Source organism: Heterodontus francisci, unplaced genomic scaffold, assembly GCF_036365525.1.
Source record: "Heterodontus francisci isolate sHetFra1 unplaced genomic scaffold, sHetFra1.hap1 HAP1_SCAFFOLD_188, whole genome shotgun sequence".
NCBI classification, from domain to species: Eukaryota; Metazoa; Chordata; class Chondrichthyes; order Heterodontiformes; family Heterodontidae; genus Heterodontus; species Heterodontus francisci.
Genome location: NW_027140635.1, coordinates 918,978 through 1,063,156, shown reverse-complemented (window position 1 = coordinate 1,063,156; position 144,179 = coordinate 918,978). Strand labels below are relative to the sequence as shown.

The window sequence follows — 144,179 nt, the reverse complement described above, 5'->3', positions numbered from 1 at the left end:
TTCAACCTTGCCCGTCTAAGAGCGAAGTCCAAAGTACGGAAAGTCCTCATCAGAGAACTCCTCTTTGCTGACGATGCTGCTTTAACATCTCACACTGAAGAATGCCTGCAGAGTCTCATCGACAGGTTTGCGTCTGCCTGCAATGAATTTGGCCTAACCATCAGCCTCAAGAAAACGAACATCATGGGGCAGGATGTCAGAAATGCTCCATCCATCAATATTGGCGACCACGCTCTGGAAGTGGTTCAAGAGTTCACCTACCTAGGCTCAACTATCACCAGTAACCTGTCTCTAGATGCAGAAATCAACAAGCGCATGGGTAAGGCTTCCACTGCTATGTTCAGACTGGCCAAGAGAGTGTGGGAAAATGGCGCACTGACACGGAACACAAAAGTCCGAGTGTATCAGGCCTGTGTCCTCAGTACCTTGCTCTACGGCAGCGAGGCCTGGACAACGTATGCCAGCCAAGAGCGACGTCTCAATTCATTCCATCTTCGCTGCCTTCGGAGAATACTTGGCATCAGGTGGCAGGACTATATCACCAACACAGAAGTCCTTGAAGCGGCCAACATCCCCAGCTTATACACACTACTGAGTCAGCGGCGCTTGAGATGGCTTGGCCATGTGAGCCGCATGGAAGATGGCAGGATCCCCAAAGACACATTGTACAGCGAGCTCGCCACTGGTATCAGACCCACCGGCCGTCCATGTCTCCGTTATAAAGACGTCTGCAAACGCGACATGAAATCGTGTGACATTGATCACAAGTCGTGGGAGTCAGTTGCCAGCATTCGCCAGAGCTGGCGGGCAGCCATAAAGACAGGGCTAAATTGTGGCGAGTCGAAGAGACTTAGTAGTTGGCAGGAAAAAAGACAGAGGCGCAAGGGGAGAGCCAACTGTGCAACAGCCCCAACAAACAAATTTCTCTGCAGCACCTGTGGAAGAGCCTGTCACTCCAGAATTGGCCTTTATAGCCACTCCAGGCGCTGCTTCACAAACCACTGACCACCTCCAGGCGCGTATCCATTGTCTCTCGAGATAAGGAGGCCCAAAAGAAAGAAAGAAAATAGGTAGGGAAATATAGGGACAAGTGGGGATGTTTGGTAGGAATATGGGATTAGTGTAGGATTAGTATAAATGGGTGGTTGATGGTCGGCACAGACTCGGTGGGCCGAAGGGCCTGTTTCAGTGCTGTATCTCTAATCCTAATCCAATCAAATCACAGTTGGAAACCAGATTGAGACAGAGAGAACACACACACACACTGAACCAGACTGGGGAATGTGTCCACTATCGAGAGAGACACAGTGAAAGGTGGGTTTTGTGACTGGAACTGAGATCTTCCGACCCAGTTATATCCTGAGTGAGCTGTTTGCAAACTCCACCCCTTGAGCTTCTGACAGTTGGGCTGTCTCTCAATTTCCTGCCTCGGGCGCCTGTCCATTGATATGTTAATCCCAGGACAGGACCTTCCTGACTCTTCCAGTCCATTGATATGTTAATCCCAACACAGCAATGCTTTCAGCCATCTCTTAGTCAACTTTAAACCTGTAATTCTTTCCCTGCAGTTTGAAAATATCAAGCACCGATCTAACACTCACCCCTGAAACCTTCACACTAAACCCGCAATATAGGACTGGGCAGATAATGGGGATTGTTACTGAAGTTGTGTTTGGGGACTTTTACTGACATCAGTGTGAATTGTAAAGTATCTCCCCTTCCCTCACTTCTAAAGTCTCTCAGGGTTGTTGTTGTGCACTGACAGCTTTTTCAGTGTCCAGTCCCTTTCAAATTTTAATAAAATCTGTGGTACACAAATAAATGTAACGTTTCTCCTACAAGCTGTTTTGTCCTCCCTCTTCCACTGTCTCTCTGAAACTCCTTATCTCTCTCTGTGTCTCTCTCAGGACTGGGCAGACACTGGGGATTGTTACTGAGGTTCTGTTGGCCATTTGTACTGTCATCAGTGTGGATTGTATAATCTGTGTGTGTGTGAGTGTGTCTGTGTGTGTGCGTCTGTGCGTGTGTAAGTCTATGTGTGTGTGTGTCTGCATGTCCCTTTATGTGTGTCTCTGTGTGTGTCTGCATGTTTGTGTGTGTGAAAGAGAGAATCGCAGGGACACCTCTCTGCATATCTATCTCTCCTTCTCTCTCTCTTTTTCCTTCTCTCTCTACCTCTCCCTTTCTCTGTCTGCCTCTCTCATAGAAACATAGAAAACAGGAGTAGGCCATTCAGCCACTCGGGACTGCTCTGCCATTCAATAAGGATCATGACAAATGGTCTAATTCAGTACCCTGTTCCCACTTTCTCCCCATAGCCCTTGATCCCTTTGGCATTAATAAATATATATCTCTCCTCCTTGAATATACTTAATGACATGGCCTCCACTGCCTTCTGCGGTTAGAGAATTCCACAGGATCACCACCCCCTTCCCCATCTCTCACTCACCCTCTATCCCCACCTTCTATCTCTCACTCTCCATCTCTCTCACTCTCCCCCTCCATCTCACTCTCCCCCTCCATCTCACTCTCCCCCTCCATCTCACTCTCCCCCTCCATCTCACTCTCCCCCTCCATCTCACTCTCCCCCTCCATCTCACTCTCCCCCTCCATCTCACTCTCCCCCTCCATCTCACTCTCACCCTCCATCTCACTCTCACCCTCCATCTCTCTCTCACCCTCTATCTCTCTCTCACCCTCTATCTCTCTCTCACCCTCTATCTCTCTCTCACCCTCTATCTCCCTCTCACCCTCTATCTCCCTCTCACCCTCTATCTCCCTCTCCCCTCTATCTCCCTCTCCCCTCTATCTCTCTCTCCCCAACTCCCTTTATCCCTCTATCTCCCTCTCTCCCTCTCCTCCTCTATCTCCCTCTCCCCCTCTATCTCCCTCACCCCCTCTATCTCCCTCACCCCCTCTATCTCTCTCTCCCCCTCTATCTCCCTCTCCCCCCTCTAGCACCCTCTCCTGTCTATCTCCATCTCCCCGCTCTATCTCTCTCTCCCCCTTTATCTCTCTCTCTCCTCTCTATCTCCCTCTTGGCCTCTATCTCTCTCTCCACCCTCTATCTCCCTCTGCCTGTCTATCTCTCTCCCCCCCTCTATTTCCCTCTTCCGCTCTCTCTCTCCCTCTTTCCCTCTATCTTCCTCTCCATCTCTCTCTCTCCCTCTCTCCCTCTCCCCCTCTCTGTCCCACTCTCTCTCCCTCTCCCCCTCTATCTCTCTGTCCCCATCTCCCTCTACCCCTCCATCTCCCTCTCTCCCTCTCCTCCTCTATCTCCCTCTCCCCTCTATCTCCCTCACCCCCTCTATCTCCCTCTCCCCCCTCTATCTCCCTCTCCCCCCTCTATCTCCCTCTCCCCCCCTCTATCTCCCTCTCCCCCCCTCTATCTCCCTCTCCCCCCCTCTATCTCCCTCTCCCCCCCTCTATCTCCCTCTCCCCCCCTCTATCTCCATCTCCCCGCTCTATCTCTCTCTGCCCCTCTATCTCTCTCTCCCTTCTCTTTCTCCCTCTTGGACTCTATCTCTCTCTCCACCCTCTATCTCCCTCTGCCTGTCTATCTCTCTCTCCCCCTCTATTTCCCTCTCCTGCTCTCTCTCTCCCTCTTCCCCTTTATCTCCCTCTCCCCCCTCTGTCTCTCCCTCCCCCTCTAGCTCACGCTCCCCCGCTATCTCTCCCTCCCCCTCTCTCTCGTGCCCCTCTTTCTCCCTCTGCCCCTCTTTCTCCCTCTCCCCCTCTAACTCTCTCTCCCCCTCTAACTCTCTCTCCCCCTCTAACTCTCTCTCCCCCTCTAACTCTCTCTCCCCCTCTAACTCTCTCTCCCCCTCTAACTCTCTCTCCCCCTCTAACTCTCTCTCCCCCTCTAACTCTCTCTCCCCCTCTAACTCTCTCTCCCCCTCTAACTCTCTCTCCCCCTCTAACTCTCTCTCCCCTTCTATCTCCCTCTCCCCTTCTATCTCCCTCTCCCCTCTATCTCTCTCTCCCCTCTATCTCTCTCTCCCCTCTATCTCTCTCTCCCCTCTATCTCTCTCTCCCCCTCGATCTCCCTCGCCCCCTCGATCTCCCACCCCCGCTCTCTCTCCCTCTCTCCCGCTTTCTCCCTCTCCCCCTCTATCTCTCTCTCCCTGTCTATCTCTCACTACCCCTCTCCCTCTCTCTCTCGCCCCACTCTCTCCCAATCCCCCTCTATCTCCCTCTCCCCCTCTATCTCCCTCTCCCCCTCTATCTCCCTCTCCCCCTCTATCTTCCTCTCCCCCTCTATCTCTCTCCCCCCATATCTCTCTCCCCCCATATCTCTCTCGTCATCTATCTCCCTCTTTTCCTCTATCTCCCTCTTTTCCTCTATCTCCCTCTTTTCCTCTATCTCCCTCTTTTCCTCTATCTCCCTCTCCCCCTCTATCTGCCTCTCACCCTCTATCTGCCTCTCACCCTCTATCTGCCTCTCACCCTCTATCTGCCTCTCACCCTCTATCTGCCTCTCACCCTCTATCTCTCTCTCCCCCCTCTATCTCCCACCCCCACTCTCCCTCCCTCCCCCTCTATCTCCCTCTTCCCTCTATCTCTCTCTCCCCCTCTATCTCCCTCCCCCTCTATCTCCCTCTTCCCTCTATCTATCTCTCCCCCTCCATATCTCTCTTCCTCTCCATCTCTCTCTCTCTCTCCTCCCTACAACTCTCTCTCCCCCATCTCCCTCTGTCGTTGTCTTTCGCTATCACTGTCTCTGTCCCTCTCTCTCACTGCCGCTCCCTCTCTCTCTGTTTCTCTCTCCGTCTCTCTCTCTCTCTCTCTCTCTCTCTCTCTCTCTCTCTCTATCTATCTATCTCTGATAATCTCTCTCTCTCTTTGCCTCTATCCATGATTCTATTTGTGTCTCTCTCACAGCATCTCTGCCTCTCTCTATATATCTCTAGCTCTCACTGTCTCTGTATCTCCCTCTCTATATCCCTGTCTCCCTCTCTATTTCTGCCTCTTCCTCTCCGTCTCGCTCTTGGTCCCTCCTTCTGTCTTTCCCTCTGTCACTCCATCTCTCTCCTCTCTCTGACTCCCGCTCTCTCCTCTGTTTGTCTCTCTCTCTGTCCCTCCATCTGCCTTTCCCTTTCTGTCACACCCTCTCATCTTCTCTGTCTCTCCCTCTCTCTCCTTCGCTCTCTCTGACCCTCCATCCGTCTTTTCCTCCCTGTCACTCTCTCTCTCTCTCCTTCTATCTCTGTCTCTCCCTCTCTCTCTGTCTCCATCTCTCCCTCTCTTTCTCTGCCTCTGTCCATAACTTTGTCTGTGTCTCTAAGACACCACTTCTCCCTTTCTGTTTCCGCCTCTCTCTCTCGTTTCATCTCGCCCTTCCTCCCTCGAACCCAGGACAGCAATGGTATCAACTATTTCTCCTTCTTTCTTTATCCCTCTCTCTCTGTCCCACCCTCTCCTTCTATCTCTTTCTCTGTCTCTCTCTCTCTCCATCCCTCCATCTGTCTTTCCCTCCCTGTCACTCCCACACTCTCCTTCTATCTCTGTCTCTCTCTCTGTCCCTCCATCTGTCTTTCCCTCTCTGTCTCTCCCTCTCTCCTTCTATCTCTGTCGCTCCCTCTCTCTCCTTCTCTCTCTGTTCCCTCCATCTGCCTTTCACTCCCTGGTACTCCCTCTCTCTCCTTCTATCTCTGTCCCTCTCTCTGTCCCTCTCTCTGTCCCTCTCTCTGTCCCTCTCTCTGTCCCTCCATCTGTCTTTCCCTCCCTCTCACTCTCTCTCTCTCTCTCCTTCTATTTCTGTCTCTCCCTCTCTCACTCTCTTTCTCTGCCTCCGTCCATAACTCTGTCTATGTCTCTAAGGCACCATTTCTCCCTTTATCTTTCCTCCTCTCTCTCTCTTTTCATCTCGCCCATCGTCCCTCGCTCCCAGGACAGCAATGGTTTCAACCATTTCTGCTTTCTTTATCCCTCCCTCTCTGCCCATTCTCTCCTTCTATCTCTATCTCTGCCTCTCTCACTCTCTCTCTCTCTCTCTCTGTCACTCCATCTGTCTTTCCCTCTCTGTCACTCCTTCTCTCTCCTTCTATCTCTGTCTCTCTCTTTCCATCCCTCTATCTGCCCTTCCCTCCCTATCACTCCGTCTCTCTTCTTCTCTCTCTGTCCCTCCATCTGTCATTCCCTCCCTGACACGCCCTCTCTCTCTTTCTATCTCTGTCTCTCTCTCTGTCCCTCAATCTGTCTTTCCCAGTCTGTCTCTCCCTCTCTCTCCTTCTGTCTCTGTCTCTCACCCTATCCCTCCATCTGTCTTTCCCTCTCTGTCACTCCCTCTCTCCTTCTCTCTGTCTCTCCCTCTCTCTGCGTCTCTCTCTCTCTGCCACTCCATCTATCTTACAACCCTCTGTCACTTCCTCTCAGTCCATCTACCTCTGTCTCTCTCTCTCCATCCCTCTATCTGTCCTTCCCTCCCTGTCACTCCATCTCTCTCCTTCTCTCTCTGTCTCTCACTCTGTCCATCCATCTGTCTTTCCCTGCCTGTCACTCCCACTCACGCCTTCTCTCTCTGTCTCTCTCTCTCTGTCCCTCCATCTGTCTTTCCCTCCCTGACACTCCCACTCTCTCCTTCTATCTCTGTCTCTCTCTGACCCTCCATTTGTCTTTCCCTCCCTGTCACTTCCTCTATCTCCTTCTATCTCTGCCTCTCTCTCTGTCCCTCCATCAGTCTTTCCCTCTCTGTCACTCCCTCTCTCCTTCTCTGTGTCTCTCCCCCTCTCTCATTCTCTCTCTCTGTCCCTCCATCTGTCTATACATCCCTGTCGCTCCCTCTCCCTCCTTCGATCTCTGTCTCTCTCTCTCTCTGTCTGTCTCTCTCTGTCCCTCCATCTGTCTTTCCCTCTCTGTCACTCCCTCTCATTCCTCTCTCTGACGCCCTCTCTCTCCTTTCTTTGTCTCTCTATCTGTCCCTCCATCTGTCTTTCCCTTTATGTCTCTCCCTCTCTCTCATTCTCTCTCTCTGTCCCTCCATCTGTCTATCCCTCCCTGTCGCTCCCTCTCTCCTTCTCTCTGTCTCTCCCTGTCTCTACTTCTCTCTCTCTCTGTCGCTGCATCTGATTTCCCCCCCCCCCCCCCGTCACTTCCCCTTTCTCTCCTTCTATCTCTGTCTCTGCAACTCTCTCTGTTTCACTCTCTGTCCGTCCATCTGTCTTTTCCTCCCTGTCACTCCCTCTCTCATTCTCTCTCTCTCTCTCTCCCTCTCTCTCATTCTTTCTCTCTGTCCCTCCATCTGTCCATCCCTCCCTGTCGTTCCCTCTCTCTCCTTCTATCTCTGTCTCTCTCTCTCTCTCTGTCTGTCTCTCTCCCTCCATCTGTCTTTCCCTCTCTGTCACTCCCTCTATCTCCTTCCAGCTCTGCCTCTCTCTGTCACTATCTCTGTCTCTCCTTCTATTACTGGCTCTTCCTCTATTCTTGCCTTTCTCTCTCTCTGTCTCACCTTCTCTGCCAATCCCTGTCGCTCCCAATCCCTGTCTCTCTCCCTCTGTGTCTCCATCTCTCCCTCTCTCTGACACTCTTTCTGTCCCTCCATCTGTCTTTCCCTCTCTGTCACTCCCTCTCTCTCCTTTCTCTGACGCCCTCTCTCTCCTTTCTTTGTCTCTCTCTCTGTCCCTCCATCTGTCTTTCCCTCCCTGTCACTCCCTTTCCTTCTCTCTGTCTCTCCCTCTCTCTCCTTCTCTCTCTCTCTCTGTCCCTGCATCTGTCTTTTCCGCCCTGTCACTCCCTCTCTCACCTTCAATCTCTGTCTGTGCCTCTCTCTCTGTTTCGCTCTCTGTCCCTCCAACTGTCTTTCCCTCCCTGTCAATTCCTCTGTCTCCTTCTATCTCTGTCTCGCTCTGTCCCTCCATCAGTCTTTCCCTCTCGGTCACTCCCTCTCTCCTTCTCTGTGTCGCTCCCTCTCTCTCATTCTTTCTCTCTGTCCCTCCATCTGTCTATACATCCCTCTCTGTCACTCCCTCTATCTCTTTCGATCTCTGCCTCCCCCAATCATTATCTCTGTCTCTCCATCTATCACTGGCTCTTCCCCTATTCTTGCCTCTCTCTCTCTCTCTCTCTCTCTCTCTGTCTTACCTTCTCTGCCAATCCCTGTCTCTCCCAATTCCTGCCCCTCTCCCTCTGTGTCACCCTCCCTTCCTCTCTCTCAGTCTGTCTCTTTCTCTCCCTCTTTCTTTATCCCTCCCTATCTGTCCCATTCTCTCCTTCCATCTCTCTGACTGTCTCTGTGTCCTTCCATCTGTCTTTCCCTCTTTGTCATTCCCTCTCTCTCTCCTTCCATCTCTGTCTGTCTCCGTCCCTCCATCTGTCTTTCCCTCTCTCTCACTCCCTCTATCTCCTCTCTCTGTCTCTTTCTCTGTGTCTCCATCTGTCTATCCCTCTCTGTCACACCCTCTTTCCTTCTCTCTGTCTATCCCTCTCCCTCTTCTCTCGCTCTCTGTCCGTGCAACTGACTTTCCCTCCCTGTCTCTCCTTCTATCTCTGTCTCTCTCTCTATCCCTCCATCGGTCTTTCCCTCTCTTTCACTCCCTCTCTCCTTCTCTCTGTCTCTCCCTCTCTCTCTGTCTCTCTCTCTGTCCCTCCGTCTGTCTATCCCTCTCTCTCGCTCCCTCTCTCTCCTTCTATCTCCGTCTCTCTCTCTCTCTGTTTCTGTCTCTCTCTCCTCCATCTGTCTTTCCCTCTCTGTCAGTCACTCTATCTCTATCTATCTATGTCTCTCACTCGCCCTCTGTCTCTGTCTCTCCCTCTCTCCCTCTCTTTCTCTGTCCATGACTCTGTCAGTGTCTCTAAGACACCATTTCTCTATTTCTCTTTCCCCCTCTCTCTCTTTTCATCTTGTCCTTCCTCCCTCGCTCCCAGGACAGCAATGGTTTCAACCATTTCTCCTTTCTTTATCCCTCCCTCTCTGCCCATTCTCTCCTTCTATCTCTGTCTCTCTCTCTCTCATTCTTTCTCTCTGTCCCTCCACCTGTCTATCCCTCCCTGTCGCTCCCTCTCTCTCCTTCTATCTCGGCCTCTCTGTCATTATCTCTGTCTTTCCTTCTATCACTTGCTCTTCCTCTATTCTTGCCTTTCTCTCTCTCTGTCTCACCTTCTCTGCCAATCCTTGTCTCTCCCAAACCCTGTCTCTCTCCCTCTGTGTCTCCATCTCTCCCTCTCTCTGTCTCTCTCTCTCTGTCCCTCCATCTGTCTTTCCCTCTCTGTTACTCCCTCTCTCTCCTCTCTCTGACGCCCTCTCTCTCCTTTCTTTGTCTCTCTCTGTTTCCCTCGATCTGTCTTTCCCTCCCTGTCACTCTCTCACTCTCCTTCTATTTCTGTCTCTCCCTCTCTCTCTCTGCCTCTGTCCATAACTCTGTCAATGTCTCTAAGACACCATTTCTCCCTTTCTCTTTCCCCCCTCTCTCTCTTTTCGTCTCGCCCTTCCTCCCTCGTCCCCAGGACAGCAATGGTTTCAACCATTTCTCCTTCTTTCTTTATCCCTCCCTCTCTGCCCACTCTCTCCTTCTACCTCTGTCTCTGCCTCTCCCTCTATCTCTCTCTGTCACTCCATCTATCTTTCCCTCTCTGTCACTCCCTCTCTCTCCATCTATCTCAGTCTCTCTCTCTCCATCCCTCTATCTGTCCTTTCCCCCTGTCACTCCATCTCTCTCCTTCTCTCTTTGTCTCTCACTCTGTCCCTCCATCTGTCTTTCCTTCCCTGTCACTCCCTCTCTCTCCTTCTATCTGTCTCTCTCTCTGTCCTTCCATCTGTCTTTCCCTCTATGTCTCTCCCTCCTTCTCCTTCTATCTCTGTCTTTCTCGCTATCCCTCCATCTGTCTTTTCCTCCCGGTCGCACCCTCTCTCCTTCTCTCTGTCTCTCCCTGTCTCTCCTTCTCTCTCTCTCTCTGTCCCTGCATCTGTCTTTCCCGCCCTGTCGCTCCCCCTCTCTCTCCTTCTATCTCTGTCTCTGCCTCTCTCTCTGTTTCACTCTCTGTCCCTCCATCTGTCTTTCCCACCCTGTCACTCCCTCTCTCTCCTTCGATCTCTGTCTCTCCCTCTCTCCCTCTCTTTCTCTGCCTCTGTCCATAACTCTGTCAATGTCTCTAAGACACCATTTCTCCCTTTCTTTCCCCCCCCTCTCTCTTTTCGTCTCGCCCTTCCTCCCTCGCTCCCAGGACAGCAATGGTTTCAACCATTTCTCCTTCTTTCTTTATCCCTCCCTCTCTGCCTCACACTTTCCTTCTATCTATGTCTCTGCCTCTCTCTCTTTCACTGTCAGTCCATCAATCTTTCTCTCTCTGTCACTCCCTCTCTCTGCATCTATCTCCATCCCTCTATCTGTCCTTCCCTCCCTGTCACTCCATCTCTCTCCTTCTATCTCTGTCTTTCTCTCTGTCCCACCATCTGTCTTTCCCTCTGTCACTCCCTCTCTCCTTCTCTCTGTCTCTCCCTCTCGGTCCTTCTCTCTCTCTCTGTCCCTCCATCTGTCTTTCCCGCCCTGTCACTCCATCTCTCTCCTTCTATCTCTGTCTCTCTGTCTGTCTCTCTCCATCCCTCCATATGTCTTTCCTTCGCTGTCACTCCCTCGATCTCCTTCTTTCTCAAGGCAGTCTATGAAAGAATCAGGAAGGAAGGATAACTCAAGAGTTATTATTAGAGATGTTGGAGATCATGAGGCTAAGAAAGCTAGCATAAAGGCACTTTACCTGAATGCTCGTAGCATTCGTAACAAGGTTGATGAGTTAACGGCACAAATAATCGTGAATAAATATGATTTGGTAGCCATTACGGAGAAATGGTTACAGGTTGGTCACGACTGGGAGTTAAATATCCAGGGGTACCAGACTATTCGGAAGGACAGACAGGAAGGTAAGGTGTAGCTCTGATACTTAAGGACGACATCAGGACGGTGCTGAGAGATGATATAGGTTCTATGGAGAATGAGGTTGAATCCATTTGGGTGGAAATTAGAAACTCTAAGAAGATAGTCATTGATAGGCGTAGGCTATTGGCCACAAAATAATAACATCACTTTGGGGCGGGCAATATACAAAGAAATAACTAATGCCTGTAAAAATGGTACGGCTATTATCATGGGGGATTTTAATCTACATGTCGATTGGTCGAACCAGCTCAGTCAGGGTAGCCTTGAGGAGGAGTTCGTTGTGTGTATCCGTGATAGTTTTCTTGAACAGTATGTAATGGAACCGACGAGGGAGCAAGCTATCCAATATCTAGTACTGTGTAATGAGACAGGAATAATTAATGACCTCATGGTTAGGGATCCTCTTGGAAGGAGTGATCACAGTATGGTTGAATTTAGAATACAGATGGAGAGTGTGAAGATAAAATCCAATACCAGGGTACTGTGCTTGAACAAGGGGGACTACAATAGAATGAGGGAGGACTTGGCTAAAGTGAACTGGAAACAAAGATTTTATAGTGGGACAGTTGACGAGCAGTGGAGGGCTTTCAAGGCAATTTTTCAAAGTGCTCAGCAAAAGTATATTCCAGTGAAAAGGAAGGACTGGAAGAAAAGGGGTAATCTACCATGGGTGTCTAAGGAAATGTGGGAAGCTAGCAAATTGAAAGAGAAGCCATACAAAGTGGCCAAAAGCAGCATGGAACTAGAAGATTGAGAAAACTTTAAAGGTCAACAGAAAGCTACAAAAAGAGCTAGAAAGAAAAGTAAGATAGAACATGAGAAAAAACTAGCACAGAATATAAAGACAGATAGCAAAAGTTTCTATAAATGTATAAAATGAAAAAGAGTGGCTAAAGTAAACGTTGGTCCTTTAGTGGATGAGAAGGGGAATTTAGTTATGGGATATGATGAAATGGCCGAGGCATTCAACAGGCATTTTGTATCGGTCTTCACAGTGGAGGACGTTAATAACATGCCAGTAATTGACAAAGAGGCGAACGTAGGTGAGGACCTGGGAACAATTATTATTATGGAAGAAGTAGTGTTGGGCAAGCTAATGGAGCTAAGGATTGATAAGTCTCCTGGCCCTGATGGAATGCATCCCAGGGTACTAAAAGAGATGGATGGCGGGAGAAATAGCAGGTCAACTGACGGTAATTTTCCAAAGTTCGCTGGATCTGGGGTAGTCCCAGCTGATTGGAAAATAGGAGATGTGACACCACTGTTTAAAAAGGGAGGTAGACAAAAGATGGGGAATTATAGACCGGTTAGCTTAACCTCTGTAGTGGGGAAGATGCTTCAGTCTATTATCAAGGAAGAAATAGCAGGGCATCTCGATAGAAATTGTCCCGTTGGGCAGACGCAGCATGGGTTCATGAAGGGCAGGTCATGCTTGACAAATATTTTGGAATTCTATGATGACATTACGAGCAAGGTGGACAATGGGGACCCAGTGGATGTGGTATACCTAGATTTCCAAAAGGCCTTCGACAAGGTGCTGCACAAGAGGCTGCTGCATAAGATAAGGATGCATGGCGTCAGGCGTAAAGTATTAGCATGGATAGAGGATTGGTTGACTAACAGGAAGCAGAGAGTGGGGATAAATGAGTGCTATTCTGGTTGGCAATCAGTCACTAGTGGTGTGCCTCAGGGATCGGTGTTGGGACCGCAATTATTTACAATTTATATAGATGATTTGGAGTTGGGGACCACGTGTAGGGTGTCAAAGTTTTCAGATGACACTAAGATGAGTGGCAGAGCAAAGTGTGCAGATGACTGTGAAACTTTGCAGAGGAACATAGATACATTGAGTGAGTGGGCAAAGGTCTGGCAGATGGAATACAATGTTAATAAATGTGAAGTCATTCATTTCGGTAGGAGTAAGAGGAAAAAGGATTATTACTTGAATGGTAAAAAGTTGCAGCATGCTGCTATGCAGAGGGACCTCGGTGCCCTTGTGCATGAATCGCAGAAGGTTGGTCTGCAGTACAGCAAGTAATTAGGAAGGCAAATGGAATTTTGCCCTTCATTGCTAAAGGGATTGAGTTTAAAAGCAGAGAGGTTATGTTGCAGCTGTATAAGGTACTGGTGAGGCCGCACCTGGAGTACTGTGTGCAGTTTTGGTCTCCTTACTTGAGAAAGGATGTACTGGCACTGGAGGGGGTGCAGAGGAGGTTCACTAGGTTGATTCCGGAGTTGAGGGGGTTGGCTTATGAGGAGAGACTGAGTAGATTGGGATTATATTCATTGGAGTTCAGAAGAACGAGGGGGGATCTTATAGAAACATATAAAATCATGAAGGGAATAGATAAGATACAAGTAGAGAGGATGTTTCCACTGGCAGGTGAAGCTAGGACAAGAGGGCATAGCCTCCAGATTAGAGGGAGCAGATTTAGGACTGAATTAAGAAGGAACTTCTTCACCCAGAGGGTTGTTAATCTATGGAATTCCTTGCCCAGTGAAGTAGTTGACGCTACTTCAGTAAACGTCTTTAAAGCTAAGGTAGATATCTTTTTGAACAATAAAGGAATTAAGGGATATGGTGGGAGCGCGGGTAAGTGGATCTGAGTCCACGAAAAGATCAGCCATGATCTTATTGAATGGCGGAGCAGGCTCGAGGGGCCGGACAGCCTACTCCTGCTCCTAGTTCTTATGAACCAATGTTTTAGAGAAGGTTCACCATAACTTCCTTGCTTTGTATTCTGTGACTCTCTTTGTAAAGCCTAGAATCCCACATATTTATTCAATGACTTTCTCAACCTGCCCAGTCACCTTCAACAATTTGTTCACATACACTCCCAGGTCTTTCTGCTCATGCCGACCCCTGGGGAACACCACTGTATACCTTCATCCAGTCTGAAAAATAATCGTTCACCATTACTCATTGTTTGTCATTCAGCCAACTTGGTATCCATGCTGCCAACGTCCTTTTCATTCCATGGGCTTCAAATTTGCTGATAAAGTCTATTACGTGGCACAGTCTCAGTCTTGAATAAACTCATCTACTGAGTGTCCACAGCAATCTGGGCTCGAGAGTTCCAAAGATTTACAACACTCGGATCGAAGAGGTTTCTGCTCATCTCAGTCCTAATGGACCACCCCTTACCTTGCTACTATGACTACTAGTTCTGAACTCTCCAGCTGGGGGAAACAGTCTCAACTTCTACCCTGTCAAGCCCTCGGAGAATGTTATAAGTTTCTACGAGATCACCTTTCATTCTTCTAAACACCAAAGAGCATAGGCCTATTCTACTCAATCACTCCCCATAGGACAGTGCACCCATCACAGGAATCAACCCAGTGAACCTTCAATCCACCCCCTAAGGCTAGTATATCTCGATCCCCCAATCCCTTAGACTACAATGTTTACCAGTCTTTCACCTCTAAAAAAAAAGACTGCTTTTCAATTCTTCTGCCCAAAGTGAATAATTGCTTGCCCAAACACTGAAGGGGTCTACATTCCTTTGTAGCCTCTTTGCGTCCTCTTCAGTTTACATTCCCACCTGGCTTTCTATCGGCAGAACTTGGTCCTCTTGTCCAAGTCATTGATATAGATTGTAAGTAGCTGAGGCCCAAAGACTGATCCTTGCAGTACTCCCAGAGTTACAGCCAACCCTGAAGTGTTTCACTTACTCTTACTTGGTCTTCAGCCTGTTATGCAATATTCAATCCGTGCTAATATATTCTCCCTAATCCCATAGTCCTAATCTTGTACAACAATCTCCTGTGTGGTATCGTGTCAAATACCTTCTGAAAATCCAATTAGACTACATCCACTGATCTCCCTTATCCACCCTACCAGTGACACCCTCAAAAAATCCATGTTTACTTTGCCTCATCATATGATTCTCTCTTTCCCCCCTCCGCACAGTTACAATTGCTACCTTCTAATCTGAGGAGACCATTTTAACTTTTACCCAACTTCTGTCTCAGAATTGCCGCACTTTTGCAACATTTAAAGTAACTTTGCGCAGTCTACTGCCCTCCACTGCTGTGATTGAGACCTCAGTCCCCAGCCTGCTGCAGTTTTCCTGTGAACATCAACGCAAGCTCGAGGAACAGCATCTCATTTACCGATTGGGCACTCGACAGCCTTCCGGACTCAATATTGAGTTCAATAATTTGAGACCATGAGCCCCATTATTTTTTGAGATATACATATATAAACAAAATAATGCAAACTATAAATATATTTAACCATGTGCTCGCCAAACTTATTTTTCATGTTTTCGCTTTTGTACAGAGCTGTTCATTATTCTGCCATTAACACTCTCTCTGAACTCGCGCTGTCTTTTTGTACAACTATGTCGCACTCAATTTGCATTCTGTTCCATAACATCTGTCATTTAATCTCTCTCTCCCCCTCCATCCTTTCACAGTCCTTCCTTCTTGTCCGTCTTGTCTCCTGCTGACTCTGTGGCTGGTCGCTGGCTATACTGGTTTTTCAGCTTCAGTCGGATTGTTGGCTAGAATATCACTCACCTGGGTTTTAATGGAGTCCTCCAACTTTGCCATCACCTTTTTATCCTGCAACTGACTCTGTACACCTCCAGAGGATCTCCATTCCTAGGAAATACCTGTATCTATGCATCCTGATACTCTATCTTCAAACTTGCTTTATCTGTCTCCAAACTCACAGAACAGCTCATTGATGCTCCATGCTGATTCTAACCAATCCAAGTCATCATTATTCCACCACAGGTTCTCAGACTAACTCTGAACTCCTTCCTAATATCCCCATCTAATTCCCCTTTACTATCATGTTTTCATGCAACTAGACTGATTTAACTGGAGCTCTCCCGGTGTCCATGTTAGCTGCCATCCAAATTCGAGCCGATCAATCTATTTCCACTTTGGCTCTTTCCCTTAAACTTCTTTTCTCTTTACCCCTCCAAAAGCTCTTGTATTGCCATCCCTCTTTTCACTTCCCCACTCTCACACACACTGCACTCCCTACCCCAACCCTTCAGGACTCAACGTTCCTGTCGTCCCAGGCTCGAGTCCCATTCCGATAAGCTGGCAATTTAGCACAGTGCTTCTCTTGGCATCCTCTGATGACCTCACTGAGGCATCGGGTGCTTCCTCATTCTAAACAGCAACCCAAGTGTCCATCCCACTCTCCTCTCCCTTCCCATCCAGTGCGACCACTAGGGACTGATCATACCAATCTTCACCCTGTTCAACTCACTGCTGACCCTGTGGACTGACCGTTCTCACCACTCCATCTACACATTTCCCTCCAGAATGTCCATTCACGTGTCATCCATGACCTTACTGTGCGTCGACATCATGGCCTTAAAGGAAAGCTGGCTGAGGGGTGATGACACCACGCCACTTAATGAAGCCTCCCCGCCTGGTTACATCATCCATCACCTGCCCTGCTAAGACCATCGCTGTGGCTGTGTCGCTCTCATCGCCAGATCACACCTTGGACTGACACTTCCCCACCCCCCCCCCCCCCCCCCCACCACCACCCCACTCCTCTGGCCCTTTCTCCTCCTTTGAGCATCTCACCTTGTTCCACCCCATCACCTCTCGATCAAAACCATTGTTCTGTACTGCCTTCAATTCCAATAAAGAGTTTTATCGCGGAGATACCTTCACTGCTTTTCTCCCTCAGCCTCTGCGCTGAAAGAATTCTCATCCTCAGTGATTTCAATCTCCATCTCAGCTCATCATGTTCTCACTCTCTCCTGAGTTCATGGCCCTCTTATCCTCTCTCAATCTCGCTCTTCACGTAAATAGCCAAACCCGGCCATTTTCACGGCCACCCCCTCGACCTTGCCGACTCACGTGACCTTGCTACTCCCACTGCACAAGTTACAGAAAAGGCCATCTCATGATCACTTCCTTGCCTCACTCTGCACCCACATCCCTTTCCCACACTCCAACTCCACCTCCTTCTGTATCCATCCCTGGATAAATACAATCCCCCTAGTTACTTACAACTACACTTTCAAAATCTCAACGATCTACCCTTTGGCCCTCAGACATTTTCGGCAGCTACTGATTTGCACAACTCACCTCCACCTTTGTCCCCAGTAAACAGATCAATCTCTCACCCTGGCCCTGCCCCCTGGTACAGCCCTAATCTCCACTGCCTTATGTCTAAGGGATGCAGACGTGAATGGACATGGCAAACAACTGGTTTAGCCATCCAGCTGGACAACCTAAAACACCGTCAGGTCCTGCTCTCATCGACAAAAACTGATCATCCTGGATTGCAAGGATAACCCCTGGCTTCCTTTCTCTATTACAAACTGTCTTCTTAAACCCCTCTACCCTCACCTCTGACAATAAATGTGAGCAACTCACAGACTTCTTTGTCACTAAGATCAAGACCTGCCTATCAGCTGCCCCTGCCATTTCCTTCTTCTCATTAGCCCAATGGCCAAACTTCCTATAACGCTGCCTCCTTCCCTCGCCCTGAACTCACACCCATCTCCCCTCATGCCCTGTCTGAACTCATCTTGTCCACAAGACCCACCTCCTGTCCCCTCGATCCTATTCCCTACAATCAGGTTTCCACAACCGCCATAGTACTGAAACACTTCCTATCAAGTCACAATGACATCCACTGTGACTGTGACTGTGGTACACGTTCCCTCCTCCTCCATCTCGATCTGACTGCACCCATTGACATGGTTGACCACACCATCCTCCTCCAACACCTCTCCACTGTCATCCAGCTGGGTGGGACTGCTCTCACTCTTATTTATCTCATTGTAACCAGAGAATCACTTATAATGGCTCTCTTCCTGCTCCTGCACTGTTACCTCTGGTGTCTATCCGATCTATCCTTGGCCCCCCTCCTAATTCTAATCTGCATGCTGCCCCTCGGCGACATCGAAAAGCATAGCTTTAGTTTTCATAACGTATGCTGATGACACCGAGCTCTACCTCGCCAGTTCCCTCCAGTCCGCCACTGTTGCGAAATTATCAAACTCATTCTCCGACATCCAGAATGAGAGAAATGTCCTCCAATCAAATATCAGGAAGACTGAAACCGTTGTTGCAAACTCTGTTCATTAGTTACTGACCCTTCCCCTGGTCACAGTCCAAGATTAAGCCAGTCTATTCACACAGTTGGTGTCCCATCACGCCACCACTAAGACCACCTATTTCCATTTCTGGAGCATCACCCAACTTTGCCCCCGTCTCAGCACATCTGCTGCTGAAACCCTCATTCTTGCCTTCGTTCCCTCTCGACTTGATTATTCCAACACACTCCTGGCTGGTTTCCCACATTCTACTCTGTAAACCTGAGATTACTACCTTTGAGGTCCGACTTCTTAAATTTATGTCCGAACTCCCTATATTCAGCTTGTAGGACCTGATTCCCTTTTTTTAAAAACCTATGTCGTTGGTACAAATATGTACCAAGACAACTGGCTGCTCGCGCTCCCCCCTCAGCATTCCCTGCAGTCGAGACATCCTTGACCCTAGCACCAGGGAGACAACATACCATCCTGGAGTCTCTTTTGTGATCACAGAAACGCCTGACTGTTCCCCTTACGATTGAATCCCCAATCACTAAATCCCTGTCACTCTTCTTCCTTCCCTCTTGTGCGACAGAGCCACACATGGTGCCATGAACTTGTCTGTTGCTGCTATCCCCTGAGCCATCTCCCCCAACAATATTCAAAGCGGTATATCTGTTAGAGAGAAGGGGTTGGCCACAGGGGACTCCTCCACTAACTGCCTTCCTCTACTCCGCCTGCTGGTCACCCACTTCCTTTCTGCCTTTGCAGCATTTTCCTGCAGTGACCACCTCGCTAAACGTGCTATCCATGACGTTTTCAGCATCGCGGATGCTCCACAGTGAAACCACCCAGAGCTCCAGCTCCGTAATGCTGGTAGCCAGTAGCTGCAGATGGATACACTTCCTGCACACACGGACATCAGGGACACTGGAAGCGTCCCTGATTTCCCACATAGCGGAGGAGGAGCAGATCACGGGGCTGAGCTCTCCTGTCATGACTTACCCTTAGATTGATTAGTTAATCCCTGAATTCAACAATACTAATCACGCTCGGGGACTTGTTCTACTCCAAACACGACCCACTACAATCTAAAGTCCTTACCTTTACTTTTGAAGTTGCTGATAAATCCTACTAAAAATTAATATAGTTCATTAGTTAAAATAAATCTCACTCAAAAAACGTTACTCACTTGTTCCTTATTATTCAACTTTTTACTGCACTAACCCGGCTATTTAAGAGTTATTCCCACAGCATTTACTCACCAATCACCCTGCATCTTTCCTGTTACATCACTGCTCACTTTGTTTTCCAACTCTGGCGTGCTTGGACTCCTCTCCCGGAAGGCAAGTGCTCCAGAAACCTCCAACATATCTGTGCTGCCCAAATTCTGGCCTCTTATGCATCCCTGATTTTAATCGCTCCACCATTGCTGGCTATGTTTTCAGTTGCCTCAGACCCAAGCTCTGGAAGCCCCTCCCTGCATCTCTTCAACTCTCTGTTTTGCTCTTTTAAGACACTTTTTAAAAAACCTACCTCCTTGACCAAGCTTTTTGTCATTTAACCCTCCTTTTGTGGCTTGGTGTTATACTTTGTTTTATAATGCTCCGGTGAAACACCTTGGGATGTTTTATGAAATTAAAGGCGCTGGAAAATACAAGTTGTTGTTGGAAGTCTGGAAGATCAAAACCTGTGTGTCCACGATCACTGCAGCAAGCTCCTTGAATCCAGCAGGGGACAGGCCCTCTGGTCCAGGGCATGTGTCAGCTTTCAGTCCCTTGAGTACCCCAGACTGTATTCTTACCCGGTTCGGTCCGTTCGCTGGAGTTTCTATCCCGGACCAGCCCCTGTATTCTTACCCGGTTCGGTCCATTCCCTGGGGTTTCTATCCTGGTGCAGCCCCTGTATTCTGACCCGGTTCGGTCCATTCCCTGGGGTTTCTATCCCGGACCATCCCCTGTATTCTGACCTGGTTCAGTCCGTTCCCTGGGGTTTCTATCCCGGACCAGCCCCTGTATTCTTACCCGGTTCGGTCCATTCCCTGGGGTTTCTATACTGGTGCAGCCCCTGTATTCTGACCCGGTTCGGTCCATTCCCTGGGGTTTCTATCCCGGACCAGCCCCTATAATCTGACCTGGTTCAGTCCATTCCCTGGAGTTTCTATCCCGGACCATCCCCTGTATTATGATCCGGTTCAGTCCATTCCCTGGGGTATCTATCCCGGACCATCCCCTGTATTCTGATCTGGTTCAGTCCATTCCCTGGGGTTTCTATCCCGTACCAGCCCCTGTATTCTGACCCGGTTCAGTCTATTTCCTGGGGTTTCTATCCCGGACCATCCCCTGTATTCTGATCTGGTTCAGTCTATTCCCTGGGGTTTCTATCCCGGACCAGCCCCTGTATTCTGACCCAGTTCAGTCCATTCCGTGGGGTTTCTATCCCGGACCATCCCCTGTATTCTTACCCGGTTTGGGCCATTCCCTGGGGTTTCTATCCCGGACCATCCCCTGTATTCTGACCCAGTTCAGTCCATTCCCTGGGGTTACTATCCTGGACCAGCCCCTGTGTTCTGACCCAGTTCAGTCCATTCCCTGGGGTTACTATCCTGGACCAGCCCCTGTATTCTGACCCAGTTCAGTCCATTCCCTGGGGTTACTATCCTGGACCAGCCCCTGTGTTCTGATCCAGTTCGGTCCATTCCCTGGGGTTACTATCCTGGACCAGCCCCTGTGTTCTGATCCAGTTCGGTCCATTCCCTGGGGTTACTATCCTGGACCAGCCCCTGTATTCTGACCCAGTTCAGTCCATTCCCTGGGGTTACTATCTTGGACCAGCCCCTGTATTCTGACCCAGTTCAGTCCATTCCCTGGGGTTACTATCTTGGACCAGCCCCTGTATTCTGACCCAGTTCAGTCCATTCCCTGGGGTTACTATCTTGGACCAGCCCCTGTATTCTGACCCAGTTCAGTCCATTCCCTGGGGTTACTATCCTGGACCAGCCCCTGTGTTCTGACCCAGTTCAGTCCATTCCCTGGGGTTACTATCCTGGACCAGCCCCTGTGTTCTGATCCAGTTCAGTCCATTCCCTGGGGTTACTATCCTGGACCAGCCCCTGTATTCTGACCCAGTTCAGTCCATTCCCTGGGGTTACTATCCTGGACCAGCCCCTGTGTTCTGATCCAGTTCAGTCCATTCCCTGGGGTTACTATCCTGGACCAGCCCCTGTATTCTGACCCAGTTCAGTCCATTCCCTGGGGTTACTATCTTGGACCAGCCCCTGTATTCTGACCCAGTTCAGTCCATTCCCTGGGGTTACTATCCTGGACCAGCCCCTGTGTTCTGACCCAGTTCAGTCCATTCCCTGGGGTTACTATCCTGGACCAGCCCCTGTGTTCTGATCCAGTTCAGTCCATTCCCTGGGGTTACTATCCTGGACCAGCCCCTGTATTCTGACCCAGTTCAGTCCATTCCCTGGGGTTACTATCCTGGACCAGCCCCTGTGTTCTGATCCAGTTCAGTCCATTCCCTGGGGTTACTATCCTGGACCAGCCCCTGTGTTCTGACCCAGTTCAGTCCATTCCCTGGGGTTACTATCCTGGACCAGCCCCTGTGTTCTGATCCAGTTCAGTCCATTCCCTGGGGTTACTATCCTGGACCAGCCCCTGTATTCTGACCCAGTTCAGTCCATTCCCTGGGGTTACTATCTTGGACCAGCCCCTGTATTCTGACCCAGTTCAGTCCATTCCCTGGGGTTACTATCTTGGACCAGCCCCTGTATTCTGACCCAGTTCAGTCCATTCCCTGGGGTTACTATCCTGGACCAGCCCCTGTATTCTGACCCAGTTCAGTCCATTCCCTGGGGTTACTATCCTGGACCAGCCCCTGTATTCTGACCCAGTTCAGTCCATTCCCTGGGGTTACTATCTTGGACCAGCCCCTGTGTTCTGACCCAGTTCAGTCCATTCCCTGGGGTTACTATCCTGGACCAGCCCCTGTATTCTGACCCAGTTCAGTCCATTCCCTTCCCTGGGGTTACTATCCTGGACCAGCCCCTGTGTTCTGATCCAGTTCAGTACATTCCCTGGGGTTACTATCCTGGACCAGCCCCTGTATTCTGACCCAGTTCAGTCCATTCCCTGGGGTTACTATCCTGGACCAGCCCCTGTGTTCTGATCCAGTTCAGTCCATTCCCTGGGGTTACTATCCTGGACCAGCCCCTGTGTTCTGACCCAGTTCAGTCCATTCCCTGGGGTTACTATCCTGGACCAGCCCCTGTATTCTGACCCAGTTCAGTCCATTCCCTGGGGTTACTATCTTGGACCAGCCCCTGTATTCTGACCCAGTTCAGTCCATTCCCTGGGGTTACTATCTTGGACCAGCCCCTGTATTCTGACCCAGTTCAGTCCATTCCCTGGGGTTACTATCCTGGACCAGCCCCTATATTCTGACCCAGTTCAGTCCATTCCCTGGGGTTATCCTGGACCAGCCCCTGTATTCTGACCCAGTTCAGTCCATTCCCTGGGGTTACTATCTTGGACCAGCCCCTGTATTCTGACCCAGTTCAGTCCATTCCCTGGGGTTACTATCCTGGACCAGCCCCTGTATTCTGACCCAGTTCAGTCCATTCCCTGGGGTTACTATCCTGGACCAGCCCCTGTATTCTGACCCAGTTCAGTCCATTCCCTGGGGTTACTGTCCTGGACCAGCCCCTGTATTCTGACCCAGTTCAGTCCATTCCCTGGGGTTACTATCCTGGACCAGCCCCTGTATTCTGACCCAGTTCAGTCCATTCCCTTCCCTGGGGTTACTATCCTGGACCAGCCCCTGTGTTCTGATCCAGTTCAGTACATTCCCTGGGGTTACTATCCTGGACCAGCCCCTGTATTCTGACCCAGTTCAGTCCATTCCCTGGGGTTACTATCCTGGACCAGCCCCTGTGTTCTGATCCAGTTCAGTCCATTCCCTGGGGTTACTATCCTGGACCAGCCCCTGTGTTCTGACCCAGTTCAGTCCATTCCCTGGGGTTACTATCCTGGACCAGCCCCTGTGTTCTGACCCAGTTCAGTCCATTCCCTGGGGTTACTATCCTGGACCAGCCCCTGTATTCTGACCCAGTTCAGTCCATTCCCTGGGGTTACTATCTTGGACCAGCCCCTGTATTCTGACCCAGTTCAGTCCATTCCCTGGGGTTACTATCTTGGACCAGCCCCTGTATTCTGACCCAGTTCAGTCCATTCCCTGGGGTTACTATCCTGGACCAGCCCCTGTATTCTGACCCAGTTCAGTCCATTCCCTGGGGTTATCCTGGACCAGCCCCTGTATTCTGACCCAGTTCAGTCCATTCCCTGGGGTTACTATCTTGGACCAGCCCCTGTATTCTGACCCAGTTCAGTCCATTCCCTGGGGTTACTATCCTGGACCAGCCCCTGTATTCTGACCCAGTTCAGTCCATTCCCTGGGGTTACTATCCTGGACCAGCCCCTGTATTCTGACCCAGTTCAGTCCATTCCCTGGGGTTACTGTCCTGGACCAGCCCCTGTATTCTGACCCAGTTCAGTCCATTCCCTGGGGTTACTATCCTGGACCAGCCCCTGTATTCTGACCCAGTTCAGTCCATTCCCTGGGGTTACTATCTTGGACCAGCCCCTGTATTCTGACCCAGTTCAGTCCATTCCCTGGGGTTACTATCCTGGACCAGCCCCTGTATTCTGACCCAGTTCAGTCCATTCCCTGGGGTTACTATCCTGGACCAGCCCCTGTATTCTGACCCAGTTCAGTCCATTCCCTGGGGTTACTGTCCTGGACCAGCCCCTGTATTCTGACCCAGTTCAGTCCATTCCCTGGGGTTACTATCCTGGACCAGCCCCTGTATTCTGACCCAGGTCAGTCCATTCCCTGGGGTTACTATCCTGGACCAGCCCCTGTTGTACTGTGAACTACCTCCCTCCCTCTTGTGTTGAAAATACTGGAGCTGAGCTGACGTCACAGCCGGAGCCCCCGCCCCTGTAACCCGGGCAACCAAACTCTTTAGACGTTGGTCAGAGGCCGCGCGCCATCGAAGTTGAAACGGGCACGTCACTGGAAATGCCCGGATGAGCGGCAGCAGTGCGCCTGCGCGCGGGAGCCGGGCTGTTGCCGGAAGTCGTGTTGTTTCATTTCCGTGCTCCGGCGATGATCGAAGGAAAATAAAGAGAAAATATTCAGCAGGTCCGGCAGCATTTGTGGAGAGAGAGAGAGAGTTAACGGGGCAGGTCTGCCATCTTGACTGAGTAAGCGGGGTGAGTGTTGCGCTGACGCTGGCGCCGCCCCTTTCTCCTGTTATTTTTTAACTGAGACTCCCGCATCCGCTTGAACGGCCGAGCCACGTGACCTGCGGATTCGTGGGCGGGGCTTTGAGCGACGCGTATCCTAATTGGATGTCAATTGACCAATGGGTGAAGCGGATTCGTGGGCGGGGCTTTGAGCGACGCGTATCCCAATTGACCAATGGGTGAAGCGGATTCGCTGAGGGACGTTAATTTATGCAGAGATTTGGTCTGACCGAAGCCGGGGAAGTTTTTCAGGTCCGGGAAGAGGCCGCTCGGCCCATCATGTCTGTGCCGGCCCCCAAAAACAACCCACCATCCACCCAGTCTAATCCCACCTCCCAGCATTTGGTCCATAGCCCTGCAGATTAACGGCACTTGAGGTACATATCCAGACTCCTTTCTGAATGAGTTGAGGGTCTCTGCCTCAACTATCCTTTTCAGGCAGTGACTTTCAGACCATCACCATCCTCTGGGTGAAAAGGTTTTTCCTCATCTCACCTCTAATCTTTCTACCGATTACTTTAAATCTATGCCCCCCACCCCCCTCCCCTCCCCCCATCACTGACCTCTCTGCTAAGGTGAATGGACCCTTCACCTCCACTCTATTCAGGTCCCTCACAATTTTGTACATTTCAATCTGATCTCCCCTCAGCCTTCTCTGTTCCAAGGAGAACAACCCCAGCCTATCCAATCTTTCCTCATAGCTGCATTTTCCAGTCCAGACAACATCCTGGTAAATATCGTCTGCACCCTCTCTAGTGCAATTACATCATTTCTGTAATGAGGTGACCCGAACTGCACACAGTATTCAAGTTGTGGCCCAACCAATGAGTGATACAGTTCCAGCAGAACCTCCCTGCTCTTGTATTCGAGACCTCAGTTAATAAAGGAAAGGATTCCATATGCCTTCTTAACCACCTTACCGACCTGTCCTGCTACCTTCAGGGATCTGTGGACATTCACTCCAAGGTCCCTCACTTCCTCTACACTTCTCAGTATTTTCCCATTAATCATGTATTCCTTTGCTTTGTTTGACCTCCCCAAATGCATCACCTCACACTTCTCCAGGTTGAATTCCATTTGCCACTTTTCTGCACATCTGACCAGACCATCAGTATCTTCCTGTAGCCTACAGCTATCCTCCTCGCTATCTACCACACAGCCAATCTTTGCGTCGTCTGCAAACTTCTTAATCATGCCCCCTACATTTACGTCCAAATCGATAATATATCCCACAAAAAGCAGGGGACCCAGTACTGAGCCCTGTGGAACGTCACTGGAAACAGCCGTCCAGTTACAAACAAACCCGTCAACAATTACTCTTTGTTTCCTGCCATTGAGCCAATTTTGTATCCACCTTGCTGCATTTCCCTGGATCCCATGGGATTTTATTTTTTTAACCAGTCTGCCATGTGGGACCTTGTCAAAAGCCTTGCTAAAATCCGTGTATACCACATCAACTGCATAACCCCCATCTATCTTCCTTGTTACTTCTTCAAAACATTTGATCAAGTTGGTCAAACAAAATCTTCCCTTAACAAATCCATGCTGACTATCCATGATTCACCTGTGCCTTTCTAAGTGACAGTTTATCCTGTCTCTCAGAATAGATTCCAATAATTTGCCCACTACTGAGGTTAGACTGACTGGCCTGTAATTATTCCGTCTATCCTTCGATCCCTTTTTAAACAGAGGTACAACGTTAGCAATTCTCCAACACCACACCTGTATCCAGTGAGGACTGGAAAATGATGGTCAGACCCTCTGCTATTTCCTCTCTTGCTGCTTTTAACAGTCTAGGATACATTTCATCTGGCTCTGGTGGTTTATCAACTTTCAAGGATGCTACTCCTATTAATACTTCCCCTCTCCCTATGTTTATCACATCCAATGCTTCACACTCTTCCTCCTTAACTATAATATCTGCAACGCCCCCCTGTTTTGTGAAGACAGACGCAAAGTATTCATTAAGAACCATACCAATATCTTCCACTCCTACACATAGGTTACCTTTTTGGTCTTTTATGGGCCCTACTCTCTCCTTAGTTACTCTTAATGTATTGATAAAACATCTTTGGGTTCATCTTGATTCTGCTTGCCAATATTCTTTCATGCCCTCTGTTTGCTTTTCTAATTTCCTTTTTGATTTCACCCCTCCACTTTCTATCCTCCAGCTGGCTTTCTGTAGTATTGAGTTCTCGGTGTTGGACATAAGCTTTCCTTTTCTGCCTTATCTTACCCTGTAGGCTCCTTGCCATCCATAGGGCTCTAGATTTGGCCGCCTCACCCTTTTTCTTTGTAGGAACATGTTTACCCTGAACCCCTTGAATCTCCCCTTTGAATGCCTCCCACTGTTCTGACACTGATTTACCTTCAAGTATCTGATTCGGTCCACTTTCACTAAATCACTCCTCAGTTTAGTCAAATTGGATTTGCCCAATTGAGAACTCTAACTCCTGTTCTATCTATGTCCTTTTCCACAATTCTGTTACAACTGACTGAATTATGATCACTATCACCAAAATGCTCTCTCTCCCACTGCCAATCCTTCCATCTGCCCATCTTCATTTCCTAAAACTAAGTCTCAAACTGCGCCCTCTCTTGTTGGACTTACTACATTCTGGGCAAAAAAGTTCTCCTGAAAGAATTCTGCTCCCTCAATTCCTTTCACATTAAAACTATCCCGGTTAATATTGGGGGAGTTAAAATCGCCTACTATTACTGCCCTATTGATCTTGAACTTCTCAGAGATTTGCCTACATATCTGCTCTTCTATCTCCCTCTGACTGGGGGTCTATAGTACACACCTAGCAGTGTCATTGCCCCTTTTTTGTTCTTTCGCTCAATCCATATGGTCTCATTTGATGAACCTTCCAACATATTATCCCTCCTCACAATAGTTTCTTTGACCTAAAATGCCACTCCTCCTCCTTTCTTATCCCCCTCCCTATCGCATCTGAAAAGCCTGTAACTATCAGCTGCCATTCCTGTCCCTCCTTAAGCCATGTTTCTGTAATAGCTATGATATCATACTGCCACATGTCTATTTCTGCCCTCAGCTCATCTGCTTTATTTGCTATACTTCTTGCATTGAAGTAGATCCCCTGAGCACTGCCAAATTTTTTTATTTTCTAACCCTCATTTCCTCTGTCTTCCAGACCCATCCATTAATTTTCCACCTTCCATTTTCATTTCTGATTTTGTCCCAACTGTGTCCACCCTCAGGTCCCCATCCCCCTGCCAAACTAGTTTAAACCCTCCCCAACAGCACTGGCAAAATGTCCCGTAAGGAACTCAGTTCAGGTGCAACCCGTCCAGGTCTCATCTCCCCCCACAGCCGGTCCTATTGTCCCAGAAATCTGAAGCCCTTCCTTCTGCACCATCTTTCCAGCCACGCATTCATCTGTCTTATCCTTCTATTTCTATACTCACTAGCACGTGGCACTGGGAGTAATCTGGGGTTTACTACTTTTGAGGTCCTGCTTGCTAATTTCTTACCAAGCTCCCTAAATTCTGACTGCAGGACCACATCCCTCTTTCTACCTGTGTCGTTGGTTCCGATGTGGGCCATGACTGCTGGCTGTTCACCCTCCCCCTTCAGAATGCTCAGTGACCCTAGCACCAGGGAAGCAACACACCGTCCTGGATTCATGTTTGCGGCCACAGAAACGCTGGTCTGTTCCCCTGACTATTGAATCACCTGTCACTATGGCTCTTCTAGTCTTCCCTGTACCCCCCTGTGCAGCTGAGCCACCCATGGTGCCATGGACTTGATTCTGGCTGCACTCCCCAGGTGAAGCATCACTTTCCTCAGTTTTCAGAACTGAATACCTGTTGGAGAGTGAGATGAACTCAGGGGTTTCCTGCACTACCTGCCTGATTCTTTTTGACTGTCTGGTGGTCACCCATTCCCTCTCTCCCTGCAAACTCTTAGCTGTGGGGTGACCACATCTATAAAAGTGCGATCCACGTAGATCTCATCCTCATGAATACACTGCAGTGTCGCTAGCTGCTGCTCAAGTTCCAAAATCCGGAGCTCAAGCTGCTTCAATTGACGACACTTCCTGCACAAATGTTTCTCCAGGATATGGGAACCGTCCTGGAGCTCCCACATAGCACAGGAGGTGCACTCTTGAGGTTGTAGCAACCCTGCCATACCTTTTATTTATAAGTTGACCCTTTACTATTGCTTAAAAAAAAACCTTACTAATACTATAACAGCTTAGAATTATTAATAAACCTTACGAGAACTGATAAATCCTACTAAAAATCAATGCAATTCACTAGTTAAATAAACCTAACTCAAAAAAAGAAGCAGCTACTCACATGTTCCTTATTATTAAGTTATTTACACACACACACCTGAACAGTACTGTCCCAACCCAACTAGTTCGAGTTATTCCCACAGCAGTTGCTCACCTTGCAGCTTTCCTGCAACGTCACTGCTCACTTTGTTTTCAAACTCTGATGTGCCTGGACTCCTCTCCGCTGCTCTCCCGGAAGGTAAGTTCTCTCGGCCGCAATCCTCAGACTCTATTTATTGGCTCCCCATTCCGTGCTCTTCCCGCAGGCCCGCTGCTCTCCCGGAAGGTAAGTGCTCGAGGCCACGATCCTCAGGCTGTATTTATCGGCTCCCTCCTCGTGCTCTCCTGGAAGGTAAGTGCTTTCTATTATTAGGGGATGCTTTTAGTGTGTTCCACTGTGAAGACAGATACAAAGTATTTGTTCAAAGTCTCTGCAATTTCCTTCTTCCCATTACTTATTCCCCAGTCTCAACCTTTATCATGACCAGGTCCATATTTCCCTGCAGAATATTCTCTACCTCACGGATGATAATAAATCTCATCAATGAATGCTCCCAGTGCGGAGTCTCGGCCAATGGGATCCTGTCTGCAAATGGGTTCCAGAGATCAGCAGGTTCACTAGATTTCACTGAGCAGCCTCTGATGTGGAGAGTTGATCATAACACCTGGGAAAGGCTTGGCCTCAGAACTAACAGCTGCTGTACTGATGGAGGGCGAAGGACTGATACCATATTTAACAAGGCAACGGTCTCCTTCTAATATTGCCGTTCCACCCTCTTATTAATATTGTATTTATTACAGAACATCAGGATCTGGGAACGCCTGTCACCACCGAAGGTCCAAGCGGAGGAGCAGATCGAACACCTTCAAGAATGAGATTGAGCACAGGTAAGTTCACAAATCTCTTCAAATACAAACTCTGCCCTGACAAATGGTCCTTCGCTCCTTGAAGAATCTTCAGCTCATACAAGCAGAGCACACAGTACAGGGGTTTAATAGGAAGAGGGGCATCACACAGCTGGAGGGAACCCCTGAGCACCAGAACAGAGCAATGGATATCTGGTATTGGGAACTGTAAACTGGGTAGAGACAGTCATTCAGTGAAGAATATGTTTCTGAGCAACAGTGTAACCGCAAAGAGCAGGAAGCCACCCAACGCTGGACAGGATGAGAAACAGGTGAGGCACAGGAATAGGTGAGAGATCATGGTGAGATATTGTGTATTCGGTGGAACAGAAAATATCCTCTGTTGCCCTGAGCAGGCCCTGAATGGGATGTTGAGTTGCTGGTGCCAGAGGGAAGAGGCTGTTGATGAAAGTAACAGTCAGTAAGATCAATGTTCAGATCCACTGTGAAACCCCATACACACCTGGCAGGATCCTGATACATTGTGGAAACCCCATACACACCTGGCAGGATCCTGATCCACTGTGAAACCCCATACACACCTGGCAGGATCCTGATACATTGTGGAAACCCCATACACACCTGGCAGGATCCTGATCCACTGTGAAACCCCATACACACCTAGCAGGATCCTGATACATTGTGGAAACCCCATACACACCTGGCAGGATCCTGATACATTGTGGAAACCCCATACACACCTGGCAGGATCCTGATACATTGTGGAAACCCCATACACACCTGGCAGGATCCTGATCCACTGTGAAAACCCCATACACACCTGGCAGATCCTGATCCACTGTGAAAACCCCATACACACCTGGCAGATCCTGATACACTGTGAAACCCCCGTTCACACCCGGCAGATCCTGATACATTGTGGAAACCCCATACACACCTGGCAGGATCCTGATACACTGTGAAACCCCATACACACCTGGCAGGATCCTGATCCACTGTGAAAACCCCATACACACCTGGCAGGATCCTGATACACTGTGAAAACCCCATACACACCTGGCAGATCCTGATCCACTGTGAAACCCCATACACACCTGGCAGGATCCTGATACATTGTGAAACCCCCATACACACCCGGCAGGATCCTGATCCACTGTGAAAACCCCATACACACCTGGCAGATCCTGATCCACTGTGAAACCCCCATACACACCCGGCAGATCCTGATACACTGTGAAAACCCCATACACACCTGGCAGATCCTGATCCACTGTGAAACCCCATACACACCTGGCAGGATCCTGATACATTGTGAAACCCCCATACACACCCGGCAGGATCCTGATCCACTGTGAAAACCCCATACACACCTGGCAGATCCTGATCCACTGTGAAACCCCCATACGCACCTGGCAGGATCCTGATACATTGTGGAAACCCCATACACACCTGGCAGGATCCTGATCCACTGTGAAACCCCCGTACACACCAGGCAGGATCCTGATCCACTCTGAAACCCCATACACACCTGGCAGGATCCTGATCCACTCTGAAACCCCATACACACCTGGCAGGATCCTGATACATTGTGGAAACCCCATACACATCTGGCAGGATCCTGATCCACTGTGAAACCCCCGTTCACACCTGGCAGGATCCTGATACACTGTGAAAACCCCATACACACCTGGCAGGATCCTGATACACTGTGAAAACCCCATACACACCTGGCAGATCCTGATCCATTGTGAAAACCCCATACACACCCGGCAGGATCCTGATACACTGTGAAACCCCATACACACCTGGCAGGATCCTGATCCACTGTGAAAACCCCATACACACCTGGCAGGATCCTGATACACTGTGAAAACCCCATACACACCCGGCAGGATACTGATCCACTGTGAAACCCCATACACACCTGGCAGGATCCTGTTACACTGTGAAACCCCATACACACCTGGCAGGATCCTGATCCACTGTGAAAACCCCATACACACCTGGCAGGATCCTGATACACTGCGAAAACCCCATACACACCCGGCAGGATACTGATCCACTGTGAAACCCCATACACACCCGGCAGGATACTGATCCACTGTGAAACCCCCGTACACACCTGGCAGGATCCTGATCCACTGTGAAAACCCCATACACACCTGGCAGGATCCGGATACACTGTGAAAGCCCCATACACACCTGGCAGGATCCTGATACACTGTGAAAACCCCATACACACCTGGCAGGATCCTGATCCACTGTGAAACCCCCATACACACCTGGCAGGATCCTGATACATTGTGGAAACCCCATACACACCTGGCAGGATCCTGATCCACTGTGAAACCCCCATACACACCCGGCAGATCCTGATACACTGTGAAAACCCCATACACACCTGGCAGATCCTGATCCACTGTGAAAACCCCATACACACCTGGCATGATCCTGATACACTGTGAAAACCCCATACACACCTGGCAGGATCCTGATCCACTGTGAAAACCCCATACACACCCGGCAGGATCCTGATACACTGTGAAACCCCATACACACCTGGCAGGATCCTGATCCACTGTGAAAACCCCATACACACCTGGCAGGATCCTGATACACTGTGAAAACCCCATACATACCCGGCAGGATACTGATCCACTGTGAAAACCCCATACATACCCGGCAGGATACTGATCCACTGTGAAACCCCATACACACCTGGCAGGATCCTGATCCACTGTGAAAACCCCATACACACCTGGCAGGATCCTGATCCACTGTGAAAACCCCATACACACCTGGCAGGATCCTGATACACTGTGAAAACCCCATACACACCCGGCAGGATACTGATCCACTGTGAAACCCCATACACACCCGGCAGGATACTGATCCACTGTGAAACCCCCGTACACACCTGGCAGGATCCTGATCCACTATGAAAACCCCATACACACCTGGCAGATCCTGATCCACTGTGAAAACCCCATACACACCTGGCATGATCCTGATACACTGTGAAAACCCCATACACACCTGGCAGGATCCTGATCCACTGTGAAATCCCCATAAACACCTGGCAGGATCCTGATACACTGTGAAAACCACATACACACCTGGCAGGATCTTGATCCATTGTGAAAACCCCATACACACCCGGCAGGATCCTGATACACTGTGAAAACCCATACACACCTGGCAGGATCCTGATCCACTGTGAAAACCCCATACACACCTGGCAGGATCCTGATACACTGTGAAAACCCCATACACACCCGGCAGGATACTGATCCACTGTGAAACCCCATACACACCTGGCAGGATCCTGATCCACTGTGAAACCCCCATACACACCTGGCAGAATCCTGATACACTGTGAAACCCCATACACACCTGGCAGGATCCTGATACACTGTGAAAGCCCCATACACACCTGGCAGGATCCTGATAAACTGTGAAACCCCATACACACCTGGCAGGTTCCTGATAAACTGTGAAACCCCATACACACCTGGCAGGATCCTGATCCACTGTGAAACCACCGACACAACTGGCAGATTATGTTACACTGTGAAACCCCCATACAGGCCTGGCCGGATCCTGATACACTGTGGAAACCCCATACACATCTGGCAGGATCCTGATACACTGGGAAACCCCCATACACACCTGGAAGGATCCTGATATACTGTGAAAACCCCATTCACACCTGGCAGGATCCTGATGCACTGTGAAACCCCGTACACACCCGGCAGGATCCTGAGACACTGTGAAAACCCCATACACATCTGGCAGGATCCTGATACACTGTGAAATCCCATACACACCTGGCAGGATCCTGATACATTGTGAAAACCCCACACACACCTGGCAGGATCCTGATGCACTGTGAAACCCCATACACACCTGGCAGGATCCTGATACACTGAGAACACCCCGTACACAACCGGCAGGATCCTGATACATTGTGAAAACCCCATATACACCTGGCAGGATCCTGATCCACTGTGAAAACCCCATACACACCTGGCAGGATCCTGATCCACTGTGAATACCCCATCCACACCTGGCAGATCCTGATCCACTGTGAAAACCCCATACACACCTGGCAGGATCCTGATACACTGTGAAAACCCCATAAACACCTGGCAGGATCCTGATACACTGTGAAAACCCCAAACACACCTGACAGGATCCTGATCCACTGTGAAATCCCCATAAACACCTGGCAGGATCCTGATACACTGTGAAAACCCCATACACACCTGGCAGGATCTTGATCCATTGTGAAAATCCCATACACACCTGGCAGGATCCTGATCCACTGTGAAACCCCCATACACACTTGGCAGATCCTGATACTCTGTGAAAACCCCAGACACATCTGACAGGTTCCTGATCCACTGTGAAACCCCCATACAAACCTGGCAGATCCTGATACAATGTGAAACCCCCATACACACCTGGCAGATCCTGATACTCTGTGAAAACCCCATACACACCTGGCAGGATCCTGATACTCTGTGAAAACCCCATACACACCTGGCATGATCCTGATCCACTATGAAAACCCCATACACACCTGGCAGATCCTGTTACACTGTGAAACCCCCATACACACCTTGCTGGATCCTGTTACACTGTGAAACCCCCATACACACCTGGCAGGATCCTGATACACTGTGAAAACCCGTACACACCTGGCAGGATCCTGATACACTGTGAAAACCCCACAAACACCTGGCAGATCCTGATACACTGTGAAACCCCCTACACAACTGGCAGATCCTGTTATACTGTGAAACCCCCATACAGGCCTGGCCGGTTCCTAATACACTGTGGAAACCCCATACACATCTGGCAGGATCCTGATACACTGTGAAACCCCATACACATCTGGCAGGATCCTAATACACTGTGGAAACCCCATACACATCTGGCAGGATCCTGATACACTGGGAAATCCCCATTCACACCTGGCAGGATCCTGATGCACTGCGAAACCCCGTTCACATTTGGCAGGATCCTGATACACTGTGAAACCCCCAAACACATCTGGCAGGATCCTGATCCGCTGTGAAAACCCTATTCACACCTGGCAGGATCCTGATGCACTGTGAAACCCCGTTCACATTTGGCAGGATCCTGATAAACTGTGAAACCCCATACTCACCTGGCAGGATCCTGATACACTGTGAAAACCCCATACACAACTGGCAGGATCCTGATTCACTATGAAACCCCCATACACACCTGGCAGGATCCTGATACACTGTGAAAACCCCATACACACCTGGCAGGATCCTGATTCACTATGAAACCCCCATACACACCTGGCAGGATCCTGATAAACTGTGAAACCCCCATCCACACCTGGCAGGATCCTGATCCACTGTGAAACCCCCATCCACACCTGGCAGGATCCTGATAAACTATGAAACCCCTATACACACCTGGCAGGATCGTGATAAACTGTGAAAATCCCATACACACCTGGCAGGATCCTGATAAACTATGAAACCCCCATACACACCTGGCAGGATCCTGAGAAACTGTGAAAATCCCATACACACCTGGCAGGATCCTGATACACTGTGAAAACCCCATACAAACCTGGCAGGATCCTGATAAACTGTGAAACCGCCATACACACCTGGCAGAACCTGATACACTGTGAAAGCCCCATTCACACCTGGCAGGATCCTGATGCACTGTGAAACCCCGTTCACATTTGGCAGGATCCTGATACACTGTAAAACCCCATACTCACCTGGCAGGATCCTGTTACACTGTGTAAACCCCATACACACCTGGCAGGGTCCTGATACACTGTGAAAACCCCATACACACCTGGCAGGATCCTGATACACTTTGAAAACCCCATACACTCCTGGCAGGACCCTGATTCACTATGAAACCCCAATACACACCTGGCAGGATCCTGATAAACTGTGAAAATCCCATACACACCTGGCAGGATCCTGATACACTGTGAAAACCCCATACACACCTGGCAGGGTCCTGATACACTGTGAAAACCCCAGACACACCTGGCAGGATTCTGATACACTGTGTAAACCCCATACACACCTGGCAGGGTCCTGATACACTGTGAAAACCCCATACACACCTGGCAGGATCCTGATACACTTTGAAAATCCCATACACTCCTGGCAGGATCCTGATAAACTGTGAAACCCCCATCCACACCTGGCAGGATCCTGATAAACTATGAAACCCCCATACACACCTGGCAGGATCCTGATAAACTGTGAAACCCCCATCCACACCTGGCAGGATCCTGATAAACTATGAAACCCCCATACACACCTGGCAGGATGCTTAGAAACTGTGAAAATCCCATACACACCTGGCAGGATCCTGATACACTGTGAAACCCCGTTCACATTTGGCAGGATCCTGATAAACTGTGAAACCCCATACTCACCTGGCAGGATCCTGATACACTGTGAAAACCCCATACACACCTGGCAGGATCCTGATTCACTATGAAACCCCCATACACACCTGGCAGGATCCTGATAAACTGTGAAACCCCCATCCACACCTGGCAGGATCCTGATCCACTGTGAAACCCCCATCCACACCTGGCAGGATCCTGATAAACTATGAAACCCCCATACACACCTGGCAGGATCCTGATAAACTGTGAAAATCCCATACACACCTGGCAGGATCCTGATAAACTATGAAACCCCCATACACACCTGGCAGGATCCTGAGAAACTGTGAAAATCCCATACACACCTGGCAGAATCCTGATACACTGTGAAAACCCCATACAAACCTGGCAGGATCCTGATAAACTGTGAAACCGCCATACACACCTGGCAGAACCTGATACACTGTGAAAGCTCCATTCACACCTGGCAGGATCCTGATGCACTGTGAAACCCCGTTCACATTTGGCAGGATCCTGATACACTGTAAAACCCCAAACTCACCTGGCAGGATCCTGTTACACTGTGTAAACCCCATACACACCTGGCAGGGTCCTGATACACTGTGAAAACCCCATACACACCTGACAGGATCCTGATACACTTTGAAAACCCCATACACTCCTGGCAGGACCCTGATTCACTATGAAACCCCAATACACACCTGGCAGGATCCTGATAAACTGTGAAAATCCCATACACACCTGGCAGGATCCTGATACACTGTGAAAACCCCATACACACCTGGCAGGGTCCTGATACACTGTGAAAACCCCAGACACACCTGGCAGGATCCTGATACACTGTGTAAACCCCATACACACCTGGCAGGGTCCTGATACACTGTGAAAACCCCATACACACCTGGCAGGATCCTGATACACTTTGAAAACCCCATGCACTCCTGGCAGGATCCTGATAAACTGTGAAACCCCCATCCACACCTGGCAGGATCCTGATAAACTATGAAACCCCCATACACACCTGGCAGGACCCTGATAAACTATGAAACCCCCATACACACCTGGCAGGATGCTTAGAAACTGTGAAAATCCCATACACACCTGGCAGGATCCTGATACACTGTGAAACCCCCTTACACACCTGGCAGGATCCTGATAAACTGTGAAACCCCCATACACAACTGGCAGGATTCTGATAAACTGTGAAACCCCATACACATCTGGCAGGATCTGGATAGACTGTGAAACCCCATTCACACCTGGCAGGATCCTGATAAACTGTGAAACCCCCATACACACCTGGCAGGATTCTGATAAACTGTGAAACCCTCATACACATCTGGCAGGATCTGGATAGACTGTGAAACCCCATTCACACCTGGCAGGATCCTGATAAACTGTGAAACCCCCATACACACCAGGCAGGATCCTGATAAACTGTGAAACCCCCATAGACACCTGACAGGATTCTGATACACTGTAAAAACCCCTTACACACCTGGCATGATCCTGATAAACTATGAAACCCCCATACACACCTGGCAGGATCCTGATAAAATTTGAAACCCCATACTCATCTTTCAGGATCCTGATACACTGTGAAAACCCCAGACACACCTGGCAGGATCCTGATCCACCGTGAAAACCCCATACACACCTGGCAGGATCCTGATAAACTATGAAACCGCCATACACACCTGGCAGATCCTGATACACTGTGAAAACCCCATTCACACCTGGCAGGATCCTGATGCACTGTGAAACCCCGTTCACATTTGGCAGGATCCTGATACACTGTGAAACCCCATACTCACCTGGCAGGATCCTGTTACACTGTGTAAACCCCATACAGACCTGGCAGGGTCATGATACACTGTGAAAACCCCATACACATCTGGCAGGATCCTGATAAACTATGAAACCCCCATACACACCTGGCAGGATCCTGAGAAGCTGTGAAAATCCCATACACACCTGGCAGGATCCTGATACACTGTGAAAACCCCATACACACCTGGAAGGATCCTGATAAACTGTGAAACCCCCAAACACAACTGGCAGGATCCTGATAAACTGTGAAACCCCATACACATCTGGCAGGATCCTGATAGACTGTGACATCCTACTCACACCTGGCAGGATCCTGATAAACTGTGAAACCCCCAAGCACACCTGGCAGGATTCTGATAAACTGTGAAACCCACATACACACCTGGCAGGATCCTGATAAACTGTGAAAATCCCATACACACCTGGCAGGATCCTGATCCACTGTGAAACCCCCATCCACACCTGGCAGGATCCTGATAAACTATGAAACCCCCATGCACACCTGGCAGGATCCTGAGAAACTGTGAAAATCCCATACACACCAGGCAGGATCCTGATAAACTGTGAAACCCCCAAACACAACTGGCAGGATCCTGATAAACTGTGAAACCCCATACACATCTGGCAGGATCCTGATAGACTGTGACATCCTACTCACACCTGGCAGGATCCTGATAAACTGTGAAACCCCCAAGCACACCTGGCAGGATTCTGATAAACTGTGAAACCCACATACACACCTGGCAGGATCCTGATAAACTGTGAAAATCCCATACACACCTGGCAGGATCCTGATCCACTGTGAAACCCCCATCCACACCTGGCAGGATCCTGATAAACTATGAAACCCCCATGCACACCTGGCAGGATCCTGAGAAACTGTGAAAATCCCATACAATCCTGGCAGGATCCTGATACACTGTGAAAACCCCATACACACCTGGCAGGATCCTGATAAACTGTGAAACCCCCATACACAACTGGCAGGATTCTGATAAACTGTGAAATCCCATACACATCTGGCAGGATCTGGATAGACTGTGAAACCCCATTCACACCTGGCAGGATCGTGATAAACTGTGAAACCCCCATACACACCTGGCAGGATTCTGATACACTGTGAAACCCCCATGCACACCAGGCAGGATCCTGATGAACTGTGAAACTCCCATAGACACCTGACAGGATCCTGATACACTGTGAAAACCCCATACATACCTGGCATGATCCTGATAAACTATGAAACCCCCATACACACCTGGCAGGATCCTGATAAACTTTGAAACCCCATACTCATCTGGCAGGATACTGATACACTGTGAAAACCCCATACACACCTGGCAGGATCCTGATCCACCGTGAAAACCCCATACACACCTGGCAGGATCCTGATAAACTATGAAACCGCCATACACACCTGGCAGATCCTGATACACTGTGAAAACCCCATTCACACCTGACAGGATCCTGATCCACTGTGAAAACCCCTTCCACACCTGGCAGGATCCTGATAATCTATGAAACCCGCATAAACACCTGGCAGGATCCTGATAAACTGTGAAACCCCCATACACACCAGGCAGGATCCTGATAAACTATGAAACCGCCATACACACCTGGCAGGATCCTGATACACTGTGAAAACCCCATACACACCTGGCAGGATCCTGATAAACTATGAAACCCACATACACACCTGGCAGGATCCTGATAAACTGTGAAACCCCCATACACACCTGGCAGGATCCTGATAAACTGTGAAAATCCCATACACACCTGGCAGATTCCTGATATACTGTGAAAACCCCATACACACCTGGCAGTATCCTGATAAACTGTGAAACCGCCATACACACCTGGCAGGATCCTGATAAACTATGAAACACCCATACACACCTGGCAGGATCCTGATACACTGTGAAAACCCCATACACACCTAGCAGGATCCTGATAAACTGTGAAACCCCCATACACACCTGGCAGTATCCTGATAAACTGTGAAACCCCATACACATCTGGCGGGATCCTGATAGACTGTGAAACCCCATTGACACCAGGCAGGATCCTGATACACTGTGAAACCCCCATACACACCTGGCAGGATCCTGATACACTGTGAAACCCCCATACACACCTGGCAGGATACTGATTAACTGTGAAACCCCATACACATCTGGCAGGATCCTGATACACTGTGAAAACCCCCAAAACACCTGGCAGTGTCCTGATCCACTGTGAAACCCCCATACACACCTGGCAGGATCCTGATAAACTATGAAACCCCCATACACACCTGGCAGGATGCTGATAAACTGTGAAACCCCCATCCAAACCAGGCAGGATCCTGATACACTGTGAAAACCCCATACACACCTGGCAGGATCCTGATGCACTGTTAAAACCCCATACACTCCTGGCAGGATCCTGATGCACTGTGAAAACCCCATACACACCTGGCAGGATCCTGATACACTGTGATAACCCCATACACACCTGGCAGGATCCTGATCCACTGTGAAAACCCCATACACACCTGGCAGGATCCTGATGCACTGTGAAACCCCCATACACACCTGGCAGGATCCTGATAAACTATGAAACCCCCATACACACCTGGCAGGATCCTGATAAATTGTGAAAATCCCATACACACCTGGCAGGATGCTGATAAACTGTGAAACCCCCATCCAAACCAGGCAGGGTCCTGATACACTGTGAAAACCCCATAGACACCTGGCAGGATCCTGATGCACTGTGAAAACCCCATACACACCTGGCAGGATCCTGATGCACTGTTAAAACCCCATACACTCCTGGCAGGATACTGATAAACTGTGAACCCCCATACACACTTGGCAGGATCCTGATGCACTGTGAAAACCCCATACACACCTGGCAGGATCCTGATACACTGTGATAACCCCATACACACCTGGCAGGATCCTGATGCACTCTGAAAACCCCATACACACTTGGCAGGATCCTGATCCACTGTGAAAACCCCATACACACCTGGCAGGATCCTGATAATCTATGAAACCCCCATACACACCTGGCAGGATCCTGATAAACTGTGAATCCCCCATACATACCAGGCAGGATCCTGATACACTGTGAAAACCCCGTAGACACCTGACAGGATCCTGATACACTGTGAAAACCCCCATACATACCTGGCAGGATCCTGATACACAGTGAAACCCCATTCACATCTGGCGGGATCCTGATACACTGTGAAACCCCATACACACCTAGCAGGATACTGATGCACTGTGAAAACCCCATACACAACTGGCAGGGTCCTGATACACTGTGAAAACCCCATTCACACCTGGCAGGATCCTGATACACTGTGAAAACCCCATACACACCTGGCAGGATCCTGATGCACTGTTAAAACCCCATACACTCCTGGCAGGATCCTGATGCACTGTGAAAACCCCATACACACCTGGCAGGATCCTGATACACTGTGATAACCCCATACACACCTGGCAGGATCCTGATCCACTGTGAAAACCCCATACACACCTGGCAGGATCCTGATGCACTGTGAAACCCCCATACACACCTGGCAGGATCCTGATAAACTATGAAACCCCCATACACACCTGGCAGGATGCTGATAAACTGTGAAACCCCCATCCAAACCAGGCAGGGTCCTGATACACTGTGAAAACCCCATAGACACCTGGCAGGATCCTGATGCACTGTGAAAACCCCATACACACCTGGCAGGATCCTGATGCACTGTTAAAACCCCATACACTCCTGGCAGGATACTGATAAACTGTGAACCCCCATACACACCTGGCAGGATCCTGATGCACTGTGAAAACCCCATACACACCTGGCAGGATCCTGATACACTGTGATAACCCCATACACACCTGGCAGGATCCTGATGCACTCTGAAAACCCCATACACACTTGGCAGGATCCTGATCCACTGTGAAAACCCCATACACACCTGGCAGGATCCTGATAATCTATGAAACCCCCATACACACCTGGCAGGATCCTGATAAACTGTGAATCCCCCATACATACCAGGCAGGATCCTGATACACTGTGAAAACCCCATAAACACCTGACAGGATCCTGATACACTGTGAAAACCCCCATACATACCTGGCAGGATCCTGATACACAGTGAAACCCCATTCACATCTGGCGGGATCCTGATACACTGTGAAACCCCATACAAACCTAGCAGGATACTGATGCACTGTGAAAACCCCATACACACCTGGCAGGGTCCTGATACACTGTGAAAACCCCATTCACACCTGGCAGGATCCTGATACACTGTGAAAACCCCATACACACCTGGCAGGATCCTGATGCACTGTTAAAACCCCATACACTCCTGGCAGGATCCTGATGCACTGTGAAAACCCCATACACACCTGGCAGGATCCTGATACACTGTGATAACCCCATACACACCTGGCAGGATCCTGATCCACTGTGAAAACCCCATACACACCTGGCAGGATCCTGATGCACTGTGAAACCCCCATACACACCTGGCAGGATCCTGATAAACTATGAAACCCCCATACACACCTGGCAGGATGCTGATAAACTGTGAAACCCCCATCCAAACCAGGCAGGGTCCTGATACACTGTGAAAACCCCATAGACACCTGGCAGGATCCTGATGCACTGTGAAAACCCCATACACACCTGGCAGGATCCTGATGCACTGTTAAAACCCCATACACTCCTGGCAGGATACTGATAAACTGTGAACCCCCATACACACCTGGCAGGATCCTGATGCACTGTGAAAACCCCATACACACCTGGCAGGATCCTGATACACTGTGATAACCCCATGCACACCTGGCAGGATCCTGATCCACTGTGAAAACCCCATACACACCTGGCAGGATCCTGATAATCTATGAAACCCCCATACACACCTGGCAGGATCCTGATAAACTGTGAATCCCCCATACATACCAGGCAGGATCCTGATACACTGTGAAAACCCCATAGACACCTGACAGGATCCTGATACACTGTGAAAACCCCCATACATACCTGGCAGGATCCTGATACACAGTGAAACCCCATTCACATCTGGCGGGATCCTGATACACTGTGAAACCCCATACACACCTAGCAGGATACTGATGCACTGTGAAAACCCCATACACACCTGGCAGGGTCCTGATACACTGTGAAAACCCCATTCACACCTGGCAGGATCCTGATACACTGTGAAAACCCCATACACACCTGGCAGGATCCAGATACACTGTGAAACCCCCATACACATCTGGCAGGATCCTGATTCACTGTGAAACCCCCATACACACCTGGCAGGATCCTTATAAACTATGAAATCCCCATACACACCTGGCAGGATCCTGATCCACTGTGAAACTCCCATCCACACCTCGCAGGATCCTGATAAACTATGAAACCCCCATACACACCTGGCAGGATCCTGATAAACTGTGATAATCCCATACACACCTGGCAGGATCGTGATACACTGTGAAAACCCCATACACACCTGGCAGGATCCTGATAAACTGTGAAACCCCCATACACACCTGGCAGGATCCTGATAAACTGTGAAAAATCCAGACACACCTGGCAGGATCCTGATAAACTATGAAACCCCCATACACACCTGGCAGGATCCTGATAAACTGTGAAACCCCATACACATCTGGCAGGATCCTGATACACTGTGAAAACCCCATGCACACCTGGCAGGATCCTGATCCACTGTGAAACCCCCTTCCACACCTGGCAGGATCCTGATAATCTATGAAACCCCCATAAACACCTGGCAGGATCCTGATAAACTGTGAAAACCCCATACACACCAGGCAGGATCCTGATACACTGTAAAACCGCCATAGACACCTGAAAGGATCCTGATACACAGTGAAAACCCCATACATACCTGGCAGGATCCTGATACACAGTGAAACCCCATTCACACCTGGCAGGATCCTGATAAACTGTGAAACCCCATACACATCTGGCGGGATCCTGATAGACTGTGAAGCCCCATTCACACCTGGCAGGATCCTGATAAACTGTGAAACCCCATACAAATCTGGCAGGATCCTGATACACTGTGAAAACCCCAAACACACCTGGCAGGATCCTGATCCACTGTGAAAACCCCATACACACCTGGCAGGATCCTGATTAACTATGAATCCCCCATACACACCTGGCAGGATCCTGATACACTGTGAAAACCCCATACACACCTGGCAGGATCCTGATAATCCGTGATACCCCCATACACACCTGGCAGGATCCTGATACACTGTGAAAACCCCATACACAACTGGCAGGATCCTGATGCACTGTTAAAACCCCATACACACCTGGCAGGATCCTGATAAACTGTGAAACCCCCATCCAAACCAGGCATGATCCTGTTACACTGTGAAAACCCCATACACACCTGGCAGGATCCTGATGCACTGTGAAAACCCCATACACACCTGGCAGGATCCTGATGCACTGTGAAAACCCCATACACACCTGGCAGGATCCTGATACACTGTGATAACCCCATATAAACCTGGCAGGATCCTGATGCACTCTGAAAACCCCATACACACTTGGCAGGATCCTGATCCACTGTGAAAACCCCATACACATCTGGCAGGATCCTGATAATCTATGAAACCGCCATAGACACCTGTCAGCATCCTGATACACAGTGAAAACCCCATACATACCTGGCAGGATCCTGATACACAGTGAAACCCCATTCACAACTGGCGGGATCCTGATATACTGTGAAACCCCATACACACCTGGCAGGTTCCTGATACACTGTGCAACCCCCATACACACCTGGCAGTGTCCTGAAACACTGTGAAAACCCCATTCACACCTGGCAGGATCCTGATACACTGTGAAAACCCCATACACACCTGTCAGGATCCTGATACACTGTGAAACCCCCATACACATCTGGCAGGATCCTGATTCACTATGAAACCCCCAAACACACCTGGCAGGATCCTGATAAACTATGAAACCCCCATGCACACCTGGCAGGATCCTGATAAACTGTGAAAATCCCATACACACCTGGCAGGATCGTGATACACTGTGAAAAGCCCATATACACCTGGCAGGATCCTGATAAACTGTGAAACCCCCATACACACCTGGCAGGATCCTGATAAACTGTGAAACACCCATACACACCTGGCAGGATCCTGATCCACTGTGAAATCCCCATACACATCTGGCAGGATCCTGATACACTGTGAAAACCCCATACACAACTGGCAGGATCCTGACGCACTGTTAAAACCCCATACACACCTGGCAGGATCCTGATAAACTGTGAAACCCCCATACACACCTGGCAGGATCCTGATGCACTGTGAAAACCCCATACACACCTGGCAGGATCCTGATACACTGTGATAACCCCATATAAACCTGGCAGGATCCTGATGCACTCTGAAAACCCCATACACACTTGGCAGGATCCTGATCCACTGTGCAAACCCCATACACATCTGGCAGGATCCTGATAATCTATGAAAACCCCATACACACCTGGCAGGATCCTGATACACAGTGAATCCCCCATACACATCTGGCGGGATCCTGATACACTTTGAAACCCCATACACCCCTGGCAGGATACTGATGCACTGTGAAAACCCAATACACACCTGCCAGGGTCCTGATACACTGTGAAAACCCCATTCACACCTGGCAGGATCCTGATACACTGTGAAACCCCCATACACATCTGGCAGGATCCTGATTCACTATGAAACTCCCATACACACCTGGCAGGATCCTGATAAACTATGAAACCCCCATACACACCTGGCTGGATCCTGATCCACTGTGAAAATCCCATACACACCTGGCAGGATCGTGATACACTGTGAAACCCCCATACACATCTGGCAGGATCCTGATTCACTATGAAACTCCCATACACACCTGGCAGGATCCTGATAAACTATGAAACCCCCATACACACCTGGCTGGATCCTGATCCACTGTGAAAATCCCATACACACCTGGCAGGATCGTGATACACTGTGAAAACCCCATACACACCTGGCAGGATCCTGATAAACTATGAAACCCCCATACACACCTGGCAGGAACCTGATGCACTGTGAAAACCCCATACACACCTGGCAGGATCCTGATCCACTGTGAAAACCCCTTCCACACCTGGCAGGATCCTGATAATCTATGAAACCCCCATAAACACCTGGCAGGATCCTGATAAACTGTGAAACCCCCATACACACCAGGCAGGATCCTGATACACTGTAAAACCGCCATAGACACCTGACAGGATCCTGATACACAGTGAAAACCCCATACATACCTGACAGGATCCTGATACACAGTGAAACCCCATTCACAACTGGCGGGATCCTGATATACTGTGAAACCCCATACACACCTGGCAGGTTCCTGATCCACTGTATAAACCCCATACACACCTAGCAGGATCCTGATGCACTGTGCAACCCCCATACACACCTGGCAGTGTCCTGATACACTGTGAAAACCCTATTCACACCTGGCAGGATCCTGATACACTGTGAAAACCCCTACACACATGTCAGGATCCTGATACACTGTGAAACCCCCATACACATCTGGCAGGATCCTGATAAACTGTGAAACCCACATACACACCAGGCAGGATCCTGATAAACTGTGAAACACCCATACACACCTGGCAGGATCCTGATAAACTGTGAAACCCACATACACACCTGGCAGGATCCTGATAAACTATGAAACCCCCATACACACCTGGCAGGATCCTGATAAATTGTGAAAATCCTGTACACAACTGGCATGATCCTGTTACACTGTGAAAACCCCATACACACCTGGCAGGATCCTGATAAACTGTGAAACCCCCATACACACCTGGCAGGATCCTGATAAACTGTGAAACCACATACACATCTGGCGGGATCCTGATAGACTGTGAAACCCCATTCACACCTGGCAGGATCCTGATAAACTGTGAAACCCCCATGGACACCTGACAGGATCCTGATAGACTGTAAAAAATCCATACACATCTGGCAGGATCCTGATAAACTGTGAAACCCCATACACACCTGGCAGGATCCTGATAAACTGTGAAACCCACATACACACCTGGCAGGATCCTGATAATCTATGAAACCCCCATACACACCTGGCAGGATCCTGATAAACTGTGAAACCCACATACACACCTGGCAGGATCCTGATAAACTATGAAACCCCCATACACACCTGGCAGGATCCTGATAAATTGTGAAAATCCTGTACACACCTGGCATGATCCTGTTACACTGTGAAAACCCCATACACGCCTGGCAGGATCCTGATAAACTGTGAAACCCCCATACACACCTGGCAGGATCCTGATAAACTGTGATACCCCATACACATCTGGCGGGATCCTGAGAGACTGTGAAACCCCATTCACACCTGGCAGGATCCTGATAAACTGTGAAACCCCCATGGACACCTGACAGGATCCTGATAGACTGTAAAAAATCCATACACATCTGGCAGGATCCTGATAAACTGTGAAACCCCATACAAATCTGGCAGGATCCTGATACACTGTGAAAACCCCAAACACACCTGGCAGGATCCTGATCCACTGTGAAACCCCCATACACACCTGGCAGGATCCTGATCCACTGTGAAAACCCCATACACACCTGGCAGGACCCTGATAATCTACGAAACCCCCATACACACCTAGCAGGATCCTGATGCATTGTGAAAACCCCAGACACACCTGGCAGGATCCTGATGCACTGTGAAAACCCCAGAAACACCTGGCAGGATCCTGATCCACTGTGAAAACCCCATTCACACCTGGCAGGATCCTGATCCACTATGAAAACCCCATACACACCTGGCAGGATCCTGATAAACTGTGAAAATCCCATACACACCTGGCAGGATCCTGATCCACTGTGAAACGCCCATACACACCTGGCAGGATGCTGATAAACTGTGAAAATCCCATAGACACCTGACAGGATCCTGATAGACTGTGAAAACCCCATACATAACTGGCAGATTCCTGATACACAGTAAAGCCCCATTCACATCTGGCGGGATCCTGATCCACTGTGAAACCCCATACACACCTGGCAGGATCCTGATACACTGTGAAACCCCCATACACACCGAGCAGGATCCTGATGCACTGTGAAAACCCCAGATACTCCTGGCAGGAACCTGATGCACTGTGAAAGCTCCATACACACCTGGCAGGATCCTGATCCACTGTGAAAACCCCATACACACCTGGCAGGATCCTGATAATCTATGAAACCCCCTTACACACCTGGCAGGATCCTGATAAACTGTGAAATCCCCATACACACCTGGCAGGATCCTGATACACTGTGAAAAACCCATACACACCTGGCAGGATCCTGATCCACTGTGAAAACCCCATACACACCTGGCAGGATCCTGATGCACTGTGAAAAACCCATACACACCTGGCAGGATCCTGATCCACTGTGAAAACCCCATACACACCTGGCAGGATCCTGATAATCTATGAAACCCCCATACACACCTGGCAGGATCCTGATACACTGTGAAAACCCCATACACAACTGGCAGGATCCTGATGCACTGTTAAAACCCCATACACACCTGGCAGGATCCTGATAAACTGTGAAACCCCCATACAAACCAGGCAGGATCCTGATACACTGTGAAAACCCCACACACACCTGGCAGGATCCTGATGCACTGTGAAAACCCCATACACACCTGGCAGGATCCTGATACACTGTGATAACCCCATATAAACCTGGCAGCATCCTGATGCACTCTGAAAACCCCATACACACTTGGCAGGATCCTGATCGACTGTGAAAACCCCATACACATCTGGCAGGATCCTGATAATCTATGAAACCCCCTTACACACCTGGCAGGATCCTGATAAACTGTGAATCCCCATTCACATCTGGCGGGATCCTGATACACTTTGAAACCCCATACACACCTGGCAGGTTCCTGATACACTGTGTAAACCCCATACACACCTAGCAGGATACTGATGCACTGTGAAAACCCAATACACACCTGCCAGGGTCCTGATACACTGTGAAAACTCCATACACACCTGGCAGGATCCTGATACACTGTGAAACCCCCATACACATCTGGCAGGATCCTGATTCACTATGAAACTCCCATACACACCTGGCAGGATCCTGATAAACTATGAAACCCCCATACACACCTGGCTGGATCCTGATCCACTGTGAAAATCCCATACACACCCGGCAGGATCGTGATACACTGTGAAAACCCCATACACACCTGGCAGGATCCTGATAAACTATGAAACCCCCATACACACCTGGCAGGAACCTGATAAACTGTGAAACCCCATACACATCTGGCAGGATCCTGATACACTGTGAAAACCCCATACACACCTGGCAGGAACCTGATCCACTGTGAAACCCCCATAAACACCTGGCAGGATCCTGATAAACTATGAAACCCCCATACACACCTGGCAGGATCCTGATAAACTGTGCAACCCCCATAGACACCTGACAGGATCCTGATGCACTGTGAAAACCCCACACATACCCGGCAGGTTCTTGATACACAGTCGAACCCCATTCACACCTGGCAGGATCCTGATCCACTGTGAAAACCCCATACACACCTGGAAGGATCCTGATACACTGTGAAACCCCATACACACTTGGCAGGATCCTGATACACTGTGAAACCCCAAACACACCTGGCAGGGTCCTGATACACTGTGAAAACCCCAGACACACCTGGCAGGATCCTGATGCAATGTGAAAACCCCATACACACTTGGCAGGATCCTGATCGACTGTGAAAACCCCATACACATCTGGCAGGATCCTGATAATCTATGAAACCCCCTTACACACCTGGCAGGATCCTGATAAACTGTGAATCCCCATTCACATCTGGCGGGATCCTGATACACTTTGAAACCCCATACACACCTGGCAGGTTCCTGATACACTGTGTAAACCCCATACACACCTAGCAGGATACTGATGCACTGTGAAAACCCAATACACACCTGCCAGGGTCCTGATACACTGTGAAAACTCCATACACACCTGGCAGGATCCTGATACACTGTGAAACCCCCATACACATCTGGCAGGATCCTGATTCACTATGAAACTCCCATACACACCTGGCAGGATCCTGATAAACTATGAAACCCCCATACACACCTGGCTGGATCCTGATCCACTGTGAAAATCCCATACACACCCGGCAGGATCGTGATACACTGTGAAAACCCCATACACACCTGGCAGGATCCTGATAAACTATGAAACCCCCATACACACCTGGCAGGAACCTGATAAACTGTGAAACCACATACACATCTGGCAGGATCCTGATACACTGTGAAAACCCCATACACACCTGGCAGGAACCTGATCCACTGTGAAAACCCCATACACACCTGGCAGGATCCTGATGCAAGGTGAAAACCACATACACACCTGGCAGGATCCTGATCCACTGTGAAAACCCCATAAACTCCTGGCAGGATCCTGATAATCTATGAAACCCCCATACACACCTGGCGGGATCCTGATAAACTGTGAAACCCCCAAACACACCAGGCAGTATCCTGATAGACTGTGAAAACCCCATACACACCTGGCAGGATACTGATGCACTGTGAAAGCCCCATACACACCTGGCAGGATCCTGATAATCTATGAAACCCCCATAAACACCTGGCAGGATCCTGATAAACTGTGAAACCCCCATACACACCAGGCAGGATCCTGATACACAGTGAAAACCCCATACATACCTGGCAGGATCCTGAAACACAGTGAAACCCCATTCACAACTGGCGGGATCCTGATACACTGTGAAACCCCATACACACCTGGCAGGTTCCTGATCCACTGTGTAAACCCCATACACACCTAGCAGGATCCTGATGCACTGTGAAAACCCCATACACACCTGGCAGTGTCCTGATACACTGTGAAAATCCCATTCACACCTGGCAGTATCCTGATACACTGTGAAACCCCCATACACATCTGGCAGGATCCTGATTCACTATGAAACCCCCATACACACCTGGCAGGATCCTGAGAAACTATGAAACCCCCATACACACCTGGCAGGATCCTGATCCACTGTGAAACCCCCATCCACACCTCGCAGGATCCTGATAAACTATGAAACCCCCATACACACCTGGCAGGATCCTGATACATTGTGAAAACCCCATACATACCTGGAAGGATCCTGATACACAGTGAAACCCCATTCACACCTGGCAGGATCCTGATCCACTGTGAAACACCCATACACACCTGGAAGGATCCTGATACACTGTGAAACCCCATACACACTTGGCAGGATCCTGATACACAGTGAAACCCCAAACACACCTGGAAGGATCCTGATACACTGTGAAACCCCAAACACACCTGGCAGGATCCTGATCCACTGTGAAAACCCCATACACACCTGGCTGGATCCTGATAATCTATGAAAACCCCATGCACACCTGGCAGGATCCTGATCAACTGTGAAAACCCCCATACACACCTGGCATGATCCTGATGCACTGTGAAAACCCCATACACTCCTGGCAGGATCCTGATGCACTGTGAAAACCCCATACACACCTGGCAGGATCCTGATCCACTGTGAAAACCCCATACACACCTGGCAGGACCCTGATAATCTACGAAACCCCCATACACACCTAGCAGGATCCTGATGCATTGTGAAAACCCCAGACACACCTGGCAGGATCCTGATGCACTGTGAAAACCCCAGAAACACCTGGCAGGATCCTGATCCACTGTGAAAACCCCATTCACACCTGGCAGGATCCTGATCCACTATGAAAACCCCATACACACCTGGCAGGATCCTGATACACTGTGATAGACCCATACACACCTGGCAGGATCCTGATAAACTATGAAACCCCCATACACACCTGGCAGGATCCTGATAAACTGTGAAAATCCCATACACACCTGGCAGGATCCTGATCCACTGTGAAACCCCCATCCACACCTGGCAGGATCCTGATAAACTATGAAACCCCCATACACACCTGGCAGGATGCTGATAAACTGTGAAAATCCCATACACACCTGGCAGGATCGTGATACACTGTGAAAACACCATACACAACTGGCAGGAACTGGATAAACTGTGAAACCCCCAAACACACCTGGCAGGATCCTGATATACTGTGAAAACCCCATACACACCGGGCAGGATCCTGATAAACTGTGAAAACCCCATACACACCGGGCAGGATCCTGATAATCTATGAAACCCACATACACACCTGGCAGGATGCTGATAAATTGTGAAAATCCCATACACACCTGGCAGGATCCTGATACACTGTGAAAACCCCATACACAACTGGCAGGATCCTGATAAACTGTGAAAACCCCATACACACCAGGCAGGATCCTGATAAACTGTGAAACCCCCATAGACACCTGACAGGATCCTGATAGACTGTGAAAACCCCATACATAACTGGCAGATTCCTGATACACAGTAAAGCCCCATTCACATCAGGCGGGATCCTGATCCACTGTGAAACCCCATACACACCTGGCAGGATCCTGATACACTGTGAAACCCCCATACACACCTGGAAGGATCCTGATCCACTGTGAAACCCCATACACACCTGGAAGGATCCTGATACACTGTGAAACCCCATACACACCTGGCAGGATCCTGATAAACTGTGAAAACCCCATACACACCTAGCAGGATCCTGATGCACTGTGAAAACCCCAGATACTCCTGGCAGGAACCTGATGCACTGTGAAAGCTCCATACACAGCTGGCAGGATCCTGATCCACTGTGAAAACCCCATACACACCTGGCAGGATCCTGATAATCTATGAAACCCCCTTACACACCTGGCAGGATCCTGATAAACTGTGAAAACCCCATAGGGAACAGGCAGGATCCTGATACACTGTGAAAACCCCAGATACTCCTGGCAGGAACCTGATGCACTGTGAAAGCTCCAAACACACCTGGCAGGATCCTGATCCACTGTGAAAACCCCATACACACCTGGCAGGATCCTGATAATCTATGAAACCTCCTTACACACATGGCAGGATCCTGATAAACTGTGAAAACCCCATAGGCAACAGGCAGGATCCTGATACACTGTGAAAACCCCATACACACCTGGCAGGATCCTGATGCACTGTGAAAAACCCATACACACCTGGCAGGATCCTGATCCACTGTGAAACCCCCATACACACCTGGCAGGATCCTGATACACTGTGAAAACCCCATACACAACTGGCAGGATCCTGATGCACTGTTAAAACCCCATACACACCTGGCAGGATCCTGATCCACTGTGAAACCCCCATACACACCTGGCAGGATCCTGATACACTGTGAAAACCCCATACACAACTGGCAGGATCCTGATGCACTGTTAAAACCCCATACACACCTGGCAGGATCCTGATAAACTGTGAAACCCCCATACAAACCAGGCAGGATCCTGATACACTGTGAAAACCCCATACACACCTGGCAGGATCCTGATGCACTGTGAAAACCCCATACACACCTGGCAGGATCCTGATACACTGTGATAACCCCATATAAACCTGGCAGGATCCTGATGCACTCTGAAAACCCCATACACACTTGGCAGGATCCTGATCCACTGTGAAAACCCCATACACACCTGGCAGGATCCTGATAAACTGTGAATCCCCCATACACACCTGGCAGGATCCTGATACACAGTGAAACCCCATTCACATCTGGCGGGATCCTGATACACTTTGAAACCCCATACACACCTGGCAGGTTCCTGATGCACTGTGAAAACCCAATACACACCTGCCAGGGTCCTGATACACTGTGAACACCCCATTCACACCTGGCAGGATCCTGATACACTGTGAAAACCCCATACACACCTGGCAGGATCCTGATACACTGTGAAACCCCCATACACATCTGGCAGGATCCTGATTCACTATGAAACTCCCATACACACCTGGCAGGATCCTGATAAAATATGAAACCCCCATACACACCTGACAGGATCCTGATAGACTGTGAAAACCCCATACATAACTGGCAGATTCCTGATACACAGTAAAGCCCCATTCACATCTGGCGGGATCCTGATCCACTGTGAAACCCCATACACACCTGGCAGGATCCTGATACACTGTGAAACCCCCATACACACCTGGAAGGATCCTGATACACTGTGAAACCCCATACACACCTGGCAGGATCCTGATAAACTGTGAAAACCCCATACACACCTAGCAGGATACTGATGCACTGTGAAAACCCCAGATACTCCTGGCAGGAACCTGATGCACTGTGAAAGCTCCATACACACCTGGCAGGATCCTGATCCACTGTGAAAACCCCATACACACCTGGCAGGATCCTGATAATCTATGAAACCCCCTTACACACCTGGCAGGATCCTGATAAACTGTGAAAACCCCATAGGCAACAGGCAGGATCCTGATACACTGTGAAAACCCCAGATACTCCTGGCAGGAACCTGATGCACTGTGAAAGCTCCATACACACCTGGCAGGATCCTGATCCACTGTGAAAACCCCATACACACCTGGCAGGATCCTGATAATCTATGAAACCCCCTTACACACATGGCAGGATCCTGATAAACTGTGAAAACCCCATAGGCAACAGGCAGGATCCTGATACACTGTTAAAACCCCATACACACCTGGCAGGATCCTGATGCACTGTGAAAAACCCATACACACCTGGCAGGATCCTGATCCACTGTGAAACCCCCATACACACCTGGCAGGATCCTGATACACTGTGAAAACCCCATACACAACTGGCAGGATCCTGATGCACTGTTAAAACCCCATACACACCTGGCAGGATCCTGATCCACTGTGAAACCCCCATACACACCTGGCAGGATCCTGATACACTGTGAAAACCCCATACACAACTGGCAGGATCCTGATGCACTGTTAAAACCCCATACACACCTGGCAGGATCCTGATAAACTGTGAAACCCCCATACAAACCAGGCAGGATCCTGATACACTGTGAAAACCCCATACACACCTGGCAGGATCCTGATGCACTGTGAAAACCCCATACACACCTGGCAGGATCCTGATACACTGTGATAACCCCATATAAACCTGGCAGGATCCTGATGCACTCTGAAAACCCCATACACACTTGGCAGGATCCTGATCCACTGTGAAAACCCCATACACATCTGGCAGGATCCTGATAATCTATGAAACCCCCATACACACCTGGCAGGATCCTGATAAACTGTGAATCCCCCATACACACCTGGCAGGATCCTGATACACAGTGAAACCCCATTCACATCTGGCGGGATCCTGATACACTTTGAAACCCCATACACACCTGGCAGGTTCCTGATGCACTGTGAAAACCCAATACACACCTGCCAGGGTCCTGATACACTGTGAACTCCCCATTCACACCTGGTAGGATCCTGATACACTGTGAAAACCCCATACACACCTGGCAGGATCCTGATACACTGTGAAACCCCCATACACATCTGGCAGGATCCTGATTCACTATGAAACTCCCATACACACCTGGCAGGATCCTGATAAACTATGAAACCCCCATACACACCTGGCAGGATCCTGATCCACTGTGAAAATCCCATACACACCTGGCAGGATCGTGATACACTGTGAAAACCCCATACACACCTGGCAGGATCCTGATAAACTATGAAACCCCCATACACACCTGGCAGGAACCTGATACACTGTGAAAACCCCATACACACCTGGCAGGAACCTGATCCACTGTGAAACCCCCATAAACACCTGGCAGGATCCTGATAAACTATGAAACCCCCATACACACCTGGCAGGATCCTGATAAACTGTGCAACCCCCATAGACACCTGACAGGATCCTGATGCACTGTGAAACTCCATACACACCTGGCAGGATCCTGATGCAATGTGAAAACCCCATACACACCTGGCAGGATCCTGATCCACTGTGAAAACCCCATACACACCTGGCAGGATCCTGATGCAATGTGAAAACCCCATACATACCCGGCAGGATCTTGATACACAGTCGAACCCCATTCACACCTGGCAGGATCCTGATACACTGTGAAAACCCCATACACACCTGGAAGGATCCTGATACACTGTGAAACTCCATACACACCTGGCAGGATCCTGATGCAATGTGAAAACCCCATACACACCTGGCAGGATCCTGATCCACTGTGAAAACCCCATACACACCTGGCAGGATCCTGATGCAATGTGAAAACCCCATACACACCTGGCAGGATACTGATCCACTTTGAAAACCCCATAAACACCTGGAAGGATCCTGATAATCTATGAAACCCCCATACACACCTGGCGGGATCCTGATAAACTGTGAAACCCCCAAACACACCAGGCAGTATCCTGATAGACTGTGAAAACCCCATACACACCTGGCAGGATCCTGATGCACTGTGAAAACCCCATACACACCTGGCAGGATCCTGAGAAACTATGAAACCCCCATACACACCTGGCAGGATCCTGATCCACTGTGAAACCCCCATCCACACCTCGCAGGATCCTGATAAACTATGAAACCCCCATACACACCTGGCAGGATCCTGATACATTGTGAAAACCCCATACATACCTGGCAGGATCCTGATACACAGTGAAACCCCATTCACACCTGGCAGGATCCTGATCCACTGTGAAACACCCATACACACCTGGAAGGATCCTGATACACAGTGAAACCCCAAACACACCTGGAAGGATCCTGATACACTGTGAAACCCCAAACACACCTGGCAGGATCCTGATCCACTGTGAAAACCCCATACACACCTGGCTGGATCCTGATAATCTATGAAAACCCCATGCACACCTGGCAGGATCCTGATCAACTGTGAAAACCCCCATACACACCTGGCATGATCCTGATGCACTGTGAAAACCCCATACACTCCTGGCAGGATCCTGATGCACTGTGAAAACCCCATACACACCTGGCAGGATCCTGATCCACTGTGAAAACCCCATACACACCTGGCAGGACCCTGATAATCTACGAAACCCCCATACACACCTAGCAGGATCCTGATGCATTGTGAAAACCCCAGACACACCTGGCAGGATCCTGATGCACTGTGAAAACCCCAGAAACACCTGGCAGGATCCTGATCCACTGTGAAAACCCCATTCACACCTGGCAGGATCCTGATCCACTATGAAAACCCCATACACACCTGGCAGGATCCTGATACACTGTGATAGACCCATACACACCTGGCAGGATCCTGATAAACTATGAAACCCCCATACACACCTGGCAGGATCCTGATAAACTGTGAAAATCCCATACACACCTGGCAGGATCCTGATCCACTGTGAAACCCCCATCCACACCTGGCAGGATCCTGATAAACTATGAAACCCCCATACATACCTGGCAGGATGCTGATAAACTGTGAAAATCCCATACACACCTGGCAGGATCGTGATACACTGTGAAAACACCATACACAACTGGCAGGAACTGGATAAACTGTGAAACCCCCAAACACACCTGGCAGGATCCTGATATACTGTGAAAACCCCATACACACCGGGCAGGATCCTGATAAACTGTGAAAACCCCATACACACCGGGCAGGATCCTGATAATCTATGAAACCCACATACACACCTGGCAGGATGCTGATAAATTGTGAAAATCCCATACACACCTGGCAGGATCCTGATACACTGTGAAAACCCCATACACAACTGGCAGGATCCTGATAAACTGTGAAAACCCCATACACACCAGGCAGGATCCTGATAAACTGTGAAACCCCCATAGACACCTGACAGGATCCTGATAGACTGTGAAAACCCCATACATAACTGGCAGATTCCTGATACACAGTAAAGCCCCATTCACATCAGGCGGGATCCTGATCCACTGTGAAACCCCATACACACCTGGCAGGATCCTGATACACTGTGAAACCCCCATACACACCTGGAAGGATCCTGATCCACTGTGAAACCCCATACACACCTGGAAGGATCCTGATACACTGTGAAACCCCATACACACCTGGCAGGATCCTGATAAACTGTGAAAACCCCATACACACCTAGCAGGATCCTGATGCACTGTGAAAACCCCAGATACTCCTGGCAGGAACCTGATGCACTGTGAAAGCTCCATACACAGCTGGCAGGATCCTGATCCACTGTGAAAACCCCATACACACCTGGCAGGATCCTGATAATCTATGAAACCCCCTTACACACCTGGCAGGATCCTGATAAACTGTGAAAACCCCATAGGGAACAGGCAGGATCCTGATACACTGTGAAAACCCCAGATACTCCTGGCAGGAACCTGATGCACTGTGAAAGCTCCAAACACACCTGGCAGGATCCTGATCCACTGTGAAAACCCCATACACACCTGGCAGGATCCTGATAATCTATGAAACCTCCTTACACACATGGCAGGATCCTGATAAACTGTGAAAACCCCATAGGCAACAGGCAGGATCCTGATACACTGTGAAAACCCCATACACACCTGGCAGGATCCTGATGCACTGTGAAAAACCCATACACACCTGGCAGGATCCTGATCCACTGTGAAACCCCCATACACACCTGGCAGGATCCTGATACACTGTGAAAACCCCATACACAACTGGCAGGATCCTGATGCACTGTTAAAACCCCATACACACCTGGCAGGATCCTGATCCACTGTGAAACCCCCATACACACCTGGCAGGATCCTGATACACTGTGAAAACCCCATACACAACTGGCAGGATCCTGATGCACTGTTAAAACCCCATACACACCTGGCAGGATCCTGATAAACTGTGAAACCCCCATACAAACCAGGCAGGATCCTGATACACTGTGAAAACCCCATACACACCTGGCAGGATCCTGATGCACTGTGAAAACCCCATACACACCTGGCAGGATCCTGATACACTGTGATAACCCCATATAAACCTGGCAGGATCCTGATGCACTCTGAAAACCCCATACACACTTGGCAGGATCCTGATCCACTGTGAAAACCCCATACACACCTGGCAGGATCCTGATAAACTGTGAATCCCCCATACACACCTGGCAGGATCCTGATACACAGTGAAACCCCATTCACATCTGGCGGGATCCTGATGCACTGTGAAAACCCAATACACACCTGCCAGGGTCCTGATACACTGTGAACACCCCATTCACACCTGGCAGGATCCTGATACACTGTGAAAACCCCATACACACCTGGCAGGATCCTGATACACTGTGAAACCCCCATACACATCTGGCAGGATCCTGATTCACTATGAAACTCCCATACACACCTGGCAGGATCCTGATAAACTATGAAACCCCCATACACACCTGACAGGATCCTGATAGACTGTGAAAACCCCATACATAACTGGCAGATTCCTGATACACAGTAAAGCCCCATTCACATCTGGCGGGATCCTGATCCACTGTGAAACCCCATACACACCTGGCAGGATCCTGATACACTGTGAAACCCCCATACACACCTGGAAGGATCCTGATACACTGTGAAACCCCATACACACCTGGCAGGATCCTGATAAACTGTGAAAACCCCATACACACCTAGCAGGATACTGATGCACTGTGAAAACCCCAGATACTCCTGGCAGGAACCTGATGCACTGTGAAAGCTCCATACACACCTGGCAGGATCCTGATCCACTGTGAAAACCCCATACACACCTGGCAGGATCCTGATAATCTATGAAACCCCCTTACACACCTGGCAGGATCCTGATAAACTGTGAAAACCCCATAGGCAACAGGCAGGATCCTGATACACTGTGAAAACCCCAGATACTCCTGGCAGGAACCTGATGCACTGTGAAAGCTCCATACACACCTGGCAGGATCCTGATCCACTGTGAAAACCCCATACACACCTGGCAGGATCCTGATAATCTATGAAACCCCCTTACACACATGGCAGGATCCTGATAAACTGTGAAAACCCCATAGGCAACAGGCAGGATCCTGATACACTGTGAAAACCCCATACACACCTGGCAGGATCCTGATGCACTGTGAAAAACCCATACACACCTGGCAGGATCCTGATCCACTGTGAAACCCCCATACACACCTAGCAGGATCCTGATACACTGTGAAAACCCCATACACAACTGGCAGGATCCTGATGCACTGTTAAAACCCCATACACACCTGGCAGGATCCTGATCCACTGTGAAACCCCCATACACACCTGGCAGGATCCTGATACACTGTGAAAACCCCATACACAACTGGCAGGATCCTGATGCACTGTTAAAACCCCATACACACCTGGCAGGATCCTGATAAACTGTGAAACCCCCATACAAACCAGGCAGGATCCTGATACACTGTGAAAACCCCATACACACCTGGCAGGATCCTGATGCACTGTGAAAACCCCATACACACCTGGCAGGATCCTGATACACTGTGATAACCCCATATAAACCTGGCAGGATCCTGATGCACTCTGAAAACCCCATACACACTTGGCAGGATCCTGATCCACTGTGAAAACCCCATACACATCTGGCAGGATCCTGATAATCTATGAAACCCCCATACACACCTGGCAGGATCCTGATAAACTGTGAATCCCCCATACACACCTGGCAGGATCCTGATACACAGTGAAACCCCATTCACATCTGGCGGGATCCTGATACACTTTGAAACCCCATACACACCTGGCAGGTTCCTGATGCACTGTGAAAACCCAATACACACCTGCCAGGGTCCTGATACACTGTGAACACCCCATTCACACCTGGTAGGATCCTGATACACTGTGAAAACCCCATACACACCTGGCAGGATCCTGATACACTGTGAAACCCCCATACACATCTGGCAGGATCCTGATTCACTATGAAACTCCCATACACACCTGGCAGGATCCTGATAAACTATGAAACCCCCATACACACCTGGCAGGATCCTGATCCACTGTGAAAATCCCATACACACCTGGCAGGATCGTGATACACTGTGAAAACCCCATACACACCTGGCAGGATCCTGATAAACTATGAAACCCCCATACACACCTGGCAGGAACCTGATACACTGTGAAAACCCCATACACACCTGGCAGGAACCTGATCCACTGTGAAACCCCCATAAACACCTGGCAGGATCCTGATAAACTATGAAACCCCCATACACACCTGGCAGGATCCTGATAAACTGTGCAACCCCCATAGACACCTGACAGGATCCTGATGCACTGTGAAAACCCCACACATACCCGGCAGGATCTTGATACACAGTCGAACCCCATTCACACCTGGCAGGATCCTGATACACTGTGAAAACCCCATACACACCTGGAAGGATCCTGATACACTGTGAAACTCCATACACACCTGGCAGGATCCTGATGCAATGTGAAAACCCCATACACACCTGGCAGGATCCTGATCCACTGTGAAAACCCCATACACACCTGGCAGGATCCTGATGCAATGTGAAAACCCCATACACACCTGGCAGGATACTGATCCACTGTGAAAACCCCATAAACACCTGGAAGGATCCTGATAATCTATGAAACCCCCATACACACCTGGCGGGATCCTGATAAACTGTGAAACCCCCAAACACACCAGGCAGTATCCTGATAGACTGTGAAAACCCCATACACACCTGGCAGGATCCTGATGCACTGTGAAAACCCCATACACACCTGGCAGGATCCTGATAATCTATGAAACCCCCATAAACACCTGGCAGGATCCTGATAAACTGTGAAACCCCCATACACACCAGGCAGGATCCTGATACACTGTAAAACCCCCAAAGACACCTGACAGGATCCTGATACACTGTGAAAACCCCATACATACCTGGCAGGATCCTGAAACACAGTGAAACCCCATTCACAACTGGCGGGATCCTGATACACTGTGAAACCCCATACACACCTGGCAGGTTCCTGATCCACTGTGTAAACCCCATACACACCTGGCAGGATCCTGATGCACTGTGAAAACCCCATACACACCTGGCAGTGTCCTGATACACTGTGAAAACCCCATTCACACCTGGCAGTATCCTGATACACTGTGAAACCCCCATACACATCTGGCAGGATCCTGATTCAATATGAAACCCCCATACACACCTGGCAGGATCCTGATCCACTGTGAAACCCCCATCCACACCTGGCAGGATCCTGATAAACTGTGAAAATCCCATACACACCTGGCAGGATCGTGATACACTGTGAAAAGCCCATATACACCTGGCAGGATCCTGATAAACTGTGAAACCCCCATACACACCTGGCAGGATCCTGATAAACTGTGAAAACCCCAGACACACCTGGGAGGATCCTGATAAACTGTGAAACCCACATACACACCTGGCAGGATCCTGATACATTGTGAAAACCCCATACATACCTGGCAGGATCCTGATACACAGTGAAACCCCATTCACACCTGGCAGGATCCTGATCCACTGTGAAACCCCCATACACACCTGGAAGGATCCTGATACACTGTGAAACCCCATACACACTTGGCAGGATCCTGATACACAGTGAAACCCCAAACACACCTGGCAGGGTCCTGATCCACTGTGAAAACCCCATACACACCTGGCTGGATCCTGATAATCAATGAAACCCCCATACACACCTGGCAGGATCCTGATGCATTGTGAAAACCCCAGACACACCTGGCAGGATCCTGATGCACTGTGAAAACCCCAGAAACACCTGGCAGGATCCTGATACACTGTGAAAGACCCATACACACCTGGCAGGATCCTGATAAACTATGAAACCCCCATACACACCTGGCAGGATCCTGATAAACTGTGAAAATCCCATACACACCTGGCAGGATCCTGATCCACTGTGAAACCCCCATCCACACCTGGCAGGATCCTGATAAACTATGAAACCCCCATACACACCTGGCAGGATGCTGATAAACTGTGAAAATCCCATACACACCTGGCAGGATCGTGATACACTGTGAAAACACCATACACAACTGGCAGGAACTGGATAAACTGTGAAACCCCCAAACACACCTGGCAGGATCCTGATATACTGTGAAAACCCCATACACACCGGGCAGGATCCTGATAAACTGTGAAAACCCCATACACACCGGGCAGGATCCTGATAAACTGTGAAAACCCCATACACACCGGGCAGGATCCTGATAAACTATGAAACCCCCATACACACCTGGCAGGATGCTGATAAATTGTGAAAATCCCATACACACCTGGCAGGATCCTGATGCACTGTGAAACCCCATACACAACTGGCAGGATCCTGATAAACTGTGAAACCCCCATACACACCAGGCAGGATCCTGATAAACTGTGAAACCCCCATAGACACCTGACAGGATCCTGATAGACTGTGAAACCCCATACATAACTGGCAGATTCCTGATACACAGTAAAGCCCCATTCACATCTGGCGGGATCCTGATCCACTGTGAAACCCCATACACACCTGGCAGGATCCTGATACACTGTGAAACCCCCATACACACCTGGAAGGATCCTGATACACTGTGAAACCCCATACACACCTGGCAGGATCCTGATAAACTGTGAAAACCCCATACACACCTAGCAGGATCCTGATGCACTGTGAAAACCCCAGATACTCCTGGCAGGAACCTGATGCACTGTGAAAGCTCCATACACACCTGGCAGGATCCTGATCCACTGTGAAAACCCCATACACACCTGGCAGGATCCTGATAATCTATGAAACCCCCTTACACACCTGGCAGGATCCTGATAAACTGTGAAAACCCCATAGGCAACAGGCAGGATCCTGATACACTGTGAAAACCCCATACACACCTGGCAGGATCCTGATCCACTGTGAAAACCCCAGACACACCTGGCAGGATCCTGATGCACTGTGAAAACCCCAGAAACACCTGGCAGGATCCTGATACACTGTGAAAGACCCATACACACCTGGCAGGATCCTGAAAAACTATGAAACCCCCATACACTCCTGGCAGGATCCTGATAAACTGTGAAAATCCCATACACACCTGGCAGGATCCTGATCCACTGTGAAACCCCCATCCACACCTGGCAGGATCCTGATAAACTATGAAACCCCCATACACACCTGGCAGGATGCTGATAAACTGTGAAAATCCCATACACACCTGGCAGGATCGTGATACACTGTGAAAACACCATACACAACTGGCAGGAACTGGATAAACTGTGAAACCCCCAAACACACCTGGCAGGATCCTGATATACTGTGAAAACTCCATACACACCGGGCAGGATCCTGATAAACTGTGAAAACCCCATACACACCGGGCAGGATCCTGATAAACTGTGAAAACCCCATACACACCGGGCAGGATCCTGATAAACTATGAAACCCCCATACACACCTGACAGGATGCTGATAAATTGTGAAAATCCCATACACACCTGGCAGGATCCTGATACACTGTGAAAACCCCATACACAACTGGCAGGATCCTGATAAACTGTGAAACCCCCATACACACCAGGCAGGATCCTGATTAACTGTGAAACCCCCATAGACACCTGACAGGATCCTGATAGACTGTGAAAACCCCATACATAACTGGCAGATTCCTGATACACAGTAAAGCCCCATTCACATCTGGCAGGATCCTGATCCACTGTGAAACCCCATACACACCTGGCAGGATCCTGATACACTGTGAAACCCCCATACACACCTGGAAGGATCCTGATACACTGTGAAAGCTCCATACACAACTGGCAGGATCCTGATCCACTGTGAAAACCCCATACACACCTGGCAGGATCCTGATAATCTATGAAACCCCCTTACACACCTGGCAGGATCCTGATAAACTGTGAAAACCCCATAGGCAACAGGCAGGATCCTGATACACTGTGAAAACCCCATACACACCTGGCAGGATCCTGATGCACTGTGAAAAACCCATACACACCTGGCAGGATCCTGATCCACTGTGAAAACCCCATACACACCTGGCAGGATCCTGATAATCTATGAAACCCCCATACACACCTGGCAGGATCCTGATAAAATGTGAAACCCCCATACACACCTGGCAGGATCCTGATAAACTGTGAAAACCCCATACACACCTGGCAGGATCCTGATAAACTGTGAAAACCCCATACACACCTGGCAGGATCCTGATAAACTGTGAAACCCACATACACACCTGGCAGGATCCTGATAAACTATGAAACCCCCATACACACCTGGCAGGTTCCTGATCCACTGTGTAAACCCCATACACACCTGACAGGATCCTTTTAAACTATGAAATCCCATACACACCTGGCAGGATCCTGATCCACTGTGGAAACCCACATCCACACCCTGCAGGATCCAGATAAACTATGAAACCCCTATACGCACCTGGCAGGATCCTGATAAACTGTGAAAATCCCATGCACACCTGGAAGGATCGTGATACACTGTGAAAACCCAATGCACACCTGGCAGGATCCTGATAAACTGTGAAACCCCCATACACACCTGGCAGGATCCTGATAAACTGTGAAACCCACATACACACCTGGCAGGATCCTGATAAACTATGAAACCCCCATACACACCTGGCAGGATCCTGATCCACTGTGAAACCCCCATCCACACCTGGCAGGATCCTGATAAACTATGAAACCCCCATACACACCTGGCAGGATGCTGATAAACTGTGAAAATCCCATACACACCTGGCAGGATCGTGATACACTGTGAAAACACCATACACAACTGGCAGGAACTGGATAAACTGTGAAACCCCCAAACACACCTGGCAGGATCCTGATATACTGTGAAAACCCCATACACACCGGGCAGGATCCTGATAAACTGTGAAAACCCCATACACACCGGGCAGGATCCTGATAAACTGTGAAAACCCCATACACACCGGGCAGGATCCTGATAAACTATGAAACCCCCATACACACCTGGCAGGATGCTGATAAATTGTGAAAATCCCATACACACCTGGCAGGATCCTGATGCACTATGAAACCCCATACACAACTGGCAGGATCCTGATAAACTGTGAAACCCCCATACACACCAGGCAGGATCCTGATAAACTGTGAAACCCCCATAGACACCTGACAGGATCCTGATAGACTGTGAAACCCCATACATAACTGGCAGATTCCTGATACACAGTAAAGCCCCATTCACATCTGGCGGGATCCTGATCCACTGTGAAACCCCATACACACCTGGCAGGATCCTGATACACTGTGAAACCCCCATACACACCTGGAAGGATCCTGATACACTGTGAAACCCCATACACACCTGGCAGGATCCTGATAAACTGTGAAAACCCCATACACACCTAGCAGGATCCTGATGCACTGTGAAAACCCCAGATACTCCTGGCAGGAACCTGATGCACTGTGAAAGCTCCATACACACCTGGCAGGATCCTGATCCACTGTGAAAACCCCATACACACCTGGCAGGATCCTGATAATCTATGAAACCCCCTTACACACCTGGCAGGATCCTGATAAACTGTGAAAACCCCATAGGCAACAGGCAGGATCCTGATACACTGTGAAAACCCCATACACACCTGGCAGGATCCTGATCCACTGTGAAAACCCCAGACACACCTGGCAGGATCCTGATGCACTGTGAAAACCCCAGAAACACCTGGCAGGATCCTGATACACTGTGAAAGACCCATACACACCTGGCAGGATCCTGAAAAACTATGAAACCCCCATACACTCCTGGCAGGATCCTGATAAACTGTGAAAATCCCATACACACCTGGCAGGATCCTGATCCACTGTGAAACCCCCATCCACACCTGGCAGGATCCTGATAAACTATGAAACCCCCATACACACCTGGCAGGATGCTGATAAACTGTGAAAATCCCATACACACCTGGCAGGATCGTGATACACTGTGAAAACACCATACACAACTGGCAGGAACTGGATAAACTGTGAAACCCCCAAACACACCTGGCAGGATCCTGATATACTGTGAAAACTCCATACACACCGGGCAGGATCCTGATAAACTGTGAAAACCCCATACACACCGGGCAGGATCCTGATAAACTGTGAAAACCCCATACACACCGGGCAGGATCCTGATAAACTATGAAACCCCCATACACACCTGACAGGATGCTGATAAATTGTGAAAATCCCATACACACCTGGCAGGATCCTGATACACTGTGAAAACCCCATACACAACTGGCAGGATCCTGATAAACTGTGAAACCCCCATACACACCAGGCAGGATCCTGATAAACTGTGAAACCCCCATAGACACCTGACAGGATCCTGATAGACTGTGAAAACCCCATACATAACTGGCAGATTCCTGATACACAGTAAAGCCCCATTCACATCTGGCAGGATCCTGATCCACTGTGAAACCCCATACACACCTGGCAGGATCCTGATACACTGTGAAACCCCCATACACACCTGGAAGGATCCTGATACACTGTGAAAGCTCCATACACAACTGGCAGGATCCTGATCCACTGTGAAAACCCCATACACACCTGGCAGGATCCTGATAATCTATGAAACCCCCTTACACACCTGGCAGGATCCTGATAAACTGTGAAAACCCCATAGGCAACAGGCAGGATCCTGATACACTGTGAAAACCCCATACACACCTGGCAGGATCCTGATGCACTGTGAAAAACCCATACACACCTGGCAGGATCCTGATCCACTGTGAAAACCCCATACACACCTGGCAGGATCCTGATAATCTATGAAACCCCCATACACACCTGGCAGGATCCTGATAAAATGTGAAACCCCCATACACACCTGGCAGGATCCTGATAAACTGTGAAAACCCCATACACACCTGGCAGGATCCTGATAAACTGTGAAAACCCCATACACACCTGGCAGGATCCTGATAAACTGTGAAACCCACATACACACCTGGCAGGATCCTGATAAACTATGAAACCCCCATACACACCTGGCAGGTTCCTGATCCACTGTGTAAACCCCATACACACCTGACAGGATCCTTTTAAACTATGAAATCCCATACACACCTGGCAGGATCCTGATCCACTGTGGAAACCCACATCCACACCCTGCAGGATCCAGATAAACTATGAAACCCCCATACACACCTGGCAGGATCCTGATACACTGTGAAAACCCAATGCACACCTGGCAGGATCCTGATAAACTGTGAAACCCCCATACACACCTGGCAGGATCCTGATAAACTGTGAAACCCACATACACACCTGGCAGGATCCTGATAAACTATGAAACCCCCATACACACCTGGCAGGATCCTGATCCACTGTGAAACCCCCATCCACACCTCGCAGGATACTGATAAACTATGAAACAACCATACACACCTGGCAGGATCCTGATATACTGTGAAAATCCCATGCACACCTGGCAGGATCGTGATACACTGTGAAAACCCCATGCACACCTGGCAGGATCCTGATAAGCTGTGAAAACCCGATACACACCTGGCAGAATCCTGATAAACTGTGAAAACCCCATACACACCTGGCAGGATCCTGATAAACTGTGAAACCCACATCCACACCAGGCAGGATCCTGATAAACTGTGAAACCCCCATTGGCAACTGACAGGATCCTGAAACACTGTGAAAAACCCATACACACCTGGCAGGATCCTGATAACCTATGAAAGCCCCCATACACACCTGGCAGGATGCTGATAAACTGTGAAACCCCATACACATCTGGCAGGATCCTGATACACTGTGAAAACCCCATACACACCTGGCAGGATCCTGATCTACTGTGAAACCCCCATACACACCTGGCAGGATCCTAATAAACTATGAAACCCCCATACACACCTGGCAGGATCCTGATAAACTGTGAAACCCCCATAGACACCTGGCAGGATCCTGATACACAGTGAAACCCCATTCACACCTGGAAGGATCCTGATACACTGTGAAACCCCTATACACAGCTGGAAGGATCCTGGTACACTGTGAAACCCCATACACACCTGGCAGGATCCTGATATATTTTGAAAACCCCACACACACCTGGCAGGATCCTGATCCACTGTGAAACCCCCATCCACACCTGGCAGGATCCTGATAAACTATGAAACCCCCATGCACACATGGTAGGATCCTGATAGACTGTGAAAACCCCATACATACCTGGCAGGATCCTGATACACAGCAAAACCCCATTCACATCTGGCGGGATCCTGATACACTGTGAAACCCCATACACACCTGGCAGGATCCTGATACATTGTGAAATCCCATACACACCTGGCAGGATCCAGATAAACTGTGAAACCCCCATACACACCTGGAAGGATCCTGATACTCTGTGAAACCCCATACACACCTGGCAGGATCCAGATAAACTGTGAAAACCACATACACACCTAGCAGGATCCTGATGCACTGTGAAAACCCCAGACACACCTGGCAGGATCGTGATCCACTGTGAAAATCCCAGACACACCTGGCAGGATCCTGATAATCTATGAAACCCCCATACACACCTGGCAGGATCCTGATCCACTGTGAAAAGCCCATTCACACCTGGCAGGATCCTGATCCACTGTGAAAACCCCATACACACCTGGCAGGATCCTGAGACACTGTGAAAGCCCCATACACACCTGGCAGGATCCTGATCCACTGTAAAACCCCCATACACACCTGGCAGGATCCTGTTAAGCTGTGCAAATCCCACGCACACCTGGCAGGATCGTGATACACTGTGAAATCCCCATACACACCTGGCAGGATCCTGATAAACTGTGAAACCCCCATACACACCTGGCAGGATCCTGATATACTGTGAAATCCCCATACACACCTGGCAGGATCCTGATAAACTATGAAACCCCCATACACACCTGGCAGGATCCTGATCCACTGTGAAACCCCCATCCACACCTCGCAGGATACTGATAAACTATGAAACAACCATACACACCTGGCAGGATCCTGATATACTGTGAAAATCCCATGCACACCTGGCAGGATCGTGATACACTGTGAAAACCCCATGCACACCTGGCAGGATCCTGATAAGCTGTGAAAACCCGATACACACCTGGCAGAATCCTGATAAACTGTGAAAACCCCATACACACCTGGCAGGATCCTGATAAACTGTGAAACCCACATCCACACCAGGCAGGATCCTGATAAACTGTGAAACCCCCATTGGCAACTGACAGGATCCTGAAACACTGTGAAAAACCCATACACACCTGGCAGGATCCTGATAAACTATGAAAGCCCCCATACACACCTGGCAGGATGCTGATAAACTGTGAAACCCCATACACATCTGGCAGGATCCTGATACACTGTGAAAACCCCATACACACCTGGCAGGATCCTGATCTACTGTGAAACCCCCATACACACCTGGCAGGATCCTAATAAACTATGAAACCCCCATACACACCTGGCAGGATCCTGATAAACTGTGAAACCCCCATAGACACCTGGCAGGATCCTGATACACAGTGAAACCCCATTCACACCTGGAAGGATCCTGATACACTGTGAAACCCCTATACACAGCTGGAAGGATCCTGGTACACTGTGAAACCCCATACACACCTGGCAGGATCCTGATATATTTTGAAAACCCCACACACACCTGGCAGGATCCTGATCCACTGTGAAACCCCCATCCACACCTGGCAGGATCCTGATAAACTATGAAACCCCCATGCACACATGGTAGGATCCTGATCTACTGTGAAACCCCCATACACACCTGGCAGGATCCTAATAAACTATGAAACCCACATCCACACCAGGCAGGATCCTGATAAACTGTGAAACCCCCATTGGCAACTGACAGGATCCTGATGCACTGTGAAAAACCCATACACACCTGGCAGGATCCTGATAAACTATGAAAGCCCCCATACACACCTGGCAGGATGCTGATAAACTGTGAAACCCCATACACATCTGGCAGGATCCTGATACACTGTGAAAACCCCATACACACCTGGCAGGATCCTGATCTACTGTGAAACCCCCATACACACCTGGCAGGATCCTAATAAACTATGAAACCCCCATACACACCTGGCAGGATCCTGATAAACTGTGAAACCCCCATAGACACCTGGCAGGATCCTGATACACAGTGAAACCCCATTCACACCTGGAAGGATCCTGATACACTGTGAAACCCCTATACACAGCTGGCAGGATCCTGGTACACTGTGAAACCCCATACACACCTGGCAGGATCCTGATATATTTTGAAAACCCCACACACACCTGGCAGGATCCTGATAAACTATGAAACCCCCATGCACACATGGTAGGATCCTGATATACTGTGAAAACCCCATCCACACCTGGCAGGATCCCGATAAACTGTGAAACCCGCATAGATACCTGACAGGATCCTGATAGACTGTGAAAACCCCATACATACCTGGCAGGATCCTGATACACAGCAAAACCCCATTCACATCTGGCGGGATCCTGATACACTGTGAAACCCCATACACACCTGGCAGGATCCTGATACACTGTGAAATCCCATACACACCTGGCAGGATCCAGATAAACTGTGAAACCCCCATACACACCTGGAAGGATCCTGATACTCTGTGAAACCCCATACACACCTGGCAGGATCCTGATAAACTGTGAAAACCACATACACACCTAGCAGGATCCTGATGCACTGTGAAAACCCCATACACACCTGGCAGGATCCTGATAAACTGTGAAAACCCCAGACACACCTGGCAGGATCGTGATCCACTGTGAAAATCCCAGACACACCTGGCAGGATCCTGATAATCTATGAAACCCCCATACACACCTGGCAGGATCCTGATCCACTGTGAAAAGCCCATTCACACCTGGCAGGATCCTGATCCACTGTGAAAACCCCATACACACCTGGCAGGATCCTGAGACACTGTGAAAGCCCCATACACACCTGGCAGGATCCTGTTAAGCTGTGCAAATCCCACGCACACCTGGCAGGATCGTGATACACTGTGAAATCCCCATACACACCTGGCAGGATCCTGATAAACTGTGAAACCCCCATACACACCTGGCAGGATCCTGATATACTGAGAAATCCCCATACACACCTGGCAGGATCCTGATAAACTATGAAACCCCCATACACACCTGGCAGTATCCTGATAAATTGTGAAAATACCATCCGCACCTGGCAGGATCCTGATACACTGTGAAAACCCCATACACACCTGGCAGGATCCTGATAAACTGTGAAACCCCCATACACACCTGGCAGGATCCTGATAAACTGTGAAACCCCATACACATCTGGCAGGATCCTGATAGACTGTGAAACCCCAGTCACACCTGGCAGGATCTTGATAAACTGTGAAACACCCATAGACACCTGACAGGATCCTGATAAACTGTGAAACCCCCATACACACCTGGCAGGATCCTGATCCACTGTAAAACCCCCATACACACCTGGCAGGATCCTGTTAAACTGTGAAAATCCCACGCACACCTGGCAGGATCGTGATAAACTGTGAAATCCCCATACACACCTGGCAGGATCCTGATAAACTGTGAAACCCCCATACACACCTGGCAGGATCCTGATAATCTGTGAAACCCCCATACACACCAGGCAGGATCCTGATAAACTGTGAAACCCCCATAGACACCTGGCAGGATCCTGATAAACTGTGAAACCCCCATACAGACCAGGCAGGATCCTGATAGACTGTGAAAACCCCATACATAACTGGCAGATTCCTGATACACAGTAAAACCCCATTCACATCTGGCGGGATCCTGATCCACTGTGAAACCCCATACACACCTGGCAGGATCCTGATACACTGTGAAACCCCCATACACACCTGGCAGGATCCTGATAAACTGTGAAACCCCCATACACACCTGGAAGGATCCTGATAGACTGTGAAAACCCCATACATAACTGGCAGATTCCTGATACACAGTAAAACCCCATTCACATCTGGCGGGATCCTGATCCACTGTGAAACCCCATACACACCTGGCAGGATCCTGATACACTGAAACCCCCATACACACCTGGAAGGATCCTGATACACTGTGAAACCCCATACACACCTGGCAGGATCCTGATAAACTGTGAAAACCCCATACACACCTCGCAGGATCCTGATGCACTGTGAAAACCCCAGATACTCCTGGCAGGAACCTGATGCACTGTGAAAGCTCCATACACACCTGGCAGGATCCTGATCCACTGTGAAAAGCCCATTCACACCTGGCAGGAACCTGATCCACTGTGAAACCCCCATACACCCCTGGCAGGATCCTGATCCACTGTGAAAACCCCATACACACCTGGCAGGATCCTGATAATCTATGAAACCCCCTTACACACCTGGCAGGATCCTGATAAACTGTGAAAACCCCATAGGCAACAGGCAGGATCCTGATACACTGTGAAAACCCCGTACACACCTGGCAGGATCCTGATGCACTGTGAAAAACCCATACACACCTGGCAGGATCCTGATCCACTGTGAAAACCCCATACACACCTGGCAGGATCCTGATAATCTATGAAACCCCCATACACACCTGGCAGGATCCTGATAAAATATGAAACCCCCATACACACCTAGCAGGATCCTGATACACTGTGAAAACCCCATTCACACCTGGCAGGATCCTGATTCACTATGAAACCCCCATACACACCTGACAGGATCCTGATAAACTATGAAATCCCATACACACCTGGCAGGATCCTGATCCACTGTGGAAACCCACATCCACACCCCGCAGGATCCAGATAAACTATGAAACCCCCATACACACCTGGCAGGATCCTGATAAACTGTGAAAATCCCATGCACACCTGGAAGGATCGTGATACACTGTGAAAACCCAATGCACACCTGGCAGGATCCTGATAAACTGTGAAACCCCCATACACACCTGGCAGGATCCTGATAAACTGTGAAACCCCATACACACCTGGCAGGATCCTGATAAACTGTGAAACCCACATACACACCTGGCAGGATACTGATAAACTATGAAACAACCATACACACCTGGCAGGATCCTGATATACTGTGAAAATCCCATGCACACCTGGCAGGATCGTGATACACTGTGAAAACCCCATGCACACCTGGCAGGATCCTGATAAGCTGTGAAAACCCGATACACACCTGGCAGAATCCTGATAAACTGTGAAAACCACATACACACCTGGCAGGATCCTGATAAACTGTGAAACCCACATCCACACCAGGCAGGATCCTGATAAACTGTGAAACCCCCATTGGCAACTGACAGGATCCTGAAACACTGTGAAAAACCCATACACACCTGGCAGGATCCTGATAAACTATGTAAGCCCCCATACACACCTGGCAGGATGCTGATAAACTGTGAAACCCCATACACATCTGGCAGGATCCTGATACACTGTGAAAACCCCATACACACCTGGCAGGATCCTGATCCACTGTGAAACCCCCATACACACCTGGCAGGATCCTAATAAACTATGAAACCCCCATACACACCTGGCAGGATCCTGATAAACTGTGAAACCCCCATAGACACCTGACAGGATCCTGTTACACTGTGAAAACCCCATACATACCTGGCAGGATCCTGATACACAGTGAAACCCCATTCACACCTGGCAGTATCCTGATCCACTGTGAAACCCCCACACACACCTGGAAGGATCCTGATACACTGTGAAACCCCATACACACTTGGCAGGATCCTGATACACTGTGAAACCCCCATACACAGCTGGAAGGATCCTGGTACACTGTGAAAACCCATACACACCTGGCAGGATCCTGATATATTTTGAAAACCCCATACACACCTGGCAGGATCCTGATGTACTGTGAAAACCCCATGCACACCTGGCAGGTTCCTGATAATCTATCAAACCCCCATACGCACCTGGCAGGATCCTGATAAACTGTGAAACCCACATCCACACCAGGCAGGATCCTGATAAACTGTGAAACCCCCATTGGCAACTGACAGGATCCTGAAACACTGTGAAAAACCCATACACACCTGGCAGGATCCTGATAAACTATGAAAGCCCCCATACACACCTGGCAGGATGCTGATAAACTGTGAAACCCCATACACATCTGGCAGGATCCTGATACACTGTGAAAACCCCATACACACCTGGCAGGATCCTGATCCACTGTGAAACCCCCAGACACACCTGGCAGGATCCTAATAAACTATGAAACCCCCATACACACCTGGCAGGATCCTGATAAACTGTGAAACCCCCATAGACACCTGACAGGATCCTGTTACACTGTGAAAACCCCATACATACCTGGCAGGATCCTGATACACAGTGAAACCCCATTCACACCTGGCAGTATCCTGATCCACTGTGAAACCCCCACACACACCTGGAAGCATCCTGATACACTGTGAAACCCCATACACACTTGGCAGGATCCTGATACACTGTGAAACCCCCATACACAGCTGGAAGGATCCTGGTACACTGTGAAACCCCATACACACCTGGCAGGATCCTGATATATTTTGAAAACCCCATACACACCTGGCAGGATCCTGATACACTGTGAAAACCCCATACACACCTGGCAGGATCCTGATGTACTGTGAAAACCCCATGCACACCTGGCAGGTTCCTGATAATCTATCAAACCCCCATACGCACCTGGCAGGATCCTGATAAACTGTGAAAACCCCATACACTCCTGGCAGGTTCCTGATGCACTGTGAAAACCCCATACACACCTGGCAGGATCCTGATCCACTGTGAAATCCCCATACACACCTGGAAGGATCCTGATACACTGTGAAACCCCATACACACCAGGCAGGATACTGATACACTGTGAAAACCCCACACACACCTGGCAGGATCCTGATACACTGTGAAAACCCCATACACTCCTGGCAGGTTCCTGATGCACTGTGAAAACCCCATACACACCTGGCAGGATCCTGATCCACTGTGAAATCCCCATACACACCTGGCAGGATCCTGATAATCTATGAAACCCCCATACACACCTGGCACGATCCTGATAAACTGTGATACCCCCATACACACCAGGCAGGATCCTGATACACAGTGAAACCCCATTCACATCTGGCGGGATCCTGATACACTGTAAAACCCCATACACATTCTGGTAGTTTCCTGATACACTGTGAAACCCCCAAACACATCTGGAAGGATCCTGATACACTGTGAAACCCCATACACACCTGGCAGGATCCTGATAAACTGTGAAAACCACATACACACCTAGCAGGATCCTGATGCACTGTGAAAACCCCAGACACACCTGGCAGGATCCTGATACACTGTGAAAACCCCATACACACCTGGCAGGATCCTGATCCACTGTGAAAACCCCATACACACCTGGCAGGATCCTGATACACTGTGAAAGCCCCATACACACCTGGCAGGATCCTGATAAACTATGAAACGCCCATACACACCTGGCAGGTTCCTGATAAACTGTGAAATCCCATACACACCTGGCAGGATCCTGATCCACTGTGGAAACCCACATCCACACCCCGCAGGATCCAGATAAACTATGAAACCCCCATACACACCTGGCAGGATCCTGATAAACTGTGAAAATCCCATGCACACCTGGAAGGATCGTGATACACTGTGAAAACCCAATGCACACCTGGCAGGATCCTGATAAACTGTGAAACCCACATACACACCTGGCAGGATCCTGAAAAACTATGAAACCCCCATACACACCTGGCAGGATCCTGATCCACTGTGAAACCCCCATCCATACCTCGCAGGATACTGATAAACTATGAAACAACCATACACACCTGGCAGGATCCTGATATACTGTGAAAATCCCATGCACACCTGGTAGGATCGTGATACACTGTGAAAACCCCATGCACACCTGGCAGGATCCTGATAAGCTGTGAAATCCCGATACACACCTGGCAGAATCCTGATAAACTGTGAAAACCACATACACACCTGGCAGGATCCTGATAAACTGTGAAACCCACATCCACACCAGGCAGGATCCTGATAAACTGTGAAACCCCCATTGGCAACTGACAGGATCCTGAAACACTGTGAAAAACCCATACACACCTGGCAGGATCCTGATAAACTATGTAAGCCCCCATACACACCTGGCAGGATGCTGATAAACTGTGAAACCCCATACACATCTGGCAGGATCCTGATACACTGTGAAAACCCCATACACACCTGGCAGGATCCTGATCCACTGTGAAACCCCCATACACACCTGGCAGGATCCTAATAAACTATGAAACCCCCATACACACCTGGCAGGATCCTGATAAACTGTGAAACCCCCATAGACACCTGACAGGATCCTGTTACACTGTGAAAACCCCATACATACCTGGCAGGATCCTGATACACAGTGAAACCCCATTCACACCTGGCAGTATCCTGATCCACTGTGAAACCCCCACACACACCTGGAAGGATCCTGATACACTGTGAAACCCCATACACACTTGGCAGGATCCTGATACACTGTGAAACCCCCATACACAGCTGGAAGGATCCTGGTACACTGTGAAAACCCATACACACCTGGCAGGATCCTGATATATTTTGAAAACCCCATACACACCTGGCAGGATCCTGATGTACTGTGAAAACCCCATGCACACCTGGCAGGTTCCTGATAATCTATCAAACCCCCATACGCACCTGGCAGGATCCTGATAAACTGTGAAACCCACATCCACACCAGGCAGGATCCTGATAAACTGTGAAACCCCCATTGGCAACTGACAGGATCCTGAAACACTGTGAAAAACCCATACACACCTGGCAGGATCCTGATAAACTATGAAAGCCCCCATACACACCTGGCAGGATGCTGATAAACTGTGAAACCCCATACACATCTGGCAGGATCCTGATACACTGTGAAAACCCCATACACACCTGGCAGGATCCTGATCCACTGTGAAACCCCCAGACACACCTGGCAGGATCCTAATAAACTATGAAACCCCCATACACACCTGGCAGGATCCTGATAAACTGTGAAACCCCCATAGACACCTGACAGGATCCTGTTACACTGTGAAAACCCCATACATACCTGGCAGGATCCTGATACACAGTGAAACCCCATTCACACCTGGCAGTATCCTGATCCACTGTGAAACCCCCACACACACCTGGAAGGATCCTGATACACTGTGAAACCCCATACACACTTGGCAGGATCCTGATACACTGTGAAACCCCCATACACAGCTGGAAGGATCCTGGTACACTGTGAAAACCCATACACACCTGGCAGGATCCTGATATATTTTGAAAACCCCATACACACCTGGCAGGATCCTGATGTACTGTGAAAACCCCATGCACACCTGGCAGGTTCCTGATAATCTATCAAACCCCCATACGCACCTGGCAGGATCCTGATAAACTGTGAAACCCACATCCACACCAGGCAGGATCCTGATAAACTGTGAAACCCCCATTGGCAACTGACAGGATCCTGAAACACTGTGAAAAACCCATACACACCTGGCAGGATCCTGATAAACTATGAAAGCCCCCATACACACCTGGCAGGATGCTGATAAACTGTGAAACCCCATACACACCTGGCAGTATCCTGATCCACTGTGAAACCCCCACACACACCTGGAAGCATCCTGATACACTGTGAAACCCCATACACACTTGGCAGGATCCTGATACACTGTGAAACCCCCATACACAGCTGGAAGGATCCTGGTACACTGTGAAACCCCATACACACCTGGCAGGATCCTGATATATTTTGAAAACCCCATACACACCTGGCAGGATCCTGATACACTGTGAAAACCCCATACACACCTGGCAGGATCCTGATGTACTGTGAAAACCCCATGCACACCTGGCAGGTTCCTGATAATCTATCAAACCCCCATACGCACCTGGCAGGATCCTGATAAACTGTGAAAACCCCATACACTCCTGGCAGGTTCCTGATGCACTGTGAAAACCCCATACACACCTGGCAGGATCCTGATCCACTGTGAAATCCCCATACACACCTGGAAGGATCCTGATACACTGTGAAACCCCATACACACCAGGCAGGATACTGATACACTGTGAAAACCCCACACACACCTGGCAGGATCCTGATACACTGTGAAAACCCCATACACTCCTGGCAGGTTCCTGATGCACTGTGAAAACCCCATACACACCTGGCAGGATCCTGATCCACTGTGAAATCCCCATACACACCTGGCAGGATCCTGATAATCTATGAAACCCCCATACACACCTGGCACGATCCTGATAAACTGTGATACCCCCATACACACCAGGCAGGATCCTGATACACAGTGAAACCCCATTCACATCTGGCGGGATCCTGATACACTGTAAAACCCCATACACATTCTGGTAGTTTCCTGATACACTGTGAAACCCCCAAACACATCTGGAAGGATCCTGATACACTGTGAAACCCCATACACACCTGGCAGGATCCTGATAAACTGTGAAAACCACATACACACCTAGCAGGATCCTGATGCACTGTGAAAACCCCAGACACACCTGGCAGGATCCTGATACACTGTGAAAACCCCATACACACCTGGCAGGATCCTGATCCACTGTGAAAACCCCATACACACCTGGCAGGATCCTGATACACTGTGAAAGCCCCATACACACCTGGCAGGATCCTGATAAACTATGAAACGCCCATACACACCTGGCAGGTTCCTGATAAACTGTGAAATCCCATACACACCTGGCAGGATCCTGATCCACTGTGGAAACCCACATCCACACCCCGCAGGATCCAGATAAACTATGAAACCCCCATACACACCTGGCAGGATCCTGATAAACTGTGAAAATCCCATGCACACCTGGAAGGATCGTGATACACTGTGAAAACCCAATGCACACCTGGCAGGATCCTGATAAACTGTGAAACCCACATACACACCTGGCAGGATCCTGAAAAACTATGAAACCCCCATACACACCTGGCAGGATCCTGATCCACTGTGAAACCCCCATCCATACCTCGCAGGATACTGATAAACTATGAAACAACCATACACACCTGGCAGGATCCTGATATACTGTGAAAATCCCATGCACACCTGGTAGGATCGTGATACACTGTGAAAACCCCATGCACACCTGGCAGGATCCTGATAAGCTGTGAAATCCCGATACACACCTGGCAGAATCCTGATAAACTGTGAAAACCACATACACACCTGGCAGGATCCTGATAAACTGTGAAACCCACATCCACACCAGGCAGGATCCTGATAAACTGTGAAACCCCCATTGGCAACTGACAGGATCCTGAAACACTGTGAAAAACCCATACACACCTGGCAGGATCCTGATAAACTATGTAAGCCCCCATACACACCTGGCAGGATGCTGATAAACTGTGAAACCCCATACACATCTGGCAGGATCCTGATACACTGTGAAAACCCCATACACACCTGGCAGGATCCTGATCCACTGTGAAACCCCCATACACACCTGGCAGGATCCTAATAAACTATGAAACCCCCATACACACCTGGCAGGATCCTGATAAACTGTGAAACCCCCATAGACACCTGACAGGATCCTGTTACACTGTGAAAACCCCATACATACCTGGCAGGATCCTGATACACAGTGAAACCCCATTCACACCTGGCAGTATCCTGATCCACTGTGAAACCCCCACACACACCTGGAAGGATCCTGATACACTGTGAAACCCCATACACACTTGGCAGGATCCTGATACACTGTGAAACCCCCATACACAGCTGGAAGGATCCTGGTACACTGTGAAAACCCATACACACCTGGCAGGATCCTGATATATTTTGAAAACCCCATACACACCTGGCAGGATCCTGATGTACTGTGAAAACCCCATGCACACCTGGCAGGTTCCTGATAATCTATCAAACCCCCATACGCACCTGGCAGGATCCTGATAAACTGTGAAACCCACATCCACACCAGGCAGGATCCTGATAAACTGTGAAACCCCCATTGGCAACTGACAGGATCCTGAAACACTGTGAAAAACCCATACACACCTGGCAGGATCCTGATAAACTATGAAAGCCCCCATACACACCTGGCAGGATGCTGATAAACTGTGAAACCCCATACACATCTGGCAGGATCCTGATACACTGTGAAAACCCCATACACACCTGGCAGGATCCTGATCCACTGTGAAACCCCCAGACACACCTGGCAGGATCCTAATAAACTATGAAACCCCCATACACACCTGGCAGGATCCTGATAAACTGTGAAACCCCCATAGACACCTGACAGGATCCTGTTACACTGTGAAAACCCCATACATACCTGGCAGGATCCTGATACACAGTGAAACCCCATTCACACCTGGCAGTATCCTGATCCACTGTGAAACCCCCACACACACCTGGAAGCATCCTGATACACTGTGAAACCCCATACACACTTGGCAGGATCCTGATACACTGTGAAACCCCCATACACAGCTGGAAGGATCCTGGTACACTGTGAAACCCCATACACACCTGGCAGGATCCTGATATATTTTGAAAACCCCATACACACCTGGCAGGATCCTGATACACTGTGAAAACCCCATACACACCTGGCAGGATCCTGATGTACTGTGAAAACCCCATGCACACCTGGCAGGTTCCTGATAATCTATCAAACCCCCATACGCACCTGGCAGGATCCTGATAAACTGTGAAAACCCCATACACTCCTGGCAGGTTCCTGATGCACTGTGAAAACCCCATACACACCTGGCAGGATCCTGATCCACTGTGAAATCCCCATACACACCTGGAAGGATCCTGATACACTGTGAAACCCCATACACACCAGGCAGGATACTGATACACTGTGAAAACCCCACACACACCTGGCAGGATCCTGATACACTGTGAAAACCCCATACACTCCTGGCAGGTTCCTGATGCACTGTGAAAACCCCATACACACCTGGCAGGATCCTGATCCACTGTGAAATCCCCATACACACCTGGCAGGATCCTGATAATCTATGAAACCCCCATACACACCTGGCACGATCCTGATAAACTGTGATACCCCCATACACACCAGGCAGGATCCTGATACACAGTGAAACCCCATTCACATCTGGCGGGATCCTGATACACTGTAAAACCCCATACACATTCTGGTAGTTTCCTGATACACTGTGAAACCCCCAAACACATCTGGAAGGATCCTGATACACTGTGAAACCCCATACACACCTGGCAGGATCCTGATAAACTGTGAAAACCACATACACACCTAGCAGGATCCTGATGCACTGTGAAAACCCCAGACACACCTGGCAGGATCCTGATACACTGTGAAAACCCCATACACACCTGGCAGGATCCTGATCCACTGTGAAAACCCCATACACACCTGGCAGGATCCTGATACACTGTGAAAGCCCCATACACACCTGGCAGGATCCTGATAAACTATGAAACGCCCATACACACCTGGCAGGTTCCTGATAAACTGTGAAATCCCATACACACCTGGCAGGATCCTGATCCACTGTGGAAACCCACATCCACACCCCGCAGGATCCAGATAAACTATGAAACCCCCATACACACCTGGCAGGATCCTGATAAACTGTGAAAATCCCATGCACACCTGGAAGGATCGTGATACACTGTGAAAACCCAATGCACACCTGGCAGGATCCTGATAAACTGTGAAACCCCCATACACACCTGGCAGGATCCTGATAAACTGTGAAACCCCATACACACCTGGCAGGATCCTGATAAACTGTGAAACCCACATACACACCTGGCAGGATCCTGAAAAACTATGAAACCCCCATACACACCTGGCAGGATCCTGATCCACTGTGAAACCCCCATCCATACCTCGCAGGATACTGATAAACTATGAAACAACCATACACACCTGGCAGGATCCTGATATACTGTGAAAATCCCATGCACACCTGGCAGGATCGTGATACACTGTGAAAACCCCATGCACACCTGGCAGGATCCTGATAAGCTGTGAAATCCCGATACACACCTGGCAGAATCCTGATAAACTGTGAAAACCACATACACACCTGGCAGGATCCTGATAAACTGTGAAACCCACATCCACACCAGGCAGGATCCTGATAAACTGTGAAACCCCCATTGGCAACTGACAGGATCCTGAAACACTGTGAAAAACCCATACACACCTGGCAGGATCCTGATAAACTATGTAAGCCCCCATACACACCTGGCAGGATGCTGATAAACTGTGAAACCCCATACACATCTGGCAGGATCCTGATACACTGTGAAAACCCCATACACACCTGGCAGGATCCTGATCCACTGTGAAACCCCCATACACACCTGGCAGGATCCTAATAAACTATGAAACCCCCATACACACCTGGCAGGATCCTGATAAACTGTGAAACCCCCATAGACACCTGACAGGATCCTGTTACACTGTGAAAACCCCATACATACCTGGCAGGATCCTGATACACAGTGAAACCCCATTCACACCTGGCAGTATCCTGATCCACTGTGAAACCCCCACACACACCTGGAAGGATCCTGATACACTGTGAAACCCCATACACACTTGGCAGGATCCTGATACACTGTGAAACCCCCATACACAGCTGGAAGGATCCTGGTACACTGTGAAAACCCATACACACCTGGCAGGATCCTGATATATTTTGAAAACCCCATACACACCTGGCAGGATCCTGATGTACTGTGAAAACCCCATGCACACCTGGCAGGTTCCTGATAATCTATCAAACCCCCATACGCACCTGGCAGGATCCTGATAAACTGTGAAACCCACATCCACACCAGGCAGGATCCTGATAAACTGTGAAACCCCCATTGGCAACTGACAGGATCCTGAAACACTGTGAAAAACCCATACACACCTGGCAGGATCCTGATAAACTATGAAAGCCCCCATACACACCTGGCAGGATGCTGATAAACTGTGAAACCCCATACACATCTGGCAGGATCCTGATACACTGTGAAAACCCCATACACACCTGGCAGGATCCTGATCCACTGTGAAACCCCCAGACACACCTGGCAGGATCCTAATAAACTATGAAACCCCCATACACACCTGGCAGGATCCTGATAAACTGTGAAACCCCCATAGACACCTGACAGGATCCTGTTACACTGTGAAAACCCCATACATACCTGGCAGGATCCTGATACACAGTGAAACCCCATTCACACCTGGCAGTATCCTGATCCACTGTGAAACCCCCACACACACCTGGAAGCATCCTGATACACTGTGAAACCCCATACACACTTGGCAGGATCCTGATACACTGTGAAACCCCCATACACAGCTGGAAGGATCCTGGTACACTGTGAAACCCCATACACACCTGGCAGGATCCTGATATATTTTGAAAACCCCATACACACCTGGCAGGATCCTGATACACTGTGAAAACCCCATACACACCTGGCAGGATCCTGATGTACTGTGAAAACCCCATGCACACCTGGCAGGTTCCTGATAATCTATCAAACCCCCATACGCACCTGGCAGGATCCTGATAAACTGTGAAAACCCCATACACTCCTGGCAGGTTCCTGATGCACTGTGAAAACCCCATACACACCTGGCAGGATCCTGATCCACTGTGAAATCCCCATACACACCTGGAAGGATCCTGATACACTGTGAAACCCCATACACACCAGGCAGGATACTGATACACTGTGAAAACCCCACACACACCTGGCAGGATCCTGATACACTGTGAAAACCCCATACACTCCTGGCAGGTTCCTGATGCACTGTGAAAACCCCATACACACCTGGCAGGATCCTGATCCACTGTGAAATCCCCATACACACCTGGCAGGATCCTGATAATCTGTGAAACCCCCATACACACCTGGCACGATCCTGATAAACTGTGATACCCCCATACACACCAGGCAGGATCCTGATACACAGTGAAACCCCATTCACATCTGGCGGGATCCTGATACACTGTAAAACCCCATACACATTCTGGTAGTTTCCTGATACACTGTGAAACCCCCAAACACATCTGGAAGGATCCTGATACACTGTGAAACCCCATACACACCTGGCAGGATCCTGATAAACTGTGAAAACCACATACACACCTAGCAGGATCCTGATGCACTGTGAAAACCCCAGACACACCTGGCAGGATCCTGATACACTGTGAAAACCCCATACACACCTGGCAGGATCCTGATCCACTGTGAAAACCCCATACACACCTGGCAGGATCCTGATACACTGTGAAAGCCCCATACACACCTGGCAGGATCCTGATAAACTATGAAACGCCCATACACACCTGGCAGGTTCCTGATAAACTGTGAAATCCCATACACACCTGGCAGGATCCTGATCCACTGTGGAAACCCACATCCACACCCCGCAGGATCCAGATAAACTATGAAACCCCCATACACACCTGGCAGGATCCTGATAAACTGTGAAAATCCCATGCACACCTGGAAGGATCGTGATACACTGTGAAAACCCAATGCACACCTGGCAGGATCCTGATAAACTGTGAAACCCCCATACACACCTGGCAGGATCCTGATAAACTGTGAAACCCCATACACACCTGGCAGGATCCTGATAAACTGTGAAACCCACATACACACCTGGCAGGATCCTGAAAAACTATGAAACCCCCATACACACCTGGCAGGATCCTGATCCACTGTGAAACCCCCATCCATACCTCGCAGGATACTGATAAACTATGAAACAACCATACACACCTGGCAGGATCCTGATATACTGTGAAAATCCCATGCACACCTGGCAGGATCGTGATACACTGTGAAAACCCCATGCACACCTGGCAGGATCCTGATAAGCTGTGAAATCCCGATACACACCTGGCAGAATCCTGATAAACTGTGAAAACCACATACACACCTGGCAGGATCCTGATAAACTGTGAAACCCACATCCACACCAGGCAGGATCCTGATAAACTGTGAAACCCCCATTGGCAACTGACAGGATCCTGAAACACTGTGAAAAACCCATACACACCTGGCAGGATCCTGATAAACTATGTAAGCCCCCATACACACCTGGCAGGATGCTGATAAACTGTGAAACCCCATACACATCTGGCAGGATCCTGATACACTGTGAAAACCCCATACACACCTGGCAGGATCCTGATCCACTGTGAAACCCCCATACACACCTGGCAGGATCCTAATAAACTATGAAACCCCCATACACACCTGGCAGGATCCTGATAAACTGTGAAACCCCCATAGACACCTGACAGGATCCTGTTACACTGTGAAAACCCCATACATACCTGGCAGGATCCTGATACACAGTGAAACCCCATTCACACCTGGCAGTATCCTGATCCACTGTGAAACCCCCACACACACCTGGAAGGATCCTGATACACTGTGAAACCCCATACACACTTGGCAGGATCCTGATACACTGTGAAACCCCCATACACAGCTGGAAGGATCCTGGTACACTGTGAAAACCCATACACACCTGGCAGGATCCTGATATATTTTGAAAACCCCATACACACCTGGCAGGATCCTGATGTACTGTGAAAACCCCATGCACACCTGGCAGGTTCCTGATAATCTATCAAACCCCCATACGCACCTGGCAGGATCCTGATAAACTGTGAAACCCACATCCACACCAGGCAGGATCCTGATAAACTGTGAAACCCCCATTGGCAACTGACAGGATCCTGAAACACTGTGAAAAACCCATACACACCTGGCAGGATCCTGATAAACTATGAAAGCCCCCATACACACCTGGCAGGATGCTGATAAACTGTGAAACCCCATACACATCTGGCAGGATCCTGATACACTGTGAAAACCCCATACACACCTGGCAGGATCCTGATCCACTGTGAAACCCCCAGACACACCTGGCAGGATCCTAATAAACTATGAAACCCCCATACACACCTGGCAGGATCCTGATAAACTGTGAAACCCCCATAGACACCTGACAGGATCCTGTTACACTGTGAAAACCCCATACATACCTGGCAGGATCCTGATACACAGTGAAACCCCATTCACACCTGGCAGTATCCTGATCCACTGTGAAACCCCCACACACACCTGGAAGCATCCTGATACACTGTGAAACCCCATACACACTTGGCAGGATCCTGATACACTGTGAAACCCCCATACACAGCTGGAAGGATCCTGGTACACTGTGAAACCCCATACACACCTGGCAGGATCCTGATATATTTTGAAAACCCCATACACACCTGGCAGGATCCTGATGTACTGTGAAAACCCCATGCACACCTGGCAGGTTCCTGATAATCTATCAAACCCCCATACGCACCTGGCAGGATCCTGATAAACTGTGAAAACCCCATACACTCCTGGCAGGTTCCTGATGCACTGTGAAAACCCCATACACACCTGGCAGGATCCTGATCCACTGTGAAATCCCCATACACACCTGGAAGGATCCTGATACACTGTGAAACCCCATACACACCAGGCAGGATACTGATACACTGTGAAAACCCCACACACACCTGGCAGGATCCTGATACACTGTGAAAACCCCATACACTCCTGGCAGGTTCCTGATGCACTGTGAAAACCCCATACACACCTGGCAGGATCCTGATCCACTGTGAAATCCCCATACACACCTGGAAGGATCCTGATACACTGTGAAACCCCATACACACCAGGCAGGATACTGATACACTGTGAAAACCCCACACACACCTGGCAGGATCCTGATACACTGTGAAAACCCCATACACTCCTGGCAGGTTCCTGATGCACTGTGAAAACCCCATACACACCTGGCAGGATCCTGATCCACTGTGAAATCCCCATACACACCTGGCAGGATCCTGATAATCTATGAAACCCCCATACACACCTGGCACGATCCTGATAAACTGTGATACCCCCATACACACCAGGCAGGATCCTGATACACAGTGAAACCCCATTCACATCTGGCGGGATCCTGATACACTGTAAAACCCCATACACATTCTGGTAGTTTCCTGATACACTGTGAAACCCCCAAACACATCTGGAAGGATCCTGATACACTGTGAAACCCCATACACACCTGGCAGGATCCTGATAAACTGTGAAAACCACATACACACCTAGCAGGATCCTGATGCACTGTGAAAACCCCAGACACACCTGGCAGGATCCTGATACACTGTGAAAACCCCATACACACCTGGCAGGATCCTGATCCACTGTGAAAACCCCATACACACCTGGCAGGATCCTGATACACTGTGAAAGCCCCATACACACCTGGCAGGATCCTGAAAAACTATGAAACGCCCATACACACCTGGCAGGTTCCTGATAAACTGTGAAAGTCCCATACACACCTGGCAGGATCCTGATCCACTGTGAAACCCCCATCCACACCTGGCAGGATCCTGATAAACTATGAAACCCCCATGCACACATGGTAGGATCCTGATAAACTGTGAAAACCCCATACAAACCGGGCAGGATCCTGATAAACTGTGAAACCCCCATACACAGATGGCAGGATCCTGATAAACAATGAAACCCCCAAACACACCTGGCAGGATCCTGATAAACTGTGAAACCCCATACACACCTGGCAGGATCCTGATACACTGTGAAATCCCATACACACCTGGCAGGATCCAGATAAACTGTGAAACCCCCATACACACCTGGAAGGATCCTGATACTCTGTGAAACCCCATACACACCTGGCAGGATCCTGATAAACTGTGAAAACCACATACACACCTAGCAGGATCCTGATGCACTGTGAAAACCCCAGACACACCTGGCAGGATCGTGATCCACTGTGAAAATCCCAGACACACCTGGCAGGATCCTGATAATCTATGAAACCCCCATACACACCTGGCAGGATCCTGATCCACTGTGAAAAGCCCATTCACACCTGGCAGGATCCTGATCCACTGTGAAAACCCCATACACACCTGGCAGGATCCTGAGACACTGTGAAAGCCCCATACACACCTGGCAGGATCCTGATCCACTGTAAAACCCCCATACACACCTGGCAGGATCCTGTTAAGCTGTGCAAATCCCACGCACACCTGGCAGGATCGTGATACACTGTGAAATCCCCATACACACCTGGCAGGATCCTGATAAACTGTGAAACCCCCATACACACCTGGCAGGATCCTGATATACTGTGAAATCCCCATACACACCTGGCAGGATCCTGATAAACTATGAAACCCCCATACACACCTGGCAGGATCCTGATACACTGTGAAAACCCCATACACACCTGGCAGGATCCTGATAAACTGTGAAACCCCCATACACACCTGGCAGGATCCTGATAAACTGTGAAACCCCATACACATCTGGCAGGATCCTGATAGACTGTGAAACCCCAGTCACACCTGGCAGGATCTTGATAAACTGTGAAACACCCATAGACACCTGACAGGATCCTGATAAACTGTGAAACCCCCATACACACCTGGCAGGATCCTGATCCACTGTAAAACCCCCATACACACCTGGCAGGATCCTGTTAAACTGTGAAAATCCCACGCACACCTGGCAGGATCGTGATAAACTGTGAAATCCCCATACACACCTGGCAGGATCCTGATAAACTGTGAAACCCCCATACACACCTGGCAGGATCCTGATAATCTGTGAAACCCCCATACACACCAGGCAGGATCCTGATAAACTGTGAAACCCCCATAGACACCTGGCAGGATCCTGATAAACTGTGAAACCCCCATACACACCAGGCAGGATCCTGATAGACTGTGAAAACCCCATACATAACTGGCAGATTCCTGATACACAGTAAAACCCCATTCACATCTGGCGGGATCCTGATCCACTGTGAAACCCCATACACACCTGGCAGGATCCTGATACACTGTGAAACCCCCATACACACCTGGCAGGATCCTGATAAACTGTGAAACCCCCATACACACCTGGCAGGATCCTGATACACTGAAACCCCCATACACACCTGGCAGGATCCTGATACACTGTGAAACCCCATACACACCTGGCAGGATCCTGATAAACTGTGAAAACCCCATACACACCTAGCAGGATCCTGATGCACTGTGAAAACCCCAGATACTCCTGGCAGGAACCTGATGCACTGTGAAAGCTCCATACACACCTGGCAGGATCCTGATCCACTGTGAAAAGCCCATTCACACCTGGCAGGAACCTGATGCACTGTGAAACCCCCATACACCCCTGGCAGGATCCTGATCCACTGTGAAAACCCCATACACACCTGGCAGGATCCTGATAATCTATGAAACCCCCTTACACACCTGGCAGGATCCTGATAAACTGTGAAAACCCCATAGGCAACAGGCAGGATCCTGATACACTGTGAAAACCCCATACACACCTGGCAGGATCCTGATGCACTGTGAAAAACCCATACACACCTGGCAGGATCCTGATCCACTGTGAAAACCCCATACACACCTGGCAGGATCCTGATAATCTATGAAACCCCCATACACACCTGGCAGGATCCTGATAAAATGTGAAACCCCCATACACACCTAGCAGGATCCTGATACACTGTGAAAACCCCATTCACACCTGGCAGGATCCTGATTCACTATGAAACCCCCATACACACCTGACAGGATCCTGATAAACTATGAAATCCCATACACACCTGGCAGGATCCTGATCCACTGTGGAAACCCACATCCACACCCCGCAGGATCCAGATAAACTATGAAACCCCCATACACACCTGGCAGGATCCTGATAAACTGTGAAAATCCCATGCACACCTGGAAGGATCGTGATACACTGTGAAAACCCAATGCACACCTGGCAGGATCCTGATAAACTGTGAAACCCCCATACACACCTGGCAGGATCCTGATAAACTGTGAAAACCCCATACACACCTGGCAGGATCCTGATAAACTGTGAAACCCACATACACACCTGGCAGGATCCTGATAAACTATGAAACCCCCATACACACCTGGCAGGATCCTGATCCACTGTGAAACCCCCATCCATACCTCGCAGGATACTGATAAACTATGAAACAACCATACACACCTGGCAGGATCCTGATATACTGTGAAAATCCCATGCACACCTGGCAGGATCGTGATACACTGTGAAAACCCCATGCACACCTGGCAGGATCCTGATAAGCTGTGAAAACCCGATACACACCTGGCAGAATCCTGATAAACTGTGAAAACCACATACACATCTGGCAGGATCCTGATAAACTGTGAAACCCACATCCACACCAGGCAGGATCCTGATAAACTGTGAAACCCCCATTGGCAACTGACAGGATCCTGAAACACTGTGAAAAACCCATACACACCTGGCAGGATCCTGATAAACTGTGAAACCCCATACACATCTGGCAGGATCCTGATACACTGTGAAAACCCCATACACACCTGGCAGGATCCTGATCCTCTGTGAAACCCCCATACACACCTGGCAGGATCCTAATAAACTATGAAACCCCCATACACACCTGGCAGGATCCTGATAAACTGTGAAACCCCCATAGACACCTGACAGGATCCTGTTACACTGTGAAAACCCCATACATACCTGGCAGGATCCTGATACACAGTGAAACCCCATTCACACCTGGCAGTATCCTGATCCACTGTCAAACCCCCACACACACCTGGAAGGATCCTGATACACTGTGAAACCCCATACACACTTGGCAGGATCCTGATACACTGTGAAACCCCCATACACAGCTGGAAGGATCCTGGTACACTGTGAAAACCCATACACACCTGGCAGGATCCTGATATATTTTGAAAACCCCATACACACCTGGCAGGATCCTGATGTACTGTGAAAACCCCATGCACACCTGGCAGGTTCCTGATAATCTATCAAACCCCCATACGCACCTGGCAGGATCCTGATAAACTGTGAAACCCACATCCACACCAGGCAGGATCCTGATAAACTGTGAAACCCCCATTGGCAACTGACAGGATCCTGAAACACTGTGAAAAACCCATACACACCTGGCAGGATGCTGATAAACTGTGAAAGCCCCCATACACACCTGGCAGGATGCTGATAAACTGTGAAACCCCATACACATCTGGCAGGATCCTGATACACTGTGAAAACCCCATACACACCTGGCAGGATCCTGATCCACTGTGAAACCCCCAGACACACCTGGCAGGATCCTAATAAACTAGGAAACCCCCATACACACCTGGCAGGATCCTGATAAACTGTGAAACCCCCATAGACACCTGACAGGATCCTGTTACACTGTGAAAACCCCATACATACCTGGCAGGATCCTGATACACAGTGAAACCCCATTCACACCTGGCAGTATCCTGATCCACTGTGAAACCCCCACACACACCTGGAAGCATCCTGATACACTGTGAAACCCCATACACACTTGGCAGGATCCTGATACACTGTGAAACCCCCATACACAGCTGGAAGGATCCTGGTACACTGTGAAACCCCATACACATCTGGCAGGATCCTGATATATTTTGAAAACCCCATACACACCTGGCAGGATGCTGATACACTGTGAAAACCCCATACACACCTGGCAGGATCCTGATGTACTGTGAAAACCCCATGCACACCTGGCAGGTTCCTGATAATCTATCAAACCCCCATACGCACCTGGCAGGATCCTGATAAACTGTGAAACCCCCATACACACCAGGCAGGATACTGATACACTGTGAAACCCCCATACACTCCTGGCAGGATCCTGATCCACTGTGAAAACCCCATTCACACCTGGCAGAATCCTGTTCCACTGTGAAACCCCATTCACATCTGGCAGGTTCCTGATACACTGTGAAACCCCACTCACACCTGGCAGGATCCTGATCCACTGTGAAACCCCATTCTCACCTGGCAGGATCCTGATCCACTGTGAAACCCCATTCACATCTGGCAGGATCCTGATACACTGTGAAACCCCACTCACACCTGTCTGGATTCTGATACACTGTGAAACCCCATAAACACCTGGCAGGATCCTGATCCACTGTGAAACCCCATACACACCTGGCAGGATCCTGATCCGCTGTGAAAGCCCCATGGACACCTGGCAGGATCCTGATGCACTGTGAAATCCCCATGCACACCTGGCAGGATCCTGATGCACTGTGAAAACCCCAAACACACCTGGCAGGATCCGGATACACTGTGAAAACCCCGTAAACACCTGGCAGGTTCCTGATCCACTGTGAAACCCCATACACACCTGGCAGGATCCTGTTCCACTGTGAAACCCCATTCACATCTGGCAGGATCCTGATACACTGTGAAAACCCCATACACAGCTGGCAGGATCCTGATGCACTGTGAAAACCCCAAACACACCTGGCTGGATTCTGATGCACTGTGAAACCCCCATACACACTTGGCAAAATCATGATACACTTTTAAAACCCATACACACCAGGCAAGATCATGATGCACTGTGAAAACCCATACACACGTGGCAGGATCCTGATACACTGTGAAAACCCCATGCACACCTGGCAGGATCCTGATGCACTGTGAAAACCCCAAACACACCTGGCAGGATTCTGATGCACTGTGAAACCCCCATACACACCTGGCAAGATCATGATGCACTGTGAAAACCCATACACACGTGGCAGGATCCTGACAAACTGTGAAAACCCATTCACATCTGGCAGGATCCTGATACACTGTGAAAACCCCATACATACCTGGCATGATCCTGATACACAGTGAAACCCCATTCACATGTGGATGGATCCTGATACACTGTGAAACCCCATACGCACCTGGCAGGATCCTGACAAACTGTGAAAACCCATTCACATCTGGCAGGATCCTGATACACTGTGAAAACCCCATACATACCTGGCATGATCCTGATACACTGTGAAACCCCATAGACACCTGGAAGGATCCTGATACACTGTGAAACCCCATACACACCTGGCAGGATCCTGATAAACTGTGAAACCCCATACACATCTGGCAGGATCCTGATAGACTGTGAAAACCCCAAACACATCTGGCAGGATCCTGATACACTGTGAAACTCCAATACACATCTGGCATAATCCTGATTCACTGTGAAACCCCATTCTCACCTGGCAGGATCCTGATCCACTGTGAAACCCCATTCACATCTGGCAGGATCCTGATACACTGTGAAACCCCACTCACACCTGTCTGGATTCTGATACACTGTGAAACCCCATAAACACCTGGCAGGATCCTGATCCACTGTGAAACCCCATACACACCTGGCAGGATCCTGATCCGCTGTGAAAGCCCCATGGACACCTGGCAGGATCCTGATGCACTGTGAAATCCCCATGCACACCTGGCAGGATCCTGATGCACTGTGAAAACCCCAAACACACCTGGCAGGATCCAGATACACTGTGAAAACCCCGTAAACACCTGGCAGGTTCCTGATCCACTGTGAAACCCCATACACACCTGGCAGGATCCTGTTCCACTGTGAAACCCCATTCACATCTGGCAGGATCCTGATACACTGTGAAAACCCCATACACAGCTGGCAGGATCCTGATGCACTGTGAAAACCCCAAACACACCTGGCTGGATTCTGATGCACTGTGAAACCCCCATACACACTTGGCAAAATCATGATACACTTTTAAAACCCATACACACCAGGCAAGATCATGATGCACTGTGAAAACCCATACACACGTGGCAGGATCCTGATACACTGTGAAAACCCCATGCACACCTGGCAGGATCCTGATGCACTGTGAAAACCCCAAACACACCTGGCAGGATTCTGATGCACTGTGAAACCCCCATACACACCTGGCAAGATCATGATGCACTGTGAAAACCCATACACACGTGGCAGGATCCTGACAAACTGTGAAAACCCATTCACATCTGGCAGGATGCTGATACACTGTGAAAACCCCATACATACCTGGCATGATCCTGATACACAGTGAAACCCCATTCACATGTGGATGGATCCTGATACACTGTGAAACCCCATACGCACCTGGCAGGATCCTGACAAACTGTGAAAACCCATTCACATCTGGCAGGATCCTGATACACTGTGAAAACCCCATACATACCTGGCATGATCCTGATACACTGTGAAACCCCATAGACACCTGGAAGGATCCTGATACACTGTGAAACCCCATACACACCTGGCAGGATCCTGATAAACTGTGAAACCCCATACACATCTGGCAGGATCCTGATAGACTGTGAAAACCCCAAACACATCTGGCAGGATCCTGATACACTGTGAAACTCCAATACACATCTGGCAGGATCCTGATTCACTGTGAAACCCCCATACACACCTGGCAGGATCCTGATCCACTGTGAAACCCCATACACATCTAGCAGGATCCGGATAGACTGTGAAACCCCATTCACACCTGGCAGGATCCTGATAAACTGTGAAAACCCCATACACACCTGGCAGGGTCCTGATCCACTGTGAAACCCCCATCCACACCTGGCAGGATCCTGATAAACTATGAAATCCCAATACACACCTGGTAGGATCCTGATAAACTGTGAAACCCCCATACACACCAGGCAGGATCCTGATACACTGTGAAACCCCCATAGACACCTGGCAGGAGCCTGATCCACTGTGAAACCCCATTCACACCTGGCAGGAACCTGATGCACTGTGAAAACCCCAAACACATCTGGCAGGATCCAGATACACTGTGAAAACCCCATAAACACCTGGCAGGATCCTGATCCACTGTGAAACCCCATACACACCTGGCAGGATCATGATACACTGTGAAAACGCCATACACACCTGGCAGGATCCTGATAAACTATGAAAACCCCATTCACATCTGGCAGGATCCTGATACACTGTGAAAACCCCATTCATATCTAGCGGGATCCTGATACACTGTGAAACCCCACACACATCGCAGGTTCCTGATCCACTGTGAAACCCCCATACACACCTGGAAGGATCCTGATAGACTGTGAAACCCCAGTCACACCTGGCAGGATCTTGATAAACTGTGAAACACCCATAGACACCTGACAGGATCCTGATAATCTGTGAAACCCCCATACACACCAGGCAGGATCCTGATACACTGTGAAAGCCCCATACACACCTGGCAGGATCCTGATCCACTGTAAAACCCCCATACACACCTGGCAGTATCCTGTTAAACTGTGAAAATCCCACGCACACCTGGCAGGATCGTGATACACTGTGAAATCCCCACACACACCTGGCAGGATCCTGATAAACTGTGAAACCCCCATACACACCTGGCAGGATCCTGATATACTGTGAAAACCCTATACACACCTGTCAGGATCCTGATAAACTGTGAAACCCCCATACACACCTGGCAGGATCCTGATAAATAATGAAACCCCCATACACACCTTGCAGTATCCTGATAAATTGTGAAAATACCATCCGCACCTGGCAGGATCCTGATATACTGTGAAAACCCCATACACACCTGGCAGGATCCTGATAAACTGTGAAACCCCCATACACACCTGGCAGGATCCTGATAAACTGTGAAACCCCATACACATCTGGCAGGATCCTGATAGACTGTGAAACCCCAGTCACACCTGGCAGGATCTTGATAAACTGTGAAACCCCCATACACACCTGGCAGGATCCTGATAAACTGTGAAACCCCCATACACACCTAGCAGGATCCTGATAGACTTTGAAATCCCCAGACTCTCCTGGCAGTATCCTGAAACACGGTGAAAACCACATACACACCTGGCAGGACCCTGATACACTGTGAAAACCCATACGCACCTGGCAGGATCCTGATGCACTGTTAAAACCCCATACACACCTGGCAGGATCCTGATACACTCTGAAACTCCCATACACATCTGGCAGGATCCTGATTCACTGTGAAACGCCCATACACACATGGCAGGATCCTGATCCACTGTGAAACCCCCATACACACCTGGCAGTATCCTGATAAACTATGAAACCCCCACACACACCTGGCAGGATCCTGATAGACTGTGAAAACCCCAAACACATCTGGCAGGATCCTGATACACTGTGTAACTGCCAAACGCATCTGGCAGGATCCTGATTCACTGTGAAACCCCCATACACACCTGGCAGGATCCTGATCCACTGTGAAACCCCATACGCATCCAGCAGGATCCTGATAGATTGTGAAACCCCATTCACACCTTGCAGGATCCTGATAATCTGTGAAAACCCCATACACACCTGGCAGGGTCCTGATCCACTCTGAAACCCCCATACACACCTGGCAGGATCCTGATAAACTATGAAACACAAATACAGACCTGGCAGGATCCTGATAAACTGTGAAAACCCCATTCACACCTGGCAGGATCCTGATCCACTGTGAATACCCCCAAACACAACTGGCAGGATCCTGATCCACTGTGAAACCCCCGTACACACCTGGCATGATCCTGCTATACTGTGAAAACCCATACACACCTGGCAGGATCCTGATCCACTGTGACAACCCCATTCACACCTGGCAGGATCCTGATCCACTGTGAAAACCCCATACACACCTGGCAGGATCCTGATACACTGTGAAAGCCCCATACACACCTGGCAGCATTCTGATACTCTGTTAAATGCCCAGATACACCTGGCAGGATCCTGATCCACTGTGAAAACCTCATACACACCTGGCAGGATCCTGATAAACTGTGAAAACCCCATACACACCTGGCAGGATTCTGATACACTGTTAAAAGCCCAGACACACCTGGCAGGATCCTGATACACTGTGAAAACCCCAAACTCAACTGGCAGGATCCTGATACACTGTGAAAACCCATACACACCTGGCAGGATCCTGATACACAGTGAAACCCCATTCGCATCTGGCAGGATCCTGATACACTGTGAAACCCCATCCACACCTGGCAGGATCCTGATCCACTGTGAAACCCCCATACACACCTGGCAGGATCCTGATCCACTGTGAAAACCCCATTCACACCTGGCAGAATCCTGTTCCACTGTGAAACCCCATTCACATCTGGCAGGTTCCTGATACACTGTGAAACCCCACTCACACCTGGCAGGATCCTGACCCACTGTGAAACCCCATTCTCACCTGGCAGGATCCTGATCCACTGTGAAACCCCATTCACATCTGGCAGGATCCTGATACACTGTGAAACCCCACTCACACCTGTCTGGATTCTGATGCACTGTGAAACCCCATAAACACCTGGCAGGATCCTGATCCACTGTGAAACCCCATACACACCTGGCAGGATCCTGATCCGCTGTGAAAGCCCCATGGACACCTGGCAGGATCCTGATGCACTGTGAAATCCCCATGCACACCTGGCAGGATCCTGATGCACTGTGAAAACCCCAAACACACCTGGCAGGATCCAGATACACTGTGAAAACCCCGTAAACACCTGGCAGGTTCCTGATCCACTGTGAAACCCCATACACACCTGGCAGGATCCTGTTCCACTGTGAAACCCCATTCACATCTGGCAGGATCCTGATACACTGTGAAAACCCCATACACAGCTGGCAGGATCCTGATGCACTGTGAAAACCCCAAACACACCTGGCTGGATTCTGATGCACTGTGAAACCCCCATACATACTTGGCAAAATCATGATACACTTTTAAAACCCATACACACCAGGCAAGATCATGATGCACTGTGAAAACCCATACACACGTGGCAGGATCCTGATACACTGTGAAAACCCCATGCACACCTGGCAGGATCCTGATGCACTGTGAAAACCCCAAACACACCTGGCAGGATTCTGATGCACTGTGAAACCCCCATACACACCTGGCAAGATCATGATGCACTGTGAAAACCCATACACACGTGGCAGGATCCTGACAAACTGTGAAAACCCATTCACATCTGGCAGGATCCTGATACACTGTGAAAACCCCATACATACCTGGCATGATCCTGATACACAGTGAAACCCCATTCACATGTGGAGGGATCCTGATACACTGTGAAACCCCATACGCACCTGGCAGGATCCTGACAAACTGTGAAAACCCGTTCACATCTGGCAGGATCCTGATACACTGTGAAAACCCCATACATAACTGGCATGATCCTGATACACTGTGAAACCCCATAGACACCTGGAAGGATCCTGATACACTGTGAAACCCCATACACACCTGGCAGGATCCTGATAAACTGTGAAACCCCATACACATCTGGCAGGATCCTGATAGACTGTGAAAACCCCAAACACATCTGGCAGGATCCTGATACACTGTGAAACTCCAATACACATCTGGCAGGATCCTGATTCACTGTGAAACCCCCATACACACCTGGCAGGATCCTGATCCACTGTGAAACCCCATACACATCTAGCAGGATCCGGATAGACTGTGAAACCCCATTCACACCTGGCAGGATCCTGATAAACTGTGAAAACCCCATACACACCTGGCAGGGTCCTGATCCACTGTGAAACCCCCATCCACACCTGGCAGGATCCTGATAAACTATGAAATCCCAATACACACCTGGTAGGATCCTGATAAACTGTGAAACCCCCATACACACCAGGCAGGATCCTGATACACTGTGAAACCCCCATAGACACCTGGCAGGAGCCTGATCCACTGTGAAACCCCATTCACACCTGGCAGGAACCTGATGCACTGTGAAAACCCCAAACACATCTGGCAGGATCCAGATACACTGTGAAAACCCCATAAACACCTGGCAGGATCCTGATCCACTGTGAAACCCCATACACACCTGGCAGGATCATGATACACTGTGAAAACGCCATACACACCTGGCAGGATCCTGATAAACTATGAAAACCCCATTCACATCTGGCAGGATCCTGATACACTGTGAAAACCCCATACATACCTGGCATGATCCTGATACACAGTGAAACCCCATTCATATCTAGCGGGATCCTGATACACTGTGAAACCCCACACACATCGCAGGTTCCTGATCCACTGTGAAACCCCCATACACACCTGGAAGGATCCTGATACACTGTGAAACCCCATACACACCTGGCAGGATCCTGATACACTGTGAAACCCCATACGCACCTGGCAGGATCCTGATACACTGTGAAACTCCCATACACATCTGGCAGGATATTGATTCACTGTGAAACCCCCATACACACCTGGCAGGATCCTGATCCACTGTGAAAACCCCATACACACCTGGCAGGATCCTGATAAATTATGAAACCCCCATACACACCTGGCAGGATCCTGATAAAATGTGAAAATCCCATACACACCTGGCAGGATCCTGATAAATTATGAAACCCCCATACACACCTGGCAGGATCCTGATCCACTGTGAAAACCCCATACACACCTGGCAGGATCCTGAATCACTGTGAAACCCCATATGCACCTGGCAGGATCCTGATGCACTGTGAAAACCCCATACACACCTGGCAGGATCCTGATGCACTGTGAAACTCCCATACACACCTGGCAGGATCCTGATGCACTGTGAAAACCCCATACACACCTGGCAGGATCCTGATCCACTGTGAAAACCCCATGCACACCTGGCAGGATCCTGAAAAACTATGAAACCCCCACACACACCTGGCAGGATCCTGATCCACTGTGAAAATCCCATTCACACCTGGCAGAATCCTGATCCACTGTGAAACCCCATACACAGCTGGCAGGTTCCTGATACACTGTGAAACCCCACTCACCCCTGGCAGGATCCTGATCCACTGTGAAACCCCATTCACATCTGGCAGGATCATGATCCACTGTGAAACCACATTCACATCTGGCAGGATACTGATACATTGTGAAAACCCCACTCACACCTGGCAGGATCCTGATCCACTGTGAAACCCCATTCACATCTGGCAGGTTCCTGATACACTGTGAAACCCCACTCACCCCTGGCAGGATCCTGATCCACTGTGAAACCCCATTCACATCTGGCAGGATCCTGATCCACTGTGAAACCCCATTCACATCTGGCAGGATCATGATCCACTGTGAAACCCCATTCACATCTGGCAGGATCCTGATCCACTGTGAAACCCCATTCACATCTGGCAGGATCATGATCCACTGTGAAACCACATTCACATCTGGCAGGATACTGATACATTGTGAAAACCCCACTCACACCTGGCAGGATCCTGATCCACTGTGAAACCCCATTCACATCTGGCAGGATCGTGATCCACTGTGAAAACCCATTCACATCTGGCAGGATCCTGATCCACTGTGAAACCCCATTCACACCTGGCAGGATTCTGATACACTGTGAAACCCCATACACACCTGGCAGGACCCTGATCCACTGTGAAAACCCCATACACACCTGGCAGGACCCTGATCCACTGTGAAAACCCCATTCACACCTGGCAGGATCCTGATACACTGTGAAACTCCCATACACATCTGGCAGGATCCTGATTCACTGTGAAACCCCCATACACACCTGGCAGGATCCTGATCCACTGTGAAACACCCATACACACCTGGCAGGATCCTGATAAACTATAAAACCCCCAAACACACCTGGCAGGATCCTGATAAACTGTAAAAATCCCATACATAGCTGGCAGGATCCTGATAAACTGTGAAAACCCCATACACACCTGGCAGGATCCTGATGCACTGTGAAAACCACATACACATCTCGCATGATCCTGATACACTGTGAAGCCCTATACACACCTGGCAGGATCCTGATACACTGTGAAACTCCCATCCACACCTGGCATGATCCTGATACACTGTGAAAACCCCATACACACCCGACAGGATCCTGATCCACTGTGAAAACCCATAAACACCTGGCAGGAGCCTGATCCACTGTGAAAACCCCATTCACACCTGGCAGGATACTGATACACTGTGAAAACTCCATACACACCTGGCAGGATCCTGATACACTGTGAAAAGCCCAGACACACCTGGCAGGATCCTGATACACTGTGAAAACCCCATTCACACCTGGCAGGATCCTCATCCACTGTGAAACCCCATACACACCAGTCAGGATCCTGATACACTGTGAAACCCCCATGCACACCTGGCAGGATCCTGATACACTGTGAAACCCCATACACACCTGTCAGGATCCTGATACACTGTGAAACCCCCATGCACACCTGGCAGGATCCTGATACACTGTGAAACCCCATACACACCTGTCAGGATCCTGATACACTGTGAAACCCCCATACACACCTGGCAGGATCCTGATACACTGTGAAACCCCATACACACCTGTCAGGATCCTGATACACTGTGAAACCCCCATGCACACCTGGCAGGATCCTGATCCACTGTGAAACCCCATACACACCTGTCAGGATCCTGATACACTGTGAAACCCCCATGCACACCTGGCAGGATCCTGATACACTGTGAAACCCCATACACACCTGACTGGATCCTGATCCCCTGTGGAAACCCCACATTCACCTGGCTGGATCCCGACTCACTGAAACCTAATACTAATCTGCTCCGTGCTGCACCGACACTGTGACTGCACCAGTGTAGAACTTGAGCCTGATGTTAAAGGCTGCCTGCAGTCCGAGGAATCAGTCCGACCACAATCTGTTTGGGTAGATGTGGTTCACAGCACAGAATAAGAGATCAGAAAGTGTTTGACTTGATTGAAGAAGCTGTTCAGCTATCAACACAATAGAACATTAATCCCTGAAGGAATTTAAGAAAATCACAATGTTCCGAGACTATGAAGGTATTTGCTCGCTTCCCAATGGCAGTGAAAGAGAGTATCTTATTGAATTAGAAAAAAAAATGTCCTTCATTTGGAAGTATTTTTACACCCAATGTGATGACTGGTGGAAACATATCAATAATTTCTCAAATCTACAGAAAACCGAGACTAAATTGAAACAATAGATGATAATTATCCGTAGAACAGTTAAAAAGGATTATGAATGTTTTCTGCTCTGACATTGTACTGAGTCTAACAAGATTGTATTCAAAATATGAATGTAGGTGTAAAACTGCTGAAAAACCATTGACAATTTCTGAAACACAATTGATTGATCTGGGACAGGGAATGGCCATTTAGCTTCAATAAGTCTGACTGTGTGACGGAGCTGAGCCCACCTACCCTTCTTCTCATTGCATCCATAAAAACATCGTCACATGCCTCTAGGCCCCATTTAATACTGCCACTGTAGTGTCCTTCCCTGGTAACTATTCCCTGCTTTATTATCCTTTGGGTGAAAATAATATCCTGATGTCCCTTTTATTGCTTCTGACTTTCAATTTTCTCTGTTACTCATTATTTTGGTTAAGGTTGAGTCTGTTTCATACACTAAATGTTGTGAATTCCTTTAAAACATTTCAATACTGATGTATCTTGCCCAAACAAAATACATCAAACCCCTTCACCCTTCCCTCAACCTAAACTCCTAACACCTTGAATCATCAATAAAGAGCGCATGGATGAATTACAACAATTGTTCATTCCTGTCTGGCACAAAAATAAAACAGGAAGGGTGGCTCAACCGTGGCTTACAAAAGAAATTAGGGAAAGTATTAGATCCAAGGAGGAGAAATATAAAATGGCCAGAACAAGCAGCAAACCCCAGGATCGGGAGCAGTTTCGAATTCAATAAAGGAGGACAAAGGGATTGATAAAGAAGGGGAAAATAGAGTATGAGAGTAAGCTTGCAGAGAACATAAAAACTGACTGTAAAAGCTTCTATAGATATGTGAAGAGTAAAAGATTAATTAAGACAAATGTGGGTCCCTTACAGTCAGATATGTCAGAATTTATATAAAAGGGAAATACTGCCGATGATGGAAATCTGAAATATAAACAAGAAATGCTGGAAATACTCAGCAGGTCTGGCAGCATCTGTGCAGAGAGAAGCAGAGTTAACATTTCAGGTCAGAGACCCTTCTTCAGAACGGGGGAATTTATAATGGGGAACAAAGAAATGGCAGACCAATAAAATACATACTTTGGTTCTGTCTTCACAAAGGAGGACACTAATTCCTTCCCTGAAATGTTGGGGAACTGTCTGAAATCAGTATGAGTAGGGAAATGGTGTTGGGGAAATTGATGGGATTGAAGGCCGATAAATCCCCAGAGCCTGATAATCTACATCCCAGAATACTTAAGGAAGTGGCCCTAGAAATAGTAGATGCATTGCTGGTCATTTTTCAAAATTCTATAGACTCTGGAACAGTTCCAACAGATTGGAGTGTAGCTAATGTAACCCCACTATTTAAAAAAGGAAGTAGAGAGAAAACAGGGAATTATAGACCAGTCAGCCTGACATCAGTAGTGGGGAAAATGCTAGAGTCCATTATAAAAGATGTAATAGCAGAGCACTTGGAAAACAATGACAGGATCGGACAAAGTCAACATGGATTTACGAAGGGGAAATCATGCTTGACAAATCTACTGGAATTATTTTGAGGATGTAACTAGTGGAATAGATAGGAGAGAACCAGTGGATATGGTATATTTGGACTTTCAGAAGCTTTTGATCAGGTCCCACATAAGAGATTAGCATGCAAAATTAAAGCACATGGGATTGAGGGTAAGGTACTGACATGGATAGAGAACTGGTTGGCAGTCCTGCTCAGGTCAGGACAAAAGTACCTGACCGAACCACCATGGACCCAAGTCCGACCCGGCCCGAGACCCTCCGATTTTGCCCCGAGCCCGATCCGACCCGAACTCGACACTGCCCAAGCCCGACCCGACCGTCCCTTTACTGACCATCCGACTGAGAAGCTCCACGAAGCTACAGCACGTGCGTGATGATATCATAGTGACGTCACTCGCTCACTGCACAGATTCAGTTTCCTCCCTGACTCCCAGCTCGGGTAAGTTTTTTTTAAAAATTTCAATATTTACCAGCAGAGCACTTAACGTGTGTGTTCGGCCTGACCTGACCCGACCCGACTTGACCTGGACTCGGCCCGAACGCCGTACCCTGTCATCGTTTGGTCCCGTCAGGTTTGGGTCAGGTAGCAGGCCTCTAGTTGGCAGACAGGAAACAAAGAGTAGGAATAAACGGGTCCTTTTCCAAGTGGCAGGCAGTGACTAGTGGGGTACCGCAGGGATCAGTGCTCGGACCCCAGCGGCGGCGCAGTGGTTAACACCGCAACCTCACAGCTCCGAGGACCCTGGTTCAATTCCGGGTACTGCCTGTGTGGAGTTTGCAAGTTCTCCCTGTGTCTGCGTGGGTTTCCTCCAGGTGCTCCGGTTTCCTCCCACATGCCAAAGACTTGCAGGTTGATAGGTTAATTGGCCATTATAAAATTGCCCCTAGTATAGGTAGGTGGTAGGGAAATATAGGGACAGGTGGGGATGTGGTAGGAATATGGAATTAGTGTAGGATTAGTATAAATGGGTGGTTGATGGTCAGCACAGACTCGGTGGGCCGAAGGGCCTGTTTCAGTGCTGTATCTCTAAACTATTCACAATATATATTCATGATATAGATGAGGGAATTCAATATAATATATTCAGGTCTGCAGATGACACAAAGCTGGGTGGGAGTGTGAGCTGTGAGGTGGATGCAGAGAAGCTCCAGTGTGATTTGGACAGATTCAGTGAGTGGGCAAATACATGGCAGATGCAGTATAATGTGGATAAATGTGAGGTTATCCACTTTGGCAAAAACAGAAAGGCAGATTATTATCTCAACGGCGATCGATTGGGAAAGGGGGAACCTGGGTGTCCTTGTGCACCAGTCGCTGAAAGTAAGCATGCAGGTGCAGCAGACAGTTAAGAAGGCAAATGGTATGTTGGCTTTCAGAGCAAGAGGATTTGAGTGCAGGAGCAAGGATGTCTTGCTGCAGAAAGAGAAGGTCATGGAAGCTCGTGAGTTCAAGGGAGGGAACAGCGATATCCTGGAGCATGTCAATATTACAAAGGAGGAGGTGTTGGAGGTTTTGAAGTGCATTAAGGTGGATACATCCCCAGGGCCTGACCAGGTGTATCCTAGGAAGCTATGGGATGCAAGGGAGGAGATTGCTGGGGCCCTGGCTGAGATTTTTGTATCATCGTTATCCACGGGTGAGGTACCGGAAGACTGGAGGATAACTAATGTTGTGCCTTTATTTAAGAAGGGCAGCAGGGATAAGCCAGGGAACTACAGGCCAGTGAGCCTTACATCAGTGGTGGGAAAGTTATTGGAAGGGAATCTGAGAGACAGGATTTATATGCATCTGGAAAGGCATGGTCTGATTAGGGATAGTCAGCATGGCTTTGTGCGTGGGAAATCATGTCTCACGAATTTGATTGAGAAAGTGACCAAGAGGATTGACGAGGGCAGGGCGATGGACTTTGTCTACATGGACTTTAGCAAGGCCTTTGACAAGGTCCCGTTTGGTAGGCTGGTCCAGAAGGTTCGAACACATGGGATCCAGGGTGAGCTTCCAATTGGTTACAAAATTGGCTTGGTGATGGGAGGCAGAGGGTGGGAGTGGAGGGTTGTTTTTGAGATTGGAGGCTGGTGACCAGTGGTGTGCCGCAGGGATCGGTGCTGGGCCCTCTGTTGTTTGTCATATATATTAATGACTTGGATGTGAATGTAAGGGACATGGTTAGTAAGTTCGCAGATGACACCAAAATTGGTGGTATAGTGGACAGTGAAGAAGGTTGTCTAAGGTTACAACAGGATATAGATCAACTGGGAAAGTGGCAAGGGATTGGCAAATGGAATTTAACGCAGACAAGTGCGAAGTGATGCATTTTGGGAAGTTAAACCAGGGCAGGACATATACAGTGAATGTCAGAGCCCTGGGGAGTGTTGTTGAGCAGAGAGACCTCGGGGTGCAAGTAAATAGTTCCCTGAAAGTGGCAACACAGGTAGACAGGGTGGTGAAGAAGGCGTATGGCATGCTTGCCTTCATCGGCCGAGGCATTGAGTACAAGAGTTGGGACGTCATGTTACAGTTGGACAGAACATTGGTTAGGCCACATTTGGAGTACTGTGTGCAGTTCTGGTTACCGCACTACAGGAAAGATGTGATTAAGCGAGAGAGGGTGCAGAAAAGATTCACAAGGATGTTGCCTGGTTTGGAGGACTTGAGTTAGAGAGTCATAGAGAGAAACAGCACTGAAACAGGCCCTTCGGCCCACCGAGTCTGTGCCGATCAACAACCACCCATTTATACTTATCCTACATTAATCCCATATTCCCATCATTCTCCTAACACCTACCTACACTAGGGGCAATTTACAATGGCCAATTTACCTATCAACCTGCAAGTCTTTGGCTGTGGGAGAAAACCGGAGCACCCGGCAGAAACCCACGCGGTCACAGGGGGAACTTGCAAATTCCGCACAGCAGTACCCAGAGCCGAACCCGAGTCGCTGGAGCTGTGAGGCTGCAGTGCTAACCACTGTGCCGCCCGAGAGATTGGATAGGCAGAGTCTGTTTTCCCTTGAGCGAAGGAGGCTGAGAGGGGACATGACAGAGGTATATAAAATTATGAGAGGCATAGATAGGGTAGATAGCCAGAATCTGTTTCCCATGGTAGGGGTGACTAAAACTAGAGGGCATAGATTTAAGGTGAAAGGGAGGAGGTTTAAAGGGGATCAAAGGGGTAAATTTTTCACACAAAGAATAGTGGGTATCTGGAATGAGCTGCCAGAGGAGGTGGTGGAGGCAGGAACAGTAGTGACATTTAAGAGGCATCTGGACAGGTACTTGAATGAGCAAAGTATAGAGGGATATGGAATTAATGCAGGCAGGTGGGATTAGTATAGATAGGCATTGTGGTCAGCTTGGACGTGGTGGGCCGAAGGGCCTGTTTCTATGCTGTATGACTCTATGACTCTAATTATACAAGGCCTTGGTGAGACCACATCTGGAGTATTGCGTGCAGTTTTGGTCTCCATATGTGTGGAAGGATGTTCTTGTTATGGAGGGAGTGCAGCAAAGGTTCACCAGACTGATTCCTGGGATGGCAGGACTGACGTATGAAGAGAGATTGGGTCGATCAGGCTTGTATTCGCTAGAGTTTAGAAGAATGAGAGGGGATCTCATAGAAACCTACAAAATTCTAACAGGACTGGACAGACGAGATGCAGGAAGGATGTTCCCGATGGCGGGGGAGTCCAGGACCAGGGGTCACAGTCTAAGGATAAGAGGTCAGCTATTTAGGACTGAGATGAGGAGGGATTTCTTCACCTAGAGAGTGGTGAACCTGTGGAATTCTCTACCACAGAAAGCAGTTGAGGCCAAATCATTAAATATATTCAAGAAAGAGTTAGATATAATTCTTAGGGCTAAAGGGATCAAGGGATACGGGGAGAAAGAGGGAACAGGGTACTTAGTTTGGTGATCAGCCATGATCGTATTGAAGGGCCGAATGGCCTACTTCTGCTCCTATTTGTTTTCTATCTTTATGAATCCTCTCTGCACCTTCAGAATGGCAGTAACCTTTACCTATGACCATGTGACTGTAAAAGCGAACACAGTACGCCAGAGAACTTACCCAAGTCCTGAAACAATAGCAATGTATCTCCTGGCTGTTCAGAGTCTGTCCATCTCTCCGTCCACACAATACACCAGATAACCTGCTCAAGCTCTGATACAATAACTGTGCAATTTCTATTTACAGTTAGAGAGGTTTCAGAAGGTAATTTTACAGCTTAGGTCAAAGTCAGTTGAAGGAATGGTTGTTCTTCATAGAATGATGAAATTTGGGAACGTGGAAGAGGCAGAACTGGAGGTTAAAGACAAAGGTTTGGGGCGAGGCCATGGTGGGATCTGAAAACAAGAATGAGAATTTTTAAATCGAGGCATTGCCAGACCAGCAGCCAATGTTGGTCAGCGAGTACAGGGGTGATAGTTGAACGAGACTCAGTGTCAGTCGGATATGGGTAGTAGAGTTTAGTATGTGCTCAAGTTTATGGAGGGAGAAAGGTGGGAGGCTGGCCAGGAGAACATTGGAATAGCTGAGTCTAGAGGTCAGACATTGATTTTAGTTTAGTTTAGAGATACAGCACTGAAACAGGCCCTTCGGCCCACCGAGTCTGTGCCGACCATCAACTACCCATTTCTACTAATCCTACACTAATTCCATGTTCCTACCACATCCCCACCTGTCTCTATATTTCCCTACCACCTACCTATACTAGGGGCAATTTATAATGGCCAATTTACCTATCAACCTGCAAGTCTTTGGTGTGTGGGAGGAAACTGGAGCACCCGGAGGAAACCCACGCAGACACAGGGAGAACTTGCAAACTCCACACAGGCAGTACCCGGAATTGAACCCAGGTCGCTGGAGCTGTGAGGCTGCGGTGCTAACCACTACGCCACTGTGGGTTACAGCAGCAAATGAGCTGAGGAAGGGGCAGAGATGGGCGATATTATGGAGGTGGAAGTAAGTGTTCTTTGTACTCGGGAGGATATTTGGTCAGAAACTCAGTTATGAGTCAGATCAAATGCCGCTTGGAACTTTTGTACATTCTGTCTGACCCTCTCCCAATGCACACAATATCCCAAATAATCTGTCCAAGGCCGAATACATTAACAATGTGACTCCTGACTGTTCACAATCTGAGCCCCTCCCACTGATATCCAATGACCTGTTTTGCATTTATACAGAAGGTAAGCACGACTGACAGTTTCACAGATTGATCCATTGGAACAAGGTGTCCAAACTTTTCGCGTTGGGGACCGTGAGATGAGAGTAACTGCCCGTGATATCAGGGCAGCGTTTGACCAATCAAGGAACCTTAGTGAAACTGGAGTGAATGGGAGTCAGGGGGAAAACTCTCTTCTGGTTAGAGTCGTACCTTGTCCAAAGGAAGATGGTTGTGGTATGTGGAGGTCAATGATCTCAGTCCCAGGACATCACTGCAGGCATTCCTCAGGGTAGTGCCCTCGGCGCAACCACCTTCATCAATGACCTTTCTTCAATCATAAGGTCAGAAGTGGGGATGTTCGCTGATGATTGCACAATGTTCAGCACCATTCGTGACTCAGATACTGAAGCAGTCCGTGTAGAAATGCAGCAAGACCTGGACAATATCCAGGCTTGGGTTGGTAAGTGGCAAGTAACATTCGCACCACACAAGTGCCAGGCAATGATCATCTCCAACAAGAGTGAATTTAACCATCTACCCTTGACATTTAATGGCATTGCCATCGCTGAATCCCCCACTATCAACATCCATGGGGCTACCATTGACCAGAAATTGAACTGGAGTAGCCATATAAATACCGTGGCTACAAGAGCAGGTCAGAGGCTAGGAATCCTGCAGCGAGTAACTCGCCTCCTGATTCCGCAAAGCCTGTCCACCACCTACAAGGCACAAGTCAGGAGTGTGATGGAATACTCTCCACTTGCCTGGATGGGTGCAGCTCCAACAACACTCAAGAAGCTCGACACCATCCAGAAGAAAGCAGCCCACTCGATTGGCACCCCATCTACAAATATTCACTCCCTCCACCACTGACACACAGTGGCAGCAGTGTGTACCATCTACAAGATGCACTGCAGCGACACACCAAGGCTCCATAGACAGCACCTTCCAAACCCAAGACCTCCACCACATGGAAGAACAAGGGCAGCAGATGTAAGGGAACACCACCACCTGCAAGTTCCCCTCCAAGTCACACACCATCCTGACTTGGAACTACATCACCGTTCCTTCACTGTCGCTGGGTCAAAATCATGGAACTCCCTTCCTAACAGCACTGTGGGTGTACCTCCCCCACATGGACTGCAGTGGTTCAAGAAGGCAGCTCACCACCACCTTCTCAACAGCAATAAATGCTCTCCAGCCAATGAAGCCCACATCCCAGAACTAAATAAAAAAAAATACAATTTTTATCTTGCATAGGGGACTAGCGCGACAGTTTCGGAAAGATAAAGGATTAAAAATGTATCTTGCTAGTAATCAAAACACAAATGTACATTTTTGTGAATGGTTTTAAATGAGCAGGCTAATTTATTGACTTACTTTCTCTTTACTATGTCAGACACTGATTTAATGAGATACCTGGCATTTTTCTGCTTGCACGAGTAGTCAGTGTTTGCCCGCACGCTTGTTATCGTGATGTGGAGCATTCCACATAGATGTTCATCTGTCAGGAGTGATCTTCATTGCCCCTTTGTGTCCCCACCCCCCGCCACACTCTGCATCTCCCCTGTCTGCGTTCTCTCCCGCGTTCCCCCCTTTGCGTCACTCTCCCCACTCTGTGTCTGTCCACTGTGTCTGTCTGCCTGTGTGTGTCCCTCGTGTGTGTGTGTGTGTCCTGTGTGTCCCTCGTGTGTGTGTGTGTCCTGTGTGTCTGTGTGTGTGTGTCCTGTGTGTCTCTGTGTGTGTGTCCCGTGTGTGTGTGTGAGTCCCGTGTGTGCGTGTGTGTGTCCCGTGTGTGCGTGTGTGTGTGTGTGTGTCCCATGTGTGTCTCTCGTGTGTGTGTGTCCCTCGTGCGTGCGTGTGTGTGTGTCCCCCTCGTGCGTGTGTGTGTGTGTGTCCCCCTCGTGTGTGTGTGTGTGTCCCCCTCGTGTGTGTGTGTCCCTCGTGTGTGTGTGTGTGTGTGTGTCCCCCTCGTGTGTGTGTGTGTGTCCCTCGTGTGTGTGTGTGTGTGTGTGTGTGTGCGTGTCCCTCGTGTGTGTGTGCGTGTCCCTCGTGTGCGTGTCCCTCGTGTGTGTGCGTGTGTCCCTCGTGTGTGTGTGTGTCCCTCGTGTGTGTGTGTGTGTCCCACGTGTGTGTGTGTGTGTCCCACGTGTGTGTGTGTGTGTCCCTCGTGTGTGTGTGTGCCCCTCGTGTGTGTGTGTGCCCCTCGTGTGTGTGTGTCCCATGTGTGTGTGTGTCCCGTGTGTGTGTGTGTCCCATGTGTGTGTGTGTGTGTGTCCCGTGTGTGTGTCCCGTGTGTGTGTCCCGTGTGTGTGTCCCGTGTGTGTGTCCCTCGTGTGTGTCCCTCGTGTGTGTGTGTGTCCCATGTGTGTGTGTGTGTGTGTGTGTGTGTCCCATGTGTGTGTGTGTGTGTCCCATGTGTGTGTGTGTGTGTCCCTTGTGTGTGTGTGTGTCCCTTGTGTGTGTGTGTGCCCCTCGTGTGTGTGTGTGTGTCCCTCGTCTGTGTGTGTGTCCCATGTGTGTGTGTGTGTGTCCCATGTGTGTGTGTGTGTGTGTCCCGTGTGTGTGTGTGTCCCATGTGTGTGTGTGTGTGTCCCGTGTGTGTGTCCCGTGTGTGTGTCCCTCGTGTGTGTCCCTCGTGTGTGTGTGTGTCCCATGTGTGTGTGTGTGTGTGTGTGTCCCATGTGTGTCTGTGTGTGTCCCTTGTGTGTGTGTGTGTCCCTCGTCTGTGTGTGTGTCCCTCGTGTCTGTGTATGTGTGTCCCGTGTGTGTGTGTGTCCCTCGTGTGTGTGTGTGTGTGTGTGTGTCCCTCGTGTGTGTGTCCCTCGTGTGTGTGTCCCTCGTGTGTGTGTCCCTCGTGTGTGTGTCCCTCGTGTGTGTGTGTGTCCCTCGTGTGTGTGTGTGTGTCCCTCGTGTGTCCCTCGTGTGTGTGTGTCCCTCGTGTGTGTGTGTCCCTCGTGTGTGTGTGTGTGTGTGTCCCTCGTGTGTGTGTGTGTGTGTGTCCCTCGTGTGTGTGTGTGTGTCCCACGTGTGTGTGTGTCCCTCGTGTGTGTGTCCCATGTGTGTGTGTGTGTGTGCCCCATGTGTGTGTGTGTGTGTCCAGTGTGTGTGTGTCCCATGTGGTGTGTGTGTGTGTCCCTCGTGTGTGTGTGTGTCCCTCGTGTGTGTGTGTGTCCCTCGTGTGTGTGTGTGTGTCCCACGTGTGTGTGTGTGTGTCCCACGTGTGTGTGTGTGTGTGTGTGTCCCACGTGTGTGTGTGTGTGTGTGTGTCCCTCGTGTGTGTGTGTGTGTCCCATGTGTGTGTGTGTGTGTGCCCCATGTGTGTGTGTGTGTCCATTGTGTGTGTGTGTGTCCCGTGTGGTGTGTGTGTCTGTCCCGTGTGGTGTGTGTGTGTGTCCCTCGTGTGTGTGTGTGTCCCTCGTGTGTGTGTGTGTCCCTCGTGTGTGTGTGTGTCCCATGTGTTTGTGTGTGTCCCATGTGTTTGTGTGTGCCCCTCGTGTGTGTGTGCCCCTCGTGTGTGTGTGCCCCTCGTGTGTGTGTGCCCCTCGTGTGTGTGTGCGTCCCGTGTGTGTGTGTGTCCCATGTGTGTGTCCCTCGTGAGTGTGTGCGTGTGTCCCTCGTGTGTATGTGTGTGTGTGTCCCTCGTGTGTGTGTGCCCCTCGTGTGTGTGTGCCCCTCGTGTGTGTGTGCCCCTCGTGTGTGTGTGTCCCTCGTGTGTGTGTGTGTGTGTGTGTCCCTCGTGTGTGTGTGTGTGTGTGTCCCTCGTGTGTGTGTGTCCCTCGTGTGTGTGTGTCCCTCGTGTGTGTGTGTCCCTCGTGTGTGTGTGTCCCCCGTGTCTGTGTCTGTGTGTCCCTCGTGTCTGTGTGTCCCTCGTGTGTGTGTCCCTCGTGTGTGTGTCCCTCGTGTGTGTGTCCCTCGTGTGTGTGTGTGTCTGTGTGTGTGTCTGTGTGTGTGTGTGTGTGTGTGTGTGTCCCTCGTGTGTGTGTGTCCCTCGTGTGTGTGTGTGTCTGTGTGTGTGTGTGTCCCTTGTGTCTGTGTGTGTGTGCCCCTCGTGTGTGTGTGTGTCCCGTGTCTGTGTCTGTGTGTCCCTCGTGTCTGTGTGTCCCTCGTGTCTGTGTGTCCCTCGTGTGTCTGTGTGTCCCTCGTGTGTCTGTGTGTCCCTCGTCTGTGTGTCCCTCGTGTGTGTGTGTGTGTGTGTGTCCCTCATCTGTGTGTGTGTCCCTCGTCTGTGTGTGTGTGTGTCCCTCGTCTGTGTGTGTGTGTGTCCCTCGTGTGTGTGTGTGTGTGTGTGTGAGTGTGTGTGTGTGTGTCCCTTGCGTCTGTGTGTGTGTGTCCCTTGCGTCTGTGTGTGTGTCTCCCTCTGTGTGTGTGTGTGTGTGTCCCCATGTCTGTGTCTGTGTGTCCCTCGTGTCTGTGTCCCTCGTGTGTGTTTGTGTGTCCCTCGTGTGTGTGTCCCTCGTGTGTCTGTGTGTCCCTCGTCTGTGTGTCCCTCGTGTGTCTGTGTGTCCCTCATCTGTGTGTCCCTCGTGTGTGTGTGTCCCTCGTCTGTGTGTGTGTGTGTGTGTGTGTGTGTGTGTGTCCCTCGTCTGTGTGTGTGTGTGTGTGTCCCTCGTCTGTGTGTGTGTGTGTCCCTCGTCTGTGTGTGTGTGTCCCTCGTCTGTGTGTGTGTGTCCCTCGTCTGTGTGTGTGTGTGTCCCTCGTCTGTGTGTGTGTATCCCTCGACTGTGTGTGTCCCTCGTCTGTGTGTGTGGTGTGTGTGTGTGTGTGTCCTGTGTCTGTGCGTCCCTCGTGTGTGTGTGTGTGTGTGTGTGTGTGTGTGTGTGTGTCCCTCGTCTGTGTGTCCCTCGTGTGTCCCTCGTCTGTGTGTGTCCCTCGTCTGCGTGCGTGTGTGTGTGTCCCTCGTCTGTGTGTGTGTGTGTGTGTCCCTCGTGTGTGTGTGTGTCCCTCGTGTGTGTGTGTGTGTCCCGTGTGGTGTGTGTGTGTGTCCCGTGTGGTGTGTGTGGGTGTCCCTCGTGTGTGTGGGTGTCCCTCGTGTGTGTGGGTGTCCCTCGTGTGTGTGTGTGTGTCCCTCGTGTTTGTGTGTGTCCCATGTGTTTGTGTGTGCCCCTCGTGTGTGTGTGTGCCCCTCGTGTGTGTGTGTGCCCCTCGTGTGTGTGTGCGTCCCGTGTGTGTGTGTGTGTCCCGTGTGTGTGTCCCTCGTGAGTGTGTGCGTGTGTCCCTCGTGTGTATGTGTGCGTGTGTCCCTCGTGTGTGTGTGTCCCTCGTGTGTGTGTGTCCCTCGTGTGTGTGTGCCCCTCGTGTGTGTGTGCCCCTCGTGTGTGTGTGCCCCTCGTGTGTGTGTCCCTCGTGTGTGTGTGTGTCCCTCGTGTGTGTGTGTGTCTGTGTGTGTGTGTCCCTTGTGTCTGTGTGTGTGTGCCCCTCGTGTGTGTGTGTCCCCCGTGTCTCTGTCTGTGTGTCCCTCGTGTCTGTGTGTCCCTCGTGTGTGTGTCCCTCGTGTGTGTGTCCCTCGTGTGTGTGTCCCTCGTGTGTGTGTCCCTCGTGTGTGTGTGTGTGTGTGTGTGTGTGTGTGTGTGTGTGTGTGTGCCTCTCGTGTGTGTGTGTCCCCCGTGTCTGTGTCTGTGTCTGTGTGTCCCCCGTGTCTGTGTCTGTGTGTCCCTCGTGTCTGTGTGTCCCTCGTGTCTGTGTGTCCCTCGTGTGTCTGTGTGTCCCTCGTCTGTGTGTACCTCGTGTGTGTGTGTCCCTCATCTGTGTGTGTGTCCCTCGTCTGTGTGTGTGTGTCCCTCGTGTGTGTGTGTGTGTGTGTGTCCCTTGTGTCTGTGTGTGTGTCTCCCTCGTGTGTGTGTGTGTGTCCCCATGTCTGTGTCTGTGTGTCCCTCGTGTCTGTGTCCCTCGTGTGTGTTTGTGTGTCCCTCGTGTGTGTGTCCCTCGTGTGTCTGTGTGTCCCTCGTCTGTGTGTCCCTCGTGTGTCTGTGTGTCCCTCATCTGTGTGTGTGTGTGTGTCCCTCATCTTTGTGTGTGTGTGTCCCTCGTCTTTGTGTGTGTGTGTCCCTCGTCTGTGTGTGTGTGTGTGTGTGTGTGTCCCTCGTCTGTGTGTGTGTGTGTCCCTCGTCTGTGTGTGTGTGTGTCCCTCGTCTGTGTGTGTGTGTGTCCCTCGTCTATGTGTGTGTGTGTCCCTCGTCTGTGTGTGTGTGTGTCCCTCGACTGTGTGTGTGTGTCCCTCGACTGTGTGTGTCCCTCGTCTGTGTGTGTGGTGTGTGTGTGTGTGTGTCCCGTGTCTGTGTCTGTGCGTCCCTCGTGTGTGTGTGTGTGTGTGTGTGTGTGTCCCTCGTGTGTGTGTGTGTGTGTGTGTGTCCCTCGTCTGTGTGTCCCTCGTCTGTGTGTGTCCCTCGTCTGCGTGTGTGTGTGTGTCCCTCGTCTGTGTGTGTGTGTGTGTGTGTCCCTCGTCTGTGTGTGTGTGTGTCCCTCGTGTGTCCCTCGTCTGTGTGTGTTCCTCGTCTGTGTGTGTGTGTGTGTCCCGCGTCTGTGTGTGTGTGTGTGTGTGTGTGTCCCTCGTCTGTGTGTGTGTGTGTCCCTCGTGTGAGTGTGTGTGTCCCTCGTCTGTGTGTGTGTGTGTCCCTCGTGTGAGTGTGTGTGTCCCTCGTCTGTGTGTGTGTCCCTCGTCTGTGTGTGTGTCCCTCGTCTGTCTGTGTCCCTCGTGTGTCTGTGTTCCTCGACTGTGTATGTCCCTCGCCTGTGTGTATGTCCCTCGCCTGTGTGTGTGTCCCTCGCCTGTGTGTGTGTGTGTCCCTCGCCTGTGTGTGTGTGTGTGTCCCTCGCCTGTGTGTGTGTGTGTCCCTCTTCTGTGTGTGTGTGTCCCTCTTCTGTGTGTGTGTGTCCCTCGTCTGTGTGTGTGTGTGTGTCCCTCGTGTGTGTGTGTGTGTCCCTCGTGTGTGTGTGTGTGTCCCTCGTGTGTGTGTGTGTGTCCCATGTGTGTGTGTGTGTGTCCCATGTGTGTGCCCCTCGTGTGTGTGTGCGTGTGTCCCTCGTGTGTATGTGTGTGTGCCCCTCGCGTGTGCCCCTCGCGTGTGCCCCTCGCGTGTGTGCCCCTCGCGTGTGTGTCCCTCGCGTGTGTGTCCCTCGCGTGTGTGTCCCTCGCGTGTGTGTCCCTCGTGTGTGTGTGTGTGTGTGTGTGTCCCTCGTGTGTGTGTGTGTCCCTCGTGTGTGTGTGTGTCCCTCACGTGTGTGTGTGTTTGTGTGTGTCCCTCGTCTGTGTGTCCCTCGTGTGTCTGTGTGTCCATCGTCTGTGTGTCCCTCGTGTGTGTCTGTGTGTGTCCCTCGTGTGTGTGTGTGTGTCCCTCGTCTGTGTGTGTGTGTGTGTGTGTGTCCCTCGTCTGTGTGTGTGTGTCCCTCGTCTGTGTGTGTGTCCCTCGTCTGTGTGTGTGTGTGTGTGTGTGTGTCCCTCGTCTGTGTGTGTGTGTGTCCCTCGTGTGTCTGTGTGTGTTCCTCGACTGTGTGTGTCCCTCGTCTGTCTGTGTGTGTGTGTGTGTGTCCCTCGTCTGTGTGTGTGTGTCCCTCGTCTGTGTGTGTGTGTCCCTCGTCTGTGTGTGTGTGTGTGTGTCCCTCGTCTGTGTGTGTGTCCCTCGTGTGTCTGTGTGTGTGTGTCCCTCGACTGTGTGTGTCCCTCGACTGTGTGTGTCCCTCGACTGTGTGTGTCCCTTGTCTGTGTGTGTGTGTCTATGTGTGTCCCTCGTGTGTGTGTGTGTGTCCCTCGTCTGTGTGTGCGTGTGTGTGTGTGTCCCTCGTCTGTGTGTGTGTGTCCCTCGTCTGTGTGTGTGTGTCCCTCGTCTGTGTGTGTGTGTGTGTGTGTCCCTCATCTGTGTGTGTGTGTGTCCCTCGTCTGTGTGTGTGTGTGTCCCTCGTCTGTGTGTGTGTCCCTCGTGTGTCTGTGTGTGTGTGTCCCTCGACTGTGTGTGTCCCTCGACTGTGTGAGTCCCTCGTCTGTGTGTGTGTGTGTTTCCCTCGTCTGTGTGTGTGTGTGTCCCTTGTCTGTGTGTGTGTGTCTGTGTATGTGTGTCCCTCATCTGTGTCTGTCTGTTCCCTCTGTGTGTGTGTGTGTGCGTGTGTGTGTGTCCCCTCTGTGTGCGTGTGCGCGTCTGTGTAAGAGTCCTGTCTGTATGTTTGTGTGTCCTGTCTGTATGTTTGTGTGTGTATGTCCCCACTGCGTGTGTGTGTCCTCTATGTGCATTTGTGTATCCCCTTCTGTGTGCGTGCGTGTGTGTGTGTCCCCTGTGTGTGATGTATGTATCTGTGTGTGTGTCCCCTCTGTGTGCGTGTGCGCGTCTGTGTAAGAGACCTGTCTGTATGTTTGTGTGTCCTGTCTGTATGTTTGTGTGTGTATGTCCCCACTGTGTGTGTGTGTCCTCTATGTGCGTTTGTGTATCCCCTCTGTGTGTGCATGCGTCCCTTCTGTGTGCGTGCGTGTGTGTGTGTCCCCTGTGTGTGATGTATGTATCTGTGTGTGTGTCCCCTCTGTGTGCGTGTGTGTCTGTGTATGTGTCCTGTCTGTATGTTTGTGTGTCATGTGTGTGTCTGCGCATGTGCATGAGTCCCCACTCTGTGTGTGTGTGTGTGTGTGTGTGTGTGTCCCCTCTGTGTGTGTCTGTGTATGTGTCCTGTCTGTATGTTTGTGTGTCATGTGTGTGTGTGCATGTGCATGTGTCCCCACTCTGTGTGTGTGTGTGTGTGTGTCCCCTCTGTGTGCGTCTGTGTATGTGTCCTGTCTGTATGTTTGTGTGTGCGCGTATGTGTGTCTCCCCACTGTGTGTGTGTCCTCTATGTGCGTTTGTGCATCCCCTCTGTGCGTGTGCGTCCCTTCTGTGTGTGTGTGTATCCCCTCTGTGTGCATGTGTGTATCTGTGTGTGTGACCCCTCTGTGTGCGTGTGTGTTTGGGTATGTGTCCTGTCTGTATGTTTGTGTGCTCTGTGTGTGTGTGTGCGCGCATGTGCATGTGTCCCCACTCTGTGTGTGTGTGTCTCTCCTCTGTGTGTTGTGCGTGCGCCCATCTGTGCGGGCCCCACCCTGACTGCACCACCTGCCTATGTGCGCCCTCCACCCCCTCTGAGCGCCCCCACCCTCTGTACCCCCACCCCCAACCCTCTACGTGTCTCGCCCCTCCCCCACCCCCATGCCCACTTCTCTCTCTCTCTCTCGCTCTGTTTCCCTCCCCTCTCTCTGTCTATCTCACCCTTTCACTCTTACCCTCTCTGTCCTCCTTTTTCTCTCTCTGTCAGCTGCAGAGAGTGAGAATGCTCAGTTGATGGTTTTTCAGTGTATTTAAAAAATCGAAAGTCTGTTACACAGCTGACAGGTGCTGACAGTGGGAACTGCAGTTTCCCAACTTCGGACAGATTTGGGGCTTTCCAGTGGGTACTGACTGTATTTTTAAAAAGCCCACCAGAAAACCACAAACTTGTCCGATGTTGGGAAACCACAGTTCCCACTGTCAGCTTCGAAACTGACTTGGGATTTTTTTTTTTTAAAGCTGGTCTGCAGGAAGAAGCCAGTGCAGAATTTCTCATCTCCAGTCACAGATTCCTGGTGAGGATGAGGAACAGCCTGGTCTAGTTTACATCTACAGGCTGGATGGAAACCATTGGTGGGTCAGATCCTGGCCCAGGGGCTGTATGTTGGATAACGCTGCACGAGAACATCTTGTGTCATAAAACCTGTTAGTTAGAGATACAGCACTGAAACAGGCCCTTCGGCCCACCGAGTCTGTGCCGACCATCAACCACCCATTTATCCTAATCCTACATTCCTACCACATCCCCACCTGTTCCTATATTTCCCTACCACCTACCGATACTAGGGGCAATTTTTATAATGGCCAATTTACCTATCAACCTGCAAGTCTTTGGCTGTGGGAGGAAACCGGAGCACCCGGAGGAAACCCACGCCGACACAGGGAGAACTTGCAAACTCCACACAGGCAGTACCCGGAATCGAAGCCGGGTCGCTGGAGCTGTGAGGCTGCAGTGCTAACCACTGCGCCACTGTGCCGCCCACCATGTGTCAATTTGTATTGAGATGCCTGTCGGATGGGGTAGACTGGATTGTATTAAGCATCAGAGGGAAAATATCACCACCTTCGAAGAGTCCACGTTCAGCAATTATTCGAATCAAGTGAGAATTTTTCACTTTCAAGCAGGGTTTACCATTTCCAGGGTTTTAATTTCTACACACATCTCTATCTAAGCTGTTAATTAAGTCACAATATTTCACTGAATAATAAAATGATACTGTAAAGCTGTTTTTAAGTCATTGCAACTGACATAGAGAACCGCTTTCTGTCTGTTCTATTTGAAGATGTTCAACAGAAACACAAGGAAACACTCCGGATACAAACTGAGTCACTGAGAGTGAACACTATCCTAATAAAGGAGAAGGTTAAAATTTTCCAGCTGGTTGATCGATACACTGAGCTAACGGTCATTTCTACTGTTCGAGATCAGACACTTGTAGAACATGAGCTGCTGGCAAGAGGCCGAGACCATGAAGACTGCAGAGAGAAACATCTCCAGAGAGAACTGGAAAAAATCCAAACTGATCAGTTGTTCCAGAGCAGTTTTTCCCAAAGAAAATCCAAATCTGGGAGTTTAGCAGTGGTGCGTGGAGTCCCGGGAATTGGAAAGACAACATTGGTACAAAAGATTGTTTATGACTGGGCCACTGGGAAAATATACCCAAAATTTCAATTTGTTTTCAGTTTTAAATTCCGTGAGTTGAACGCTATTAACTGTAGAATAAACCTGAGGAAACTAATATTGGATCTGTATCCTTACTTTGAGAATCTTCTGGGAGAGCTCTGGAAGAACCCAGAGGGATTACTGTTTATATTCGATGGTTTGGATGAATTCAAGGACAGGTTCGATTTTGCTGACAATCGGAGAAATACAGAAGCTCAGTCCATGTGTACAGATCCCGAATGCTGGTGTGAAGTGTCTGACATTGTGTACAGTTTAATACAGCACAAGCTGCTCCCAGGTTGTTCAGTGCTAGTGACCAGCCGTCCCACTGCTTTACATTTATTGGAAAAGGCTGAGATCAGTGTCTGGGCTGAAATCCTGGGATTTGTTGGTGATGAACGGAAGGAATATTTCAACAAGTTTTTTGAAGATCGGACGGTGGCAGCAGCTGTTTTCAAACACGTGGAGGAGAACGAGATCCTGTACACCATGTGTTACAACCCTTCCTACTGCTGGATTCTCTGTCTGTCACTGGGTCCCTTCTTTACACAAAGAGACAGGAAACAGCAGCAAGTTCCCAAGACCATCACCCAAGTTTATTCTTATTATATTTATAACATTCTGAAAAACCATGGCCGAGAGATTGAAAGCCCTTGTGATGTATTACTAAAGATTGGTCAGATGGCCTTCACAGGAGTCTCTGAGAAGAAGATTGTGTTTAGAAATGAAGATTTGATCGAGTACAGTCTGCAACCTTCCCACTTCCTGTCTGGGTTCATAATGGAACTTTTGGAGAGAGATGATTCTGTTCAGAGGGTGGTTTACACATTCACACACCTCACCATCCAAGAGTTTGTAGCCGCAATCGCACAATTCTTGACTCCTGATCCCGGGAACATCCCGAAACTCCTGAATGAAGCCCACAGCAAGGAGGATGGGAGGTTTGAGATATTTCTCCGTTTTGTTGCTGGTCTCACCTCCTCACACTCAGCTCAGCCCCTACAGGAGGTTCTGGGTCCATTTTCTCATCAAACAACCTGCCAAGTGATTGACTGGGTGAAGGAGAAGATTGAAGGACAAATTGGAAACACAGAGGGTAAAAGAAACCTCCTGAACACATTGTACTACCTGTTTGAGTCTAAGAATAAAGCACTGGTTCAGGCCACAGTCGGATCGGTGGAAACATTTCGTGGATTGGACCTGAAACCAATTGACTGTGCGGTCCTGTCTCATGTCATTGCACTCTGTGATACAATAAAAGAATTTGATCTGGAGTCCTGCAACATACAGTTTGAAGGACTCCAGCGGCTGAGACCTTCACTTCACAAATGCCAGGTGTTGAGGTAATTATTTATTTGTCTCCAACTGTTGGATGAATTGTAGAACAAAGAACAGTACAGCACAGGAACAGGCCATTCGGCCCTCCAAGCCTGCGCCGATCATAATGTCTGTCTAAGCTAAAACCTTCTGCACTTCCGAGGTCCGTATCCCTCTATTCCCATCCTATTCATGTATTTGTCAAGATGCCTCTTAAACGTCTCTATGGTACCTGCCTCCACCACCTCCCCCAGCAACAAGTTCCAGACACTCACCACCCTCTGTGTAAAGAACTTGCCTCGCACATCCCCTCTAAACTTTGCCCATCGCACCTTAAACCTATGTCCCCTAGTAACTGACTCTTCCACTCTGGGAAAAAGCTTCTGACTATCCACTCTGACCATGCCACTCATAACTTTGTAAATCTCTATCATGTCACCCCTCCACCTCCGTCATTCCAGTGAAAACAATCCGAGTTTCTCCAACCTCTCCTCATAGCTAATGCCCTCCAGACCAGGCAAAATCCTGGTAAATCTCCTCTGTACCCGCTCCAAAGCCTCCACGTCCTTCTGGTAGTGTGGCGACCAGAATTGCACGCAATATTCTAAGTGTGGCCTAACTAAGGTTCTGTACAGCTGCAACATGACTTGCCAATTTTTATACTCTATGCCCCGACCAATGAAGGCAAGCATGCCGTATGCCTTCTTGACTAGCTTATCCACCTGCGTTGCCAGTTTTAGTGACCTGCGGACATGTACGCCCAGATCTCTCTGCCTGTCGATACTCCTAAGGGTTCTGCCATTTACTGTATACTTCCCACCTGCATTAGACCTTCCAAAATGCATTACCTCACAATTGTCCGGATTAAACTCCATCTGCCATTTCTCCGCCCAAGTCTCCAACCGATCTATATCCTGCTGTATCCTCTGACAATCCTCATTACTATCCGCAATTCCACCAACTTTTGTGTCGTCCGCAAACTTACTAATCAGACCAGCTACATTTCCCTCCAAATCATTTATATATAATACAAACAGCAAAGGTCCCAGTGCTAATCCCTGCGGAACACCACTAGTCACATCCCTCCATTCAGAAAAACACCCATCCACTGATACCCTCTGTCTTCTGTGACCGAGCCAGTTCTGTATCCATCTTGCCAGCTCACCTCTGATCCCGTGTGACTTCACCTTTTGTACCAGTCTGCCGTGAGGGACCTTGTCAAAGGCTTTACTGAAGTCCATATAGATAACATCCACTGCCCTTCCTTCGTCAATCATCTTTGTCACTTCCTCAAAAAACTCCATCAAGTTAGTGAGACACGACCTCCCCTTCACAAAACCATGCTGCCTCTCGCGAATAATTCAATTTGTTTCCAAATGGGAGTAAATCCTGTGCCGAAGAATCCTCTCCAATAATTTCCCTAACACTGACGTAAGGCTCATCGGCCTGTAATTTTCTGGATTATCCTTGCTACCCTTCTTAAGCAAAGGAACAACATTCTCCAGTCCTCTGGGACCTCACCTGTAGCCAATGAGGATACAAAGATTTCTGTCAAGCCCCCAGCAATTTCCTCCCTTGTCTCCCTCAGTATTCTGGGGTAGATCTGATCAGGCCCTGGGGACTTATCTACCTTAATGTTTTTCAAGACGCCCAACACCACCTCCTTTTTGATATCGGCGTTACCCAGACTATCTACACTCCCTTCCTTGGACTCATCATCCACCAACTCCTTCTCTTTGGTGAATACTGATGCAAAGTACTCATTTAGTACCTCACCTATTTCCTCTGGCTCCACACATAGATTCCTTCCTCTGTCCTTGAGTGGGCCAACCCTTTCCCTGGCAAACCTGTTGCTCTTTATATATGTATAAAAAGCTTTGGGATTCTTCTTAATCAATCATGACAACAGACATAGATTCTGTTGTTGCTCCATAATGAAGGGAAGCAAACAGTTTAGCTCAATGAGAGAGGCAGATTCAACACAAAGATGACCAATAATAAAGGGATGAGTTAGTAATTCTCTCAGGACTAGAGAAACCAAAATGGATCCTTGTGAATTATTAAGGATTTTACAGTCTTCATATGATCAGTCATACAGGTCACAGGAAAGGGCTGATAGTTTAATTATGAAAAATCATTATCGATTGCTGTTTTTCTTCTTGTCTGTGATACATCCATTGAAGAGACACGTAGGCCAGCAGTCCGTGTACACAGAGCATCACACCCTCTTCTCGATGTGTACCATTAAGTGACGTTTACTGAAGTGTCAGCTCCCATAAGATGTGGAAGTTGGAACTGCAAACATTCAGTAACTAAGAGCAGAGCATCCGGGCAGTGACCAGCTGGTGGGAGAGCTGAGCTTTCCCCACAGGGTCTTGTTACATTACCTTAAAGCATCAATGACCCAGCAAATACAGGTCACTCAAATAGACTCTTCTGACTCAGGTGGGAGTCCTGGCTGAAGGTCATGGAGTCAGGCCCCTTTCTCATCATCCAGGCCAATACTTCAGTGAATTTGGGAGCTCAAATCAGCTGGGATAAAGGTTTAAATCGAACAGGTGGTGGGGTATTGGTCCTGAAGTACTGTCACATACAGGCCAGCGGTGGGGCTTCACACAAAGTTGGTGGCTCCTGGGTAAACTAGGGTAGTAAACCCAGTAGTTTCCCAGAATTGGTCCACTGTGTATGAGGTCCCGCTCGGAGGAAAGTTCCAAAAATTCTCCCAAAACTCTGGACCAGTTGAAATAAATAGAGAGCTAGTTTGATGAGCAATGAAGCGAGAGACTGCCTTCCCCTATAAACTAAGAGAGCAGGGATGTTTAAAACTTGTAACGGGACAGAATAAACTCTCCTTGTTAGATAAAATACTGGGGAGCAGAGTTTACAGCAGCAGTTAGCACTGTTTCACAATGTAACTAAACCTGAGGTATCATACAGATTAACATTGTATACAGAGTATAAAGTACAAGAAATCACCACTTTGTCATTTAGTTCAGGGAAAATCACCCCATTCCCCTAAAATCTGGGCCTTTAGCATCAGCAGAAATCAGACAAGTTTCTCCAACCATGACTGTGCCAGTTTCATAGTTCGACAGAATGAGATTCAACGTCAGTTAGAGGAAAATCTGGCTATTAGAATTAGAATTAGAACATTACAGCGCAGTACAGGCCCTTCGGCCCTCGATGTTGCGCCGACCTGTGAAACCATCTGACCTACACTATTCCATTTTCATCCATTTGTCTATCCAATGACCATTTAAATGCCCTTAAAGTTGGCGAGTCTACTACTGTTGCAGGCAGGGCGTTCCACGCCCTTACTACTCTCTGAGTAAAGAAACTACCTCTAACATCTGTCCTATATCTATCACCCCTCAACTTAAAGCTATGTCCCCTCGTGTTTGCCATCACCATCCGAGGAAAAAGACTCTCACTATCCACCCTATCTAACCCTCTGATTATCTTATGTCTCTATTAAGTCACCTCTCCTCCTCCTTCTCTCCAACCTCAAGTCCCTCAGCCTTTCCTCGTAAGACCTTCCCTCCATACCAGGCAACATCCTAGTAAATCTCCTCTGCACCCTTTCCAAAGCTTCCACATCCTTCCTATAATGCGGTGACCAGAACTGCACGCAATACTCCAGGTGCGGTCTCACCAGAGTTTTGTACAGCTGCAGCATGACCTCGTGGCTCCGAAACTCGATCCCCCTCCTAATAAAAGCTAACACACCATATGCCTTCTTAACAGCCCTATTAACCTGGGTGGCAACTTTCAGGGATTTATGTACCTGGACACCAAGATCTCTCTGTTCATCTACACTACCAAGAATCTTCCCATTAGCCCAGTACTCTGCATTCCTGTTACTCCTTCCAAAGTGAATCACCTCACACTTTTCCGCATTAAACTCCATTTGCCATCTCTCAGCCCAGCTCTGCAGCCTATCTATGTCCCTCTGTACCCTACAACATCCTTCGGCACTATCCACAACTCCACCGACCTCAGTGCCATCCGCAAATTTACTAACCCACCCTTCTACACCCTCTTCCAGGTCATTTATAAAAATGACAAACAGCAGTGGCCCCAAAACAGATCCTTGCGGTACACCACTAGTAACTAAACTCCAGGATGAACATTTGCCATCAACCACCACCCTCTGTCTTCTTTCAGCTAGCCAATTTCTGATCCAAAGCTCTAAATCACCTTCAACCCCATACTTCCGTATTTTCTGCAATAGCCTACCGTGGGGAACCTTATCAAACGCCTTACTGAAATCCATATACACCACATCCACTGCTTTACCCTCATCCACCTGTTTGGTCACCTTCTCGAAAAACTCAGTAAGGTTTGTGAGGCACGACCTACCTTTCACAAAACCGTGCTGACTATCGCTAATGAACTTATTCTTTTCAAGATGATTATAAATCCTGTCTCTTATAACCTTTTCCAACATTTTACCCACAACCGAAGGAAGGCTCACAGGTCTATAATTACCAGGGCTGTCTCTACTCCCCTTCTTGAACAAGGGGACAACATTTGCTATCCTCCAGTCTTCCGGCACTATTCCTGTCGACAATGACGACATAAAGATCAAGGACAAAGGCTCTGCAATCTCCTCCCTGGCTTCCCAGAGAATCCTAGGATAAATCCCATCTGGCCCAGGGGACTTATCTATTTTCACACTTTCCAAAATTGCTAACACCTCCTCCTTGTGAACCTCAATCCCATCTAGCCTAGTAGTCTGAATCTCAGTATTCTCCTCGACAACATTTTCTTTCTCTACTGTAAATACTGACGAAAAATATTCATTTAACACTTCCCCTATCTCCTCTGATTCCACACACAACTTCCCACTACTATCCTTGATTGGCCCTAATCTAACTCTAGTCATTCTTTTATTCCTGATATACCTATAGAAAGCCTTAGGGTTTTCCTTGATCCTATCCACCAATGACTTCGTGTGTCCTCTCCTTGCTCTTCTTAGCTCTCCCTTTAGATCCTTCCTGGCTAGCTTGTAACTCTCAAGCGCCCTAACTGAGCATTCACGTCTCATCCTAACATAAGCCTTCTTCTTCCTCTTGACAAGCGCTTCAACTTCTTTAGTAAACCACGGCTCCCTCGCTCGACAACTTCCTCCCTGCCTCACTGGTTTATACTTATCAAGGACACGCAGTAGCTGCTCCTTGAATAAGCTCCACATTTCGATTGTGCCCATCCCCTGCAGTTTCCTTCCCCATCCTACGCATCCTAAATCTTGCCTAATCGCATCATAATTTCCTTTCCCCCAGTTATAATTCTTGCCCTGCGGTATATACCTGTCCCTGCCCATCGCTAAGGTAAACCTAACCGAATTGTGATCACTATCACCAAAGTGCTCACCTACATCTAAATCTAACACCTGGCCGGGTTCATTACCCAGTACCAAATCCAATGTGGCATCGCCCCTGGTTGGCCTGTCTACATACTGTGTCAGAAAACCCTCCTGCACACACTGGACAAAAACTGACCCATCTAAAGTACTCGAACTATAGTATTTCCAGTCAATATTTGGAAAGTTAAAGTCCCCCATAACAACTACCCTGTTACTCTAGCCCCTGTCTGGAATCATTTTCGCTATCCTTTCCTCTACATCTCTGGAACTATTCGGAGGTCTTTGGAAGACTCCCAACAGCGTGACCTCTCCTCTCCTGTTTCTAACCTCGGCCCATACTACCTCAGTAGACGAGTCCTCAAACGTCCTTTCTGTCGCTGTAATACTCTCCTTGATTAACAATGCCACACCCCCTCCTCTTTTAAGTGTCTTCAATGTTTCCTGGGAAAAGCAAGTGAGAAAAATGATATCAGATCCAGGGTTTGATTCAGTTTGTTTCTCATTCTCTGTTTGTGTTTAGACTGAGGGGCAATAACGTGGGAGATTCAGGAGTGAAACTACTGTCTGAAGCTCTGAGGAACACTGACTGTAAAATGCAGAAACTGGAGTAAGTACCAGATGGTATTACTTTGTTTATACTAACTGGATATTGAAAATTGTATATTGTTATCAGTAACAGTAATAGTGTCATTATTTAACACTGATTAACCCTGATTCCTCTTATTTCTCTCACTGTAATCCCCAGTCTATGGGATGTCGGCCTGACTGATTCTTGTATTGAGGATCTCGCCTCTGCTTTCAGTACAAATCAGTCACTAACTGGTCTGAACCTGGGATCAAACACCTTCACAGACCGATCTGTCCCCGCTCTCAGCTGCCTCATAATGAACTGCAGGCGTCTGGAGCAGATCTGGTGAGTGTCTGTGTTATTGTTCAAATGTCTTTCAGTCACTTTTAGGGGTAACAATTGTCTGTGATTATGATTGAAATATTAATCCCAGTCTTCCTGTCATTTACACTGTTGTTCAACCTGTCTAATTCCGCTTTAACTCGTAATCTGTTTCAGGCTTGTGGAGAATCGCTTCAGTTCAGTCCGAAAGAATCAGCTAAAGTCACTGCAAGACACAAGACCAAGGCTGAGAGTGACTGTGTGAACATTTTGATTTATAATCATTTATAATGGACATTTTTGGTTGATTTTTCTGTCCCTCCACTTTCAGCAGCCGTGCTTCAGGTTTAAATCCTATTGGCTATTTAACTGGTTCCAGCTCGAGCTGAGTGAGCTTCATCTCCCATGGTGACGTCAAAAGGCCCAAGAACAGGGTCAGGAGACTGTGGTATTGACAGGACAGAGGTTCCTACAACTCTTCCAACTAGGAAAGGAAAGTGGTATTGATGTATCAGACCCACTCTCTGATTTCAATATGGAAGAATTTGTTAGTAAATTTAACTATGATATCGATTTTACTTGAACTAGAAGTTCAGGTTAAAATAACCAAATTACTGAAATTATCTTGATGTAACTCAGCATGTATGGTGGGAATTAAAGCAGACAAAGTGAAGTTAGAAAATTCCACCACATTATCCTGTGGTGGAAAGCATTATGGAATTGGGGAACTGCAGCCGAGATAAATCCTTGGATAAGAATCATTTCTCATGTCTAGCTCATAATCCAGTCAATCATTGTGATCCACTTAATCCGGAGGAGAAAAGACAGCAGCTGAAGAGCGAGCAGCCGTTAATCTGTGAGTCGAGTTGTTTAACCGCCAAACCGATAGTGTGTGCGGCCCTGTCGTTTCAGAGGTCAGACCACATCCAATGACAGTGATCCTCTTGTGATTGGGCGAGCTCACAGTAAGTGACTGCATCCCTGGTCACATTCTCCAGGAATACCTTCTGCATCCCGTGAGTAACTCGCGCCTTGAGCCCGAGATCCGCTTGACACCGTCACAGGAGAACAACCCCAGCTTCTCCAATCTATCCATGTCACTGAACCTCCTCATCCCCGCAGCCATTCTTGAGAAGCTGTTCTGCACTCTCTCTAATGCCTTAACACCCTTCCGAAAATGTGGCGTCCAGAACTAGACCCAATACTTGAAGCGAGGCCGGACCAGCTTTTTATAACTTCCTTTCTTTTGTACTCTATGCCCCTATCCATAAAGCCCAGGATCCCGAATGCTTTTACAACCTGCCCTGCCATCTACAATGATTTGTGGATATATACCCCCAGGTTGCTTTGCTCCTGAACTCCTTTAGAATTATACCCTTTTTTTTTTGCAGAAAACCTGCAAAGTCCTATTTTTACCTGGAACAATTCTATTGGAGAGACAGAAGATGCAGTCTCATCTCTTATTGATATACCAGAGATGGACATAGTATTAATCTCACATTCAGGGGCAATGCCAGCCAGTGATAAATTCCATATTTAACCCTCTCTTGCCTGTAGAAATCTCCGCAGTCCAGCAGCTCAGGGTTGCTGGCTATTCTTCCCTCTCAGTGACAGAGTGTCAGATATTAACTATTGCACTATCCCAGCAAAGCCAGCCACTGCCTTCGCTCCTCCTGTGTCTCTGCACGATTGCTTTGTGAGGGCAGGTTTGTCAACAGCAAAAACCCTGCACGGAATGATCCCAAATTGAACTTCTTTAAGAGTCAAACCCCCAGCTTTCACCAATTCTCTGGCCTGTCCCCAAGTCCCAGTTCCTATGCTCAGATACTGATCAAAGTTAATTGCAGAACATTTCCATTAATTTTTGGCTGAATGAGTTCAGAGTTCCGCACAGTCCTGCTCCTGTCCCCTTGTAAGTGAGAGGCACGCAGTGTCCCCTCTCCCCCGCTACTGCCTGCAAACTCCATTCACTCAGTGTGCGGCAAAACATCTGCCAGTGGAGAGATCAAGGTCCCCGGGGAAAGGAGAAAACAGCAGCCTCCTTCCAGCAGTGCATTGCAGATGGGCTCAGAGATCAGCATTGAGGCTGCCGCAAGTTCAAGGGGAATCGGGGATGTGAGTAAGAGGCGGAGTGGAGCAGGATCTGGTTCTTGAACATGGAGGGAGTGGAGGGGGAAGGGAAGGGAAAGGACATTCGCGGGATGTGTATAAGAGGCGGAATGGAGCAGCATGTGATCCTGGAACACGGAAGGAGGGAAGGCAGAGGGCATTCCTGGGCTGTGTGTAAGAGGCGGAGTGGAGCAGGATCTGGTCCCGGAGGGAAGGGAGTGAGCAGAGCGAAGGGAAATGACATTCTTGGTTAAGGCCTGCCCGGGTCTGCAAATGAGACCTGACCCGAGCCCGACAGAACCCCATCCAACCCGGCCCGAGTCCTTCAATTTTTTCCCATGCCCAACCCGACCATCACTTAACTGACCTTCCAGGTTTCACTTTGTTTCTTACCTGCACAAGCTTAAAATAACTGTAACAAAACCACCTTTAAAGTCCAAAAAGTAAAGTAACATTAAAGTCACTTACCTGAGGTTGTGATAGAGTGTGTCCGAGCCGATCCGACCTGAATGCCGGACCTGGAAGTGTGAGCTGACCTGATCTGAACCCGACACGTCATCGGGTTCAGGTCTGGTTGTTGGCCTTTAAGAATGGCCAATTTGCTTATCAGCCTGCGGGTCTTTGGCTGTGGGGGAAGGCCGGGGCAGCTGGCGGAGGCCCACGCGTTCACAAGGGGAGCTTGCGGGCTCCGAGCGGGCGGTGCCCAGGGCTGAACCCGGGTTGCTGGAGCTGTGAGCCTGTGGTGCTAGCCACTGCCTGTGTCACCCCGCGAGAGATGGATGTATATTGGAAACAAAGTTGGCGAAATTTTCCAGTTCAGGACGAGGGCACGAAACGGCACCAATACAGTCATCAATGTATCAGGTGAGGAGGGGGTCTGAGTAGGAATGGAACAAAGAATGTTCCATATATCCCGCAAAGACAGGAAGAACTCTGACCTATCCAGGTATCCGTAGCAATACCTTTTATTTGGAGGAAGTGAATAGAGTTAAAGGAGAAGTTGTTCAATGTTTTTACCCCAGATTCCTTCTGTGGCAGAATGTGTCCCATTGATGGCTGCAGGGACCGAGTGCACATGCTCAGCACAGGTTTTACACTGAGCATGTGCAGAGTGATCGCACTCTGCTCAAAGGAGCTGGAGAACTGAACCCAGCCAGTGTAGAGGGATGGAGAAAACTGGCAGTGGAGGGAAGAAATGGTGCAGATGGTGCCATGGGTTTGGATTTCAGCGCAGGGAGGAGGGAAAGTTTGTGGGACTGGGATTTACAGCTTTGGGGGGAAGAGGAGAGGAAAGAATGATTTTTGGAGAGGTGACTAAAGTAGTGCACAGGGGAATGTCTATGGATGTCATTTATATGGATGTCCAGAAGGTACTTGATAAACTCCCTCAAAAAAGCCTGTTTGCTGAAACTGAAGCCCATGGAATTGAAGACAGGTCAGGTTAGGAAATGAGCTGAGCTGCGGGAAACAGAGAGCAGGAATAATGAGCAGGTAATCGATTTGGCAGGATGTGAAGTAAGGAGGTAAATCCTCAACCCAAGATAGACTGTGCACTGCAACAACGACAGGCTGCAGCCAGCTGCAAGACATCAGGCCTGTGAGCATCAGCAACAAGACCAAACGACACACTGAATGGGCTAGGGTCCCTTTATCAAACACACATTAGGATAGACAGGGTGGGTGGTGTTTTTATAGCCAAGATAGAGTAGAAATGGTTTCACTGTTGGTTTTTGTTTAATAAATACGCTTGATTGATTCATCACATACCTATATATATATATATGGGAATATACAATGGATGGTAGGACCCTAGGAAGTACAGAGGGACCTTGGTGTACTTGTCCATAGATCACTGAAGGCAGCAGCACAGGTCGATAAGGTGGTTAGGAAGGCATATGGAATACTTGCCTTTATTAGTTGAAGCATAGAATATAAGAGCAGGGAGGTTATGATGGAGCTGTATAAAACGCTAGTTAGGCCACAGCTGGAATACTGTGTACAATTCTGGTCACCACACTATAGGAAGGATGTGATTGCACGGAAGAGGGTGCAGAGGAGATTCACCAGGATGTTGCCTGGGCTGGAGCATTTCAGCTATGAAGAGAGACTGAAAAGGCTAGGGTTGTTTTCATTAGAGCAGAAAAGGCTGAGGGGGGACATGATTGAGGTATACAATATTATAAGGGGCATTGATAGGTTAGATGGGAAGAAACTTTTTCCCTTAGCGGACGGGTCAAGAACCAGGTGGCATACGCACTGCCTGAAGAGGTGGTAGAAGCAGGAACCCTCACAACATTTAAGAAGTATTTAGATGAGCACTTGAAATGACATAGCATACAAGACTATGGCCCAAGTGCTGGAAAATGGGATTAGAATAGATAGGTGATGGCTGGCACAGACATGATGGGCCAAAGGGCATGTTTCTATGCTGTATAACTTAATGACTCGATTTGTGTGTGAGAGGCTGAGTGCGGCAGGATCTGGTCCCAGAACATGGAGTGAGTGGAGGGGGAAGGGAGAGAACATTCCCGAGCTGTGTCTAACAGGCGGCGTGGAGCAGGATCTGGTCCCAGAACATGGAGTGAGCCGAGGGAGGAGACATTCCCAGGATGGGTCTGTGTCCTGAACATGGAGTGAGCGGAAGGAAGGGAAAGGACGTTCCCGGGCTGTGTGTAAGAGGCAGAGTGAAGCAGGATCGGGTCCCGGAACATAAGAGTGAGCAGAGTGGAGGGAAGGGAGAGGACATGCCCGGGCTGTGTGTAAGAGGCAGAGTGGAGCAGATTCAGGTCCTGGAACATGGAGCGAGACAAGGGAGAGGAAATTCCTAGGATGGGTTTAAGAGGCGGAGTGGAGCAGGATCAGGTCGCAGAACATGGAGGGGGGGGGGGGTGGCAGGGTGTGGACATTCCCGGGCTGTGAGTAAGAGGTGGAGTGGAGCAGGATCTGGTTCCCGAACATGGAGTGAATGGAAGGTGGAAGGGAGAGGACGTTCCTAGGCTGTGAATAAGAGGGAGTGGAGCGGAATTTGGTCCCAGCACATGGAGTGAGTGCTGGGGAGGGGCGGGGTGTGGTCATTCCCGGGCTGTGAGTAAGAGGCGGAGTGGAGCAGGATCTGGTACCGGAACATGGAGTGAATGGAGGGGGATGGGAAAGAACATTCCCAGGCTGTGAATAAGAGGTGGAGTGGAGCAGGATTTGGACCCAGCACATGGAGTGAACGGAAGGTGGAAGGGAGAGGACATTCCCAGGTGTGTGTAAGAGGTGGCGTGGAGCAGGAACTTGTTCCAGAACATGGAGTGAGCAGGAGAAGAGAAAGAACATTTCTGGGATGTGTGTAAGAGGTGGAGTGGAGCAGGATCTGGTCCCGGAACATAGAGTGAGTAGAGGGAGGGGACGTTCCCGCGATGTGTGTAAGAGGCAGAGTGGAGCAGGATCTGGGCCCAGAATATGGAGTGAGCGTAGTGGAGGGAAAGGAAAGGACATTCCCGGGCGGTGTGTGAGGCAGAGTGGAGTGGGATTTGGTCCCGGAACATAAAGTGAGCGGAAGGGGGAATGGAGAAGACATTCCTGGTTGTGTGTAAGAGGCAACGTGGAGCAGGAACTTGTTCCAGAACATGGAGTGAGTGGGAGAAGGGAAAGAGCATTCCAAGGCTGTGTGTAAGAGGCAGAGTGGAGCAGGATGTGGTCTCAGAATATGGAGTGAGCAGAGTGGCTGTGTGTAAGAGGTGGAGTGGAACAAGATCTGGTCCCGGAACATGGAGTGAGCAGACGGAGTGGAAGGGAGAGGACATTCCAGGGCTGTGTGCAAGAGGTGGAGTAAAGCTGGATCTGGTCCCGGAACATGGAGTCAGCAGAGGCGGCGAAAGGAGAGGACATTCCTGGGCTTCGTGCAAGAGGCAGAGTGGAGCAGGATCTGGTCCCGGACCATGGAGTGAGCGGAAGGTGGAAGGGAGAGGATGTTCCCGGTTGTGTGTAAAAGGCAACGTGGAGCAGGAAATTGTTCCAGAACATGAAGCGAGCAGGAGAAGAGAAAGGACATTCCCAGGATATGTGCAAGAAGCCAAGTGGAGCAGGAATTGGTTCCAAAACATGAAGTGAGCGGGAGAAGGGTAAGGACATTCCCGGGATGTGTGTAAGAGGCGCAGTGGAGCAGGATCTGGTCCTGCCACATGGAGTGATTTGGGGGGGTGTGCGGGGAGGTGGAAGGGAGGGGACATTCCCGGGCTGTGTGTAAGAGGTGGAGTGAAGCAGGAACTGGTCCCGGAATATGGAGTGAGCAGAGAAGGGAAGGGAAGGGAGAAGACATTCCCGGGATCAGAGTAAGAGGCAGAGTGGAGCAGATTCTAGTCCTGGAACATGAAGCAAGCAGAGTGCAGGGAAGGCAGAAGGCATTCCTGGGCTGTGTGTAAGAGGCAGAGTGGAGCGGGTTCTGGTCCCGGAACATGGAGTGAGCAGAGGGATGCAAGAGAGAGGATATTGCCAGGATGTGTGAAAGAGGCGGAGTGGAGCAGGATCTGGTGCCAGAACATGGAGTGAGTGGAGGGGGGTGGAAGGGAGAGGACATTCCCATGCTATGAATAATAGCTGAAGTGGAGCAGATTCTGGCCCTGGAACATGGAGTGGAGGCGGAATGGCGAGGACATTCCTGGGCTCTGTGTAAGAGGCGGAGTGGAGCAGGATCTGGTCCAGGAACATGGAGTGAGCGGAAGGTGGAAAGGAGAGAGCATTCCCGAGTGTATGCAAGAGGTGGCATGGAGCAGGAACTGGATCTAGAACATGGAGTGAGCTGGAGAAGAGAAAGGACATTTCCGGGCTGTGTGTAAGAGGTGGAGTGGAGCAGATTGTGTCCCGGCCCATGGAGTGAGCAGAAAGGTGAAGGGATAGGACATTTCCGGGCTGTGTGTAAGAGGCGGAGTGGAGCAGATTGTGTCCTGGCCCATGGAGTGAGAGAAAGGTGAAGGGATAGGACATTTCCGGGCTGTGTTTAAGAGGTGGAGTGGCACAGGAACCGGTCCCGGATCATGGAGTGAGTGAATTGTGTGTGAGGGATTTTACTGACTAGGGGAAGGAGGTGCTCTTTGGTCTCCTTTTCTTTTTTGCTTTTTCAGCCTCCACAGTACAGGGGAAGAAGCTGATTGGCAAGTAATTGGTAAGTTATTCTACTTATTACATTAGATTTTTTTTTTGTAAAGCTGAGGTATGGTAGGACAGATCGACCAAGTAGATTAAGCCTCCTGTGGTATGTGTGAAGTCATGGATGCACCATGTGTCCTTGACAAACACATCTGCAGCAAGTAACACCAGCTGCAGAAGCTTGAGCTCTGGGTTTCGGAACTCGAGCGGCGGCTGGAGTCACTGTGGTGCATTCACGAGGGAGAGAACGACATGGATAGCACATTTCAGGAGAGAGTCACCCCGGAGCTTAAGAGTGCACAGGCAGAGAGGGACTGGGTGGCTGTCAGACAGACAAGAAGGTCAAGGCAGGTAGGGCAGGAGACCCCGGAGAGCATCCTACCTTCTAACCGGTATTCAGGTTTGAGTACCAATGGTTCCTCTGGAGAGTACAGAAAGAGTTATGACCAGAACACCATGGGTGGCTCAGCTGTGCAGGGAGGGAGGAGAAAAGACAAGAGAGCAATAGTGGTAGGGGATTCTTTAGATAGACAAACAGATATGCGTTTCTATGGTCACAGACGTGATTGCTGGATGGTATGTTGCTTCCCTGGTGCAAGGGTCATGAATATCACCAAGCAGCTGCAGAGCATTCTGGAGGGTGAGGGTGCACCGCCAGAGGTCGTGGTCCACATTGGTACCAATGATATAGGACGAAAGAGGGATAAGGTCCTGAAGGCTGAGTTTAGGGAGTTAGGAAAGAGTTTAGCAAGCTGGAACTTAAGGGTAGTAATCTCTGGATTACTTGCAAGGCCACGTGCTAGTGAGTATAGAAATAGGAGAATACACCAGATTAATGCATGGCTCGAACGATGGTGCAGTGGGGAGGGCTTCAGATTTGTGGGACATTTGGACCGGCTCTGAGGAAGGTACAAACCAGACGATTTACACCTGAACAGGACTGGGACAAATATCCTTGCGGGAAGGTTTCCTAGTGCCGTTGGGGATGGTTTAAACTAGACTAGCAGGGGGTTGGGAACCTGAGGGCAGTTTCAGATAGGACAATTTCAGGCCAGGGAACGGAAGGCAGAAAATTAGCGAGTGACTCAGAAAGACAGAGAAATAAAGGTGAAAAAGTGTGCAGCACAGGAATTTGGCAATGTTAAAAGGTATTTATATAAATGCAAGGAGTATACTAAATAGAGCCAATGAGCTGAGGGCATAGATAGACACATGGCAACACAATATTGTTTTTATAACAGAAACTTGGCTTAAGGTGGGTCAAGAATGGCAGCTCAACAACCCTGGATATAGATTTTTCAGGCGGGATATAGAGCAAGATAAAAAAGGAGGGGGTGTGGCATTATTAGTTAAGGAATCAATAAAAGCTTTGAGAACGAATGATATGCTAAATGAACCATCAAATAAGGCCATATGGGTGGAGATTAGAAATAAAAAAGGGGCAGCCGTACTACTAGGAGTGTACTATAGACCCCCAGATAGTGAGAGGGAGATAGAGGGACAAATATGTAGGCATGTTTCTGAGTGTAAAAATTATAGGGCAATAATAGTTGGGGATTTCAGCTACCCCAATATCAACTGGGATACAAGCAGTGTGAAGGACACAGAGGACACAAAATTCTTGAACTGCATTCAAGAGAACTTTTTTAGCCAGCACATAACAAGTCCAACGAGAAGGGGTGCAATTCTAGATTTAGTCTTTGGTAATGAAGCTGGGTAAGTAGATAAAGTAGCAGTGGGTGACCATTTTGGAGATAGTGATCATAATACAGTTAGTTTTAGCATAATCATGGAAAAGGACAAAGAAAAGAGAGGGGTTAAAGTTCCAAATTGGTGGAAGGTAACTTTTACAAAACTGAGAGGCGATCTAGCAAAAGTGGACTGGATACAGCTACTGGAAGGAAAATCAGTGGCAAATCAGTGGGAGGTATGCAAAAGAAAAATACTACAGGCACAGTCTAGGCATGTCCCTGCAAAGATAAAGGGTGGTACTGCCAAGTCTAGAGCCCCCTGGTTATCGCGAGGTTTACAGGGTATGTTGAAGCAGAAAAAGAAAGCTTATGACGATCACCAAAAACTCAATACTCTAGAAAGCCTAGAGGAGTATAAAAAGTGTAGGGTGAAGTGAAAAAGGAAATTAGAAAAGTAAAGAGAGGACATGATATTGGCAGGTAAAATCAAGGAAAACCCAAAGATGTTTTATCAGTACATTAAGAGCAAGAGGATAACTAAGGAAAGGGTCGGGCTATCAGAGATGTACCAGGGAACTTACATGTGAATGCAGATGATGTGAGCAGGGTTCTTAATGATTTTTTGCCTCTGTCTTCACAAAGGAGAGGGATGATGCAGATATTGTAGAAGAGGAGGAGTGTGAAATATTAGATTAGATAAGCATAATGAGAGAGGAGGTACTAGAGGGTCTGACATCCTTGAAAGGATAAATCACCAGGGCTGGATGGATTACATCCCAGGTTATTAAAGGAAGCCAGGGAGGAAATAACGGATGTGCTGAGGATCATTTTCAAATCCTCACTAGATACAGGCAAGGTGCCAGAGGATTAGAGGTCTGCGAAAGTTATACCATGTTTAAAAAGGGTGTGAGGGATAGGCCAAATAATTATAGGCTGGTCAATCTGACCTCGGTGTTGGGTAAATTGTTGGAACCTTCTGAGGGACAGGATAAACTGCCACTTAGAAAGGCTAGAAATGTTCAGGGATAGTCAGCATGGATTTGTTAAGGGAACGCCATGTCTTACTAACTTAATTAAATTATTTCAGGAAGTAACAAGGAGAATTGATGAGGATAGTGAAGTGGATGGATTTTAGTAAGGCATTTGACAAGGTCCCGCATGCCAGCCTGGTCAGTAAAATGAAAGCCCATGGGATAGAGGGAAATGTGGCGAGTTGGATCCAAAATTGGCTCAGCGACAGGAAGCAAAGGATAAAGCTGTTTCCAGTGGTGTTCTGCAGGGTTCAGTGTTGGGTACCCTTGCTGTTTGTGTTATATATGAATGATTTGGAATTAAATATGGAAGGCATGATTTGGAAATTTGCTGACGACACACAAATTGGCCATGTAGCTGATAGTGAAGAAGACAGCCGTAGACTCCAAAATGATATCAATGGTTTGTTTGAGTGGGCGGAAAAGTGGCAAATGGAATTCAATCCAGATAACTGTGAGGTAATGCACTTGGGGAGGGCAAATAAAGAGAGGGAATACGCAGTAAATGGGAGGATATTGAGAGGGGTAGAAGTAGTGAGAGACCTTGGAGTGTATGTCCACATGTCCTTAAAGGTAGCAGATCAAGTAGATAAAGTATGTATGTGGAATGCTTTCTTTTACTGTCTGAAGTATTGAATACAAAAGCAGGGATGTGATGCTGGAACTGTATAAAACGCTGGTTAGGCCACAGCTGGAATATTGCGTCTCGTTCTGGTCACCACAGGAAGGACATAATTGCTCTGGAGAGAGTACAGAGGAGATTTACAAGAATGTTGCCAGGGCTTGAAAGTTACAGCTATGAGGAAATATTGGATAGACTAGGGTTGTTCTGCTTAGAACAGAGGCGGCTGAGGGGTGACTGAATTGAGGCGTATAAAATTATGAGGGGCCTAGAAAGAGAAACAGGTAGGACCTGTTTCCCCTAGCGGAGAAGTCAATTACCAGGGGGCACAGATTTAAGGCGATTGGTAGAAGAATTAGAGGGGACATGAGGAAAAACTTTTTCACCCAAGGGGTGGTGGGTTTCTGGAATTCACTGCCAGGAACGGTCCTATCCCTTCCTTTCCTTTTCCTTTTGGCCTCCTTGTCTCAAGAGACAATGGGTAAGCACCTAGAGGTGGTCAGTGGTTTGTGGAGCAGCGCCTGGAGTGGCTATAAAGGCAAATTCTAGAGTGACAGACTCTTCCACAGGCACTGCAGGTAAAGTTGGTTGCTGGGGCTGTTACACAGTTGGCTCTCTCCTTACACTGTTGTCTCTTTTCTTGCCAAATGATGAGTCTCTTCGACTCGCCTCTCTTTAGCCCCGCCTTTATAGCTGTCCGCCAGCTCTGTCAATTGCTGGCAACTGGCTCCCATGACTTGTGGTCAATTTCGCAAGACTTCATGTCGCGTTTACAAATGTCTTTAAACCGGAGACAAGGACGGCCGGTGGGTCTGATACCAGTGATGAGCTCACTGTACAATGTGTCCTTGGGGATCCTGCCATCTTCCATGTGGCTCACATGGCCCAGCCATCTCAAGCGCCGCTGGTTCAGTAGGGCGTACATGCTGGAGATGTTGGCTGCCTCAAGGACTTCTGTGTTGGAGATACGGTCCTGCCACCTGATGCCAAGTATTCTCCGGAGACAGCGAAGATGGAATGTGTTGAGATGTCACTCTTGGCTGACATACCTTGTCAGGGCCTCGCTGCCGCAGAGCGAGGTACTGAGGACACAGGCTTGATACACTCAGACTTTTGTGTTCCATGTCAGTACGCCATTTTCCCACACACTCTTGGCCAGTCTGGACATAGCAGCAGACGCCTTTCCCGTGCGCTTGTTGATTTGCGCATCGAGAGACAGGTTACTGATGATAGTTGAGCACAGGTAGGTGAACTCTTGAACCACTTCCAGAGCGTGGTTGCTGATATTGATGGATGGAGCATTTCTGACGTCCTATCCCATGATGCTCGTTTTCTTTAAACTGATGGTTAGGCCAAATTTGTTGCAGGCAGCTGCAATCCTGTCGATGAGTCTCTGCAGACACTTTCCTTGTGGGATGTTAATGCAGCATCGTCAGCAAAGAGGCGTTCCCTGATGAGGACCTTCCGTACTTTGGTCTTTGCTCTAAGACGAGCTGAGAAGATGTTTCCCCTCGTGGGGAAGTCTCGAACTAGGGGACACAGTTTAAAACTTAGGGCTCTCCCATTTAAGACAGAGATGAGGAGATTTTATTTTTCTCAGAGGGTGGTTAGTCTGTGGAATTCTCTTCCATAGAGAACGGTGGAGGCTGCATCATTGAATATATTCAAGGCTGAGTTAGATAGATTTTTGATCAATGATGGAGTCAAGGGTTATCTATGCAGTCTGGAAAGTGGAGCTGAGGACATAATCTGATCATCTTATCGAATGGCAGAGCAGGCTCGAGGGGCCGAATGGCCTACTCCTGCACCTAATTCTTTTATTGTTGTGTGTTACATTCAACCAGACTGCCTCTATCCTCCTGAAGTCTGCTACTATTCCCTTCCCTGTTCATTACATTGCAGATAACACAAACCCTTGCAAACATTGAAATTATGCCCTATAAACCCAAGTCCCAGTCATTTATATATATCAAAAAGAGCAGTAGCCCTAATATGAACAGCAGTGGTTTGTGGGGGGAGGGGAATGCCACTGTTTACCTCCCTACAATTTGAAACAACCATTGATACAACATTGGCCAAAGCGTTATCAGCTCAGCCACTGCCCCTTTAATCTACGGAGCACCAATATTGCTAACTGGTCTATTATGAGGCACCATCAAGTCCTCCCCATAAGCACACTGGTCCCAGACCTCTCTGTTTGCACTGTCCCATCAAAATTCCCCAGACAGGTACAGCATGAATTGGATAGGGAGTAATGATCCTTCCACACTGTCCCATCCAATAGTCCCAGGGCAGGAACATCATGGGGTGGGTACAGAGTGAATCTCCCTCTACAGTGTCCAAAACAGAGAGAGAGAGAGACAGAGAGAGAGAGACAGACCACCAGGGTGACTGAGAGTGCAAGAAGGATATTTAACATAGGACATAGGAAGAGGAGGAGGCAAGTTAACCTGTCAACCCTGTTCCGGCATTCAATGAGATTATGGCTGATCACAGAATCACAGACTTGATACAATACAGAAGGAGGCCATTCGGTCCATCGTGTCTGTACCAGCTCTCTGAATGAACAATTCACCCAGTGCCATTCCCCTGCCTTTTCCCCATAACTTTGCACATTCTTCCTTTTCAGATAACATTGAACCTGCCTCATCCACACTGTCAGGCAGTGCATTCCAGACCTTCACCACTCGCTGCGTGAAAACATTTTCTCATGTCGCTTTTGTTACATTTCCAATCAATTTAAATCTGTGCCCTCGCGTTCTCGATCCTTTCACGAGTGGGAACAGTTTCTCCCTGTCTTCTCTGTCCAGACCCCCTCATAATTTTGAATACCTCTATCAACACATCTCTCATCCTTCTCCTGTCCAAGGAAAGCAGTCTTAACTTCTCCAATCTATCTTCATAACTGAAGTTCCTCATCCCTGGAACCAATCTTGTCAATCTTTTCTGTACTCTCTCCAATGCCTTCACATATTTCCTGGATGCAATATTCCAGCTGAGGCCGAACTAGTGTCTGATACAAGTTGAACATAACTTCCTTGCTCTTGTACTCTATGCCCCTATTAATAACGTCCAAGAACTGTATGCTTAATGAACCACTCTCTCAAACTGTCCTGCCACCTTCAATGACTAATGAACATATACACCCAGGTCCCTCTGCTCCAGCATCCCTTTAGAATTGTGCCCTTTACTTTATGCAGTCTCTCCATTTTCTTCCTACCAAAAGGAATCACTTCACATTCTCTACATTGAACTTCATCTGCCACTTGTCCACCCATTCAACCAATTTGTCTATGGTATTTTGAAGTTCTACACTAGCTCCTCACAGTTTGCAATGCTCCTAAGTTTCATAACATTCTCAAATTTTGACATTGTACCCTGTACATCAAGGTCTTTGTCATTAATATATCATCAGGAAAAGCAAGGGTCCCAACACTGATCTCTGGGGAACTCCAATACAACCCGTCCTCCAGCCGAAAAAACATCCATTAACCACTACTATTTGTTTCCTGTCATTCAACCAATTTTGTATCCATGTTGCTACGTCCATTTTATTCCATGAGCTATAACCTTGCTCACCAGTCTGTCGTGTGGCACTGTATCAGATGCCCTCTGGTAGTACATGTACACCAAAGGGATAGAGGAAGAGGAGGAGGCCATTTAACCCCTCAACCCTGTTCCAGCATTCAGTGAGATCATGGCTGATCTTTGGTCAAACTAACACCATAAAACCTGCCTCTGCCCCATATCCCGTACTACCTTCGTTTAACTAAAATCTATTAATCCCAGATCTGAAAATGAACAATTAAACCGGCATGAATTACTATTTACAGACGAGAGTTTCAAAGTTATGAAGAAATCTAAAGCAAAGATTGGAGAGGCTGGGGTTGTTTTCTTTGGAACAGAGGATGCTGAGGGGAGATTGAGTTGAGGTGTATAAAATTATGAAGGGCCGAGATAGAGTGGATAGGAAGGACCAATTTCTCTTGGCACAGATGTCCCTAAGCAGGGAAATAGATTTGAAAATTTCCACAATGAATGTCGTGGTGGTGTGATGACTCCCATAGTGGAATAGCTTGGATGTTTAAAACGGAGGGTATTCCTCTGGATCATCAGAAGTGGCCGCCTGGGTCCCAACTTCATCTACATTTCTCCCTCCTTTCCGCTGTTTCTCTCTCCATACCTATCTTTTATATGTTTGTGCACACAGCAGAGAAGGATTACATGAAATTAATATATCTTAGATTCTCCTTTTCAATCCACCCCAACAATCTGTCTCTACCCCCAACCTTATCCCTCTCTTCCTCCCTCTCTCTTTGCATATCTCACCCTCTGTCTCTCTTCTAGACTTAGTGATAGCAGGAGGGAGAGAGAGAGAGAGAGGAAGACAAAGAAAGAATATTGAAGGCACTATACTCTGTTCCTAAGTTGTGCTGAATCTGCTCTGGGAGTGTTTGATGGCCTACATCAATCGTCCATGTACAGTCCTATATCAGGTTGTGAAGAAGCAGAGCTTGTTCAGTACACAACGGGTCAAAGGGAACGATTCACTCCTGTCTGCTACTGGTAAGAGAGACTGACCTTATCATCAAGGCAACGTTTGACTGAGTGTGTCATCGTGGAGCCCGAGTAAAATTGAAGTCAGTGGGAGCCAGGGAGAAAACTCTCTGCTGGTTGGAATCATACTAAGCACAAAGGATGATGGTTGTGGTTGCTGGAGGTCAATCATCTCAGCCCCAGGACATCACTGCAGGAATTCTGCAGGGTAGTGTCCTAGGTCTAACCATCTTCAGCTGCTTCATCAATGACATTCCCTCCATCATAAGGTCAGAAGTGGGGATGTTCACTGATGATTGAACAATGTTCAGTTCCATTCACACCTCCTCAGGTAATGAAATCCCAGCAGAAAATGCTGGAAATACTGAGCAGGTCAGGCAGCATCTGTGGAGAGAGGAACAGAGTTATTGATTCAGCTCGATGGTTTCCAGATTTCCAGCATCCACAGAGATTTTGCCTCGGATAAAGGGCCCCGACCCTGCACTGTCAAAACTGTCCAAAGCTTTTAACCTGTCTGGCCACCTCGTGATGTTGAACATCTCTGTCAAATCTCCTCTCAAGTTTTTCTTCTCTTTTTTTTAATTCCTTTATGGGATGTGAGCATCGCTGGCTAGGCCAGCATTTATTGCCCATCCCTAAGTGCCCTCGAACTGGGTGGCCATTTCAGAGGGCATGTAAGAGTTAACCACATTGCTGTGGGTCTGGAGTCACATGTAGGCCAGACCAGGTAAGGACAGCAGATTTCCTTCCCGAAACGACATTAGTGAACCAGATGGGTTTTTACAACTATTGACAATGGTTTCATGGTCACAATAGACTAGCTTTTTTAAAATTCGAGATTTATATTAACTGAATTCAAATTTCAACATCTGCCATGGTGGGATTTGAACCCATGTCCTCAAAGCAGTAGCCTGGGCCTCTAGGCTACCAGTCCAGTGACGTTACCACTACTCCACCGCCTCCCCAATATGGAGAACACCACCAGCTTCTCCATTCTATCCACCTAACTGAAGTCCCTCATCCCTGGAACCATGCTCATGAATCTTTTCTGCACCCTCTCTAATGCCTCCATTTACTTCCGAAAGCGCAGTGCCCAGAACTGGACACATTACTCCAGATGAGGCAAAACCATTGTTTTACAAAGGTCTGTCATAACCTTCTTGGTTTTGTATTCTATGTCTCTACTGAG

At 49.1% G+C, this 144,179-nt stretch overlaps 1 protein-coding gene across 3 annotated transcripts; it reads left to right on the top strand.

Annotated features, from left to right (window-relative positions):
* The first annotated feature begins 24,002 nt into the window (after positions 1–24,002).
* On the top strand, positions 24,003–131,690 carry LOC137360371 (NACHT, LRR and PYD domains-containing protein 3-like). 3 transcript variants are annotated; one of them, XM_068025836.1, is made up of 6 exons: positions 24,003–24,165; positions 29,301–29,387; positions 119,897–121,619; positions 127,479–127,565; positions 127,704–127,871; positions 128,025–131,690. In XM_068025836.1, the coding sequence occupies exons 2-6, from the start codon at positions 29,372–29,374 to the stop codon at positions 128,110–128,112; spliced, it is 2,082 nt and encodes a 693-aa protein (XP_067881937.1). In that variant the 5' UTR covers positions 24,003–24,165; positions 29,301–29,371; the 3' UTR covers positions 128,113–131,690. The 3 variants fall into 3 exon arrangements, with proteins under 3 accessions (XP_067881937.1, XP_067881936.1, XP_067881938.1); XM_068025835.1 differs by lacking the exons at positions 24,003–24,165; positions 29,301–29,387 and adding an exon at positions 109,711–110,011; XM_068025837.1 differs by lacking the exons at positions 24,003–24,165; positions 29,301–29,387 and adding an exon at positions 119,118–119,186.
* Positions 131,691–144,179: the final 12,489 nt, after the last annotated feature.

Excerpts from the sequence above, each read along its gene's own strand:
- LOC137360371 (XM_068025835.1), top strand. The coding sequence starts at position 109,906 with ATGTTCGCTGATGATTGCACAATGTTCAGCACCATTCGTGACTCAGAT. Across the intron at positions 110,012-119,896 it reads CAATATCCAGGCTTGGGTTG|ATGTTCAACAGAAACACAAG; the intron begins GTAAGTGGCAAG and ends TTCTATTTGAAG. Across the intron at positions 127,872-128,024 it reads AGGCGTCTGGAGCAGATCTG|GCTTGTGGAGAATCGCTTCA; the intron begins GTGAGTGTCTGT and ends AATCTGTTTCAG.